Source organism: Eubalaena glacialis, chromosome 2 (assembly GCF_028564815.1).
Source record: "Eubalaena glacialis isolate mEubGla1 chromosome 2, mEubGla1.1.hap2.+ XY, whole genome shotgun sequence".
NCBI classification, from domain to species: domain Eukaryota; kingdom Metazoa; phylum Chordata; class Mammalia; order Artiodactyla; family Balaenidae; genus Eubalaena; species Eubalaena glacialis.
Genome location: NC_083717.1, coordinates 140,001,784 through 140,145,962, shown reverse-complemented (window position 1 = coordinate 140,145,962; position 144,179 = coordinate 140,001,784). Strand labels below are relative to the sequence as shown.

Sequence of the window (144,179 nt, the reverse complement as noted above, 5' to 3'; positions counted from 1 at the left end):
TGACCTATTTGATCAATGAAGTGAAAAATACTTTTCTCAAAAGGTTAGTTATTTTATGCTATTTTTATCTTTCTGTTTAGTCTGGAAATTGTGGCCTTATATACTTGTAAAATTATCTCTTATCACATTTGGTAGGTAATTTTTTGGAAGCACCTATCAGTATTCATAATTTCTTTGGCCTTCACAAGCTAGATAATTCAACATTAAGTAAAAGTGATTTTCAGGGGACTTTCTGGAATAAATCCCTTGTATATGATCATATGCAAATTATGGAGGGAGGGAATACTTATGAACAATTGAAATTATCCCCTAATTTAAATTTGCCAGATATTTTGTCTTTCTTACAACTTCAATGCTGTGTGCTTATGCATGAAAAAATTACTTTATAAAGTACATGTATCTGTGAATTATTTGAAAAGAGTTTTAATTGCTGGGGTTTCTATGATTAGACTGGAATTGAGTTTATCCCCCTTCTGTTTTATACAACAACATATAATGTGACCCAGAGGGTGCTTTTTAAAATTTAATGTGTTTAAGGAATCATTAATGATGTTAAAAGTTTGATCTTGCCTGTAGGATAGAACAGTCTTGTAAAAAAAAATTTTTAAAAATTAGCCTGTGTAACATTCCAGGCTAATTATTTCCATATTAGGTAGCATCCCCAAAGTTAAGGTTAGTAAGTACTTTTACCATATCAATTTTAGAGAGGAGCATTGACTTCACATCAGGTATTAATGGTTTTTACATAACATACAAAATGGTCAACTACATTTCTTATTTTTTGTATGTTATCAACACTTAAGTTGTAATGACTTAAATTATACAAATATCTGTTGTATGACTAAAATATGCACAATACTGTGCAAAACATGAAAGGTAGAGAAAATGAGCGGGTCATGCCTTCAAGGTAAATTTCATGAGACCAGGATAATGTCATATTCGTCTTTATTGAGTCAGATCATAATACACAGTCTATACACAGAGAATACTCATTTGATATTGTACATGTTGATATGAGTGAATTTGTAATGAATATAATGGGGAGTGGATCTAAGAAAAATGCACAGTTAACCATAACACAATAGAAGCATGAGACTGTAAATACCTTAGAAAGGTTCAAAATGACATGAGGGTTTCAAGGAGACAGTAATCATATCAGGTTATAATTGGAGAGGAGAAAAAATCTAGGACGGCTGCATGTCAAAGGAATTTTTGAGATGGCATTGGAGTATAGAATAGTGAGAAATGGGTTAAGGAGCTGTCCAGACAGAGAGAACTCACATGAAAAAGGAACAGAGGTGGGAACACATGGCAAGTGTTAGGGGACTGGTAACTGCTTTGGATGGGTTGTAATGTGAGGTACAGATAGGGAGGGCATGGGGAGATTGGGACTTAACATGCTGCTCTAGAATAAGAGAAAAAGGAGTGATTTATATCATCTATCCTTCTGTAGGATTGCCAAAATTCTCTGCAGTCGAGTATTTAAACAAATCTCCTCAAACAAGTTGACAGTGAAAATTATGTAGCAGCTTTAGGTAAATTGTTCCAGTATTTAAAAGGCAAGGTTATCAGGTGTTTTAAGTTAAGCCCAAATTTGCTTCAGAAGTAGAAGACATAACTTTGATAATCCTTTTAGCAAACACATTGTAAAATTCTCTCTTGTATAAGTTTTACCTTTTGTGAATGGAATAAGCTTAGATATTCTTACATGCTCTTAAATTTAAAATTATTTTGCTAATTGTTTGCTTTCTTCTTAAACCATCAAAATACTGGGCAATAAATTTGATTCTAAGAAATCATGTATTTAGTATACATTTAAATCTTGGTTCCTCATATTTATTTATTCTTTGTTTTTCATATATCATTTGAAAAATTATTTCCTGACCGTACTTTTATAAGGAGTATTGGAGAATATTTCTTGAACACTTGGATTTTCAATATATGGCAATGCTGTCTTATGGCCATTTGAAATTGTAACACAATCATAATGAAAGGAAGCAGATGTTCATTGCCGAGGAGGAACTCTATGTGATGCTACTTCCAAAATATACATCTTCCATATCAAAAAGATATTTTTCATTTCTGCCTTTCTCTATGTGCATTGGAATTTCCTATGTATATTATTCACTGCAGGAAATATAATGTTAGAGGGAATAGCATAATAAGATTTAAGTGTCATACCAAAGGAATAATTTTGGGAAATTAACTCAGGAGATTTGAACAGCTGCTGATTTCCTCTTTTTATTATTTCTAGGAAGTGAAATTTATAAACTAGATTTTCCCAAGATGGTTTACAGGTAGCTATTATACTAGGAAAAAATAATAAGTTGCAGGAATCCAGGGAGAAGAAAATACTTGTGTCTAAAAAATATGTTTGAAAATTATTTCGAGTGAAATATTGCCTTCACATCTTAATGAACTTTATTAAGAGATATTTTGATGTAATGTAACTTTATTAAGAGACATTATTTTTCTAAAACTCACTTGAACAGGAATAGTTTCCTAGAAAGTCCATGGCATTTGTTTGGAGTCAGTGTGTGGTCTTTATGATTCTCATTTAATGAGGCAGGGTTGAGGATCTTCTCAGTACCGTCTCCTGGAGGCTTGCATGTGGATTTCTGTGCATCATTATACTTGGGCAAAAAGCTACAATAATGTACTAATCAGAAAAACATTGATTGTAAGTCAAGATTAAAAATTTTCCTAATATTTGATTCTCCAGTCAAAGGTCAGTTGGTCTGAACTCAGCCTAGTAGACATAATAATTAAATAATGATAATACCTTAGATTTAGACTAATATTTACAGGTAACATAATTTACATTAATAATGTAAGAACAAAAAGCAACAAGTCACAGAAAATAAAAATAATACGTTGATATTACAGATAACAATATTATAGGTAACAATTATTTTATTTGAATTTGTGAATTAAGAAGAGAGTGATTAAGTCCCTTAATCTCAATGAGACTCAGTTTTTTTCACCTATAAAACAGACTTTAGTAACCAGTCTCTCTTGCTTGAGTTTACACAGCTAATGAATATGAGAGCTGGGACGCTAACCCAGGACTCTTGAATCCCAAATGATAACAGTTTCTCTTTAGTGAAATGTCAGTTGTCCTCGGAAATGACCTTATATGATCTATTCAAAGACTGTTGACTCCAAACCTTCACTTTTCTTTTATTTTCTCATATATTTGAGCTAATTGCATGACAGAAAACATTTGAAAACTAAAACATTCAGTTAGGAATTCAGACGTTTTTGTCTCTGTGATATTCACCGCGTGGTAGATGTAGAAACCCAGAATCAAGAAAGTTCTGAACTCGTATGGACACCAAGGGGGGAAAACCACGGTGGGGTGGGGATGGTGGTGTGCTGAATTGGGTGATTGGGATTGACATGTATTCACTGATGTGTATAAAATTGATGACTAATAAGAACCTGCAGTATAAACAAACAAACAAACAAAACAACTAATACTAAACTTTCTTTGGGTTATTTGTATGGAAATATGTTAATATAAATGTCTCAGACATTACATGAAATTTCTAAAAATCTTATATGTTCTGGTATAATGTTATAAGTCATAATTCTAGTTATTACTTTAAAATGTATATCTCAGAAATAACTAAATTTCCTTGTAAACTGCATTATTATGAACTTTCATAAAATCTGTAACTGTGGAAAAAAAAATGCCTCTGTCAAAATTGCTGAATCAAAAAAAAAAAAAAGTTCTGAACTAACAATTTCGAGAATATATGATCCAATATCCTCATTCTACTGAAGACAACACTGGATTGACAGCTCTCTTTACAAAACACAGCAGGGCTCTCCATGAACCCAATAAAAACTAGAAATGATATTATAGTAATGATATTTTTGGAGGAAATGGTTTTGCTCTTTTGGATTTTTCATTTAAATAGTCCTTTTTATATTTGGAGACCATTTGTGTAAACCGGAAGGCATGTAATTCCAGGGAGTTAACAATCTTGAAGGAAATTACCATTTGAATTCTTTGGCTTATTTTTATTACCAGATCGGTTTAAGAAATTTAATAGACATGACAATGCTGATGTTATGGCCCGACAGGAAACAAGAATATGCTATAGAAACCAGACAGTAAAAAAATAATTGACCTTGTTCTTTGTAATGTATGAGTTCTCCACGATCTGCCGGGACTAAAGCACCATTGCCTTAGCTCATGGGCAATGCCACAGCCTGAGTCACTGCTCACAAAGAGCTAAGAAATGTTGTGAAATGACATCAACAGAGCCTGGACTCCAGGCCACTAAAAGGATGTGAGGGGTTTCATTTTATCATATTAAAGTTTTTCCCTTTAATTTACTATATTTCATTGAATCTAAGATGCTACAATGATGCATATTACAGTTTAATGGTGTTAGCTGAAACCTAGATTGCATTCTCTCAACTTAAATCTGTATTATTCTGAGCTGAGTGAATTCTCTCCATAATAATAAAATAAAAATAATCTAGGACAGCAAAATTATTTTTCCAGTTTCTGTCAGTTTATCAATCCTCAAAAATAATTGAGCACCTATTGCTGGTTGGGAAAGTGCTAGGCATGACAACCCGGGGCCTGCCCTCAGAGAGCTTACAGTTATACATGCATTTGTAATACAAAGTGATAAGAGCAATAAATAGTCAAATAGAGAAGAAATTACAGCACCTGTAAGAGCATAGGTAGGGCTTGTGGGCCAATAACAGGGCTTAGGGAATCACTAAAAGGACAGTTTCAATAATCAATTTTTTATGACATTTAAACTTGTATAACTAGCAACACTTCTGTTTCTCTCTTCTTTGAATACATTTTTTTAAGTTTATAACGTTCTCAATATACAAGAATTATTAATAATTGCTAATGATAACGATGCAACATATACTCTTGCTATTATATAATGAATGGTTTCCTGCCCCTTTATTGACATCAGCAATCAAGAATTCTCTCTTTAAGAATAATATTTACTAGTATTTCAGGTTGAATAATATGAAATTGTTGTTTCTATAGGTTAAAAACAACTGAATATTGGCAATTTTATGTGACTCAACCTATTCATCTTGCTAAATGGAAGAAATTTCCAACGTGACTCTTTCGTGCTATCATCTTTTGCCTCCTTTTTTGTTGTTATTGCGTAGATCTTACGAGAAATTCAAAATCAATAATTTTCAGTTTTAATGAATCTACCCCTCTTACCAAATATCAGAATTTATATGCATATTTTTTTTACATGTGATTGGGAACCAGAGGAAAGAGATTTTGAACTAAAGTAGTAGATTTCTTTTCTTAACTTAATCAATGGCCTCAAAGACAATTCCTAAATTCCCAAGATGACATAAGATACTACCAGATTCCATAAGTTAACAGCAATCTTCCCCAAGTTAAGTAATTGTTCTTGGACAAGAAAAACAGTTGACTTGTTCGGCATACAGTCAAAAGGAAGGTTCATACCCTCTTCTGGAAGTGGCCAGCTCCCGTCTTAACACTAAGCTCTTTATTGCCATCTTCTTTTATTGAGTTCCACTTGGTACTGAGACATGCATCAGTAAGAAACACCTCTACATACTCAACTAGAATGTTCAGAAACTTTCTTTAAGAGATGGGATAATGGAAGTACTATACATATGGATCATTAGCGATTTGACTCTTAGAATCACTTCTATTCCAGTTTCTACTGTAAATTGCACGATCAATAATCAAGCAGTCTTCTGCTGGAAAGAAATGAAACAAACGATTATTTAAAAATTTTAAAAAAAGTTTGAACTTTGAGAGTTGTTTTGCCTTTTGAGAGTGGTTTAGAAAACCACTAGGTCTTTTGAATCTAAAGTAGAATGATGAGTATTTTCTAAAAAATGAAAAAAATAGAAATTTACAAAATATATATATTTTATTTCTATCAATTTAGCAAAAATTAAAAATGTCATTATAGTCTATGAATTTCCATGTGTGATAAGATTTCTTTCATTTATCCCTGGTGGGAATGTAAATCACTACCATATTTTACAAAGGGCCATAAGATAATTAGGTATAATATCATGTAAAAAGTCAAGATATAAAATTATATAGAAAGCCTCAATTATGAAAAAATAGGAAAATAAAATTTTCAAGAAGGAAATACGTCAAAACATAAATAGTGATTATTCTTGGGAAGTAGCGTAATGGGTTATTGACTGGAAAAATAAAAAACCTCACAATGTGAGAGCTGTGAGTTTCAGTTTTATTTGGGGACTTACTGAGGACTAGACTATAATTCAGGAGACAGCCTCTCAGATAGCTTCTGAGGAACTGCTCCAAAGGGGCAAGTGAGGAGCCAGTATGTATATGAATTTCTTTTCTTTTTTGGTCTGGGAAATACATGTAGTCAAACACGCATCTTGGTAAAACGTTACTGTTAGTCATGAGGATCAGATATCTCAGTTAATGATTTCAGTGTTTATCTAGGTATGGGAAGATGCAAGAATCTGGGGCCATTGAAATTCTTCCTTAGATATGCATTTTAACTATGTAGGGGCCATATATCCAAAACACAGAATGCTTTATCCTGAACTCCTTTCAAGGTGTACTTGTACATCGCTATTTCAGTGGCTAATGACTTGATTCTTGTAGAACTGAATGGTGGGCAACCTTCTTTTGTCTACAGGGTGTAGATGAAGAAAAATAATTTTCCCTCTATCCCTCTATGTTCTTGTCTGAGACCCCCTGTAATAAAATGATAGATTAACATGGGAAAAACAAACAGAAGTTTAATAACATGTATACCTCCTGTATATAAAGGAGACACCCAGGAAAGCTGAGTAACTCCCTGAAGTGGCACAAGCTACCACCTTAAATACCATCTTCAGGCAAAAGTAAAAGAAAGATGTTGGGAAATTATCAGAAAAAGCAAAGTGAAAAAGAGTATGATTATTATAACAGATTTAAGTGTCTTCTCCACTGATAAGAGTTTCTAGATATTATTCATCCTCCTCCTCCTGGTACAGAGAGGGAGACACCCTTACAAATGGTGATTTCCCTTATAACTATAAATTTCTCTTGTAAAAGGGTAAGCTCCTACTACATTTTCAGAGCTTCTCCTATGTCTGCTATTTCTTAAAAATAACAAGCTAAAGATAATCCTTATGCCAAAGAGGCATATTTGGGGGTAGTAAATTCTGCTCCCCATTCATGGATAAGCTTATACTGTTTTATATTTTCTTTGAATATATATTTAAAATAGGTTTTTTACATTTTCCAAGTGCTAAGCATGCATAATTTTTATATTTAAAAAAAAGTCCAAACATTTTATTTTTTAAAATGAAGTAATGGTGATTCCAATAAATGATACTCTTAGGAATAATGACATGAAGGACAGAGACTACAACATAATACTAAATATTCCCTGGAGCTACATATTAGCTCAGGTATGCTAAATTTTAAATAATTTTAAATAAATTCATATTTATGGCTAAATTAAACAAAGTTCAATTTAATTTTTAGAATTCTCAAACAGAACAGGTGTAAAGTTCAGGGAATTGCACTATCCAGTTATTATCTCACTGTAGGAAATCTCCCTTTTCCTTTCCTCTCTCTTCCTGCTCTTTCCTTACCTTACATATTTGATGAGCACTGACTATGTGGGTGACACTGTGTTAGGTGCATAGGATATAAAAAGATTAAACAGCTCCTGTCTTTAAGGAGTTTTCAATTAAGGGTATAAACATTCTTGAAAATTTAACTTCATTTGAAGAAAGTAAACTCAAAGAGATTTAAAAGGAGAAAAGTCTTTTGTGACAGCACACATTCAAGTTTAATTATTAAGAATCTCAGAAGCAAGATATACAACTGTATTCTTTGTCTAATGTGCTTAAGAGTGACTTTACAATCTATTAGCTCAACTAGGAGAGCTGTCAAGTTGCTGGAATGAAACAGGTAACCTTGTTTCTTCCTGAATTATAGAGACAGCAAGTGGGATTGGAAGACCACAGGGGACAGATCTTTGAAACTGTGTCTCTGATGTCACATTAACAACCACTTTCCTTTTCCTTCTGAAGTGAAAATAAAGGTAAAGGGGTAAAAAAGGGGGAAATAATAGAAACATTTTTATAGTTGCTCTATATAACACAAGTCAATAATTTCAGGAAGATATTTGAAGAATTTCTTTGTCTTGTGGTTATTTATCTTTTCCAAGTCAAAAGAGTTTAACAACATGACAACGTAATGAACAGTTCAAAAACACTCTTAGGTGACCAGTTTGCAATCAAAACATACTTTATAAATCCCTATTTTTATTCCCCCTTGCTTTCTTCTTTTTTTTAAATTTTCTGTCTTATTCTGTTTAAAGGATTTCCTTACTCAACAACACGTCCTTTCAGTAGCTCATGTCTATAAAATCAACTGCCAATGCTAATTGCAGAGGCATCGTACATAGGCATTGAGGGGAGACCTTAGGCATAACATCTCTATCTTAAGTTTTGTAGAACCTAAGACTGCTTTTATCTTTTAATTCTCTCTGCAGCAGCTGCAGTTATCTTTCAGGAACAGATTTGAAATGTGAGGAAAATGCTAACAAATTTGCCAGTATGTAACCTTTCCTTTCCAATATCATTAAGGATTAGGATGAGTGACTCATTTCCTTATATTATCCATATGCAATTGTGGTCATTACTGACCCCTTAATTATAGCTATTAGATGCCATAAAATTTCAAAACACTTTGCAACCTTCCTATTATTTGCAAACCAAGTCTTTTATTTCAGGGGTGCCAATATTACTGCTCCAATGTTCAAGCATATTTCTTTAATAGTTAAATTTTGTATCCTTCTACTCATGGAGGAAGATAATATTAATGAGGAATATCTCAAATGATCTCCCCACTCCCATGATCCCCACAAAATATTCATTTTTAATCAATAATAAATAATGTAAAGAAATGTACATTTTTAAAATAAATGCCTAGAAGTCAAAGTCTACTTTAGATACAGACAAAATCATTGATATGCCTGATTGAAAATTACCATTTTTTAATTCATTTGGATAAGGGTTATGTTGTCCATCTCAAATTCATGTGCCCAATGCACAGTGAGGCCAAACAAACTGAACCGTTGGAGTGTGGAGCAGACAAAGGTTTATTGCAAGGGTCGAGCAAAGAGTATGGGTGGCTCATGCTCAAAAGACCCAAACACCCTGATAAATTTCAGGGAAGGGTTTTTAAAGGCAAGGTGAGGGAGAGAGTCGCAGGGTGTGTGATCATCTAGTGCACAATGCTCTGGTTGGTTGATGGTGAGGTAACAGGTTGGTGTCACAAGGGTTAACATCAATTCTCAGGCTCCATCCAGTCTGGAGGCTATGTGTTCATGGTCATCACGCAGTTAATTTCTACCATTTGGTAGGAGTTTTAGTATCTGCAAAACAACTCAGGAATGTGTATCAGACACTGTTATATATGTCCTTCAGGGAGGAACTAAAGATTCTGTGACTCTGCTCTATGGCTGATCTATTGTTTAAATTGTTAACAGTTCTCCTGGCTCAATTGCTATTTTTTGTTACTACATTTTTACATTTCTTCTGTCATTAATTCTTGAGCCAGCTTTTTTGACTCAAGTGAGTCCTGGGAGACTAAAGTTGTTCTACAGTCATGAGGCAGGCAGAGGACATGGGGAGGTAGGGTCTGTCATGGGAAGGCCCCATAGGGTCCTGCTCAGTTACAGTAATAATAATAATAATAATGGCAGCTAACATTCATTTTGTACTTACTATGTGACAGCCATTGTGCTGCCTTACTTGGAATATTTCATTCATTCACATAATAATTGTAATATCTACATTTTATAGATGAGGTTAAACACAGGTAGAAACTGACATAACTAGGATTTGAACCATTGTCTTCTAGAACCTGCTGCTCCCTCCTCCATACTCACATTAATCAAATTATAGTATAATTTGTTCTTTGTTTACCTTTCTATCCAGGTGCCTCTAAAGAAGAATGTAAACTGATTTATTTGGGATGCTTAGAGCTATATTTTGCATGATAATGATTTTCTTTCTATCCTTCAAGCTGCCACTTTATTTTCTATCCATAAGGTCTATCTATGCATTTTTATGTAATTTTTTTTTTTTTCCTGAGAACATGGTTGCTTATCTCTGTGTTCCCTGTGCATAGCACAGTTAGCTCCTGGCAAACAGAAGACACTTTGTAAATATTTACTGAATGAGTAGATCTGCATATAATTTTTATTTAAAAAATTGATCAATCTATGCATATAATTTTGCTAAAACTTATTATCCAATAATGGTTTCAGAACACCAATAAGAAACATCATCCTAAGTCAATAAGTCCACTTTTGATGCACTAAGTAACTCTGACTAATTTTTTAAGAAATAGCACTACTAGGTCAAAGAGTTTATACATTTTCAAGTTTTGGTAGACATTGGCAAAATTCCAAAAAGGTGCACCAATTTACATTCTCATCAAAGAAGTAGAGGTAGAAAAAAAGCATGATTAGATAAAACATGACTTGATTTACTGCTACAACAGATTACTACAATATTCTGAGCAAGCCACCTGAACTATGTGTAAGAGTTTCTTGATAAGATCCTGGATGGAGATTTCATTGCCTCTTGTAATTACAATTCAGAAGTAGTCACAAGATGTATAAAAAACACTCAAAATTCAAAAATAAGAAAATAAACCACCCAATTCAAAAGTAGACCAAATATTTGAATAGACTTTTTATCACAGAAGATATGAGGATGGCAAACAAGCACATGAAAAGATGCTCAACATAATATGTCATTAGGGAAACAAAAAGTAAAATTACAGTGAGATACCAGTACACATGTTAGAACAGTTAAAACAAGACAAAACAAAACAACAAAAAGCTGACATTAGCCATTCCTGATGAGGATGTGAAACAGTTGGAATGATTGTTCATTGTTGATGCAAAATGATACAACTACTTTGGAAAACAATTGGGCAGTTTATTATAAAGTTAAATGTGTTTGTGCCATATGATTTAGCAGTCTCACTACTAGGTATTTACCCAAGAGACACAAAAGTTTATGTGTACATCAAAACCTATAGTGCATGTTTATAGCAGCTTTATTTATAATTGCCCAAAACAGAGACAATCAGTATCCTTCACCATGTGAATGGATGAACCAACTATGGTATATCCATGCAATGAAGTAATGCTCATCAATCAAATGGAATAAATTATTGATACAAACCAATAACATAGATAAATGTCAAATGAATCATGCTAAGTGAAAGAAGTCAGACACAAAAAGCTATTGTATAATTCATTCTCTTTCTTCTCTCTCTCCCTGTATAAAGATGTGAGATAAAGTTATTTGTAAGGCAGGATAAGAAAATTTTTGAATATAAAATTCTCTCTGCCCATTTGGGCCACTCTCTCTTTAGTGTGCATTGTGTATCTCCATTATACATGAACTAGACCTCCTTAGAAGACACAGGAATGCCTGCTCAACTGAAAATAGCAATTTTCTCCTGGTACCAGCAAGGTAACTCCTTAAGAGATAACATTCCTTTCTAAATCCTGTAAGGGGTCACGATGACCCACTACTTGCCTTGTATGTGCAGATCTGGACTATGTAAACTGTCAATCTGTTACTTTGATGTGTGACCCTTTGTTTTGAAAACGTGTATAACTGTGCTTTGACCTCTAACCAGTGGAACAATCCTCAGGGCTTTCTGAAAGACTGTCTGCCAGGTTATAACCCTCAGGTTGGCTCAAATAAAATTCCCTACTTCTTTCTTAGACTGACTATTAATTAATTTTTCATCGACAGTATAAACATTCTGGAAAAGGCAAAACTATAAGCACAGAAAAGAAATCAGTAGGTAGCAGGTTCTAGGGATTGGGAGGGTGTGAGATGTTGACCACAAAGGGGCAACGTGGGAAAATTTTCTTTGACTGATAGAATTGTTCTGTTTCTCGATTGTGGTGGTTGTTCTAAGACTTTATGCATTCATTAAAACTCATAGACTTCTACACCAAAAAAGAACAAATTTATTGTATGTAAATTAAAATTAAAAGACATAAAAATTCAAACGAATAAAAAATAGAGGAATTACAGAAGCTCACTTTGACATCTGCAAGGCATTGAAAAGGCATGGTGTAGCCTGGTGTGTGCAGGTGTCTGTGAGTGTGAGTGTGTGTATTTTTTATTGTTGTTGTTGTTATTGTTATTATCACTACCATTGCCTTGTAGTACCCAGATTTAGTTAGGTAACAAGAGATGATTAGGCTTGTTTTCTTCTCTATCGTTTCCAATTTGGACCCAGAGAGAAAATTATTGCTAGATTTGGATTTTGTTGCTGTGAGAGTTTGTCTTGATTTACCGCTCTCATTTTATAAAGAGATGCTCATTTAGATTGATCAAGGGGGCTGATATAATATCATCCAACTTACTTTGGGATCAGAATCTGAAACAGATCTAGCTTATTTGTTTATATTCCTATTTAATCAATTTCCCCATTTTAGCAAGGTTATATACTAATATAACTCCTCATGTATTAATGTTGCTCATAGCTTCAGTCTTTGGAAATCTTGGGTATTTTGTATTGCTTGTCATATACTTTTGGAAGTTAAAATTGTCCTTCAGTTAAATAAAGACAAGATTACCTAACTGCAGCATTAATAAAATTGCATCTAGAAATTCATTTAAGTTCCTCTGAAGAAAATACACTTTTAAATTAAGATCATATAATTACCATTTTACTCACCTTAAATTAAACTAGATCAATCCATGTACAAAAAACATTAGAAGTAAAACCATGAATCACTCTTTACTTTAGATGTTTCTTACTTAGATTTTGATTTTTGATTTGACTTTATATTTTGAAGTGTTATAATATTACACATTTAGATTGTGGAGTTTTGTCAAAGTTGGCTGAAAGGTATACCAAAATCAGATTTTTTAGAAGGTGAATGTCTGCTCATCATATAAAAGGATTAGAATCCTGTTTTTGTGTTCAAATTGAGAAAACATTCTTGAGATATAGACTCAGTTCAGGTGTTATCACAGCTGGACAATCTACTTCCCTGGGCGTTTATTAAAAGTAAAATACTGTGGAGAGGGCAAACCTCCATAAAGGAGTAGAAAAATCGAAGAAGCTTAGTCAGTGTCATTAATGTTTATGATAATACTAAGGGGACAGTGAAGGAAGAGAGGTGAGAATAGCATCACCCAAAGTAATATTTTTTCCCCTTAGAAAATGTTTTCCCCGTAGAAACTTTTTAGTAATTATTATTCCATTGCAATTTTGCTTTTTGCCTTTATTTCCAATTAAGAAGATAAAATATAATCATATAGCTTTTTAAAAAAATGAACAATCTGAACAAGTTTTAAGCTATGGCATTGAGTCAGTTACTAAATCTAAAATATTATTGAAAAATAAAGGGATTTATCCCTCAAATTATACTTATTGCAATTATAATTATTCCAACAGCAGAGGTTATTTTACTTAATATTAGTGAGTTTTAAATTTATTAGACAAAGTAGCTTTAGCTATGCTGAGGGGAAAAAAAAATCAAACTCTTACCTCAGTGGCTTTAAATAACAAAGGTGTACTTCCTGCTAAGGCTATAGCAAGTTGCAGTTTGAGCTGCTGTCCTGCACATCTCCTTTCCAGGTAGGGGCTAAGAGGCCCAAACCCTTCCATCCTGCAACTTCGTTATCTTGGAGTCTATTCCAACAGCATGGAAGGAGAACACAGAGCACAGAAAAGGCGCACCTGATCTTTACTTCCTCAGGCTACAAGTGATGCAACCCAGCTGCTCACATTCTGTCGGAGAGAATTGTCCATATGATGGTCTCTAGATGCAGGGAGGCTGGGAAGTGAAGCTTAGCTGTGCTTGTAAGAATATGAAATAATTGGGTGAATAAATAGCATTTTCTCTGCCACATATTCTAGTTTCTATTAACATAAACAGATCCATTTACTTTGAAAAATGAAGTAAATAAAGTGGCTTGATTTTTTTGGATGCCCAACGACCATTTTCTAAGAATAGTTTCAGAGCTAAAATTTGGTCAAAGAATTTCAGACACCTTTGTTTTAGATCCAGTACCTTTTTACCACGGATAATTTAGGAGCTGAGTCACGCACTTGATTAGGAAGGAAGAAATGAGTTCTGATTAACAGTATCTCTGAGATAGTTAATTATTAATATATATATCATATATATCTATTATCTATATTATATCTGAAAAGAAAATAAATCCTGAAAAACAATGTACTTATATGAAAGAGATGTGAATGTTGGATTTCTGTGAAGCCATAGGATATCTTTATTTGTATTAAATCTATTTATTATTTTGTTTATTTATCCTCTAACTCATTCATGGACTCAGTAGAAAGTTATTGAGTCTCTAAACATAGGCCAGACACCCTGCAGAGCCTAAGGATAAAGAAGAAAATAAACATGTTCCCTACCTTTAAAGAGGTTCTAATCTAGTTGGGGAGAGTTATTTCTCACTACTTAAAAACAAAAACAAAACATAAACTATAGAGTCAAGCAAGCACTTTTGAAATAGAAAGAATTTGTTCTGCAGGGGAGGAAAATTTGCCACCCTAAAATATATCTCTTTAGCATATTCATCATTTTTAGCCGGTTACATTCTGAGAAGTGGCACTCTGAAAGGCTCTGAAGACCAAGTAGGAGTTGCCCCTTTGTAAGAAACATTTACATTTGTACAGGAAATTCCCATTTGTAAGGGTGTCTCCCTCTTTGTCCTGGAAGAGGAAGATGACCAAATCTCTCAAAAGTCTTATCAATGGAGAAGGCAGGACTTAAATCTGCATCACAGTCACCCAGTTGCCAGTCCTGGTAACCTCCCAAAGCTAACTCTCCCCACCCTAGCATCCTCTTTAGGTGAGGAAGGTATTTAAGGTAAGGACATTGGCCATTTTTGTGAGTTACTCAGTTTTCCTGGATTTCTTAGGTATATATGTTATTAAACTTTGTTTGGTTTTCTCCTGTTAATCTGTCCTATGTCAAGTTAATTCTTAGACCAGCCAGAAGAACCTAGAAGAGTAGAGGAAAACTTTTTCCTCCCTGACAGTTCAAAGTACCACTGGGGACAGAGATGAGGGTGCTTCTAACTCTGCTTGGGAGAGAAATCAGATTATATTCTTACTGAGGAATGGGCCTATGTTTAAGATTGTTGTATATTTTCTATAAAAGTTTTGGAAAGCTGTCACTGAATTTGTTTAGAACTGAGTAGGATGATAAGTGTCCTCACAATATATTTGAATGAAATAATTCACCAACTTCAAAGGCCATTTTGGGAATAAACAGATTTTTCTTTCTGGCTTTGGATATATGCTCCTAAATTGTAATTAGGCATACATGACTAGGTAAATATAGATTTATATAATCTAATTGGGGTATTATTTATTTTCAAAAAACATTTTATTTAAAAAATCTTTGAGATAAAACATGGATATATTTTCATTAAGAATAAAGCAATATGGCAGCACTTATGTAAAATCTCATATTTTTCAAAGTCAGTATTCCTTCAGAGAATATGAATCATGAACATGAACATGCTGTTCTTTTGAATTTAATAGCATCACATAACTTTTCCACAAAAAGTCTGACATTCAAAAATCATGTTAGTAATGGTACTTATGATGCCGAAAACTCAGCCTCTGTGCACTGGTGCTGAATGGAATATTGAAGACAGAGTTTTGGGTGAAGTAGAAAAGAATAGCTTTATTGTTTTGCCAGGCAAAGGGGGACACAGCAGGCTCCTGCCTCAAAAACTGTGTGTCCCAACGAGGGTGGATTTGGTGAGGAGCTTTATAGCAATGGTTCAAGGGTGGGGCTGCTGATAAGATTAGGGTGTGTGTAGGACCTGCACTCCTTTAATCTGGCCTCAGGTGGTCTCCTCTGGAATGAAGAATGCTGACATCATCCATTTGTTGGGGGTTTTAGTTCTGTAAAGAGCTCAAAGATATTGTTATGTGTATCCCTTGAGGTGGAACCAGGACACTGTCCCAAGCCTGCACTATTGTTTTTTGGCTACTCCTCCCTTGTCTCTGCATCCCCTCCCTTCCTTGTAGCAACTGTTAAATCTGTCCTTTGGGACTTAGGGAAGGTCATGGAGGCTGGAGTCTGTTCCCTAAAGATAAGGAACGGGGGACACAGAAAGGCTTCCATGCCCAGGAGCCCCAAAGGGTCCTACTCGGTTTCACTTACAAAGGATAAAAAGTTACATTAAATTATATTGTCATTAGTTGAAAAACACTATTTCTGCATTTTTGCCCTTGTGGTTGTCTTCTCGTATACTCTCTTTGCCCCCCTAAATTATATATGTGTTCTTTCTCAGAATCAAAAGTTTTCTTAATATCATGATATTTTATAGATATTATCAAAATTCTTGCAGTCAGGATAGGCATACTTAGGTCAGGTTATGGGGCAAATGGCATAAGACATATTGAGAAAACAGTGGTTCTGGGAAATGACAGACCTAAAGGTTATGACATGTTGTTGGCTTAAACAATAGTCTAGAGTGACGAATACCTATTAATATGTGTTCTGAGGGCAAATGAAAAGTGAGGTGACAGAATATGGTATTAGTTTGAAATGGGCAGGGCAAGTAAGATACAGAGGTCCAGGAGTAATAGAAGTTAGCATTACAGCATTAAGCTGAATGAGAAGAAAAGACATTACATGGTGAGAATAGTTATTTAGATTTTGTTCATTTACTTGTGTGTGTGTGTGTATACGTGCACATATGTGAATGTGTTGAGTGGGTGTGAATTTATTTCCTGACTTTATCAAGAAAGGATTCAAATCAATTATAAAACACACATGTTAAGACCTCTGCTTCTGGTCAAGATGGATTAACAGGGACAGAGTAGGATGCCTGAAACAAATGCAAGACAGGATAAAATGATGTAACCAAAAGCTGGTCCTTTGAGAAGACTAATAATATTGATAAACATCTAACTAGATTAACCAAGAAAAAAGAGAGAAAACACAAATTAGGAATAAAGAGAGATGACATCACTACAGATTCAGTAGATATATTTAGGGAATATGATAAACAACTCTATGCCAATATATTTGACTACTGAGAGAAAATAGATTCCTTGAATAACATAAACTATTAAAGGCTCACTCAAGAAAAATTAGATAATCTTAAAAGCCTTATATCTATTTTAAAGAATTGAATTTGCATTGAATTTGCATTTCTTAACACAAAGAAAACACGAGGAAATTCTACCAGACATTTGGAGAAATAATATCAATTCTGCATAAACTCCCCTAGAAAAATGAAGAGGACTGAATAATACCCAATTCATTTGATGACACCAACATTTAAAAACAAACAAACAAACAAAAAGAATAAAACAACTACACAATATCCTTTAAGAATATAGATGAAAAAAGAATCCTTAATAAAATGTTAGCAAACCAAATCTAATAATACATAAGTTCAATATATCATGAACAAGTGGATTTTATCTGAGAAGGAAAGGTTGTTTGCACATTTGATAACTAACCAACGTTCAGAAAAAAATACACGATCATCCCAAAAGACACACAGAAATGCAATTGACAAAATCCAAACTCCATTGCTGATAAAACTACCAGCAAACTGGGAATTGAAAGAAACTTACTTAAACTTGATAAAGACATCTACAAAACTCCTGCTGCTATAGTCATTTTCACAATATTGATTCTTCTAATCCAAGAACATGGTATATCTCTCCATCTGTTTGTGTCACTTTTTATTTCTTTCATCAGTGTCTTATGGTTTTCTGAGTACAGGTCTTTTACCTCCTTAGGTAGGTTTATTCCTAGGTATTTTGTTCTTTTTTTGCAATGGTAAATGGGAGTGTTTCCTTAATTTCTCTTTCACATTTTTCATCATTAGTGTATAGGAATGCAAGAGATTTCTGTGCATTAATTTTGTATCCTGAAACTTTACCAAATTCATAGATTAGCTCTAGTAGTATTCTGTGGCATCTTTAGGATTTTCTATGTATAGTATCATGTCATCTGCTAACAGTGACAGTTTTACTTCTTCTTTCCCAATTTGGATTCCTTTTATTTCTTTTTCTTCTCTGATTGCCGTGGTTAGGACTTCCAAGACTATGTTGAATAAGAGTGGTGAGAGTGGACATCCTTCCTTGTTCCTGATCTTACTGGAAGTGCTTTCAGTTTTACACCATTGAGAATGATGTTTGCTGTGGGTTTGTCATATATGGCCTTTATTATGTTGAAGTAGGTTCTCTCTGTGCCCACTTTCTGGAGAATTTTTATCATAAATGGGTGTCGAATTTTGTCAAAAGCTTTTTCTGCATCTACTGAGATGATCATATGGTTTTTACTCTTTAATTTGCTAATATGATGTATCACATTGTTTGATTTGCATATAGTGAAGAATCCTTGCATCCCTGGGATGTCCCACTTGATCATGGTGAATGATCGTTTTAATGTGTTGTTGGATTCTGTTTGTTAGTATTTTATTGAGGATTTTTGCATCTATGTTTATCAGTGATATTGGCCTGTAATTTTCTTTTTTTGTGATATCTCTGTCTGGTTTTGATATCAGGGTGATGGTGGCCTCGTAGAATGAACTTGGGAGTGTTCCTTCTTCTGCAATTTTTTGGAAGAGTTTGAGGAGGATGGGTATTAGTACTTCTCTAACTGTTTGATAGAATTTGCCTGTGAAGCCATCCGGTCCTGGACTTTTGCTTGTTGGAAGATTTTTAATTGCAGTGTCAACTTTATTACTTGTGATTGGTCTGTTCATATTTTCTGTTTCTTCCTGGTTCAGTCTGGGAGGCTTGTACCTTTCTAAAAATTTCTCCATTTCTTCTAGGTTGTCCATTTTATTGGCATATAGTTGCCTGTAGTAGTCTCTTATGGTCCTTTGTATTTCTGCAGTGTCAGTTATAATTTCTCCTTTTTCATTTCTAATTTTATTGATTTGAATCCTCTCCTTTTTTTTCTTGGTGAGTCTGGCTAAAGGTTTATCAATTTTATTTATCTTCTCAAAGAACCAGCTTTTAGTTTTATTGATTATTGCTATTGTTTTTTTTGTTGCTATTTCATTTATTTCTGCTCTGATTTTTATGATTTCTTTCCTTCTAGTAACTTTGGGTTTTGTTTATTCTTCTTTCTCTAGTTGCTTTAGGTGTAAAGTTAGGTTGTTTATTTGAGATTTTTCTTGTTTCTTGAGGTAGGATTGAATTGCTATAAACTTCCCTCATAGGACTGCTTTTGCTGCATCCCATAGGTTTTGGGTCATTGTGTTTTTGTTGTCATTTATTTCTTTGTATTTTTTTTTTTTAATTTTATTTTTATTTATTTTTATGGCTGTGTTGGGTCTTTGTTTCTGTGCGAGGGCTTTCTCCAGTTGTGGCAAGCGAGGGTCACTCTTCATTGCAGTGCGCAGGCCTCTCACTATCGCAGCCTCTCTTGTCACAGAGCACAGGGTCCAGACACGCAGTCTCAGTAATTGTGGCTCACGGGCCCAGTTGCTCCACGGCATGTGGGATCTTCCCAGACCCGGGCTCAAACCCGTGTCCCCTGCATTGGCAGGCAGATTCTCAACCACTGCGCCACCAGGGAAGCCCTTCTTTGTATTTTTTGATTTCTTCTTTGATTTCTTCAATGATCTCTTGCTTATTTAGTAGCACATTGTTTAGCCTCCCTGTGTATGTGTTTTTTTACAGTTTCTTTTCCTGTTATTTATTTCTAATCTCATAGCGTTGTGGTCAGAAGAGATGCTTGATACTATTTCAGTTTTTTTAAATTTACCAAGGCTTGATTGGTGACCCAAGATGTGATCTATCCTGGAGAATGTTCCATGTGCACTTGAGAAGAAAGTGTATTTTGCTGTTTTCAGATGGAATGTCCTATAAATATCAATTAAGTCTATCTGGTCTATTGTGTCATTTAAAACTCGTCTTTCCTTATTTATTTTCTGTCTGGATGACCTGTCCATTGGTGTAAGTGGGGTGTTAAAGTTCCCCACTATTATTGTGTTACTGTCGATTTCTCCTTTTATGGCTGTTAGCATTTGCCTTATGGATTGAGGTGCTCCTATTTTGGGTGCATAAATATTTACAATTGTTATGTTTTTCTTATTGGATTGATCCCTTGATCCTTATGTAATGTCCTTCCTTGTCTCTTGTAACAGTCTTGCCATCCCTATCAAATACCAATGGCATTTTTCACAGAATTAGAACAAAAAAAATTTACAATTTGTATGGAAACACAAAAGACCCTGAATAGCCAAATCAATCTTGAGAAAGAAAAACAGAGCTGGAGGAATCAGGCTCCCAGACTTCAGACTATATTACAAAGCTACAGTAATCAAGACAGTATGGTCCTGGCACAAAAACAGAAATATAGATTAATGGAACAGGATAGAAAGACAATAGATTATCCCACATACCTATGGTCACCTAATCTATGACAAAGAAGGCAAAAATATACAGGGAGAAAAGACAGCCTCTTCAGTAAGTGTTGCTGGGAAAAATGGACAGTTACATGTAAAACAATGAAATTAGAACACTTCCTAACACCATATACTAAAATAAACTCAAAATGGAGTAAAGACATAAATGTAAGCCTAGACACTATAAAAAACTTAGAGGAAGCATAGGCAGAACAATCTTTGACATAAATCACAGCAGGATCTTTTTTGACCCACCTCCTAGAGTAATGAACAAAAATAAACGGTACCTAATTAAACTTAAAAGCTTTTTCATAGCAAAGGAAAACATAAACAAGATGAAAAGACAGCCCCCAGAATGGGAGAAAATATTTGCAAATGAAGCAACTGACAAGGGATTAATCTCTAAAAATATACAAACAGCTCATGCAGATCAATATCCAAAAAACAAACAACCCAATCAAAAAATGGGTAGAAGACCTACATAGACATTTCTCCAAAGAAGGTATACAGATTGCCAACAAACACACGAAAGGGTGCTCAACATCACTAATCATTAGAGAAAGGCAAATCAAAACTACAATGAGGTATCACCTCACAACAGTCAGAATAGCCATCATCAAAAAATCTACAAACAATAAATGCTGTAGAGGGTGTGGAGAAAAGGGAACCTCTGGCACTGTTGGTGGGAATGTAAATTGATACAGCCACTATGGAGAAAAGTATGGAGATTCCTTAAAAAATTGAAAATAGAATTACCTTATGACCTAGCAATCCCTCTACTGGGCATATACCCTGAGAAAACCATAATTCAAAAGACACATGCACCCCAATGTTCATTGCGGCACTATTTACAATAGCCAGGACATGGAAGCAACCTAAATGTCCACCAGCAGAGGAATGGATAAAGAAGATGTGGTACATATATACAATGGACTATTACTCAGCCATAAAAAGGAATGAAATTGGGTCATTTGTAGAGATGTGGATGGACCTAGAGTCTGTCATACAGAATGAATTAAGTCAGAAAGAGAAAAACAAATATTGTATATTAACGCATATATATGGAATCTAGAAAAATGGTACAGATGAACCTATTTGCAGGGCAGGAATAGATACACTGACGTAGAGGACGGACAAGTGGACACGGTGGGGGGGGGTGTGTGTGAAGGGGGGTGTGGGATGAACTGAGAGATTGGCATTGACATATATACACTATATGTTTAAAACAGATAGCTAGTGGGTACCTGCTGTATAGGGCAGGGAGCTCAGCTCAGTGCTCTGTGGTGACCTAGATGGGTGGGATGGGGTGTTGGTTGGGAGTTCCAAGATGGAGGGGATATATGTATACATACAGCTGATTCATCTTTTTGTACAGCAGAAACTAACAGAACATTGTAAAGCAACTATACCCCAATTAAAAAAAAATAAATCCCACTGCTAACATAATACATCATGATGAAAGAAGGAATTCTTTTCCCCTATGATCAGGAGAGAATGCTTTCCCCTATGACAAAAATCAAGGATGTCTTTCACTACTTCTATTCAGCTTTATATTAAAGCTAGTAAATAAGTTTATCAGGCATGTAGAAACAAGATCAATACATAAGAATAATTGTATTTTGATATTACTAGCAATAAATATTCACACATTGAAATGAAAAACTATACCACTTATAGGATCAAAGTTATTAAATACTTAGAGGTAAATCTGACAATATGTAAGATATATACATTAAAATTATAAAATGTTACAGAAAGAAATTAAAGAAAGCCTAAATAAATGGAAAGATATACCATACTCATGGCCTGAAAGATCAATACTGTGAACAACAAATTCACAATCAAAATCCTAGCAGGATATTTGTTTTGGTAAAAATTACTAAGTTGACTTTAAAATTCATATAGAAATGCTACGGAATGGTTATCGCAAAACTGGGTTTGCCTCTTTGTGGGGGTCGAGCCAAAAGACACAACCAAGTGAAAGATCAAGAGAAGGAAGGAATTATTACTTGCAGCAAGTAAGGAGAGCACCAGGGATCTTACCCAAAGCAACATCTCTCTGAACAGCAAAGTTGGGGAAGTTTTAAGCTAAGGGTACATGTATATTCACGAAGGGACTCATATTCAGAGTCTAAGCTTTAGTTGATTGAAGTCAGGAAGGTCAGAAAAGGTCAACATCGTCCTCCCTTAATTTCCAGTTGATCTGGTGGTTGAGCACTTCAGGCTAATCTTTAACATTGAAACAGAACTGGGGGTCTTTACAACTGATATATTATCTTTACTGTTTTACTGTTGTTGCCTGATAACAGTCCTTTATTCCTACATTCTTTTGTTCCCTTAAGGTTATTAATTGCTGGGACCTGTTCAAGGACAAGCATTGTGGCCAGGCTTAGATCACAAAATGTCTTTGGCCAAAAATATCTTCTCTTATGTCAAGAAAGCTAAGCTTGGTTCTCTTTCTCTGGGGACCCTCTACCCTATCTGCTTACAGAACTACATGTAGCCCCAAAATTTAAAGATGCTTAACAAAGAAAAAAAAAATGAATGGCTAATACTACCTGATATCGAGGTTTATTATAAAGCTACAATAATCAAGACAGAGTGGTATTGGCATCAAGCTAAACAAATAAAGCAACGGAATAGAAGGAGGAGTCCAGAAATAGACTCATACATATGAAAAACATATTTGACAAAAACACAAAGGCAATTAACTGGAGAAAGGGTCATTGCTTTCAAGAAATAGACTGGGATAATAGGATACCTATATGTCAAAAACAAAACAAAGCAAAGAACATGAACTCTGATCTTTAGCTTGCATTATATAAAATATTAACACAAAATGGATTATAGACCTAAATATAAAACCTAAAACCATAAAACTTCTAAGAAAATAAGTCAGTTTGGCTAGAGGATTTGGACTTTTTTTTTTTTTTTTTTCATTCTGCAACTCCATGTGTTCTTCTGAAGTACGTGGATGTAGGGAAAACACACTCCTTTTAGCTAGAGAAGGTAATAACAAAGAACCTAAAAACACTGGAGACAAACTTGTTCTAAATTATAGTCTTGATTAGGACACTATATTTACATTCAAAAGTAATCTCTAAGGGGGAGCATTCATTTTGATAGTGCCTAAGATAGGACCTTGCAAAAAGTTGGCAAGTAATGAGTACATTTCTTGGATAAGGTGAAAAATTCTATAAACAGTGTCAAAGAAAAATTGTACTGGACAGAGTTAAGCAGGAAAGAAAGACGTTATTCAAGGCTATCGCAACAGGGTAGAGAGATTAAACCCAATTCTGGGGAACAAAAGGCCAGAGGATTTTTAAGCCCTGGGGCAAGCTGATGGAAAAGTACTGGAGGACTTCAGAGGAGGTTGGTCAATGTGTTAGGCCATCTGTGTTTGCTAATTGGAACTTATGGAAGATAGGCTTCTATCCCCCACAAAGACTGGGAGATAGTGTCCCTATCTTTCTTGATGATTACATTTCAAAGGAATGGCTCCCAGGTCCCTGAGAAAGACATTCTTGATTTGTAAAATGGGCAAAAGGCTAGGAGAAAATTTATGTCTCAAAGTGACAGAGAAATATTTTATGATTGAAAGCTTTCTAAAGTACTTGATCTAAGAAAAGGGAGGTCAGAAGTTTATAGTCTTAAAAAAAAACCTGTTTACAATTTAGTCAAACTGAGGGGAACTTTAAAGGCCTCAGGCCATCTTGGTCAACAGATTCTTCTGAGAATATTACTCAGAAGTCTAGTCTACTTAACCTTTGCTGTTTTTGACAATTGTAGATTTAACTACTCAAAAGAAGATGAAACGATTAACATAAATCCATCATCGTGATGGAAAGCAATAACTTAGAGGATGGGTATATGGTATCTTTTTATATTAAAATACATGCAATTTTACTTATTTTAAGGACCTGAAATACTGCAGCATAATGCAACGTAATAGTTCTACTTGAGGCTCATTATTGTGATTTTTGATGATTTGGGTTTTGTAATAATGATTCTTTTTTCTGACAGCTAAATGGATTCTAATTTTTTGTCCTTTTAATATATCTGACTTTAATTATTCAACACAGTTGGCTTTACTATGAATATATTCAAAAATTATAAAATATTTTATTTTGTGGATTTTTTAATGTATAAAATTACAAATTATATGTTAATCTCAAAATTTTATGCCACATTTTGCTAAATTATCATGTTGAAATTATATATTCTGAAGAGAGTAACTTAAAGTTTTGTTCATTCTTCTAACATAGGGTAGAAGAATAAAAAGTACATACTGCATGTTACTTTCTTTTTTTAATTAATTTTTATTGAAGTATAGTTGCTTTACAATGTTGTGTTAGTTTCTACTGTACAGCAAAATGAATCAGCTATACATAAACATGTATCCCTTCTTTTTTGGGTTTCCTTCCCATTTAGGTCACCACAGTGCATTAAGTAGAGTTCCCTGTGCTATACATTATGTTCTCATTAGTTGTCTAATAGTACCAATAGTGTATATGTGTTAATCCCAATCTCCCAGTTCCTCCCACCCCCCTCCCCTTTCCCCCTTGGTATCCATACATTTGTTCTCTCCATCTGTGTCTCTGTTTCTGCTTTTCAAATAAGATCATCTATACCATTTTTCTAGATTCCACATATATGCGTTAATATACGATATTTGTTTTTCCCTTTCTGACTTATTTCACTCTCTATGACACTCTCTAGGTACATCCATGTCTCTAAAAATGACCCAATTTCATTCCTTTCAATGGCTGAGTAAACTGCATGTTACTTTCAAGAAAAACATTCATTTTTTGAAATATTTGCATTAATTAGGTATTGACTGAAAAAAAATGCACAACCTAAAAGTTGAGAATTATGTTTTATTTGGCAGATATACTGAGGACTTAAGCCGGGGAGATAGGCTCTCAGATAGCCCTGAGGGACTATTCTGAAGAGGTAAGGGAGGAGCAAGAATATACAGGAGTTTTTGCCAAAAAGCAAACAAACAAACAAAAAAACCAGGTAGTTAGAACATGAAAAGATTACTATTAATTAAAGAAACACCAGAAATCTCACATTCATGAATTTAGTGCTTTTCTATGTATGGGAAGATGCAAGAGAGTCTGAGCTCATTGAAATCCTTCCTTTGATAGGCACCTTAATTATCTAGGTCCAGTGTTCTGCTTTCTCCAACCTGAATCCCCTCAGGGTGTGGGGGCTGCTGCAGTGGCCAGTGGTTCGATGGCTGCAACGTCTATTGTTTTTGATATCACAGGCAACATTCTTTGTCCACAGAGGTGAATTTAAGAATTAAGTGATATCATTAATTATAGGAAATGCTGATTATGTACAACTTTTGTTGTATTATATACAACTTTGTTGTAACTGTGGAGGTTACAGTACTTGTGGTAAAAGTGATTTAGAAGGAAGCAGAGAGACCCAAGGCAGTCAAACCCAGGCAATCACCTGAATAAGTAAGAATTATTCCCAAACCCTGTAAAAGACTGGAGAAAAATTTACTAAAGAGGTTGGTGATGGGATAAACATTTATCATTTCCTGAGCTGAAATTTCTGCAAGAGTTCATAGGATCAGTTTGGAATCATCTTCCACAAGGAAAAAGAAGCTGCTATAATGAATTTAAGGACCAAGGCGTAACACAATTATTACTTCTTTCATATTCACTTTGCCACAAATTGAAGACAGAAACACAGAGCCTGTGAGCAGCGAGATCCAGGGACAATTTCAGCCTCGCCACTGCCATGGCTCAGAGCCAGCAGGACTCCTCTCCATCCACCACCATCCACTTCTGGCACAAACTTCCAGTCACGAATGAAAACATGCTGGTGCAGAGGCCAAACTGAGCAAGCAAGCTGAGTGATATGTTGACATGGCAGCCTGCATGAAGTCTGTAACTGAGCAAGAAGCCGAATTAATCTTCTCTCAGTAGCTTATGAAAATGTTCTGGAGCCCATAGATCATCTTGGATGGTTGTCTCAAGTACTGAGAAAATGATGGAAGGTTCCAATGGCTTGAGAATACAGAGAGAAAATTGAAAGTGATCTCCGAGATATCTGCAAATGATTTGCTGTCTCTTTTGGAAAAAATCCTTCATACCCAGTGTTTCACAAACCCAGAGCAAAGTCTTCTACTTGAAAATGAAAGGAGCCTACTACTGTTACTTGGTCAGTTTACTGCTGGTGATGACAAGAAAGGATTATGGATCAGTCACAGCAAGCCTACCAAGAAGCTTTCCAAGTCAGAAACAGAAAATGCAACCAAGAACATCCTATCGTATTGGGTCTGGGCCGTAAGTTCTCTGTGTTCTATTGTGCGATTCTAAACTTCCTGGAAAAAGCCTGCTCTCTTGCAAAGAGAGCTGTTTCCCCCTCCAGTTTTATTTAAATCTGCAAAGAGAGCTCTTTTCCCCTCCAGTTTTATTTAAATATAATTCACACATAACACTATATGTGTTAAGGTGTACAACATAAAGCTTTAAAAAATGTATATGTTGCAAAATGGTTACCATAGTAAGTTGAGCTAACATCCATCACCTCACATAATTATAATTTTTTTTTTCCTTGTGATGAGAACTTTTAAGATTTACTGTCTTAGCAACTCTTAAATATACAGTACTGTTAACTATAGTCATCGTGTTGTACATTATACCCCAGAACTTATTTATCTTACAACTGAAAGTTTATACCATTTGACCATCTTCACCCAATTACGCCCCTGCCCCCAGCAACAACAATTCTGACTCTGTTTCTATGAGTTTATTTTAGATTTCACATATAAGTGAGGTCATATGATATTTTTCTTTCTCAGTCTGACTTATTTCAGTTAGCATAATGCTCTCAAGGTCCATCCATGTTTTTGCAAATGGTAGAATTTCCTTCTTTTTAATGGCTGAATAGTATTCCATTGTATATGTATACCACATTTTCTTTACATATTCATCTGTCAATAGACTTAGATTGTTAAGTCAGCTTTTGATGAAGCCATTGCTGAACTTGATATGTTAAGTAAAGAATCACACAGAGACAGCATGCTAACAATGCAGTGACTGAGAGGCAGCTTGACACTGTGAACATTGGATACCCAAGTGGACAAGGCTGAAGCAGGAGAAGGAGGGGAAAATTAACCAGCCTCCCAACTTTTGTCTATCTCATTCTGAAATTTACACATTTGTTATCCATAGTGCCCCACAAATAGATTTTTTTTATGACAAGTATATGTTAATTTTATTTGAATTTCTATTTTTTCCCATAAGGTTTTTATGTTTAATGACAGGGGAATAGAGTCAGTTAACATTTAGAAATTTACCTGCTTTTTCCCTTTTCTTTCTTTTTCTTTTTTTTAAATTTTACATTCAGACTTGCTTTGTTTTTTCATTTATTCAGCTCTTGTTTTAACAAGATATTTTATCTTGCTGAAATAAATTTTGTTGTTTCTTCATATAGGTTTTGAACTTTTGTTAGCTTTTCCTAGCTATTTTATTGTTTGGCTATTGCCAATTAGATTTTTTTTTAATTGAGATATAATTGACATATGACGTTAGTTTCAAGGTGTAAAACATAGTGATTTGATATGTGTATATATTGTAAAATAATTACCACAGTGTCTAGTTGACATTCATCACCGCATATAATTTTTTTTTCTTGTGATGAGAAGTTTTAAGGTCTACTCTCTCAGTAACTTTCAAATATACAATACAGGCATATCTCGGAGATATTGTGGGTTCAGTTCCAGACCACAGCAGTAAAGTGAACATTACAATAAAGTGAGTCACATAAATTTTTTGGTTTCCCAGGGCATATAAAAGTTATGTTTATATGATACTATAGTCTATTAAGTGTGCAATAACATTATGTCTAAAAAAATAATGTACATACCTTAATTAAAACATACTTTATTGCTGAAAATGCTAACCATTATCTGACAATGCAGGATTGCAACAAACCTGCATTTTTGTAAAAAATATAATATCTGTGAAGTGCAATAAATTCAAGTGCAATAGAACAAGGTATGCTTATACCATATTATTAACTATAGTTGCCATGCTATATATTATATCCCATGACTTATTTATTTTATAACTGGAAGTTTGTACCTTTTGGTGCCCTTCATCCATTTCACCCATCCCCCACCCCCTGTTTCCCCTTTGGAAACCACCAACCTGTTCTCTGTATTTATGCATTCATTTTTGTTGTTGTTGTTTTTCATTTTTTAGATTCTACATATAAGTGAGATTGTATGGTATGTGTTTCTCTGACTTATTTCACTTAGCATAATGCCCTCAGGTTCCATCCAGGTTGTTGCAAATGGCAAGATTTCCTTCTTTTTTATAGCTAAATAATATTCCATTGTATATATACATACCATATTTTCTTTGTCCATTCATCCATTGATGGACACTTAGTTTGCTTCCATGTCTTGACTATTGTAAATAATGCTGCAATGAACGTGGGGGAGCAGATAACTTTTCAAGTTAGTGTTTTGTTTCCTTTGGATAAATATCCAGAAGTGGAATTTCTAGGTCATATGGTAGTTCTATTTCTAATTTTTTTGAGGGAACGCCATACTGTTTTCCCTAATAGCTGCACCAATTTACATTCCCACTAACAGAGCACAGGGATTCCCTTTTGTTTATATCCTCATGAACACTTGTTATTTCTTACCTTTTTGATAATAACCATTTTTGTGTGTGTGTGTGTGTGTGTGTGTGTGTGTGTGTTGGCTGCTTTATTTAAGGGCTGGTGACTGACAGCTATCCCCAACCCAGCCCCTCCCTCCTCTACAAAAGTGGCCAAACATGAAAACAGGCCGCTCTGCCAGGGGGCCTGTGGGGCTGTGGCTTGAATCCCAGGCCACAGGCCTTGGAAGGCAGGGAAGGAGGATGGGCAGTCAGTCCAGTTCAAATGGACAAGTGCTGATGAGGTGAGGGAAGATGCTATAGAGTCCTGAGGCAGCCTCTGCTGGGCTTGCCCTCACCTAGGATGTCAGGACACAGGTCCCTGGAGGAGCCAAGACCCCAAAGCCAGGGGGCCACGTGCCAGAGGAGGGAGCAAGTCAAAGGCTTTTGGAGCCAAGGGAGGCAGTTCAGGACCCTGGAGCCCAGCAACCCTTCAACACTACCCCATGCCCACGAGGACACCCCCACAGTCACACCTGCAGCCACACACACACTCACACCCACACCCACACCCATGCCAATTCCACATACACACAGGGCTGCAAAGGCCCTGGACCCACACCCTGGACCCTGGAATGTCTCTGGATTGGTACACAGCAGGTGAGGCTGCCAAGAGGGTGGGTCCTCTGCATTGCTAGTGATTGGCTGCCTCGCAGGAATCTATCCAATCGCTGTACACGTCCACTGGTTCTGACAGATAAGTGATGGGCGTCTGGGATTCTTCTAGGCACATGGTACAAGAGATGACTCCAGTGTTGCAGGCCCGGTCCATTTTCATGTCACAAGACTTCTTGTGGTTGCAGAAGGGGCAGGTGAACTGGGCATCTAGGGAGCCTGTCATCTTCTTCTTGGGGGGTGGCTTCTGTTTTGACTTTCTGCGCACCACGTCTGCAGGAGGGCAAACCTGCACTTGCTGACCCTCGTTGCAACAGCCTCGTTCACCCGGGAGACAGTGACTTCCAGCTCCCTGCAGAAGCCGATAACAACCATTTTGACAGGTGTGAGGTGATACCTCATTTTGGTTTTAATTTGCATTTCCCTAATGATTAGTGATGTCAATCACAATTTCATGTATCTGTTGGCCATCTGTATGTCTTCTTTCGAAAAACGTCTATTCAGATCCCCTGCCCATTTCTTAATCAGATTATTTGTCTTTTTTGCTATTGAGTTGTATGAATTCTTTATATATTTTGGATATTAACCCTTTATTGGATATATGATTTGCAAATTTTTTTTCCCATTCCATTGTTTGCCTTTTCATTTTGTTGATGGTTTCCTTTGCTATGCAGATGCCTTTTAGTTTGATGTAGTACCACTTGTTTATTCCTGCTTTTGGTATCAAATCCAAAAAATCATCACCAAGACCTATGTCAAGAAGCTTATAGCCTGTTTTCTTATAGGAGTTTTATGGTTCCAGGTCTTATATTCAAGTCTTTAATCCATTTTGAATTGATTCTTATGTATGGCCTAAAATAGTCATCCAGTTTCATTCTTTTGCATGTGGCTGTCCAGTTTTCCAAACACCATTTATTGAAGAGACTGTCCTTTCCCTATTGCCTATTTTTGGTTCCCTTGCCATAAATTAATTGACTGTATATGTGTGGGTTTATTTCTGGGCTTTCTACTCTGTTCCATGGATTTATGTGTCTGTTTTTATGCCAGTACCATACTGTTTTGAGTAATATAGCTTTGTCATGTAGTTTGAAATTGCAGCACATAATGCCTTTAGCTTTGTTCTTTCTCAAGGTTGCTTTGGCTATTTGGGGTCTTTTGTGGTTCCATAAAAATTTTCAGATTGTTTGTTCTATTTCTGTGAAAAATGCCATTGGAATTTTGATAAAGATTGCATTGAATCTGTAAATTGCTTTGTGTAGTATGGGCATTTTAACAATATTAATTCCTCTAGTCCATGAGCATTGAATAGCTTTCCATTTTTTTCTGTTGTCCTCAATTTCTTTCATCAATATCTTATAGTTTTTTGAGTACAAGTCTTTTACCTCCTTGGTTAAATTTACTTCTAGGAATTTTATTCTTTTTGATGCAATTGTAAATGGGATTGTTTTCTTAATTTCTCTTTCTGATAACTTGTTATTAGTGTAGAGAAATGTAACTGATCTTGTATATTGATTTTGCATCCTGCAACTTTACTGAATTTATTAGTTCTCAAGAGTTTTTTGGTGGAGTCTTTTGGGTTTTCTATATATAATATCATGTCATCTGCAAATAGTTACAGTTTTACTTCTTCCTTTCTAATTTGGATGTCTTATACTTCTTTTTCTTGTTTGATTGTTTTGTCTAGGGCTTCCAATACTGTGTTGAATAAGAATAGTGAGAGTAGGCATCTTTGTCTTGTTCCTAATCTTAGAGGAAAAGCTTTGATGTTAGCTGTGGGCTTGTCATATATGGCTTTTATTATGTTGAGGTATGTTCCCTCTATAACCACTTTGTTGAGAGTTATTTTCATCTTGAGGTGGTCAATATGGAGATGTGAAATTTTTATACAGAGTGCTTTTGCTATGTTGTGGCTTTGCCAGGACTTGTGTTAAAATTGCTTCTATGTCTAAGGAAAGAAAACTGCCTGCCTATTGGTTTGTCCTGGTGCAGGATAGGAGATAAAATTGGTTCCTATCAAAGATTTGGTTGTTGTGGGTATTTTAAGATTTGGAGAAATTATAGGACTGTAGTAAAAATAGATCCCCCATGGATATTATTACCAAACATGTTTGTTTTGCCTGATGCACAGCAAACCAAAAGGCTGAGACACTGAGGTTTGTAGCAAAGAGAGAGTTAATTGGTAAGGCATCCAAGTGAGGAGATGGGAGAGCAAGCCTCAAATCTGCCTCCCCTAAGGCAAGGGGCTTGTTGTATTTGTGTATAAAGAATAAAGAAGCAGGGTGGTCTGAGTCACGGGGAGTGTGGGGAGCTTGGGGAAAAGTGATTGGAAAAAAGTGCAGTAATCATTGTTCTGCACAGGCGTAACTCAGCTACAGGCCTCTGCACATTCAAAAGGTCACTGAGCAGACACCCTTGCACGTCCAGCTGGAGGGTCAGTGGGCCTATTCAGTCTTAACCAGCTCAGCTGGGACTTGACACAGCTGACTCTCAGCTCAGCTTGTGCTAGACACAGGTGACTCCACATTCCTGGAAAATAACTCAGGCAAACATCTTATTGTTTGGGTTCTGTGCTGCTTGGAGGACATATAAGTCTTAAAATGACCTTAATTGGTAAGGACAGATGAAATGGATTTAACCCAAGATTTCATTACATTTTGAACCATGTGTATCTGTGGAGTACAAAATCTCGTCATGCATACCTTTGACTACAGCCACAGAAGTCTTCCTTTAGACAAAGTTGTGATCCAATTTTGTCTAGAGAAGAGCAGAGATTATTCATATTCCATTGTTTGTAAAGTTACCTGTTGTTTTCTTTCATTAGTTTGGTGACACTCATTTTATTTGCATTTAAATATTTTAAGCAACCTAAGCACAGATGTACAAGTAAAGATGCGTTAAAATGAATTTCTTGATATCCATTTTTTCATGGATATCAAGCAGAAAAGTAGAACAAAAGCCCCCAAAAAGCAAAAAATGACTTTTGCTTTTGTGATTTCTTTGAAACTTATCTAACATGCATGTTCTGTAAAAACAGTGAACAGTGGAATAACTTGAGATGGTGGCTAGATTTATTTAATACTTTATGAAATCTTTATGAACAATCCAAGTATAATTGTTCAGAACATGTGTATTAAGTTGATGTAAGTGGAATAAAAGTTTTATGAATGAAAAAAAAACTAGAAACATGAACTCTCAATTTTTCTTTTACTTTATTCTTCAGTTTAATTTTAATATTAAGGAAGTACATTTTATGTTTTTTGGTGTCAACATTTATCTTAGAAGATGCTTTCATCGTTTTTCTCATGCTTTCAGGTTGTTCTTTTGAAACATGACTGATTTTAATATATACTTTCCACCACTCTTTGCATTTGTTGTATTTATCGATTTACAATGCTTTATAAATTTTAGTTATTTGTTCTAACAAAAATAACTTTAGTATTGCTCATATAGGATCCAAAAATTGTCTTATTCGTTGGTGAGGAAATGAACATGTGAATATCCTAGAATATCTTTAAGAAATAAATACTAGAAGATAAAGTCAGCAGAATTTTTAGATCTTTATAAGATATAAATGTCTTTTCTGTTGAAGCCAGAACATTGGTAGTAACAGCAGCAGCTAGAGGGGGCCAAGAGTCCAGTAGGTCAGTGATCTCACTGGGGTCACAGAGTGTTCTAAATCTGGAGTCAGAGTAGAATATGAAGAATCCTGTCCTAAGCATATGAATTTGTAACCAGAAGTGACTGAGTTGCAAAGACTGACTAATTTTGGGCAATAAAGCTAGCGTCATTATATTTTGGATGATAACTTTCTGAAACTATGTTTTAAATATTTAAGTATAAGCATAAGTTTTTAAATTGCACTTTGCTTTATTGTGCTTTGCAGATACTGCATTTTTGACAAATTGAAAGTTTGTGGCAATGCTGCATTGTCAGACAATGGTTAGCATTTTTTAGCAATAAAGTATTTTAAAATTAAGATATGTACACTGCTTTTTAGACAAATTACTATTGCATACTTACTAGACTACAGTATAGTGTAAACATAAGATTTGTATGCACTGGGAAACCAAAAAATTCATGTGACTTGCTTTATTCCAATATTAGCTTTATTGTGGTGGTCTGGAACTGAATTTGCAATGTCTCTGAAGTATGCCTGTATTTATTGACTGATTAACAACCTTAGCTTTTTATTTTATGAGATGTTGGGGGAAAATCTCTGAGTTGTATTTGAAGAATTTGATCTACTTTAAGAGAAAATTCATACCTTACAGTACATTTTAGTTGGTAGGTAAGATATAAATAAATATCAGAGAGTTTTAATAAATTAAAAGACAGCTTTTACTACAGATTAATATTGGACCTTATAGTAGAAATAATTTTATAATGAAATACGTATGTATCTGTGAGAGGCTGAATATACAAATGGAATATGGCCAGACCATAACTAAAACATAGAACTCTGATCCACATCCTTAGTAGCAGCCAGGCAGGGAAACCAAACCACAACCTCTGTAGCAATCAGCCCCAAAAGGCAAAACTTGATCAATAACTGCCAACTTCCCTAATTTTTGCCCTGCTTCTAACTTCAGACCAACCAGAGGAAATGAAACATGCTTCCCTAGCCAATCACATAGGGTGCCCTTCTTCTAAGTTAGCCTGTCTCCAGATTCCTCATGCTGACAGCTTCCATTCAGGGTATACCTGAAGCCTTTTCTTTTTTCCACTTTAAAGTTTTACACTTCCTTTACTGCCTTTAAATCCCTGTCAAATGCAAGTGACGGTGATGGACTCTAGTTCTGAATAAAAAGCCTTTGCTTGTTCACATACAGGTGGTCTTCACTTATTTATACAACTGGAAATGTAAATGTATGGAATATTGAGAATTATAAAATCCAAGCTATATCATCTAAGATTTTAAAATAACAATTTCAGGGTATAGATTACTTCGAGTTAAATCTCATGATGGTAAAAATTTGCTAACTCTCAGCTAGAAATTGAGAAGCAGTCAATTCTAATTTACACACTAGCTTTCCAACAATTTCTTGATTTTGAAATATGGATTTTCACATCCACACTTTTAAAAGTAACTGAGATCATCTGAAAGTTATTTTAATATCTAATTTATAGTGGTCCTTTGATTCATTAACCCGGGATAATACCTGGTGATTTAAAGTTTTATCCAGAAAAGAATTTTGACTTTCAGTTAGTTGGTAAGGAATATCCAATATTTAGATAAGAAATTCAATTATCTTTTCATAGAAGCCAAGATGATTAGAATCAGAGAGCCAGAGGCAGTATGCTGTTTCATTTCAACATATACCTAAACCAATTCTGTTTTTAAGTATATATTTTATTTCAAGAAATTGGATCTGCCTTGAGATCCATAAACTCACACTATTGCATTCATATTTATTGCTTTTAAAGTAATTATTGTACTAACTAATACATTAAATTTGTTCTGTTAAATATAGGAAGGCCTTAACTTTATAAAAATCTCCCTGGAGTTTTCTCCTGGACTATTATTTAGTTATGTTCAAACACAAATTATAATAGCCAATAACATAAGAATGTTTCTGGAGGGCTTTTAAAGAAGAAAGAAAAATGAAAAAACACCTGGTAATGTGTATTTCAGTCAGGAAATCCAAGGATTCACTAGTGGTTTTCAACCTTTTCTAGCCTTTGTAATAGTGATAAATACAAACACATATAGTGTTTATTATGTGCCAATTATTGTTCTAAGCACATTATAGGTATGAACTCACTAATCCTTATACCAATTCTAGGAGGTTAGTGTAATAATTCCTTAACACTTCCTTTAGATTTATAATTTTTGTGACCTAAATCAATGGCACTTATATTTTAGATATGAATGTAATTTAAAATTAAAAAGAATGGGAAAGAGTCACAGAGTTTTTTCACGAAGTAAAGTTATAAGAACTACGCACCACCATCAACACAACTACTATCTACTGTTATCACTTTTTCATTGAAAACAAATATTTAACATCAAAACAGTGAGCCTAAACTCAGAGTAAAGAGCACTCTTACTGAAAAATAATTTGCTTTATGGAAAGCTCATTTTATTCCTTATTTTTGTCAGATGTTTACATGGATCAATAAAAGCTTTATTGACAACCAAAGACAATCTGTGGTTTTACTTGAAAAATAAATTAGAAATTTTAAAGGGTCTGACTAGTTGAAGCCAAAAACAGTCAATCCTTTGTGAATGATACTAAAAACAGTCAAATTTCCCAAGTTTTGTGTGAATAAATTATAAATTAAAAATCAATTGGCTGGTTGAATTCTTTACTTTTTAATTTTTTTTTTTTTTTGGTCTAATGACTGAAAGCAGTGTGAACAGTAATAGAAAAAAAATAAAGCCACACAAAGAAATGAATGCTCATCCATGCTCATTTGTCTGTAAAATTGTGAAATAAATGTGTTTTGCATATTGAGCAGTCAGTTTATTTTCCTCATGCCTGCCATTAAGTTATATGGTTTCTTGATCTGTGAGTTAGCACTTGGTTTTCCAGGGTCCTCTACTTTGACTTTAATGTCACTACATCCTTGGGAATAGTAAGCATCACATTTGAAGCTCCAGGGATTTGGTGCCTGTCTGTAGAGCATACAAAGCATAACTCAATGTTTTTTTTTTCAAGGGTGTAGCTTTCAAGCTGTGTTAATTTGTTATTTGGTTGCCACACTGATTTTTTTTCTTTTATTAATTATATCTTCAGCTCTTTGGTTGGTCTATAATAGGGACATATTGATTATTCTTGTGGATGAGTAATTGAAGTATAATAGTTCCAAATTCTATATCCAGAAATCAGGAAATAGCTAATAACTTGAATCAGTGTCAAAATGTACATTATTGGTTGAATAGAGTTGGATGATAATTCAACTCTGCAAAGGGATAAATGATCACTTGAGAATAACATAAGTACTGGATTAATGTCTTATTGATTTCTGAAAAAGAATGGAAATGTGGTCATGTTTTCTGCTTTTAAAGAGGATGTTTCTTTGGGGGAGGTTATTTTGATCACATTAACACCTTAACCAAAGTAATCAGAAAGTGACATGATTATGTGGCTATCAACTAGCAAACTGTTACTCAAAAATAACTGAAACAATATTGTGAGTGTGACTATGGAAATACCAATTAGAACAAGTGGATTTGGTTGGTGATTCATATATAGAGTTCATAGAGGAAAACATCCTAGTAAAAATAGTTTTATACCACATAGCAATATGTTTGATCTCAGATATTTCATTTTATTTGAAAAATTAGTTTAAAATAATTTGTAATAAAACATACTGTAATGGGCTGAATTGTGCCCCCCCAACAAAAAAAAGATATGTCCTAACCCTAATGCCCAGTACCTGTGATTGTGAATTTATTTGGAGAAAGGGTCTTCACAGATACAATTAAGTTAAGGGTCCCAAGATGAGAGCATCCTGAATAACCCAGGTGGACCCTAAGTCCAATGAAACATGTCTTTCTTAGAGACACAGGGAATAAAGCCATGTGAAAATGGAGGCAGAGATTGGAACGATGTGTCCACAAACCAAGAAATGCCAAGGAATCCTGCAGCAACCAGAAGCTAGGAGAAAATCATGGACAGATTCTCCCCCAGAACTTCAAGGGTCAGCCAATCCTGCCAGCACTGATTTTGGACTTCTGGCCTCTAGAACTGTGAGAGGATATTTTTTGTTTTTTTAAGCCATCAAAATTGCTGTAATTTGTTGCAGCAGCTCTAATAAACCAATACATACACTTATGCAGAGACTAAAATGTCAGAAAATTGAAAAACTAAAATAAGAAAGTAGTTACATCATATTGAGTCAACAAGAGCTAAGTAGAGAATTAACTCTGAGTCATCCCAACTTTGATCTCATATCTATATTAACAAGCTTAAATAAAATTAATTGAATTTGCAACAACTCATGATTTCATGTTACATTCCAAAATCATTAAAGATAGAGGAGTAATACAAATGAATACAGTGAAGTCCAAATTTATAAGCAGAAACTGATTAAAAATGAAAATTAATTTGGAATCCAACCATTTAAAATATCTAGGGAAAATACTTCCTGAAACATAAATATTTAGAGGGAAAGTCACTTGGGAAACCTTTAAATGCTTAAGCAGAACATGAACGGTACTAACCAAATGTGATATTAATTGCTCTGAGCTTAAATAGCTAACAGCAGAACAACGATCTTTATGCACAAAGTCTTTCTAGTTTTCAGTCAATTATTGTTTGTATTATTAGTAAGCAATTTCATCATCTATGCTATAGTTATTTAAAATCAAGTCAAAAAGAATTCCATCATAGTTTGGGGAGATGTTTTTATGCCTTAAGTTAGGCTGACTCATAAAAAAATGCTCCAAAATTTATCTATTTAGACTTAACCAAATATCTTTTTAAAAGAACAACTAACTGACATAATTTAGGTCATAATCCTCTTAAAAATATTTTAGAAAAAGGTTACGTTGTATTAAAAGAAACTCTATCCAAATTATATAGAATCTGGATGGTTACTGTCATTGCCAAGTATTATCAAAATAATTGTATTCATATAAATGTCAGAATTTTAAATCCTTCATAAGCTTCACAGAACATAGAGTTCTCACTAAACAAACAAACTATGGCATCAAGTCAAGGGAATGAAGAGAATTGAAATCTCACTTTGGATAAATGTGTAGTTAATTACTGTTGACTGATTAATTCAACCCTTTTATTCCTATTCTAAGCTTTTCTTATTTGATATTAGAATATATAACAAATGGAGTTTCAAGAATATATTTTGAAAGACACTGTGTCAAAGTAAAGTTTATCTCCTGATGAGATTTTTAATTAATTAAAGTTCAATAGAAGTTTAATATGAAAAAAAGTTACTGTAAATATGTTTGGTAATGCTACAATTTGTTCTGATGTGCTACTGAGTAAAACAAGTTTGTAAGGCAATATGAAAATATGTTTTAATAACTGAAGTTTTCTTCATCACCTTGTATTAAGCATATTCTGTAAAAGTTTTTAAGTTTTATAAATTTTTATTGCAGATGAAAGTAGGTATTTAGAAAGGGTATTGGAGAGGTATGTTTTAATGGTTTATCAGTTTTAGATTTGATTCCTTGTCCTACAACCTACAATACTGAATAAGCTAATCAATGTAATCACATACTAAATGAAGCAGATTAGGTACTCAATAAATGCTATTTATTATTATTTATTTTTTAAAATTTATTTTATTTAAGTATAGTTGATTTATAATATTGTATTAGTTTCTGCTATACAGCAAAGTGATTCAGTTTTATGCATATATATATATATTCTCTTCTACATTCTTTTTCATTACGGTTTATTGCAGGATATTGAATATAGTTCCCCATGCTATACAGTAGGACCTTGTTGTTTATCCATTCTATATATAATAGCTTGCATCTACTAATCCCCAAATCCCAATCCATCCCTTCCCCACTCCCCCTCCCCTTTGGCAACTGCAAGTCTGTCCTCTATGTTTGTGAATCTGTTTCTGTTTCATAGATAAGTTCACTTGTGTCATATTTTAGATTTCACATATAAGTGATATCATATGGTATATGTCTTTCTCTTTCTGATTTACTTCACTTAGTGTGATAATCTGTAGGTCCATCCATGTTGCTGCAAATGACATTATTTCATTCTTTTTTAATGGCTTAGTAGTATTCCATTGTATATATGTAGCACATCTTCTTTATCTGTTAATCTGTCAATGGACATTTAGGTTTTTTCCATGTTTTGGCTATTGAGAATAGTGCTGCCATGAGCATAAGGGTGCATGTATCTTTTTGAATTATAGTTTTGTATGATTATATGCCCAGGAGTTGGATTGCAGGATCATATGGAACTCTATTTTTAATTTTTGTGAAGAACCTCCATACTGTTCTCCATAGTGGCTGCACCAATTTACATTCCCACCAACAGTGTAGGAGGGTTCCCTTTTCTCCACACCCTCTCCAGCATTTATTATTTATAGACTTTTTAATGATGGTCATTCTGACTGGTGTGAGGTGATACCTCATTGTAGTAGTTTTGATTTGAATAAATGCTATTTCATTTTTTCTTTATTCATCTTTCCTAGATGTTCTAAGTTTTTTGGAGTTGTACCCATTCTCTCCTTTTAATATCTGAAAAAAATTGAAGATATTAGTGGATTTTAATAAACCTATTGATTATTAAAAATATATATCATATCTTTTTAACCTTATTTATTAAGTAGAAAATTGGCATGGATTAGAGTTCATGTGTGCTCTTAAGTAGTAGGATAAATAGCTGGGTATTTCTGATATTTTCCTGACTGATGTCAACATCAGGTTGGAGACATTTATAAATATCTTTGCCTTAACATTCCTGACCTCTTCAACTCCATTAACCTTCACCTTCATGCAATTTCAACAACCCAGTCCCATGAACACACATTGAATTTTGTTATCTTTTAGAATTGCTATTTTTCAAAATTTTTAGAAACATAGTGTTTTTTTGCCTACCACTTTCACTACTATTCCCCCACTTAATGGAATCTTTGATCTCATGGAGACTCCTAAGTCCTTAATCACCTGACTACTTATTTATAATTATTTTTACTAATTTTGGGCCTTTCCTACCTTCACTTTCTTCTCATATTCAAGCATATCATATGCTCAATATGAGCCAACGCTGTTTTTATTACAATCAATAGAACAGTTAAGTCTTTTTAAGGCAAAAACATTAATAACTACAGGAAAGGCAAGGTTTAGCTGGTGCTCATGGAGCACTGGAAATGGATGGTTTATTCAATAAATGGTTCTAAAACAATTGGCTAACTAGGATGGAAAACAAACTAAAATATTAATTTAATTTATATTTTATTTTTTACATGGAAAAACAAATTTATAACTCTAAAAGGAATTACAGAAACATTTTAAAAAATAAAATCAGGGTAGAGAAGAATTTCTTAAAGGACAAAAAGGGAAATATTTAATATATTTCACAACCTTAAATTTTTTTATTTATATATATCTGTACCACAAGAAATATTATAAACTCAGTTCAAAGCAAGCTGTAGATTAAATATTTGTAATGCATACAAGTGATAAAAAGTTGATAACCAGAGTGTGAAAATAATTTCTACAAATCAATAAGAGAAAACAAAAACAATGGAAAATGGGCTAAAGAACATTGTATCAGTCAGGGTTCAATAGGAGTCATATGGTACATTCAAAAGGGGCTTTGACGAGAGTTCAGTACAAGGACTGTTTACAAAGGTAAGGACATGATTTAGTAAACCAACTAGGAATAGACTAATTCTGTAGGGCCAGCAGAAGAAGAAAGAAAAATGAAGGGGGGAAGAGAGAAGTTATCAGAACACAAAAAGAATAAGAGCATCATGTGACAGGAGATGTAGCCCTTGGCAAAGGAACACAACCAACCCACGGCAATCTGCAGGGGGAATGCCAATGGGACAAATATCCAATATCACTCCCTTCCTAATCTCTGAGATTTTTGCTAATGGCTCCAATGGGCAAAGCCAACTGGAAGCCAGAGGGCATGGAAGCCAGCACCTAATTTGCACAATTAAATCTCCAATTAAGGATGTCAAATCTAAGTTTCCAACAGCCTAAATTTTTGCCCAGATGGGTGATAAGAGGGATTCTGTTACAAATAGGTTTTAAATCAAAGGGACTGATTTGGGTGTATGTCGTTAATAGGGTGTTAGGTTGTTTGCCAATTAAAATATCCATGGCTGAGGATATTACAGAGTTCCAGCATTTGCCTATAGGCAGGCCCTCCAATTGGACCAGTTACTATGGGCCCTTTGCTTCAGTAGTTAGTTTGTTTGGTGATGGGCAAGACAGCAAGATCTCTGAGTGTTAGAGATTATATTAACCAAACTGAATGAAATGGAGAGAGAGAGAGACGAGAGAACTTAACCACAAGCTAGTTAGGTTGAGAAATGAAAGGCTATAGAGTGGTGAAAAAGAAAGACATTTTGATGGGGAGGGGCAAGATGGCGGAAGAGTAAGACGCGGAGATCACCTTCCTTCCCACAGATACATTAGAAATACATCTACACGTGGAACTGCTCCTACAGAACACCCACTGAACGCTGGCAGAAGACGTCAGACCTCCCAAAAGGCAAGAAAATCCCCACGTACTTGGGTAGGGCAAAAGAAAAAAGAAATAACAGAGACAAAAGAATAGGGACGGGACCTGCACCAGTGGGAGGGAGCCGTGAAGGAGGAAAGGTTTCCACACACTAGGAAGCCCCTTCGTGGGCAGAGACTGCGGGTAGCAAAGGGGGGAAGCTTCAGAGCCACGGAGGAGAGCGCAGCCACAGTGGTGCAGAGGGCAAAGCGGAGAGATTCCCGCACAGAGGAGCGGTGCCGACCAGCACTCACCAGCCCGAGAGGCTTGTCTGCTCAGCCGCTGGGGCGGGCGGGGGCTGGGAGCTGAGGCTCGGGCTTCGGTGCTGGCGAGAGGGAGTCCGGGAAAAGGACTGCAGCTGCCGAGGAGGCAAGAGACTTTTTCTTGCCTCTTTGTTTCGCGGCGCGCAAGGAGAGGGGATTCAGAGCGCCGCCTAAACGAGCTCCAGAGACGGGCGCGAGCCGCGGCTATTAGCGCGGATCCCACAGCAACAGGGACGCAGAGGGAAAAACGGAGAGATTCCCGCACAGAGGCTCGGAGCCGAGCAGCACTCACCAGCCCGAGAGGCTTGTCTGCTCACCCGCTGGGGCGGGCGGGGGCTGGGAGCTGAGGCTCGGGCCTCGGTCGGATCCCAGGGAGAGGACTGGGGTTGGCTGCGTGAACACAGCCTGAAGGGGCTAGCGCACCACAGCTAGCCGGGAGGGAGCCCAAGAAAAAGTCTGCAGCTGCCGAAGGGGCAAGAGACTTTTTCTTGCCTCTTTGTTTCGCGGCCTGCAAGGAGAGGGGATTCAGAGCGCCACTTAAACGAGCTCCAGAGACGGGCGCGAGCCGCGGCTATCAGCGCGGACCCCAGAGACGGGCATGAGACGCTGAGGCTGCTGCTGCCGCCACCAAGGAGCCTGTGGGCGAGTGCAGGCCATTCTCCACACCGCCCCTCCCGGGAGCCTGTGCAGCCCGCCACGGCCAGGCTCCCGTAATCTGGGGACAACTTCCCCGGGAGAGCGCAAGGCGCGCCTCAGGCTGCTGCAACGTCACGCCGGCTTCTGCCGCCGCAGGCTCGCCCCGCCTCCTCCGTACCGCTCCTTCCCCCCAGCCTCACTGAGCCAGAGCCCCCGAAGCAGCTGCTCCTTTAACCCCGTTCTGTCTGGGCGGGGAACAGACGCCCTCAGGCGACCTACATGTAGAGGCGGGTCCAAATCCAAAGCTGAACCCCGGGAGCTGTACGAACAAAGAAGAGAAAGGGAAATCTCTCCCAGCAGCCTCAGAAGGAGCAGATTAAAGCTCCACAAACAACTTGATGTGCCTGCATCTGTTGAATACCTGAATAGACAACGAATTATCCCAAATTTAGGAGGTGGACTTTGGGAGCAGGATATATTAACTTTTCCCCTTTTCCTTTTTTTGTGAGTGTATATGTGTATGCTTCTGGGTGAGATTTTGTCTGTATAGCTTTGCTCTCACCGTTAGTCCTAGGGTTAGGTCCGTCCGTTTTTTTTTTTTTTTTTTTTTACTTAAAAAAATTTTTTTTCCCTAACAAATGTTTTCTTAATAATTTTTTCCTTATTTTCTATTTTTAAAAAATTAAAAAAACTTTTTTTAATAAGTTTTTTCATATTTTTTATTTTAAAAAAATTAAAAAATTTTTTTTCTTAATAAATTTTTTCTTATTTTTAGTATAAAAAATTAATAAATCTATTTTTAAAAATTAAAAAAAATTTTTTTTTCTTAATAAATTTATTCTTAATAATTTTTTTCTTATTTTTTATTATAATTGCTTTATTTTATTTTCTTTTATCCTTTTTCTTTTTTTCTTTACATTTTTTCTCCCTTTTATTCTGAGCCGTGTGGATGAAAGGCTCTTGGTGCTCCAGCCAGGCATCAGGGCTGTGCCTCTGAGGTGGGAGAGCCAACTTCAGGACACTGGTCCACAAGAGACCTCCCAGCTCCACGTAATACCAAACGGTGAAAATCTCTCAGAGATCTCCATCTCAACATCAAGACCCAGCTTCACTCAACGACCAGCAAGCTACAGTGCTGGACACCCTATGCCAAACAACTAGCAAGACAGGAACACAGCCCCATTCATTAACAGAGAGACTGCCTAAAATCATAATAAGGCCACAGTCACCCCAAAACACACCACCAGACGTGGACGAGCCCACCAGAAAGACAACATCCAGCCTCATCCACCAGAACACAGGCACTAGTTCCCTCCACCAGGAAACCTACACAACCCACTGAACCAACCTTAGCCACTGGGGACAGATACCAAAAACAACGGGAACCACGAACCTGCAGCCTGTGAAAAGGAGACCCCAAACACAGTAAGATAAGCAAAATGAGAAGACAGAAAAACACACAGCAGATGAAGGAGCAGGGTCAAAACACACCAGACCTAACAAATGAAGAGGAAATAGGTAGTCTACCTGAAAAAGAATTCAGAATAATGATAGTAAGGATGATCCAAAATCTTGGAAATAGAATAGACAAAATGCAAGAAACATTGAACAAGGACGTAGAAGAACTAAAGAGGAACCAAGCAACGATGACAAGCACAATAAATGAAATTAAAAATACTCTAGATGGGATCAATAGCAGAATAACTGAGGCAGAAGAACGGATAAGTGACCTGGAAGATAAAATGGTGGAAATAACTACTGCAGAGCAGAATAAAGAAAAAAGAATGAAAAGAACTGAGGACAGTCTCAGAGACCTCTGGGACAACATTAAACGCACCAACATTCGAATTATAGGGGTCCCAGAAGAAGAAGAGAAAAAGAAAGGGACTGAGAAAATATTTGAAGAGATTATAGTTGAAAACTTCCCTAATATGGGAAAGGAAATAGTTAATCAAGTCCTGGAAGCACAGAGAGTCCCATACAGGATAAATCCAAGGAGAAACACACCAAGACACATATTAATCAAACTATCAAAAATTAAATATAAAGAAAACATATTAAAAGCAGCAAGGGAAAAACAACAAATAACACACAAGGGAATCCCCATAAGGTTAACAGCTGATCTTTCAGCAGAAACTCTGCAAGCCAGAAGGGAGTGGCAGGATATACTTAAAGTGATGAAGGAGAAAAACCTACAACCAAGATTACTCTACCCAGCAAGGATCTCATTCAGATTTGATGGAGAAATTAAAACGTTTACAGACAAGCAAAAGCTGAGAGAGTTCAGCACCACCAAACCAGCTTTACAACAAATGCTAAAGGAACTTCTCTAGGCAAGAAACACAAGAGAAGGAAAACACCTACAATAACAAACCCAAAACATTTAAGAAAATGGCAATAGGAACATACATATCGATAATTACCTTAAATGTAAATGGATTAAATGCTCCCACCAAAAGACACAGACTGGTTGAACGGATACAAAAACAAGACCCATATATATGCTGTCTACAAGAGACCCACTTCAGACCTAGAGACACATACAGACTGAAAGTGAGGGGATGGAAAAAGATATTCCATGCAAATGGAAATCAAAAGAAAGCTGGAGTATCAATTCTCATATCAGACAAAATAGACTTTAAAATAAAGACTATTACAAGAGACAAAGAAGGACACTATATAATGATCAAGGGATCGATCCAAGAGGAAGGTATAACAATTGTAAATATTTATGCACCCAACATAGGAGCACCTCAATACATAAGGCAAATACTAACAGCCATAAAAGGGGAAATCGACAGTAACACAATCATAGTAGGGGACTTTAACACCCCACTTTCACCAATGGACAGATCATCCAAAATGAAAATAAATAAGGAAACACAAGCTTTAAATGATACATTAAACAAGATGGACTTAATTGATATTTATAGGACATTCCACCCAAAAACAACAGAATACACATTTTTCTCAAGTGCTCATGGAACATTCTCCAGGATAGATCATATCTTGGGTCACAAATCAAGCCTTGGTAAATTTAAGAAAATTGAAATCGTATCAAGTATCTTTTCTGACCACAACGCTATGAGACTAGATATCAATTACAGGAAAAGATCTGTAAAAAATACAAACACATGGAGGCTACACAATACAGTACTTAATAACGAAGTGATCACTGAAGAAATCAAAGGGGAAATCAAAAAATACCTAGAAACAAATGACAATGGAGACACGACGATCCAAAACCTATGGGATGCAGCAAAAGCAGTTCTAAGAGGGAAGTTTATAGCAATACAAGCCTACATCAAGAAACAGGAAACATCTCGAATAAACAACCTAACCTTGCACCTAAAGCAATTAGAGAAAGAAGAACAAAAAAACCCCAAAGCTAGCAGAAGGAAAGAAATCATAAAGATCAGATCAGAAATAAATGAAAAAGAAATGAAGGAAACAATAGCAAAAATCAATGAAACTAAAAGCTGGTTCTTTGAGAAGATAAACAAAATTGATAAACCATTAGCCAGACTCATCAAAAGAAAAAGGAAGAAGACTCAAATTAATAGAATTAGAAATGAAAAAGGAGAAGTAACCACTGACACTGCAGAAATACAAACGATCATGAGAGATTACTACAAGCAACTCTATGCCAATAAAATGGACAACCTGGAAGAAATGGACAGATTCTTAGAAATGCACAACCTGCCAAGACTGAACCAGGAAGAAATAGAAAATATGAACAGACCAATCACAAGCACTGAAATTGAAACTGTGATTAAAAATCTTCCAACACACATAAGCCCAGGACCAGATGGCTTCACAGGCGAATTCTATCAAACATTTAGAGAAGAGCTAACACCTATCCTTCTCAAACTCTTCCAAAATATTGCAGAGGGAGGAACACTCCCCAACTCATTCTACGAGGCCACCATCACCCTGATACCAAAACCAGACAAAGATGTCACAAAGAAAGAAAACTACAGGCCAATATCACTGATGAACATAGATGCAAAAATCCTCAACAAAATACTAGCAAACAGAATCCAACAGCACATTAAAAGGATCATACACCATGATCAAGTGGGGTTTATTCCAGGAATGCAAGGATTCTTCAATATACGCAAATCAATCAACGTGATACATCATATTAACAAATTGAAGGAGAAAAACCATATGATCATCTCAATAGATGCAGAGAAAGCTTTCGACAAAATTCAACACCCATTTATGATAAAAGTCCTGCAGAAAGTAGGCATAGAGGGAACTTTCCTCAACATAATAAAGGCCGTATATGACAAACCCACAGCCAACATTGTCCTCAATGGTGAAAAACTGAAACCATTTCCACTAAGATCAGGAACAAGACAAGGTTGCCCACTCTCACCACTATTATTCAACATAGTTTTGGAAGTGTTAGCCACAGCAATCAGAGAAGAAAAAGAAATAAAAGGAATCCAAATCGGAAAAGAAGAAGTAAAGCTGTCACTGTTTGCAGATGACATGATACTATACATAGAGAATCCAAAAGATGCTACCAGAAAACTACTAGAGCTAATCAATGAATTTGGTAAAGTAGCAGGATACAAAATTAATGCACAGAAATCTCTTGCATTCCTGTATACTAATGATGAAAAATCTGAAAGTGAAATTAAGAAAACACTCCCGTTTACCATTGCAACAAAAAGAATAAAATATCTAGGAATAAACCTACCTAAGGAGACAAAAGACCTGTATGCAGAAAATTATAGGACACTGATGAAAGAAATTAAAGATGATACAAATAGATGGAGAGATATACCATGTTCTTGGATTGGAAGAATCAACATTGTGAAAATGACTCTGCTACCCAAAGCAATCTACAGATTCAATGCAATCCCTATCAAACTACCACTGGCATTTTTCACAGAACTAGAACAAAAAATTTCACAATTTGTATAGAAACACAAAAGACCCCGAATAGCCAAAGCAATCTTGAGAACGAAAAATGGAGCCGGAGGAATCAGGCTCCCTGACTTCAGACTATATTACAAAGCTACAGTAATCAAGACAGTTTGGTACTGGCACACAAAACAGAAATATAGATCAATGGAACAGGATAGTAATCCCAGAGATAAACCCACACACATATGGTCACCTTATCTTTGATAAAGGAGGCAAGCATATACAGTGGAGGAAAGACAGCCTCTTCAATAAGTGGTGCTGGGAAAATTGGACAGGTACATGTAAAAGTATGAAATTAGAACACTCCCTGACACCATACACAAAAATAAACTCAAAATGGATTAAAGACCTAAGTGTAAGGCCAGACACTATACAACTCTTAGAGGAAAACATAGGCAGAACACTCTATGACATAAATCACAGCAAGATCCTTTTTGACCCCCCTCCTAGAGAAATGGAAATAAAAACACAAATAAACAAATGGGACCTAATGAAACTTAAAAGCTTTTGCACAGCAAAGGAAACCATAAACAAGACCAAAAGACAACCCTCAGAATGGGAGAAAATATTTGCAAATGAAGCAACTGACAAAGGATTAATCTCCAAGATTTACAAGCAGCTCATGCAGCTCAATAACAAAAAAACGAACAACCCAATCCAAAAATGGGCAGAAGACCTAAATAGACATTTCTACAAAGAAGATATACAGATTGCCAACAGACACATGAAAGAATGCTCAGCATCATTAATCATTAGAGAAATGCAAATCAAAACTACAATGAGGTATCATCTCACACCGGTCAGAATGGCCATCATCAAAAAATCTGGAAACAATAAATGCTGGAGAGGGTGTGGAGAAAAGGGAACACTCTTGCACTGTTGGTGGGAATGTAAATTGATACAGCCACTATGGAGAACAGTATGGAGGTTCCTTAAAAAACTAAAAATAGAACTACCATACGACCCAGCAATCCCACTACTGGGCATATACCCTGAGAAAACCATAATTCAGAAAGAGTCATGTACCAAAATATTCATTGCAGCTCTGTTTACAATAGCCAGGACATGGAAGCAACCTAGGTGTCCATCATCGGATGAATGGATAAAGAAGATGTGGCACATATATACAATGGAATATTACTCAGCCATAAAAAGAAATGAAATGGAGGTATTTGTAATGAGGTGGATGGAGTTAGAGTCTGTCATACAGAGTGAAGTAAGTCAGAAAGAGAAAACGAAATACAGTATGCTAACACATATATATGGAATCTAAGGAAAAAAAAATTTAAAAAAAAGGTCATGAAGAACCTAGTGGCAAGATGGGAATAAAGACACAGACCTACTAGAGAATGGACTTGAGGATATGGGGAGGGGGAGGGGTGAGATGTGACAGGGTGAGAGAGTGTCATGGACATATATACACTACCAAATGTGAAATAGATAGCTAGTGGGAAGCAGCCGCATAGCACAGGGAGATCAGCTCGGTGCTTTGTGACCACCTAGAGGGGTGGGATAGGGAGGGTGGGAGGGAGGGAGATGCAAGAGGGATGAGATATGGGAACATATGTATATGTATAACTGATTCACTTTGTTATAAAGCAGAAGCTAACACACCATTGTAAAGCAATTATACTTCAATAAAGATGTTTAAAAAAAAAAAAAAAAGAAAGACATTTTTTCTCATTGACATAGGACACATTTAAGATGTAATAGAGAGTGTGTATCCCATATGTAAGCCTTATGAATTTGGTTCATGAAACAGATATTGGCTATTCTGAAAAGCCTTACATTATATTCTGTGTTTATAAGCCACATCCAGTCTTGCTGCAAATAATGGTGTCAACCATAGATAAATTAGTAAAACTCTTGGATGCACTGCTGATACCATGTTGCCATATTATCACCATGATATGTGATCTAAGTTATTTTTTCCTACTCATCTACCATGGGATCTATCATATGCATTACACACAGTGTTTTGATGCCTGAGAATCTTTCTGAACTTATGGGACTTTGAATGACCTGGACCACTATCCACCCCTGTGATGAAGACTGAGTCTTGTGTGGAAGCACCCAGTTTCAGTAGGGAACAATAATAAAATAGTACCTCATTGGCCAGGCCGTAGTAACTGCCATTGTTTAAAGAAAGCTGCATTATAGTGGAGGTAACCGTATGGCTTCTTAGTTACCTGATTGATATGCATGCCTGTGAACAGTGCACTTAAAACACTTGGAAGACACTTTAGCATCTTAGTGCAAAATCCTTCCATAAAATATTTTTAAAATTAAATCTTAACATGATACTCTATAGAGATTATTCCTGTGGCTGATTAATTACATACTCTTTGGGGGACAGAGGAGCAGTTTCTTTGAATAGTGGTTAAGCATGTAAAAATATTAGCTGTGCCTTAAACTTTTCTTTAATTGCTTAGAGTACTATCAGTTTGTGTGACACAGAGGGAAACAAAGCGAGAGATTTGCTTTAAAACAAACAACAAAAACAAATCTTATTCCTCCATGTAATAGGCATAATATGAGCCAGAATTAGCATAAAACTTGCCAACTGCCCTAAGAAGAGAACTTCTCCAGACTATAGTAAAATCAGGTTAGAGTAAGTCATTCCATCTGCAGGACTTGCTAAAGATATCAGTGGAGATTTCATCTGTTTTGAGAGAGAAAGGGTAGGCTTCTTTCATGGGGTTTCTTATGAGAACCTAGGAGTGTTCTTCAGCCTCTGTTTAAAGTTGGAGGTACAATAAAAGAAGAAAAATTAATAATTATGCTACTTAGTGATATGCTAGTTAGTGTTGACACTAGTTAGTGACGATACTAAGGGGTAATAGTATCCCTTAGTAACCCCAATCTCCTCCATGCTATTACAGATATAGAGTGTTTCAATTATTGGACTTGTTACAGAATCTTAAGATTGGAAAGGGCCTTAAATGATCATCTAATCACACCAACAAGTTGGTGTTTGAATAATTTTTATAAAATTCCTGATGGGCACAGCCCAACCTTTGCTAGAATACCTACTATGAAAGGGCATTTATCTATTACCTTCCAAAATTGCCCACTCTTATCTATGACTAGGTTTGATTTTAGATGCTCTCTCTGTGCATATGTCTCCATACAACTTCTATTTAGTGCTCTTGGTTTGATCTATATGAACCATAATAAAAAATGTCAACTCTATCTTCCACAGGAAAGCCTGTCTATATTTAATGTATCATGATTTTTGAGGTTTTTTTTTCATCTTGGGCTGAATCTTCTGTACCACATAAGAAGTGAAGCTTATGGGTAGGGCTTGCCTTTAAAAAGTTGTTTATCAGGTAGTATTTGTCTTTAATAACACCTTTCTAGAGCATTTACACTGGTACATCTTCTTCATCCCAATAAGTGCCGTGTTCCACTTAAAGTACAGCCTTATTGCCACTTCTCATCAACATCTCCATCCATCCCAGCATTCACTGAGCGGTGAGATGGTAACATCCTTTTGATACTAGCTCTCCTATCATCAATTATTATTATTTATTTTATAGCTGTGCTTGTGTTTCTATTTTATATTGAAAGGTCTTAAGAGTGGGGAAAAGATGCATTTTTATCTGTATCATCCTCAATAATCATCTTCATCATTGCAATAGCTAACATTTATTACCTGCTTACTGTGTGACAGACCATTTTCTAAGCCTTTACATGTATTAACATTTCAAAATAACCTCATGAAGTAGGTACTAGTGTTACCCACATTTTACATATGAGAAAACTGAGGCATAAGAAGGTCAAGAAATTTTCTCAAGATTACATGCATCATAAGTGTTGGAACCATTATTCGAACCTGTGTGGTCTGGCTTCAGTGTTCAGTATCATAACCACTCTGTTACACTGTCTTCTACAATCTAAAACCTTCACTGGCTCTCAACAGACTTTCCCTGGATGAGTTCACCTGTGCCCCTGTGTTTAACTATCACTTAGATACCGGATCTATTATCTTTTGTGCTTCAGATCTTTATTTTGAACTGTAAAGTGTGCGACTCTATATGGAAGCACTATGTCCAACTTGATCTATCCTAAAATGTGTTCATCATTTTCCATTCAAAACCCTGCCTTCTCTTGTGTCCCCTCCTTTCATTAAATGGAATCATCATATATCAGTTTGCCCAAGCTAGAGATCTAGACTTCCTCATAGATTCCTCCTATTCTCATGCTCTAGCACTTCCAATTAATCTCAGAGTCCTATAAATTCTAGTTCTTCAATATCTGTCTAATCAGCCCTCTCCTCTCAATTTTTACTGTGATTACTTTTGTTCACAATTTTTCACTTGGAGTATTGTAGCTTTAGCCTCAGAAAAGTCCTCTACTCAAATGTTGCTCCCTTCTAGTGGATTTACCACAGCACAGCCAGGGAATTTCATAACATAAAAGTGATACTGTCATGTATCTGTTTAAGATGCTTAAATGCCTCCACCTCCCCCTTTCAGGATAAAAGACAGATTCTAGCAAGTCATAGAAACCCTTCATAATCTGGCTTTGTTCACCTTTCCAGTCTTACACGTTGTCATATATTCTTAAGCAACCTGCTATACACTGTTTTCTCTGCCTAGGATGACCTGACCCTCATGGCCTGTCCTTGACCAGTTCTTGTCTATTTATTGAAGATTAGTTCAAATGTCACCTTCCCTTGGAATTGTTCCCTACAGCCATCTACACTCCAATATCTGATTAATTTCCCTCGTCGCTCTGTTATGTACATCTATGCTTTTTCTATGTGATTTCAGCAGCATAGTAATGGTTGATTTTTACATTTTCATTCTGTTTACCTCATAGTCTGTGAATTCCTTGAGGGCAAGTATTACATTTGCTGTTGTTGTGGTCCTAGTATTTAGTGCCTGGGAAATAGCAGACCTACAACAAAACTTAGCTGGATGAAGGTCAATGATGCCTCCCAGTCTATTAACAGAAATGAGAGGGCCTACGTCCAGGATGGGAAAAGGTTCATCCATGTGCTAGTTCTCACTGTTTGAGGAGCTGCCTGGAGCATAGTGTTGACATGGATTCTAAGGCAATGTTTAGGCTCAGTGGAAGTGTATTGGAATTTATTACTGGTATTTATTATGGGGGATAGGGAGAAGTGGCATTTGCCTATCTTAATACCGCTCTAACAATATTTTTCATTAGGATTTGCCTTCAGATAGGAAATCCTCAAAGCCTGTGAAGACATTAATACTCCCTGGAGTTAATTTTTAAAAATAATGACATCTTTGGGACTTGTTCCAAGGGCTGGAAACTTGCCTTTGTCCTTCAAATTATACCAATTCTTCAAAAACTAGGAAGCAGCATAGTATGGTAGTTAAGTCCCAGGGTTGGGGTGTCAGGCAGTATTAGCTTGAAGCTCTATTTTACTACTTATTACTTTCTTGACCTTGAGCAAGTAGCTTAAACCTTTCTGGCCTCAGTTTCCTCATCTAGAAAATGAGAGTAATAGTGCTAATATCTACTGTTATTATAATTCTACCAAACCTCTACCAGAATAGTTCTAAACAAGTGTGTCCTATATAGAGACTTAAACCAAATACAGAGCATTACAGTTTAAATCTAATTACATGTGCCATTGGTAAGTGTACTCAGGTTATATAGTGTAGGACTTCACCAGTGCCTTTATGTAATGCAGAGTGTAATTGATTCACAGTAGAGCTAAATAATTCTAAGCAAGTCAGTTTATACTCTGAAATAGGCAAATAATGGTAAGTATCACTATTGAGTTCCTTCTGAATGCTCGGCATTATTTAGGTCCTTTATACATCTGCCGAAATATGTGTAAAAGTCTTAGAAGAGTGTTTGACACATTAATAAATGTGCTACTAATAGTATTATTTATAATCTTCACAAAAACTAAACAGAGAAGGTGAATTTATTTGATGCTGAGATATATGTTAAACTATTCACTATAGTTAGCAAAGGCAGAGTCAATCCTTGTATTTACTGAGCAATTCATATGTGACAGATACTGATTCTAACTTTAATAATCTCTGGATAATATCTTACCCCAGGTAACCGTTATGGGACTATGCGATAGTTCCAAACATTGGTGAATGACCACAGTAATAGTGCTCGGGTTAAGTTGAATATAATGACATGTTACTAAGAAGAGTTAATAATGCAAATGCTTTTCCAAGGAGGAACTTGGGGATACAAGCTTATCGTGGAAATCTCATCCTGTGGCCACTATCCTAATACTGGGTTATATAATATTATACTATTACTAATTTCTCACAAAGATCAGTATTTTAAGGGAGTGTGAAATTATTAGAAGGAATGTATTTCTTACCAAATTAGATAAGATGATAATTTCTTGATTTTACCAGGAGAGGGGAAAAAGACAGCTTTAGGAAATCTGAACCTATCCTTTAAAGCCAAATTTCTGCATAACTGAAAGTTACCTTTGAAAGGGTTCGGCCTTAAGAAAAGCTGAACATTTGATCATGCAGGCACCAAGCCCGTGATGCCTCACAACGCAAGTGTTTAAACCAGGCTTCTCAAAACAATAATGAAGTGTGTTTAATAGCTCTTTTATTTCATTTTGGAGTTGTTAAAAGAATATTAAAGTCAAATCATGGAAATGAGACTCATCTGTATAAGTACATTTAAGTTGGGATTACATAGAGATGAGTTTTCTAAAAGTATCTCCACTTCTAAGCGTTTGAAGGTGGTTCTTAGTCACTTACCCCAAGTTAAACTTCATTGCATTGGGATCAGGCTTTTATCCTTTATTTTCAGTAACAAAAATCACACCCAGCAGTGCGACAGCTAAGGCAGCCCTGGAAATTAAGCATTTTGCTGAGGAGAAGGAAAACCTTGTAAGTAGCTTGGTTAAGGTTTTTTTTAAGCTTATTTTTTTTGTAGCTTTTGGTGGTTTTAGGACTACTGGGCCGTGCAGCTGAATGTGCTGCAGTGGCTAATTTAAAGTTCTAAGGGAATTTAAAGCAGCATGCATTTATCATCACAGATAGGTTAAAAGGTTTTTAAAGTATTCTACTTATTCATAGGCAGCTGGAATCCAGGAGGATTGCATATCTGCTACGACTTCAGCAAATATCATTCCCAATTTGGCCCTTAAAGACCAGCACTAGAAATTCTTTACACGCTTCCTACCTAGAAATAGACGGCAAATTTTGTGGCAACTTTAGCTGTGAACTCTTCGTTTCAGGGCTCTACATCTTCATTTTAATATATATTGTTGTTTTTATTTGTATGCCCAAGAAATACTAAATTCATGGTGGCTGTGAATGATATGGATCATTGTAGCTCCCTTTAAACTGGGACTACTTATAGCATGTAAGAACTCGTGACCACAAATTACATCAGTGTAGTTTTCACTACTTTCAGTTCTCCATATAGGCCACAGTAGATTGATTTCTACAAAAAAAAAAAAAAAAAATTTACTTTTGGTGGTCTCGCTGCCATATATGAATATGCATCCTATAAATATATTGTCTAGGCAGTGCACTGTATTGATATCAATACTGCCTCTTTATTCAAAACGAGAATGGTTTAACACATGTAGGCATGTGTAAGAGGGAAAAAAAGATGTCACAACAGAGGGGTCCTTCATATAGCAGAGACATTGCTGTCCCCTGATGTCTTATATAAATCCTGCAGCCTCAGACCTACTGTAGATATATAATGACATGTTATCAAAACCACACCATTGAGTTAAAATGGTCGATGTCAAACTAATTCTGCCTCACCAGGTATTTCTTCCCATTTATAATACCCTTTTTAAAATAAAACGAGTCCAACAATTCAGATGTGTATATAATAGGGATGATATACAATTGTACTTCAAGCTGACTGCAAGCAACCTGTCAAAAAACAAAGCTAAATTCTGAGTAATAAAATCCATCACATGATTGATATCTTGCATTAAGTGTAAGTTGAAGAAAGCAATTTTGTTTATGGGGAAAGTCTTGGCTTGGCACATTTTTCATGTCACATAAAGATGGAAATCTTATAGATTGTAGGTTGTAGGTTGTAGGTTGCAGATATATTTCAGCTTCTGTAATTGTAAAAGGACACACATCCCTTTTAAAATAAGAACCATTTTCTTCTGAAAAAAATGAGCTCATTTTAATACAGTTCTTTCTTCCAATACATATCATGTTCTCCTTTGCTTTCATTCCCATGTTAACTCTTTTATGATCTTGATTTTACTGTGGCTTAGTAAACGAATGCATCGTCTAAGAATTTTCAGAGTTTCCAATTTCTGTGTGTTTGTGGGCACTTCATGGCAGAAACAATGAGTTAACAGATAAAGAATTTACCTAATATTTAAGAATACTGCGAATTGAAGACAACTGGGTCGATGTGTTCTCATTTTTCTGTGTAGAAGAGAAATGAGTGGTAATATTAAAAATCTTGTATAATTTTGGAAATTTATCAATTTCTGATTTCTTTGTATTAAATACTTTAAAATAAAGCTTTCTAAAAATGCACAGTATTTTATAGTTTACAAAATGCTAACACATATATCATTAATCTTCATCTGTCCTTTGAAATAAGAATTAATATTGTCATGATTTTTATCTTCTTGTTTTATATACCAGAAAACTAAGGCTCTATGAGGTTAAATAATCTGCCCAAAGCTGACCCTCTAGAATTTAGCAGACTCTAGTATTTTGATATAGTAGAATTCTAAATGATTTAAGCTCACTCGACTTCTGACTAAAATATGGGTAGACCAACTCTAGCATTGGTGTTAATCTACTTTGGCTAAATTAGAGCTAATCAAAAAAGTTTTAAATCAGAAGTTTTGTTTTTGTCTTTTTGTTTTTAGAGGAGTGCATGTAGATTTGTATAAGAGAATGGGAATTGCTGTTGAAAGGGATGAGGAAGAGAATTCTTACCTCTGAAGTAGTAAATATTTTCAATATATAGGTAATTAATGCTTAATAAATACTGAGGAAAATAGAAGTATCAATGCTACATCACACCTGTGTAAAATTTGTGAAGGCTGAGCTGTGTATTCTCTCTTTGGACTATCTTTGTATATCATGCAAAAGTTACTTTGTTAGGAGGAGATTAGCTAAATCTGGATTCACACCAGTATTATTCAGGTCTGCATTTCTCTTTCTGATAGTATCGCAGCTGCATGTTCTTTTCTGCCTTTCTGATTCCCTATGGGGTAGGCTGGTTCTAAGATAGTTCCCAATGATTAAATCCAGACTTCTGGTATTCACATTCTTGTGTAATGCCCTCCACTTCTGTGTGGGCTGCTCCTAAGGACTTGCTTCTAATAAATAGAATATGACAAAGTGACAGATGTCATTTCTGAGATAAGGCTGTAAAAGAATGACTTCTGTCTCTCCCTTTCTCTTGCTACTCCTCCCTGTTTGGCTGACTTCGATGAAGCCAGCTGCCATGTGAGTTGCCCTATGGAGAGAGCCATGTGGCAAAGGACTGAGATCCTCAGTCTACTAGCCCACAGAGAACTAAATCCTACTCACAACCACCAAGTAAGCCTGGAAGCAGATTCCACACCAGTCGAACTTTGAGATTACTGCTGCTTTGGTGGACACTTGGATTGCAGCCTAGTGAGAGACCCTAAATTGGAGGACCCAGCTAATCTGGGTCCAGATTCTTGACTCACAGAATATATGTGTATTGTTTTAAGCAGCTACACTTTGTTGTAATTTATTACCCTCCTAGATATTCTGTCACATCATCTTATATTATTTCCATGAAAACTCATCATTATTTGAAATTATCTTAATTAATTTATTTGTCATTTATTCTCTCTCTTCCTCCAATTAAACTACAAATCTTTTAAGACTTGGGACTTTGTCTGTCTTGTTCATCTTTAGTTCCCCACAGTGTCTAGAAAAGCACCTGGCACATAGTTACTGGTACTCTGTAATTATAGGTTGAATGAATGAATAAACAAATTTTACTTAGAGTTTTATTTCTAGGCCCTCATTTTTGTCTCCCTCTAAAATAGCGAAATAGCTTAAGACAAGAACATTTGATTTTTCTTTTTATCTCTACCTACAGAAGGATTATTTCTCAAACATTTTTTAACCCGCTGCTAATCTTACTTCTAACAGCTGTCTCACTATTAACTTCTCCATGTCCAAAGGTCTTCAAGAACAATATTCTCATCATTTTTACTTTGCATAAAATTAGGTAAAAACAAAAAAATTGATTCTTTGACATACAGTACATTTTCAAATTTGCTTTGCCTTGGATTCTGAGCTTGTGTTCACTAGAATTTTGATGGAACAATATATTATCTGCAGTATTAAAATTGTTTCATTTTCCATGTTTTTTCCATGTGAAAGGTGTTGGCTTCCTGAGTAAAATTCATAAAAGTGAAAAATGAAGAAATACCGTCTCTCTCTCTGTCTCCTTGTAGCTCTTTCGCTCTTCTTGTTTGTTTTCCCTAGAATATTGTAGGTTTCATAAAATAAATTTCCGGCTTTTGGACCAAATTTGGTCCTTGGCTTCATTTCATCCATTTCTCAAAGCAATTTTGCTGTTGTCACTGATGTAGAAACTTGTAAAGTAAAGGACTTCCTTATTCTTTCATTTATTGTAAAACCTCTTAGGATTTAAAATTACAATAGTAAAATAGTTATAAACAGTAGGTTCAAGGTTCAGAAAGTGTTGGTGGTTGTGTTCTAAAGTTGGACCAAAAATAAATATCATATGTATTGTTACCTATCTTTTGCCCATGGTTCCAGGAGCATGATAAGGGGTACATAACTAATCCCATGCTTCTCCCTGTTTAACGGTGATTTCTACTGATGATGATTTTAGCCTAAAAAACCAAAGTATTCAGCTGTCAGTGAGGTAAAAGCAATTAAAGTTTACAGTCATCAGTTGCCTAATATTATATTTAACTACTTTGAAATTTAAAGTAATTAAAAATTCCAGTCAATAAATTTAACACATGTAGTCCTGTGTTAGGTCAATGTGTGTTTGGCCAGTTAAGCGAGAGTATAAGAGGGGAAGCAAGTTGGGAGAAGAAGACTGATAGAAAGACATAGTCCTAAAAGTCTTTTTAATCATTTTCAATAGACTAATGTCCTAATAGTCTTCTAGTGAGTTAGGAGTTGAAGAATTCACTTTACAGAGGAAAAAGACAAAGTATGGGAGAAAGTGATAACACTTACAGGGTATCTATGATATGCTGGATACTAGGTTAGGCACATCATGTACTTTATCTTATTAAACACTTACAAGAGTCTTACAAGGTACTTTCACCATCCCTAAGTGAATCCAACTCTCTGTCTTCCAACACAGTCAGAGCCGAGCTAAACGACACATGATCTTTCTATAACTTCAACCTCAACCAGGCCCGTAGCCAACTCTGAGTTATTTTACTTTCCTACTTACCCAAATAAGATTTCACACATTCTGTACTTTCTTTAAATCTCTCACTCTACCCTTTCCACAGCACTCTCAGTTAGTGATTTTGTATCTTCAGAGAGGAAATAGAAGCCATCAGACATCGCCTACTTCATTTTCCTATCCCTCTCCCCTCCTACTAATTTACTGTCACCTATTCTCTCCTCCTTCTCCCCTGTTAACATGGGGGAATTATGTTTCTTTCCATGATGTGGATTAGATACTCTCTTGCCTTTTCAGAAACTAAGTTATTAAGTACTCCCTTTCTCTCCTTTATCTTTAATATATTCCTCTCATCTGAACCCTTCTTATTAGCAATTAAATATTCTACATGTGAATATATTTTCAAATTTAAATGTAATATTTAAATATGTGTTATACAAATTTTTATACATTGTATTATATGTTAATTTTATTAATTATGAGTCTATAGAAAAATTAATAACTATTTTCCTCTCTACTGAGGAAAATAATCATTCCCCTCCTCATCTGAGCATACTATTATTTTTTTAATCTAAAGCCACCTTCTCTTTGCCCATTTCTGCATCCAACTGTTACTCTATTTCTGTCCTCCTTTCAGAGTAAAACATTTGGAAAGAGTATTGTATACACCTGTTTCTAAATTTTTTTCTCTTCTTTTTTTATCAAGTTTCTTGTATCAAGATCACCAATAGACATTATTAAATACAGTAGTCACTTCTCAGTTGTGATATTTCTTAAAATTTTAGCAACATTTGCCATGGTTGATAATTCTTTTCCTTGAGCCACTTTCATCTTTTGGCTTCCAAGATGCTGTCTGGTTTTCCCACCAATTCTCTGGCTTTTCCTTCTCATTGCTCTTTGCTGAGTCCTTCTCATCTTCTTGACCACTAACATGGGATTGCTCAAGGCTTACTACTTGGACTTCTACTCTTCTCTATTTAATCTCTCTTCTTTGGAATTCTTATCAAGATTCAGAACTTCAAATATAAGCTGCCAACTCCCAAATGAATACCTTCAGCACAGATCGCTTCCCTGACTTCCAGCATCACATATCCACCTGACTACTTGACCCATCAACTTAAATATGTAACATGCATCATAAACTGAACATGTCCAAAACTGAGCTCTCACAGCATTCTCTAATGCAGTAAATGGCAAATTCACTGTTCTAATTTCTCAGGACAAAAATCTTAGAATCATCTTTAATGTCTCTTTTCCTCCTCACACTTGGTATCTTAGGCTCTACCTTTAAAGGATATCTAGGACACAAATTCTTATGCCTCCAGTGTCATTCTACCCTGATCAAAATCATAATTATCTCTCACCTAAAGTCTCTTAATTTGTCTCCCAACATCTACCTTCAATCTATGAAGCCAGAGTAAACGTGGTGAAACCCAAGGTGGATCAAGCTCAAAATCTTCCAAAAGTTTCCCATTCTAATCTGAGTAAAAGTCCAAGTCCTCATAGTAATCCACAGGACCCTACATTATTTGTTCTAATTTCAAATTACCTCTATTTCATCATCTCTAACTTCTACTTCAACCATAATAGCTCTTTAGCTCTTCAGCTCGTCCTTAAACATGTCAGCATATTTGAAACTGAGACTTTTCCACCTGGTATTGCTTCAGCCTGCAATGGTCTTTCCCCAGATATGTTTACCTTATTACTTTGATCTTTTCATTACAGAAGATATGCTTTATTTATTTGTTTTTTGTCTGTCTCCCCCAATAGAATATAAGCCCCATGTATTGGCTAGAGTAACACTAGCTGTTGCAACAAATAAACCCCCCAATTTCAGTAGGCTAACATAATACAGTTTATTTTGGGCTCATACAGGTGTTCAAATATTTTTAAAGTGAGTAATTTGAGAGGGTGCTTTGCCCCACTTAGTCATTCAGTGACCCAGGCTTGCAAAAACCCTGTCATTTCTAATGTCATCATCTAAGGCCATTCTCAGGTCACTCCTGTTTCTTAAAGGCCATAGCACAGAAATGACCAACTTTATTTGCATTCCAATTTCAATGAAGATACCCAGTAAGATAGCCATATCTGGAGGAAAGCATGAGGGGAATGTAGCCCTTGATTGGGCAGCTACGCTCCTATGGCAACAAAGAGCCTGAATATTTGGTAAATGCCTAGCTGTCTATGCCACATTCCATAAGAGCAGTGATTTTTGATTATTTTATTTACTGCTATATGCCCAACACCTAGAAGAGTTAAATGAATAACTGAAATATAAGCAAATAAATAAAACAAATAAACAAACCATTTATGGATCTATAACCCCTGTCCTTTCCCTTCTCAGGCTTATCAAAATGGCAGTCCAGACCTCCTGCTTCACTCTAACTTTCTAGTCACTCATCCTACTCCAATTTGAGTCCCAGCAAACCTGAACTTCCTCCTTGTAAATAAATTCACTAGAAAATGTGGCAAGATGATATTTTTGAGATATATTTATATACATATGTTTTTACATAGCAGAAAAGCATACTTGGAAATATGTCTTTTGCATTTTAATCTAAACTATAGAGTAGACACAGTATGACATGGAAATGGTTTCATTTCACTTTGGAAGGAGGTGACAAATTGTCCCTTTGTTGCAGTGGGAGTGTAGTCTGGGGTGGGGGGCATCTCATCTTGGGTTTTCCAAGAACTGAGGCTGTGAGAAGGATTTAACATGTAACTTGTTTATTTGGAGAGGTAATCTTCAGGAACAGAAAGAGGAATTGGTGTGAGTGCGATAGAGAAGCTGACAAAGCCAATGTAAGTGTATTATTGAAGTTCCTATTGTGAGCCATAGAGGTTTTATTTTGCTGGAACCTCCTGAGAAATCCAGAGACTGCCTCCTAAGACTATCTTTCCAAGGATGGGAGACAGAAACATTTTATTCATTAGCTCCCATCCCAAACTGGTTAAGATTTACTCCTGAGGGTGTTAACTTTCTTGTTCTTCTGAGCTATATATGACATTCAGGCTATCACAACACTAGAAAACGTCCTGGGGGAGAAAGCGTAAAATGCAGCCGTGTGTCTTAGTAGTGGGATGCCAGAGGCATGAAGGGACTTAAAGCCATTATGGAACTTTCTACTCCTGTTATGACTGAAGTGAGGTGAGGCCTTAAGTATATGCACTGGACCCCAGAGCGTCTCATATAGAGAGATTCTGAGGTGATATGACAGACATTTAAAATTAGTAAAGGACCCTACTAATTTTTGCCCTTCCCAGATTTTGGACTAGAAGAAACTGGAGTTTGAAGTTGGATGGTCATACTGTACAAATATTGTGCAAGTTAGGCATGGAAGGGACTGTGCATATCAGCAAGTGCATGCCATCCGAAGCAACAAAAATCAGGCAGGACAAGCTATACAATAACTGGAGGACATTAAAGGTCTGAGGGCTATACAATTACTAGACCCTTGACATTAGACTGCCCCAAGCATGGATAAAGGAGGGGAGGGCACAGGGTGAGAACTGTGAATTTGACTGAGTACTTGACTAAAATGATGTTTGTAAAAGGGAATTCACTTCATACATCCAAAGTTTATTCACCACGTCTGAAACAAAAAAAGAATCAGGAGAAATAGGAGCTTATGAATAAGCTAAATTCTATTATGGAGAAATAAAGGTGTATTTACATTTTGATCACCTGAGTTATATTTTCAGAACTAAAATCTAGAACTCACTAGAATTCTTTTATCTCCATCAGCATTAAACTAACTTTGCCACTGTTGCTTGCAACCAAGGAAGCCTAACTAATGCAAAAATTGCTTCCATAGAATGAATTAGCTGTCTATACAATTCTCCTGGAAATGGGACTTGGTATTCTGATACAATGAGATTCCAATTCACATTCTGGGAAGGGGGACTAATAGCCCATGAGACAAAAAGGAACCATGAGAGTGAAGCTCTGGGATCCAAGCAGCTGTCACCATAGAATAGTTTTAAGAAGAGTGTGAATTCCAGAATCGCTGTGTATGATGAGTGCTTCTCATAGCACTGGCTAACTTAAAGCAGATGAGAAGCTCAGATCACTAAATTGTCACCTTGTATCATGGAATGAAACCTATGAGCTTTCTGACTCTGCTGAAAGACATTTTTTCTTTTTATAGCAGAAATGCTGAAGTCACTAATTGATTATTGATTCTGAAGATTCAGTTGAATTCATAACCTCATCAGGTCTCTTGTATGAAAGTTAGGGAACTAATCAATAACTGATCAAGATTTGACTATGTGAAAAAAATATCTTCTTAAAGGATCCAGATATGGAGCTTGCCAATTTGGAAGTCATCTGAAACTCCCTAATGGCCTGCTATTCACTAGGAAAAAACCCTCCTCTGCTAACTGGAGGAAGCTAATAACTCCCTTTATGCCCATGCCGTTACTTATGAGTAGCCCGAATCCAAACTCCTCATTGCCAGGACACTGAAATGCAGAGTCAGAGGAGGGAATGAAAGGTACACAGAGACAAACTTGAAAAATTTGCCAATTTGATGAATCAAAAATCTGAAAAAATTGAGGGAGTTAGTTTAGAGGGTAGATCAACTAAGGCAGGTGTAGCCAAATTGTAATTATGCCTTATTTATTGAGATGGCTATCCTTTTCTGAGATTATAAATTTAATGGATTAGCCAGAGTTAGAGCCGTGATTCTAATGATTTCTGGGCAGAATAGTAAAAACCTGAACTCAAAATTGGCCCATGCTAAAAGACATGAATTGACCAGGAATCCCTGTGCATCATTCAGAACAGAGGTTGCAATCTGGGAGCCTGCAGCCTGGATCTGGCCTGTTGACCTGCTTTGTTTGGTCCTCATATTTTTGGCCCACACAGTGTTTTTAAAACAGTTGATTTAAATGCCAAGAAACCTACATAAAAACTTTGATTTCTACCCTCCTTTTAAAAGATCTGGCAACATTGAGCTCATATTCCTATGTGGCAACAATTTGCTGCCGTCTGCTTAAGATAGGGCAGGTATACTTCATTTTTCTATAGGTTCATCACTTTCTATAGCAACTCTCTTCCAGTTGACTGCACTAGTTTAAATTTGATTTTGTGATCCCTATTAATAAGGAAGGAATAAAAAGACTTTGAATAATAGAACTCTGATTGAATTTGCCCTATATCCTACCTACACACCCAGAGAGGCCTGGAAAAATGGGTTGATGAAGAAGAATCTATTTAAAAAATATGTTTAATGACTCTCTAGGCCTGGAATACTGGTGAAAGTGTTACTGAACCAAACTTGGGTCCACTCACCCATGTACAATAAAGCCAATTTCCTGACACGGGTTGTGGTGAAGGAAAGTGCAGCATTTATTGTAAGGCACCAGACAAGGATTCCAGAGCAGCTAGTGCTCAAAAAGCCAGAACTCTCCGGTGGGTTTCAGCAAAGCATTTTTAAAGGCAAGGTGAGGGAGGGGAGTCCCAGGGTATGTGACTAGCTCTTGCACAATTCTCTGATTGGTTGATGGTGAGGTAACAGGGCGGTTACCTTATCAATCCTTAGATGCCAGTAGGTCTGGGGTCTACTGTGCTCATGGTCATCAAGTAGTTAATTTCTTCTGTTTGGTAGAGGTTTTAGCATCTGTAAAACAACTCAGGAAATATGCATCAGATACTACTATCTAGGTACTTCCGAATGGAGCTAAAGTAGAGGATATGGGGGAGGGGTCTGTGCTGGGAATGCTGCATAGGGTCCTGCTCCCTTAAAAAAGGGCCTGCAATTGAAAGGGGCTCAGATTTTAGCAAGAATGGGGAATCTCACAGTGGCAGAGCCCAGGGTGTAGCAGTAAAGTAACAGAAAAAAAAACAATATACCTAGGAATATGACCTAATTCAGAAAAAGGGTATTTGCAGACGTATTTAGTTAAGATGAGGTCATATGGGAGTAAGGTGGACCCCTACTCCAGTATCACTAGTGTCCTCATAAAAAGGGGGAATTTGGACACAGACATGCACACAAAGAGACGTCATGTGAAGATGAAGGCAAAGATTGGGGTGTTGCAGCAGAAGCCAAAAAACACCAATGATTGCCAGCAAACCACCAGAAGCTAGAAAGGAGACATGGAACAGATTCTCCTTCATAGCCCTCAGAGGGAACCAACCCTGCCAAAACCTTGATCTCTAACTTCTAGCCCCCAGAACCATGAGACAATAAATTTCTGTTGTTTAAGCCACTCAGTTTGTGGTACTTTCATTTCAGCCTTAGAAAACGAGTACAGTTCTAATACTTGGTGAGAACAAGATCTTGAACTTTTCCTTCCATTTGTTATCCAATATTCTTTGAATTATTTCCTTTTTTAAGGGGAGGAGGCTTAAGATAAAATCTGTTTTGTCTTCTTTTTATTTTTTTTTCAAAGACAGTAACAGACACACATACATATATCCCATAATGCTATGAATAGGTCACTGTGGACCTATTCAGTATCACTACCCCTTACTCATACTTACAATCCCAGCTAAATCAAAGAAAGGGGGGAAGAGAAATCATCATACACACACACACTACCTTAGCACTCTGTTTTTCTTCTTTAGAAAGATTTTAATTTTAATGAAAAACAATTATATAAATATATCAATGTATATCTCCCCACTTGACTGAGATCTATTACAGCAAGCAAGAATTGTGTTTTAACTCCATCCACCTCAGGGGGAGGGGTGAGATGTGACAGGGTGAGAGAATGTCATGGACATATATACACTACCAAATGTAAAATAGATAGCTAGTGGGAAGCAGCCGCATAGCACAGGGAGATCAGCTCGGTGCTTTGTGACCACCTAGAGGGGTGGGATAGGGAGGGTGGGAGGGAGGGAGATGCAAGAGGGAAGAGATATGGGAACATATGTATATGTATAACTGATTCACTTTGTTATAAAGCAGAAGCTAACACACCATTGTAAAGCAATTATACTTCAATAAAGATGTTTAAAAAAAAAAGAATTGTGTTTTATGTCTACTTAGTAGCATCTGGAATACGGTAGGCACTCAAATATTTTGGAATGAATTAAATATTAAGTTTGTCTTATTCTTAAAGTCAATAATAGTCACTAAGTATAATTAACAATGAAAAATCTCTCATAATTAATTAAACTAAAAAGTTTAGTATCTGTGTTAGAGTTCTTAAAATATCTGCCATTATTGCTTTTGTGCTAGAATGTAATAGTTCTTTCAGAGTTAATTTTAAAAAAGTTATTTCTCCTCTGGTCCTCTATTCCTTTCATGTGTGACTGACTATGCAATAATATAGGATATATTTACATATTATCAAGTTGAGTTGTCTGGAATTAAATGGAAGCTCCTTTTAGTGATTTAAAAGTAGAAAATAACTTTAATTATAACTGAGATGAAAAAGCTATAAACCATTTGTTTCCTGATGGGAGATCACTCAAATTTAAATTATTTATCCATCTCATAACTTACTGTAAAGGAAATTGTCAAGATTACCCTTGCCTTGTCAAAAACATGTCAATGGAGAGTTGAACATAATGGAAGGAATCATTTTCAAATATGATATTAAATGCTAGTAAAAAATGTTCAAATCCTGGTTTCACACCAAAGGATAAAAAACCCCCAGCAACAAACTTATAAAACAGCTCTCTTTTATAATGATATTTCTACATATGTATTTATCCAAGTGTCTACCTGACACCACCACTTCAATGTGTAATAGGCATTCCAAATTTACATGTCTAAATAGAACTCTTGATTTCGCCTGCCTTTCAAATGTGTTCTTATCTTTTTTTGTTTGTTTGTTTCATAATTCACCCAGTGTCTCAAGACAAAAATCTAGAAGTCAACCTTGTTACCATGCTTTCCTTGATCTTCACATCCAAACCAATAACAAGTCCTATTGATTTTAGTTTCAAAATGTGTATTTAATATGAATACTACTCTTGATCTCTTTTGCCACAACCTAAGCCTATACTATTATTTTGTCAAGCCACATCAATAGCCCCCTAACTGGTCTTCTGCTTGAACTCTTGCCCTCTTAAAATCCATTCTTCACACAAGAAATCATCTCACCATCAATGGCTTCCCATTGTATTTAGATTAAAATATAAACCAATTACTACAGTCTTTGTATCAGTTGGGTCCTTGCTGAAATAGTTAAGAATGTTAAGGTTTTGGGGGAGAAACATCTTTGAAAGAAAAAGGGACAGAGCAGGATTTGGTAGAGATAGCAATGAAAGGTAATGTAGATCTAAAATGTCTCTGCATGCCAAACAGCTTGCTGTGGAGCAACAATTGTTCCCTAAATGAGTCCTGTAATGGGTGGACATGGCTATGGCCAGGGCTTGTACTAGATTCTTGCTCAGTCACGGGCTGAGACCACCCCAAGAAAAGAATGCCTTTAGCTTAAGAGGTGAAGTGGATCTGAGGGTGCTTACTGACAGCTTGAAACTGTCAGTTAACCACATTCCTTGCAACTGGGCAGGGAGTCATCTCTCTATCTCTCTCTCTCTCTTTTTTTTCTTTAATTTTTATTGGAGTATAGCTGATCTACAATGCTGTGTTAGTTTCAGGTTTACAGCAAAGTGAATCAGTTATACATACACATACATCCACTCTTTTTTAGATTCTTTTCCCAAATAGGCCATTTCAGAGTACTGAGTAGAGTTCCCTGTGCTATACAGTAGGTTCTTATTAGTTATCTATTTTATATGTAGTAGTGTGTATATGTCAATCCCAATCTCCCAACTTATCCCTCCCCCCTTTTACCCCCTGGTAACCATAAGTTTGTTTTCTACATCTGTGACTCTATTTCTGTTTTGTAGATAAGTTCATTTGTACCCTTTTTTTAGATTCCACATATAAGCTATATCATAAGATATTTGTCTCTTGTAGATGAATTTGGCTAGTGAGTTTCTGTTCCTGCTCTGTCTTAAGGCCCTAGGTGCTTTGGGTCCTCATTCAAATCTTGAAACTCATCTCATGGCACCCTACTTTGCAGTCACTGCCTTCTAATTTTCTTGTACACACTAAACCCTTTCCTGCCTCAGAATCTTTGAACATTCCATTTCCTCTGGAGTATTTCTGATATGTATTAAGTTACTTAATTCTAACAACAAGCCTATCAGGTAGGTATGATGATTATTACCATTTTACAGACTAGGAAACCGGCACAAAGAGGTTAAGTAACTTCCCCAGGGTTCCTCACCTAGGATATTATAGAGCAAGGCTTCTAACCCAAGAATCTGGCTCCAGAAGCCTTGCTGTTAATGATTATACTCCACTGTCTTTACAGATATTAAAAATATTCTTATGGCTCAGGTTTCAGCTCAATGATTACTTTCTCAAGGAAGCATCCACTGACAACCCTAACTTTAGTAATACCCACCCCGGTTCCTATTTGTAATTCCTACTATATTTTCCTAGACTTAACACAATATAAAATTATCTTTTTGTTGTTGTCTTTCATATTTATTTTGTCTCACCATATGAGTATGTACACTCCTTGAGGTCTGGAACCACGTCTGTCTTCAATTCATTGTGTTCTCCCTAGTACCCATAAAAGAGCCCTGACCATCAGAGAAGCTCTTAATTTTTTTTTTTTTATGAATGAATTACCAAAGCTTTCATTCTCTAGAAAAAGGAATATTAGGCTGTATTCATCTTGGAAATGAATTTAGCTATTATATTGAATAAGTAGATATTGAAATCTATTATATTTCCTTTTTCCTCTTTCCTAAGAAGGGTTTCATATTAATTCATCTCTGAAAAACATCATATTAAAAGGGAAACCTAGAAAATGTTTGGGCTGTTGAAGGTAATATATGTATCTCTCTGTTTCTTTTTCTAATTATCTATCATCTATCACCTCTCTCTCTCTCATGTACCTCTTTACAGACACATGCACACACACACACAGCCTACAAAGGAGCTGCTTCACTAAAATAGAAAAATCTTGGTCAGTGAGCATTCACATAACTTGAGATGCTTTACTGGAGATTCATAACTTCTTATCCATTTCTCAATAAGCCAGTTTGCATTGTAGGAGTCTCTGATTGAGAGTGGTGCCAGGTCCATGAGAAAGGACCATGTACCGTGGTCCAGAGGTATACACACCATTGATATTCCCTCAAGCTTATCCCAAAGGGGCCTGTGGCTTTTAGTCACATTGGACAAAAGAAAAAACAGACATTTCAGGGATTATTAGATTAGATTAAATTAGATCTGAACTAACACTAATCTTTATTGGAAGTAAATTCTACGTGGTTCACCAGTCAGAATGGTGACCTATAGATCAGATGATAAGTGAAGTTTTAGACCAAATCCAGCCCACAATGGGTTTAATGCTGTCACAGAACCATCCTCAGAATGTAGAATAATAATTGATATACTAAGTAATTGGAAGAACTCCAAAATTAGTTACATGATTCATGGAGTGAAGGCCATTAAGTTAGGAAATGTCAAATAAGCCCTAGGATTTCCCTTCTATTTTTCTCCCACCCCTCAAACCCCAAGATAGTGAATTAATACTGAATCCTTGGGGCAACTGAGAGTTTGAATGCACCAACAAAGACTTGAAAAATGCAGGTTTAACTCTTTTGTTGGGTGAAAAACTAGGTAGGTCTTAGAGAATGATTGTGGATTATTACAGTTGGAGATACCAGATACAGCTGTAGTTCCAAATTTGTATTCTTTATTGGAGGAAATAAAAATATTCCCTGCACCTAATATACAGTTATTACAAAATTTTCCCCCCAACCTTATCAGTAAAATAATCAGAAACATTGTAGAGACAGCAGATTATCTTTACTGATTTCCCATAAAGCTATGCCAATTCTCCTACTCTCTATCATATCTTTTTCCTTTAAACTTTCTAGAGTATTCATACCCATGTTAGTATCTTAAATAAAATGTGTGTGTTCTTTCCTTACTATAGTTATCTTCAGTAAAACATTGATATTCATCTGAACATCTTTAAATGACTCATGTCTTCTAAAATTTTGTATTTCTTAAATAATCAGGAATAGTTATGTCTACTTGAGGTGTTACTAATTAAAATATTAATTGTAATTTAAAAACACATAATTCAGATTATTAGGAGTCTTGACAATTTTTTACCATCCCGCTAATTGAAGGGCTCAAAAATTTAGAGAAGATAAATTTTATGGTACAAACTTTAATTATAATATCCTTAGTATTTCTCCCTGTGCAGTTCATGCCCTTTAACCCTAGGACCCTAAGGTAGATCAATTCCTAGGCTGGATGTATACTCTGTTGTCTCTGGAGATGTAACTCATCAATTCTGGTGCCTCCACCTTTTTCTAGATATCATGGTACAGTTTTCTTTAATTTTTAACTAAATGGGATACTGCACAATGGGGTTGCAAATGAGGAAGATATTCCATGTTTGTGTTTTTAAAAAACAAAAATTAAAAAAATATTATACCGAAGAGAATTTTGGGAAAATGTAGTAGCAGTGGCAGCATATGTTTTGGATCTTCCCAAATCCTTGCATAAAAACAGAGCAACCAGAAAGCAAAACCAAAAATCCATGGATAATATTTTCAACCAAACTACATATCTCTTCAATTCCCAAAATGAGTTGGAACAAAGTACCAACAGCTACCAGACATGCCTGTTATCAACATGTGTGCAAGGAAAAGCAGAGGGAGTTACCCTTTTGGTGGGAGAAAGTTGTTTTGTTTTGTCTCTTGTCAATTTTTGTGTCTCAATTCATCTTTTCCTAGGCTGGGCTTTCATATGTGTGTACAATTAGGGAGCAGGGAGCTGAGGGCTGTAATGGAGTAGGGGGTAGTTCAACATCTGCTTGGCCAGTGGCGTGCTTTCAAGTCTGATGGTGGCTGAAGCCCACCCCTTGGGTTTAGGTGGATAGAGCCCAGGGCACCAATACTAGATTAAATTGGGGGCTTTAATTCCTACAACACAAGCCCTGTTGGCCCAGAGGCATACAAGCCTTAGGGAGCTGCAGGGAAAAATGAAAACAGAAGTGTCCTGGGTCTGGTCTGAGGCTGGCTGCCCCCAGACATGCATCTGTGTGGTGTGCAGTTGTTCTGGGAGTCTGGTACCTCTGCCCAGAGCAGGAAAACTCCAACATAGTCAACTTGAAAGTGAAGTGGGTAAACATTAGGACAGCATTTGCAACTGGGGGTGGGTGTTACGTTCTTTAAAGTGAGTGTAAAGGGTTTGTGTTCAGATCTATAGGGTATGGAGCAGTATAGCTCCAAGAACTTTCCAAACTGATGTTCTAGGGCTCTTTTTCAAGATAGGTCTCTACCCTGAGGGGAGAATACTGACATCGGGATGTAAATTGACAGAGACAGGAGTAAAAAAGGAAATATAATTAGAGGATAGGGCAAAAGCATCAGAGAATCTTAGAAAACAAGGTGCCATGTTTTTAACACTATACAAAAGCAAGAGAAGAGAGGGCTTTTTGACATTAGAAAATACCCGAATAAAGTCTACTAAGAGTGAAGAAAAATGAAATTTACACAAAAATGAAATACAGAAAAATGATCAAATCTCAGATACAGTTGCCATAGGAAAAATGAGTATAAGGAGAAAAGAATATTCCTACAGAGATTAAAGTCTGTCAGAAAGGTTTTTTCAAAATGCAAATCAAAACTGTAATATATTATCTTAAAAGAAGCCAAAAGACATTAAGAAAGTGATTAAAAACATTAAAGAACAACATAAATCAGAATTAGAAAACCTCAGAAAGGGAAAAAGAATTCAAGTAAAATTAGAAACAAAAGAAAAAACATTTTAGAAATGAAGACTAAACTAGAAGAAATATAAGAAGAAACAAATATTGAAGACAGGCATGGTAGGTGAATAGTGTCCTTGCTTCTCTCCCCTCATTGCCCCCCTTCCCCAAAGGTATCAGGTCTTAATCCCTGGAACCTATAAATGTTACCTTATATGGAAACAGGATCTTTGCAAATGTGATTAAGTTAAGGGTCTTGAGAAATCAGGAGATTATCCAGGATTATCAGGGTAAATCCTAAATTCAACTACATGTCTCCTAAGAGGGATAGAGGGGAAGATTTGATGATACATAAAAAAGAAGGCAATGTGGTGAAGCTGAAGGTAGAGATTAGAGTGATGTGGACACAAGCCAAGGAATGCTGGCAGCCATTAGAAGTCGAAAGTGTCAAGGAAAGGATTCTCCCCCAGAGCTTGTAGAGGGATGGTGGGTGGCCCTGCTGATACCTTGATTTTGATCCAGTGATACAGATTTTGGGCTTCTGGTCTTCAAAATTGTGAGATAATAAATTTCTGCTGTTTTAAGGTACTAAGTTTGTGGTAATATGTTACAGCAGTCATATGAAACTAATATAACATACAACTAACACCACATGTGGAAAATAGGAGTATAAAAAAGAAACTCAAAGCAAGGAGAATATAGCAAATACTAAAAACTATAATTCAAGAGAACCTTACTGAAATAAAAAAAAAATGAAAGTACATATTGAAAGTATTAAAAGAGCACACCATATATCTGATAGTATTAACCTAAAATGACTAACACAAAGATATATTTCAGTAAATTTACTGGACTTTTAAGAAAAGGAAAAGAAATCATTTGGGCATCCACCCACAAAAGGTACATGTAACTTAGAAGAAAAATAAAATGGAATCATCATCAGTCTTTCTGATAAAAATTTTTTGTGCCAAAGAAAATAAAGTAATATATTTGAGATATTTAGGGAAAGCATATGTGAGCCAAGGATTTTTAGCCAGAAAAGCTGCCCTTCAGATAAAAAGGAAACACACACATTGTTATCATTATTCAAGAATTCATGGAGTATTATTTCCATAAGTTATTTCTAAGGCATCTACTACAAAATTAATTTCAGAGTATCAAAATGAATTGAGATATTGATATAAGACAGGAGATAATCATGTATGGTTTTTGGTAAAACTAAGATTAAATGAGAATATGAAGAGAAGGATATTATAATATGCAATATATAGTGGATATATGATTCAACAATATAAACATAATATAATCATAAAAATGGAGAAAGTGTGGGGATGATATATGCAAAAAAAAGTAACTACTTCTATCTATTATTTTATAATCAGTGGTTGTCTTGTTAATATTCTTATTTCTGAAACATTTGTATTTTTAATATGGGATAAAAAAATAATTATGAGATAACCTAATTTCATCATCTGTGTTCTTGAGAACCATAATCCTCAGTATGGAAGAAAGGAGATAGAGTAATGTAGATGAATTTAGATAAGAACCCTGTAGTACTGTTTTTGAATTGGAAATATTATTAGCTCATAAGGTATTTTATCTATCAATATCTATCTATATTTATCTATATCCCATTCTGTCCACTGAAAAGGAAACAATGACCAAACCAGCAGGAATGAGCATGCTTTGTACAGATTGCCAAATTGAAATATTACTTCTCATTAAAAGGAGCCAGGGCTTCTTGGATAGATGGCTGATTTTAGAGTAAGAATTGTAACAGATGAACCTGGAACATGTTGACATATAACTATCAAACATACTATGGTCATATCAAAAAGACTTAGGAGGTGTTTTAAAGAATCTTTCACTAGGTGTAGATTTAGCAATTTGAGGTTAAAAAAAGATAAGCGTAAGAGTAGATTTAAACTCATAAACTTTTTCATCCATGGGTTTATAATATTTTTTAAAAAACCCTAATTTTTTACATTTTGAAAACTAGAGAGAACCAATTCTTTATCTTGAAAACAGGTTAAATAAAAGTAAGAACTGAGCATTTACATAAGAACCATTCCACTATGTAACCACATAGAAGTGTTTTATTATAAAATTATTGCAGATAATACATGAAAAAAATGATAGAATTAGAATATCACTTTTTTACAACCTCACTGAATTGATGGATCCAGTCCTGAGCATCAACCTATGCTAGCATCAAAAAGGAAGCGACCTGATATAATATGCATCCTGATGACAGAAACCCCTTTTCCTTGTCAAAGGGATTGAATCTGAGTTTGGTCAAGCATCTTAATCCAGATGCCAATTTGCAGGAAATTCAGAGAATAGGTCAAACTGCACTGTGGGTATACAATTAGCAAAACAAATACTGTGGAAAATCTACCTGTCAAATGGCCCAGGTTCTTCAACATATAAGCTAACAAAATAATGAAATAAAGGAGAGACAATTGTTGCCTTAGGCTTTCCTTTCATACAATCATCCCATTTCTTTACTGTCATATTTGATTAAATGTTTAACTTGATATAAAATCCTAGGTTGGCAATAATTTTCCTTCAGTATTTTGAAGGCATTGATCCATTGTCTTTTATCTTGCCATGTGACTATTGAAAAGTCAGAAGCCATTCTGATTCCTGCTCATTTGCTTTTGAGTCTTTTAACTTCCCTCTCTGAAAGTCTTTTGGATATTTACTTTGTCTTCAATATTCTTAAATTTCACAGTGATGAATTTCAGTGTGACTTACTTTCTTATTCCTTATGTTGGAAATTCTGTGGAATTTTTAACTTGAAAAATCATATCTTTCAGTTCCATAAAACATTTAAATATATTATTTGATGTTTTCTTCTGAGAAAATCCTATTACTTTAATGTGGAAGTTCCTGGATCAATCAAGACATTAGCAAGTTAAGTCCAGTGATATATAGAACAAATGTATCATGACTGGATGGGGTTTATTCTAGGAAGGCATGTTGGTGTAAATTTGATTAATTTGCCACATTAACAATGCAAGACGAAAGCCATGGGATGATCTAAATAGATACAGGAAAGGCATTTAATAATTTCAATATCCATGCATGATAAAAATCTGTCAGCAAGCTAGAAGAACAAGGCAATTCCACAAACTAATATATCCCCAAACTTGCTGGTGACCTTCGACCCCTAGTTCCTCTGCATCCACAGATTCAACCAACCAAAGACTGTGCAGTACAGTAGTATTTAATATTGAAAAACATTTGCATATAAGTTGACTGGTGCAGTTCAAACCCGTCTTGTCAATTATTTTCTTTTTTCCTGGTTTGGTTTATTTATCCTTATAGTTTTTTTTTCCCTCCCTGTACTTAAAAATAATCTTTTTTCTGTTGTTGTAATGAGGTTTCAGGTGAGGCTCCAGTGTGCCATGATTAGTGGAAAATCCAATAAGCAGTCTTTTAACTTTGTTTATGGTATCTTTTGTAGTACATAAGTTTAAAATTTTTGAGGTTTAAAATGTCGGTCTTTTCATACAGATCATTGAAGTTTTTGTGTTTGCTTAGAAAGTTCATTTCCAACTCAATATAATTAAAATATTTGGAGTCTAATACTTTACTAATTACTTTAATGTTTAACCCTTTAATCAATTTGACGTGTGTATGTGTATCTGTGTGTGTGTGTGTGTGTGTGTGTGTGTGTAGGGATAAATAGAATGGGTCAGGGGTCTGATATGATTTTTGCATGGATAGCAGATTTCCCAGTGTAATTTCTTAAATGATCTATTCTTTTCCCACTAGTGTCAATGCCACTTTTATTTAGACTAAAGTTCTATACATGTGATTTTCTATGACACCTATATTGTGCTCCCTTTATATCTTCATCATTTCCAATGCCAGTTCATACTGTTTCATTTACAATTTTTTTAAACATTTTTATTGGAGTATAATTACTTTACAATGGTGTGTTAAGTTCTGCTTTATAACAAAGTGAATCAGCTATACATATACATATATCCCCATATTTCCTCCCTCTTGTGTCTCCCTCCTGCCCTCCCTATCCCACCCCTCTAGGTGGTCACAAAGCACTGAGCTGATCTCCCTGTGCTATGTGGCTGCTTCCCACTAGCTATCTATTGTACATTTGGTAGTATATATATGTCCATGCCACTCTCTCACTTAGTCCCAGTTTACCCTTTCCCCTCCCCGTGTTCTCAAGTCCATTCTCTACCTCTGCGTCTTTATTCCTGTCCTGCCCCTAGGTTCTTCAGAAACATTATTTTTTTTAGATTCCATATATATTTGTTAGCATACGGTGTTTGTTTTTCTCTTTCTGACTTATTTCACTCTGTATGACAGATTCTAGGTCCATCCACCTCACTACAAATAACTCAATTTCATTTCCTTTTATGGCTGAGTAATATTCCATTGTATATATGTGCCACATCTTCTGTATCCATTCATCTGTCGATAGGCACTTAGGTTGCTTCCATGTCCTGGCTATTGTAAATAGAGCTGCAATGAACATTGTGGTACATGACTTTTTTTGAATTATGTTTTCTCAAGGTATATGCCCAGTAGTGGGATTGCTGGGTCGTATGGTAGTTCTATTTTTAGTTTTTTAAGGAACCTCCATGCTGTTCTCTGTAGTGGCTGTACCAATTTACATTCCCACCAACAGTGGAAGAGGGTTCCCTTTTCTCCACCCCCGCTCCAGCATTTATTGTTTCTAGATTTTTTGATGATGGCCATGCTGACTGGTGTGAGGTGATACCTCATTGTAGTTTTGATTTGCATTTGTCTAATGATTAGTGATTTTGAGCATCCTTTCATGTGTTTGTTGGCGATCTGTATATTTTCTTTGGAGAAATATCTATTTAGGTCTTCTGCCCTTTTTTGGATTGGGTTGTTTCTGTTTTTGATATTGAGCTGCATGAGTTGCTTGTAAATTTTGGAGATTAATCCTTTGTCAATTTCTTCATTTGCAATATTTTCTCCCATTCTGAGGGTTGTCTTTTCGTCTTGTTTCTGTTTTCCTTTGCTGTACAAAAGCTTTTAAGTTTCATTAGGTCCTATTTGTTTATTTTTGTTTTTATTTTCATTCCTCTAGGAGGTAAGTCAAAAAGGATCTTGCTGTGATTAATGTCATAGAGTGTTCTGCCTATGTTTTCCTCTAAGAGTTTTATAGATGTCTGACCTTACATTTAGGTCGTTAATCCATTTTAAGTTTATTTTTGTGTATGGTGTTGGGGAGTGTTCTAATTTCATTCTTTTACATTTGGCTGTCCGGTTTTCACAGCACCATTTATTGAAGAGGCTATCTTTTCTCCATTGTATATTGTTGCCTCCTTTATCAAAAATAAGGTGACCATATGTGTGTGGGTTTATCTTTGGGCTTTGTATCCTGTTTCATTGATCTATATTTCCATTTTTGTGCCAGTACCATACTGTCTTGATTACTGTAGCTTTGTAGTATAGTCTGAAGTCTGGGAGCCTGATTCCTCCAGCTCTGTTTTTCTTTCTCAAGATTGTTTTGGCTATTCTGGGTCTTTTCTGTTTCCATACGAATTGTGAAATTTTTTGTTCTAGTTCTGTGAAAAATGCCATTGGTAGTTTGATAGGGATTGCACTGAATTTGTAGATTGCTTTGGGTAGTATAGTCATTTTCACAATATTGATTCTTCCAATCCAAGAACATGGTATATCTCTCCATCTGTTTGTACCGTCTTTAATTTCTTTCATCAGTGTCTTATACTTCTCTGCATACAGGTCTTTTGTCTCTTTCGTAGGTTTATTCCCAGGTATTTTACTCTTTTTGTTGCAGTGGTAAATGGGAGTGTTTCCTTAATTTCTCTTTCAGGTTTTTCATTATTAGTGTATAGGATTGCAAGAGATTTCTGTGCATTAATTTTGTATCCTGTTACTTTACCAAATTCATTGATTGGCTCTAGTAGTTTTCTGGTAGCATCTTTAGGATTCTCTATGTATAGTATCATGTCATCTGCAAACAGTGACAGCTTTACTTCTTCTTTTCCGATTTGGATTCCTTTTATTTCTTTTTCTTTTCTGATTGTTGTGGCTAAAACTTCCAAAACTATGTTGACTAATAGTGGTGAGAGTGGACAGCCTTTTCTTGTTCCTGATCTTAGAGAAGATGGTTTCAGTTTTTCACCATTGAGAACGATGTTGGCTGTGGGTTTGTCATATACGGCCTTTATTATGTTGAGGAAAGTTCCCTCTATGCCTACTTTCTGGAGGGTTTTTATCATAAATTGATGCTGAATTTTGTCGAAAGCTGTTTCTGCATCTATTGAGATGATCATATGGTTTTTCTCCTTCAATTTATTAATATGGTTTATCACATTGATTGATTTGCATATATTGAAGTATCCTTGCATTCCTGGGATAAACCCCACTTGATCATGGTGTATGATCTTTTTAATGTGCTGTTGGATTCTGTTTGCTAGTATTTTGTTGAGGATTTTTGCATCTATGTTCATCAGTGATACTGGCCTGTAGTTTTCTTTCTTTGTGACATCTTTGTCTGGTTTTGGTATCATGGTGATGATGGCCTTGTAGAATGAGTATGGGAGTGTTCCTCCCTCTGCTATATTTTGGAGGAGTTTGAGAAGGATTGGTGTTAGCTCTTCTCTAAATGTTTGATAGAATTCACCTGTGAAGCCATCTGGTCCTAGGCTTTTGTTTGTTGGAAGATTTTTAATCACAGTTTCAATTTCAGTGCTTGTGATTGGTCTGTTTATATTTTCTATTTCTTCCTGGTTCAGTCTCAGAAGGTTGTGCTTTTGTAAGAATTTGTCCATTTCTTCCAGATTGTCCCTTTTATTGGCGTATAGTTGCTTGTAGTAATCTCTCATGATCCTTTGAATTTCTGCAGTGTCAGTTGTTACTTCTCCTTTTTCATTTCTAATTCTATTGATTTGAATCTTCTCCCTTTTTTTCTTGATGAGTCTGGCTAATGTTTTATCAATTTTGTTTTTCTTCTCAAAGAACAAGCTTTTAGTTTTATTGATCTTTGCTATTTTTTCCTTCATTTCTTTTTCATTTATTTCTGCTCTGATCTTTATGATTTCTTTCCTTCTGCTAAGTTCAGGGTTTTATTGTTCTTCTTTCTCTACTTGTTTTAGGTGTAAGTTTTGGTTGTTTATTTGAGATGTTTCTTGTTTCTTGAGGTAGGATTGTATTGTTATAAACTTCCCTCTTAGAACTGCTTTTGCTGCATCCCATAGGTTTTGGGTTATCGTGTTTTCATTGTCATTTTTTTCTAGGTATTTTTTGATTTCCTCTTTGATTTCTTCAGTGAGCTCTTGGTTATTTAGTGGCATATAGTTTAGCTTCCATGTGTTTGTATTTTTTACAGTTTTTTCCCCTGTAATTGATATCTAGTCTCATAGCATTGTGGTCGGAAAGGATACTTGATATGATTTCAATTTTCCTAAATTTACCAAGACTTGATTTGTCACCCAAGATATGATCTATACTGGAAAGTATTCCATGCGCTCTTGAGGAGAAAGTTTATTGTGTTGCTTTTGGATAGAATGTCTTATAAATATCAGTTAAATACATCTTGTTTAATGTCTCATTTAAAGGGTGTGTTTACCTACTTATTTTCATTTTGGATGATCTGCCCATTAGCGAAAGTGGGGTGTTAAAGTTCTGTACTATTATTGTGTTACTGTCAATTTCTCCTTTTATGGCTGTTAGCATTTGCCATATGTGTTGTAGTGCTCCTATGTTGGTTGCATAAATATTTACAATTGTTATATCTTCTTCTTGGATTGATCCCTTGATCATTATGTAGTGTCCTTCTTCGTCTCTTGTAATAGTCTTTAAAGTCTATTTTTTCTGATATGAAAATTACTACTCCAGCTTTCTTTTGATTTCTATTTGCTTGGAATATCTCTTTCCATCCCCTCACTTTCAGTCTGTATATGTCACTAGTTCTGAACTGGGTCTCTTGTAGACAGCATATATATGGGTCTTGTTTATGTATCCATTCAGCCAGTCTATGTCTTTTGTTTGGAGCATTTAATCCATGTAGTTATCGATATGTATTTTCCTATTACCATTTTCTAAATTGTTTTGGGTTTGTTATTGTAGGTCTTTTCCTTCTCTTGTGTTTCCTGCCTAGAGATTTCCTTTAGCATTCGTTGTAAAGCTGGTTTGGTGGTGCTGAATTCTCTTAGCTTTTGCTTGTCTGTAAAGGTTTTGATTTCTGCATCGAATCTGAATGAGATCCTTGGTGGGTAACGTAGTCTTCGTTGTAGGTTTTTCCCTTTCATCACTTTGAATTTTCCTGCCACTCCCTTCTGGCTTGCAGAGTTTCTGCTGAAAGATCAGCTGTTAACGTTATGGGGATTCCCTTGTATGTTATTTGTTGCTTTTCCCTTGCTGCTTTTAATATTTTTTCTCTGTATTTAATTTTTGATAGTTTGATTAATGTGGGTCTTGGCATGTTTCCCCTTGGATTTATCCTGTATGGGACTCTCTGCGCTTCCTAGACTTTGTTGACTATTTCCTTTCCCATATTAGGGAAGTTTTCAACTATAATCACTTCAAATGTTTTCTCAGTCCTTTTCTTTTTCTCTTCTTCTTCTGAGACCCCTATAATTCAAATGTTGGTGCATTTATTGTGGACCCAGAGGTCTCTGAGACTGTCCTCAATTCTTTTCGTTCTTTTTTCTTTATTCTGCTCTGCTGGAGTTATTTCCACTATTTTATCTTCCAGGTCACTTATCCGTTCTTCTGCCTCAGTTATTCTGCTATTTATTCCTTCTAGAGAATTTTTAATTTCATTTATTGTGTTTTTCATCGCTGTTTGTTTGCTCTTTAGTGTTTCTAGTTCCTTGTTAAATGTTTCTTGTATTTTCTCCATTCTATTTCCAAGATTTTGGATTATCTTTACTATCATTACCCTGAATTCATTTTCAGGTAGACTGCCTATTTCCTCTTCATATGTTTGTTCTGGTGGGTTTTTACCTTGCTTCTTTATCTGCTGTGTGTTTCTTTGTCTTCTCATTTTGCTTAACTTACTGTGTTTGGGGTCTCCTTTTTGCCGGCTGCAGGTTCTTAGTTCCCGTTGTTTTTGGTGTCTTCCCACAGTGAGTAAAGTTGGTTCAGTGTGTTGTGTAGGCTTCCTGTGGAGGGAACTGGTGCCTGTGTTCTGGTAGATGAGACTGAATCTTGTCTTGGTGGCAGGACCACGTCTGGTGGTGTGTTTTGGGGTGTCTGTGGCCTTATTATGATTTTAGGCAGCCTCTCTGCTAATGGGTATGGTTGTGTTCCTGTCTTGCTAGTTGTTTGGCATAGGGTGCCCTGCACTGTAGGTTGCTGGTCATTGAATGGAACTGGGTCTTAGCATTGAGATGCAGATCTTTGGGAGAGCTTTCACCATTTGATATTATGTGGAGCCGGGAGGTCTCTGGTAGGCCAGTGTCCTGAACTTGGCTCTCCCACCTCAGAAGCACAAGCTTGACACCCTGACAGAGTACCAAGACCCTGTCAGCCACACAGCCCAGAAGAAAAGGGAGAAAAAAAAGAAAGAAGTAAAATAAAATAAAGTTATTAAAATGAAAAATTTTTAAAGATTATTAAAAATAAAAAAATTGAAAAGTTATAAAAAAAAAAAGAAAGAAGGAAAGAAAGAAGAGAGCAACCAAACCAAAAAACAAATCCACCAATGATAACAAGCGCTAAAAAATTATACTAAAAAAAAAAAAAAAACAAAAAACCGGACAGACAGAACCCTAGGACAAATGGTAAAACAAAGCTGTACAGAGAAAATCACACAAAGTCCATCACCTCAATTTTGTGATGATTTGTTGTCTATTCAGGTATTCCAGAAATGCAGGGTACATCAAGTTGATTGTGGAGTTTTAATCCGCTGCTCCTGTGGCTGCTGGGAGAAATTTCCCTTTCTCTTCTTTGTTCGCACAGCTCTTGGGGTTCAGCTTTGGATATGGCCCCGCCTCTGCATGTAGGTCGCCTGAGGGCATCTGTTCTTTGCTGAGACAGGAAGGGTTAAAGTAGCAGCTAATTAGGGGGCTCTGGCTCACTCAGGCGGGGGTGAGGGAGAGAAGAGTATGGAATGCAGGGTGAGCCTGTGGTGGCAGAGGCCGGCGTGACGTTGCAACAGTCTGAGGGCGCCGTGTGTTCTCCCAGTGAAGTTGTCCCTAGGTCACAGGACCCTGGCAGTAGCGGGCTGCACAGCCTCCTGGGAGGGGAGGTGTGGACAGGTACCTATGTTTGCACACAGGCTTCTTGGTGGCTGCAGAAGCAGCCTTAGCGTTTCATGCCTGTTTTTGGGGTCCGTGCTGATAGCCACGGCTCATGCCCTTCTCTGGACCTTGTTTAGGCAGTGCTCTGAATCCCTTCTCCTCGTGCACCCTGACACAGTGGTCTCTCGCCTCTTAGGCACTTCCAGACTGCTTTCCCAGACTTGCTCCCAGCTAGCTGTGGTGCACTAGCCCCCTTCAGGCTGTGTTCATGCAGCCAACCCCGCTCCTCTCCCTAGGATCTGAACTCTGAAGCTGGAGCCTCAGGTCCCAGCCCCCACCCGCCCCAGCAGGTGAGCAGACAAGCCTCTCAGGCTGATGAGTGCTGGTCAGCACTGATCCTCTGTGCGGGAATCTCTCCTCTTTGCCCTCTGCACCACTGTTGCTGCGCTCTTCTCTGTGGCTCCAAAGCTTCCCCCCCACCCACCCCCCATCTCCGCCAGTGAAGGGGCTTCCTAGAGTGTGGAAACTTTTCCTCCTTCACAGCTCCCCCCCAGAGGTGCAGGTCCTGCCCCTATTCTTTTGTCTCTCTTTTTTCTTTTTTCTTTTGCCGTACCCAGGTACATGGGGAGTTTCTTGCCTTTAGGGAAGTCTGAGGTCTTCTGCCAGCGTTCAGTAGGTGTTCTGTAGGAGTTGTTCCACATGTAGATGTATTTCTGATGTATTTGTGGGAGGAAGGTGATCTCCACGTCTTACACCTCCACCATCTTGAAGGTCTCTCTCATTTACTATTACTACATATTTTATTTTAATAGCTGATGAGGCAATGTTTTCTTGACTGTATTTGCTAATTTTTTTTCCATATGCACTTTGCAATTAGATTTTAATGTTCCATAAGTATTCTGTTGAGATATTATTTGAGAATACTTTGAATTTCTAGAGGTATTTTGAGATAGTTAATTTTCATTCTCAGTCTGGTCAGTTTAAGACTATCAACTCTCTGAAGGTTGTGATCATGTGTGTTTGGTTCATGACCTAATCCTCATTGCCTAACCTGGTGTAGGGACCCAATAATATATTTATATGTAATACACTATGTGTATTACACTATGTGTAATAAATAAATAAATAAATAAATAAATAAATAGAAATGTGTAACCTTTCTTTACAACTGATATACTATTCACTGCAATAAAAATGAGATATTAGCTAGCACCAGACCCACTGAGGCAAAAATATCTCCCATTATTAAAGCATTATCTCACTAAATTCAGAAAATCTCAGTTAAGCAAGAAAAAATAACTTACTTTGTGTATGTTTATGAACATACATTTGTGGTGATTTGTGCACAACATAATAAAAAAACACGTTTGGTTTTATTTAAGAATTACTGCTACTTACATGATTTGGACTAATGCCAGTAATAGTAATAAAAGTATTTAAAATGTTAGCTGTATGCTGCTTTGTGACTTTAACATTTAAGTAATTAGGTTTTAAAAAGAATCTGTTATAAATTTGACTTTGTTAACTTTGTTAAGGCAAATATATGTCATATATTTCATATTATTACTTAGATAGGGTTGCTTGTTTAAAAATTTTAGCCTTGGCTCTTAAAATGAATATTCCTTTATTTCATCCAAAACACTAGAGGACACTTTTTCTTTCTCCTCTTTTCACTTTGTTGACAGATTGCTTTATGTACTCCAATCTTACTGTAGATTTTTCTGTATTCTCTATACATCTTTCTCTCTAAGAGTTGGGAACACAGAACTACCTGGCTTTGGCATTGTGCCTCTGGCTGCTGACTATAAAAACAAAAGTACCTCATGTGGTACTTTTGACAGGGCCCTGATTTAACAAATGGCAGATTCCAAGTTTACAATTCATTCAGACTCTCATTATGTAAGACAGGGACCCTAAGGCTGCAAAGATAATAAAATAAAAAAATTGGAAACCTTTAGGGACAGATGAATTGCCCTCCTTATGTTATCTGAATTGCCGTCTGTTAATCTTTGGGAGACGTTTATTAACTTCATATATTTTCTAAGTGAAAGGGATGTTGGTACATTTCCCTTTTCTCATCTAGATGTTGCAAATGAAGTAAATGCTTTGATAAAAAGCCATGAGGGAGAGCATGTTTTACTATAGTGTCAATTCTCTGATGTAAATATTATTTTAATTTATTGATATGTTAAGCTCCTAGCTCTTGGGTTCATATCAGAACAATGCAGGGAGGTATTGAAAGGCTTACCTATGTAAATTTCTTTCTGTTGTATTGTTTGACAGCATGCCAACTTAAATCTTTTCCATTATTTATTTTAAATTTTGAAAATATTTTTGTTCATGTATTTTAGGCTACAAAAGAACTTAAACAGTACTTTGCTCTTTAGCAGCTATTTGCACACACATTAAGGACAATGAAATAAAAGTAAAGCAAAATCCTTTCCAACTGATTAAGAAACAATTTAATAGAGCTGTTTCAAATATATGTTACATTAGGTTTTTAAAAATATTATGAGTTTCTTTAAACTAACTTGAGATTATTATGTTTTTTAAATGAATTTTTTTCACTAGTCATAATTGTTAAAATTTACTAGGTTACTAAGTCTTCTTAGAAAATGTAAGCCCTTGTTTAGAGCTGCATAATAGTTCGTACTGTGATTGTATAGTGGTTTATTTAGTCATTCTCTTATGGACTGAATTGTATCCTCCCAAAATTCATATGTTAAAGCCCTAACCCCCAATGTGACTGTGTTTTGAGATAGGGCCTTTAAGGAGGGATTTAAGGTTAAATGAGGTTATAAGGGTGGAGGTCCTAATTCAGTAGGACTGGCGAGCTTATAAGACAAGCAAGAGATGACAGAGCTCATTCTCTCTCTCTCTCCACAGAGGAAAGACCATGTGAGGACCCAAAAAAGGAGGCACCATGAAGGGTAAGGAGAGAAGCCTCACCAAAAATCAACCCTGGTAGCGCCTTGATCTCAGACTTCCAGCCTCCAGAACCATGAGTATAAAATTTCTGTTGTTTTAGTCACCCAGTCTGTGATATTTTATTATGGCAGCACAGCAGAATAATATATCCTGTTAGTGAACATTTACTATTGCATTTTGTTTTGTTTGTTTTATATGTTTTACTATTACTATTTTGCTATTATATATTACTATTTACTATTATATTTTATTTTACTAATATATTTACTATTATATTTTATAATATAGTGACTAAATAGTAATTTTATATTTTTTACTGCAATGTTTTACTATTATGTTGATGCAATGGGAATTCTTGTCATAAATATTTATGTATATCTAGTAAAATTTTTTCTAGTAAAATTCAATGTGTGGCAATGCTGAGCCAAAAGCTATACATTTTGGGTCAAAAGCTAGGGGAAATTTTTATCAAAAATTTTTGTCCAAAGGTGTTTTATACAAGTTTATAGGGCCATCAGTTGCATATGAGAGCTCCTTTCATCACAGGCTTGCCCAAACTGCATTTTAACAAAAAAAATGTTTCCTGAAGTAAAAAGTAAAGAGCTTTTTTTCTCCTTTGAATATATATTTCTTTGATTATTTTTAAATTTGATATTCTTTACGTATTTATGGGTTAATTTCTATTTCTTCTATACTGGATTGCCATTCATGTTCTTTGCCCATTTTTCTGGGTGTGTATTCTTTTGTATACTAATGATAAAACCGCTGAAGCTATGCTCAAAAAAGAGGTCTCCCATTTTCATTTCTTAGTACAGAATTGATGTACGGCATAAGGAAAAAAAATAACTACCTATGTTGCATCTCCATTAGACATTTAAAATATTCATTTATTCACCTATCATTTGATGAATATTGAATGTTTTCTATGTGCCTGGCAATTCTCTATGCCCTAGTATTAGAGAACTGAACAAAATACTGTCTTTACTTTCTGAAATTTATGTTCTCATGAAGAAGTGACAGGAAGCAAGCAATGTGTTGGATGGTGTTAAGAGCATAAAACAGAGTAAAGGGTATAAGAAGGGCTGGGAGTGGGGAGGGTGGTTGCTATTTTACAAAGGTGTGTCAGGGATGATCTCTAACAAAGTGACTTTTAAGATCTGAAGAAAGTTCGAGAGTGGGCCAAGTAGCTGTCTGGAGGAAAATCTTTCCCTGAAGTGGGAATTGCAAATGCAGAGACCTTGAAGCCAATGTGTCCTTGTATTATATCAGTTTTAAAAAATTGTATATTGTTATTAATGTTGGAGAGGGGAAATTTCCCGCTCTTGAGTTCTTGTGGCTGGACTAATAATAACATTGACATAAGGCAGATTAATAGGAGAAAAAGAAAAAAAAAATAATTTGTGCACATGGAAGTCTCATAGAAATGGGACCTAAGAAGTGGCCAAAGCTGGCAACTTTTATACTTTTCCACAAAGACAATGAATTGGTGAGGAATTGACAGGACAAAGAAACTTAGGTTTGGGTGCTTAATTAGTACAGAATCTAAACAGAATTTGAACTTGGAGTACTAAATTAAAGAAGTAACAAAATTTGTTTATATAGTCTTCTCAGTCCAAATTCCCTATCTCTGGTGATAAGGGTGTCCTTCCACTCCAAATACAGAGCATGCACCTTTCACATCAGAGATTCGTTTCCTGCTTTCAGGGAGACAGAGAGGAAGATCAAAGTGTCCCTCTTGCGTTAGCTGGTTCTTAAGTAAGTTTAATTCAAAATAATCAATATGCCACTGAGGGAGAAAAGACAGTCTCTTCAGCAACTGGTGTTGGGAAAGCTGGACAGCAGCATGTAAGTCAATGAAGTTAGAACACACGTTCACACCAAACACAAAAATAAACTCAAAATGGTTTAAAGACTTAAATATAAGACATGATACCATAAAACTCCTAGAAGAGAACATAGGCAAAACATTCTCTGACATAAATTGTACCAATATTTTCTTAGGTCTCCTAAGGCAATAGAAATAAAACCAAAAATAAACAAATGAGACCTAATCAAGCTTATAATCTTTTGCACAACAAAGGAAACTATAAATAAAATGAAAAGACAACCTACAGACTAGGAGAAAATATTTGCAAATGATGAGACTGACAGGGCTTAATTTCCAAAATATACAAACAGCTCATACAACTCAATAACAAAAAAACAAACAACCCAATCAAAAAATGGGCAGAAGACCTAAATAGACATTTCTTCAAAGAAGACATACAGATGGCCAGCAGGCACATATAAAGATGCTCAACATCGCTAGTTATTAGAGAAATGCAAATCAAAACTAAAATGTGGTGCCACCTCACACTGGTTAGAATGGCCATCATTTAAAAAGTCTACAGATAACAAATGCTGGAGAGGGTGTGGAGAAAAGGGAACCCTTCTACACTGTTTGTGGGAATGTAAATTGGTGCAGCCACTATGGAGAACAGTATGGAAGTTCCTTAAAAAACTAAAAATAGAGTTACCATATGATCCAGTGATCTCACTCCTGGGCATATATCTGGAGAAAATGATAATTCAAAAAGATACATGCACCCCAATGTTCATAAGAGTACTATTTACAATAGCCAGGACATGGAAGCAACCTAAGTGTCCATCGACAGATGAATGGATAAAGAAGATATGGTATATATATACAGTGGAATATTACTCAGTCATGGAAAAGAATGAAATAATGCCATTTGAAGCAACGTGGATGGACCTAGAGATTATCATACTAAGTGAATTAAGTCAGACAAAGACAAATACCATATGATATCACTTACATGTGGAATCTAAAATATGACACAAATATACTTATTTACAATACAGAAACAGAGTATTTTCATAGGCATAGAAAATAAACTTATAGTTACCAAAGGGGAAAGTGGGTGTGGGAGGGATAAATTAGGAGTTTGGGATTAGCAGACACAAACTACTATATATAAAATAAACAACAAGGTCCTATTGTGTAGCACAGGAAACTGTATTCAATATGCTGTAATAAACCATAATGGAAAAGAATATGAAAAAGAATATATAACTGAATTATTTTGCTGTACACCAGAAACTAACACAACATTGTAAATCAACTATACTTCAATTTTAAAAACTGCCATTGAGGCATATTTTAGGGTGGCCTGCCCTTGGCCCCAACATTCTTATTGTATTTTTAAGAGCCTTCATTCTCTATGAATTTAATATTAAATAGAAGATGATTCCTCATTTAAGTACTAAAGATGGTTAGGATTAGACTTACTAGTATGTATTCTCTTTGGTTAATTGTTCAACCATTATTTTTGAACTGGGCCATTTCTCAGGTACTTGGGCACATCACTGAACTAACAGATACAATGTTCAATACTTTTTGATTAGGACTATATGTTATTGCTGTGTTGAAATCATGGTGGAAACTATTGCTTGAGTTCGTATAATACTTGAGATATATATGGCAGCATTTCTAAGCATGGATTCCATGGAATGCTATTTGAGAAATTTTAATATCTTTCCAAGAAAATATTCTTTGTCAAACAGATTTTGGAAATGCTACATATCCTTCCCTTTTCTGAAGAGCTTTCCACTAATGAACTGCAAATGCAAGGGCCTTGAAGACTCTGTGCTTGTATTAGCTTACTAACAGCTATGTAAAATCCCAAAGAACCACATGTTTCTGATGAATACTTATTGACATGATATGGGAAAACATCTTGTGAAACACTAGCTTTAATTATTAGATAAGTACATTGAACTTCATTTTTTTCCTCCTGGAAACCAGACGAGTATTATATCAGAAGATAAACTACCTTCCCAAACCATAGTTTATTATTATAAAATTATCTTTTTTTTAGTAGTTCTGAATTAAACCCAGTTATAAAATAATTTGGAGTAATATAACATCAAGACCCTGTATTTAAGAAGATACTTTATTAGACTGTCTTTCGTGACCCAAAATCTCTGACTTCCATCTGAAGATAAACCACCAATGGAAAATCCTTACTTTGTGTAGGCAGATACACCCTCTTGAGTGGCTTCACTTCTTGGTAAGTATCCTTTTTCTTCCAGTGCCTTGTAAAGCTTTTCAATTTACTCTAAAACGAGGAATCACATACTTCACCTTTCAGTGAGCTAATTGATATTTGTTTCACATTGAATTTTCACTCAGTGGATTATAAAACTAGAGATATTTCAGTCTTAGATTTCTAACAGCCCAGCTCATTGGAAAGGGGAGGAGAAAAAGGTGATACCTCTTTCCTGGACCAGGAGGTTAGATGTCCTTTCTGATGGAAAATATTCAGAAGGCCCAATCTGGTCTGTCTTATTACAGAAGTTAATACCTTGGACCTAAAGCATTCACATACTAAAGCCTTGACCACCTATCATCTTGTGCATATGATTGTTATTTCACTAGATACCTAGTAATAACCTCATATTTTAAAAGGCAACTCTAAATATGAAGGTGTCATTATTCAATGCTACAATATATTTATCAAATATTTTTACTATTCATAAAATATTTTGATTAGTTTTGGTTTAGTTAGATACATCTATGATTTTTTTTTCCAGAAAGTGTATGTAAGGAGTATACTTTCTTTTTTTTTTTTTAATATTTTATTTATTTGTTTGTTTATTTTTGGCTGCACTGGGTCTTCATTGCTGCACACGGTCTTTCTCTAGTTGCGGCGAGCGGGGTCTACTCTTCACTGCAGTGTGCAGGCTTCTCATTGCGGTGGCTTCTCTTGTTGTGGAGCACAGGCTCTAGCCGCGCGGGCTTCCGTAGTTGTGGCTCGCGGGCTCTAGAGTGCAGGCTCAGTAGTTGTGGCACACGGGCTTAGTTGCTCCGTGGCATGTGGGATCTTCCCGGACCAGGGCTTGAACCCGTATCCCCTGCATTGGCAGGCAGATTCTTTACCCCTGCGCCACCAGGGAAGCCCAGGAGTATACTTTCTATACTTCCACAAGTACTTATGTGCCTGAGAGTTTCATTCATTTACTTTCAAATGAGGATAGTACTTGGATGGGTTGATTTTTGAATTGAAAGTTTTTCTCTTTGAAACTCAAATTTAGGATTTTTCTTTATTTTTGAAATTAGAAAAAAAAGGGACATATTTAGTGTGCTTCCTTTTCACTAATAATGCTTGGCACCAGGAAATGTCTTTTCACCTGAAAAACTGAAGTTCTTCAGGTCATTAAAAATTTATTGTATTATTTCTTTATTTTTTGCATATTTTCACCTCATTTTAAAAATCCCTTTTTAGTATTGGTATAACTATATCTTTTGGATACAGTTTTCTGTATCAGTTATCTATTAAATTATAGCAAACCACTTCAAAACTTATTTTTATGAGTTTAGTTTTATTAAGATACCACGAAGAGGTTTTAATTTTGTTAGTATGTTCATTCAGTCTAGCTAAACACAGCTGAATTCATTGTTAAAAAAGAAAACATGTGATGTGCCATTATAAATCCTTTTTTGTTATGCCATACAGTTTAATTTGTTGTCTTTTTTTTATCTATCTTTAGAATCAACCCTAACTTGGCTAGCATTTTCACCTTTTGTTGTTGTTGTATATAAGCTAAGTTAGCCCTCAGGAATCACCCTAGGATTGTCATCAATATTCCCTGGTCACGTCTTGATTCTTGCTGCATTGGTGACCAGTTGTGTGGACACTGACATTGCCTTCCAGTGGGCTTGTGTTTATCAACACTGTGATTATATGCTTTATAATCATATAAAGCATATAATCACAGTGTGATTATATATAAATCATAGGTCCTGCTACCTATGAAACTATTTTCAAACTAGGGCAAAGTATAAAGAACTTGAATAGAAAAAGCTACCAGTAGCTTACTTACATAGTGAGCTTCAATGAAACCTGTTGCTTTCCTTTCAGAGTTACTTAAATAAAAGTAACCATTATGAGACATTGTATATGGTAGGAGCTCAATAGGTATTTCCTTCCCTCTCCACTTCCTCCTTGTGTTTTTCCTAATCCACCCTTTTGCTAGACTGTGTAGATCATGTCATTATTAAGGGGTACGTTTACTAAGTGAGTATGAGAATGGTCCTCATATAATAAAGAAAGGAGTATCTTTTTCACATATATGTAGGAGAGTTGAAGGAAATAGGACTAGACTGAATACCCAAAGCCATTTCTTTTAGATATATACATATATTTACTGTGTGTGGATAGTTACAAACCTTTCACACTAGCATGTATTTATAGTTTGTAGAGCAGGGCTGATATTACAGATAGATGAATAGTTGATTACTACTCAGTGTGATTTGGGGGCAGTGATTTCTTTCAAGTATCTTTACTGGCTTGTACTATAAGGAGTATAGCCTTGAACTGTCTCCTCTTGTATTTTTCATGCTGAACTTGGCTGACTCTTTATTGAGTTTAGTCTTGGGTGTCTTCATATCTTCTGGTTTCCCCCCAAATGATCTTTTTAAAATTTTGTTGATAATCTTAAAAATTATATAAACATATTATGAATCACCTGAGGTAGAAAGAGTCAGAGCAAATATGTGACTTAAAGTTGTTTATCATTCTGTTCTGAAAAATAAGTTTTTGATATAGAATGCTATTTTATCAGTAGGTAAAAAATTTTGACTTAAACCAGACATTATGATATATAATAATTCAATCATTTATTTATTCAGTCATTCAACACTAACCATTGAGTGCTCAGGAGTAATAAAGGCAAGCATTTCTCTTATAGTCTAGTAGGCAGACATTAAACAAATGATTATTACATATTTAATTATATCTGTCCTAGTGTATTTATAGAAGTCAAGCTCATTGAAATTCACTAACAGATATTAATATTTCAGAAGACAGTTACATGATAAATGCTCATTATAGAATTGTAAATAAGGACTGAATACATTTATCTGTATTTCCTTCTAGGGTATTCATACTTTTAAAATGATAAAACAAGTTGCACGTTTACTTTTGTTTGGTTGAGTATAAGTTTTGCTTATATTCAGCTGCAATTGTACTAAACTTTTGAGGCTGTAAGCTTCTGAATAGGTGTGCGTGATGCTTCACAGCTGTATATAGTAATTAGTAATGTAAGGCAAGACCTTAGATGAAAGTGATAATGGTAATGTTTTATTTCTCTAAAAAAATGTGAATGCTAAGGAATGTAATCAATTTAGAAGATGATGTTTTAGTTGGAAAATTGATGACTACATGATAATAAATAGTTAAAAGGAGATATGAATAATCTTGCCATAATGGAAGCATAGATAAAAATATTCCTTTTTTATGAATAAAAATAATTTTACCCCATAATATATATTTTTAAATCTCCACAGGAAATGAATCATTTAAATAGAAGATAGGAGAAACTTAGATAATGGTGTTTTCCAGTTGTAAGCATGTATGTCAGTGGGCAAAATGGGTTGCTTCAATAAAAATATTTATATCATGTCATCACCATTCATAGTCAATGTGTATGTGACTTCAAAAATTACAAAAAAAACCTTAATGTATATATATATATATTTTTGCCAGAATGATGTCAAATTATCAGCTTGACATTTTAAATAACTAAATCAATAAGGTTTTTGAATGGATCCAGTAAACTGCTCTTACAGATTCAGATATATACAAACCAGGTTTAAGATGATATCTCTAAGAGGGGTGGGATGGGGAGGGTGGAAGGGAGACGCAAGAGGGAGGGGATATGGGGATATAAGTATACGTATAGCTGATTCACTTTGTTACACAGCAGAAACTAACACAACAATGTAAAGTAATTATACTCCAATAAAGATGTTAAAAAAAATTTAACCCCCCCCCCAAAAAAATAATATCTCTAGGGATTAGTGAATGTCTCTCTTCCACCCTAGCAGTTTTAATATAGAAAATTATCCCAAAGAGTGAGTCTAATTCTGCCTCCTGCATGTGGCTGGAGGCTAGCAATACATCCTTCAGGAACTGCAGGAAACCTCCTTGCTTTCTTCTGAAATGATTCCCTTGACACACATTCAAATAGGACTTGAGAAAATAATCTCCAACATTAGTGGAGGTCAATTATGTAACCACTGCTAAGACAATTACATCATATTCTTCAAGAAAGTTGCAAGAAGCTGCAGTTGAAAGAAATGTGTGTGTTTGTGTGTGTGTGTGAGAGAGAGAGACAGAGACAGAGAGACAGAGAGAGAGATTCTGCTGCTGCTGGTATTTTGCTGTTTATCTTTGGTAATAAAAGAGTAAATCTTATTGCTGAGCTGCTTGCCATGTGGTGTCTACTTTTGGTGCTCCCTTCCGTACTCCTTGCCATGACCCTTCTCCAATTATGGGTCAGGAAAAAGAACTGCTTCCTGTCATTGTTTAAAATGGACTCAGCCTCAGAAATTCTGTCTGAAAGTTTACTCTATTCCCTCATTGGGAAAGCAGTTTTTAAAGCACAAGATTTTTTTAAATGGAGTTTTTAATGTTAAAACAAAGGGAAACACAACTTTGGAAATGTTGTGTTCCTAATGAATTATTATTTCTTAAGGGGGAAAGTTTTTCAAAATGAGTTTTATATTTTTAAGAGGAAATTATGTTTTTTCCTCTAGTGTATTTATAAAATAAATGAATAAACCCGAAGGGCTTCATTTTGATTGTTGTTCTTCTATTAATGTTGCAGCTTTTGTTGTACATTTTTAGCAAATTTCATAAAAAAAAATTTTGGAAAATTTGGTTATTTATATAAGGCTTAACATATCACGCTTTTCTAACAGAATATTTAACTTTTTGCCAAATGCACACTTCACAAATTACTAATTTGTCTTGGGTTAAGTACAAGTAATAAGCTTGGGGTAGCATATATGTTAACATAGCTTCTAGAGCTGGGGACAAGTTCAACTGTTAATGTATGTCTCTCCTTCCTTCATTTCACAGTATAATTGCCTTCCATGGTGTATTATTTTCTATAGAAACCTGTCAAAATAATTGCTTCCCTTTTCCCCCATGCCACAATGTTTTTTCTTGGCAATGAATTTTTAACTTATTTTCGTTTTTTATTGTGAGGTATTTATTACATATGAAAGTAATACTATATACTAAAACAAATAATAAAGTGATTACTACTGTAAACTATTCAGGTTATGAAACCAAACATCACCAATATGATTAAAGCTACTCCTCCTCATCCTGTAATCTCATTACTCCCCACCAGAGGTAAGCTTCCTTTTCGTGAAACACTCTGTCACTTGGCTTAGGGCCTTTTCACTTGATTTTGTCTTACCTTTGCTTTTTCTAAATCTTTGCTGATTTCTTCTCCATTTCCAGCTGTTGTATCTTTACTGGCATAAACAAGCATAGCCACTAGTACCTTATATGAAACTGTTTCTCTAGCAAATACTTATTTATCCATCTATATCATTAAAGAAAATCAAAATCATTTTACTCTCATATGACAGTGACAAAAGTATATATTTATTTCTTGACTCACGGCCCCATCAACTCTGTTGCTTTCTATCATAATATAATCTGGGAATAACTTGATAGTGATGACATCCCAGAGAATATCTGATGATGTTATGCTAATTAGACCTTTCTTTTGTTATCCTATTACTGCATAACAAATTACCCATTACGTAGCAGCTTAAAACAATCATTTTAATTTTGTTCACAGTTTTGGAGATAAGGAATTTAGGAAGGGCTAGAACACATGATGGTTGCATTCATATTTTTGTTAGGGATTTAGTCATTTGAAAGCCTGTCTAGGCTGGACATCCAAGATGGTTCATTCACATGGCTGGCCTTGACATTGGCTATCAGCTGGGAACTCAGCTGGAGCTATAGACCAAACACCTCACTTGACTTTTTCATGTGACCTGGACTTCTTACAACATGGCTACTGGGTTTTGAGAGGGAGTGTCCAAGAGGCAGTGACAAAGAATGAACATTTCAAAGGTTCAAGGTGGAGAGTCTCCAAGTCTTTTGACTTAGCCCTGCAAGTCCTGTGGCATCACTTCTGTTGCCAGTCAGTCACTAAGGCCAACCAGATTCAAGGGGAAGGGAATTCAATTTTACATCTCAATGGGAGGAATGTCAAAGCATTTGTAGTTGTCTTTATCCCACCACAGACCTGGTGAGTTTAAAGAACTAAGGACCCTATTTGCCTTAATAAGAAACATGAATTCTAGAGGGTAGATTTTATATCTTATTAAAGCTCAGGGGCCTGTCACATGGGTGAAATTTCTAATGTTCATTTATTTGGGTCATGTTAAGACGTCCCTTCTAAAGTGAGAAAAAATTGTTGCACTTTACCTTGCCTGCTATAAAGACAGAGACACAGTCGTAGGTAGGTCTCATAAGATCTGGAAGACAACGTATAACAACTTGTGGTGAGCTGCATTGACCCAAGTTCTAGATCTACCATACAGCTCCTAGCCTAAAGTGAGAATAGAGCAAGACCACCTGTAGCACAAGTCCCCCTGCTACTTGGGTCTAGGACCTAGTATTGGGAGGATCTATGGCAGACAGAGATGTATCTGTCATGTGACTTAGAGAAAGCACAATACAATCTCTAAGGTTTTTAGAGAAAGGCCATGCCCTTCTTCACTGTCAAGTATTCTCCATGGGCCATGGAAGACAACTCAACAGCTGACCGTGGTACTCTAAGCCTGGACTGCCTGAACTGGTTATCATGTGATTTAATGAAATATGTAATTGGAGGGGCACAATAGAATTAGATTGTGAAATGGAAATAATATGTATAAGGCTGAGGCCAAGTAGATATTAATAAACACAAGGCATTAGTAAACAATATAAGCTGCTGGCTCAGAATCCAATCATAACTGCTTCTAAAACCTCTCCCTCGACTCCTGTTTCTTTTTTTCTTTTCTACCTACCTGCCTGTTGTTACTATATATAAAAAAATAATTTTACTTTATAACAAACTAACTTTTTAAAAATAATATTAAAATAAATTCAATCTTATTAATTCTAATCATTTCTCTCAACAGTTACGCAGACATATACATAATAATGACAGTTTCTTAAAGTACTTTTTAAAACCATATAATTTGTTTCTTTTACTTTCTTACTGTACTAATATTTAAGTTAGATTTAAGCAAGGTGGTATTAGTAAGTATGTAAGATAATCTATTTCTTCTGATATCAATAGAGCTATGCAAGTTTCCGTGTTTTCCTTTTGTGTCTAATTTGTATTGCACATCTTTAAAAATCCTTTTTTTTTTATAATCCAATTTTTGGATGCAAAGTTCTATGTGTGTTCATTAAGTCAAAGTTATTACTGATAATGTTTTAGTATTCTATATCTTTACTCATTTTTATCTGCTAGATATCACTGATAAAATATTTATTTGAAAATTTATAAAATTTTATACTATAAAATTTGAATGTACATGCCCTGTTTTATCAAATTCTCTTGAACATGGACAGGACCAGTGAATATGATGGGCTAATACTCCTGTGATTAAGTTACTAATCAGTTAACTTTGAATTAATCAAAGAGGAGATTGTTCTGTGTGGGCCTGATTTAATCAGATGAGCCCTTTAAAAAAGTTGAAGCATCAGAGAGATGCTATTCTGATGGTCTTGAAGGTACAGTTTATGAATTCTACAACTGCAGGGAAATGACTCCTGCCAATAACCACATTAGCTTGGAAGAGGGCTCTGAGCCTCAGATGAGACCCTTGCTCCAGCTCTCACTTAGGTTTCAGTCTTATGAGACCTGGAGCAGAGAATCCACTTGAGCCCTGTCTGTACTTCTGACATACAGGAACTGTGAAGTAATGAATTTGAATTATTTTAAATTGCTAAGTTTGTGGTAATTTGTTATGTAGCAATAGAAATGTAAAACAGCCCCCCATTTTTTAAAACATATTTATGAAGTCTCATATCTTTATCTCTTATCATGTTGTCTACTCTACCACTAGCCTAAAAAGGTAATCATTCTAATATATTTATTTTCTATCCTTTTATTATATGTGTATTCTTGAAAAATACATGCTATTTTTATAGGTATGTATTTTTATTTTATAAGCTGTTATGTTATAGGTCTCATTTTTATCTTATAGTTTTTACACAGCCATGCTTCTATGTACTATTTAAGTTACATTTACATTTAGCCTATTGCTTCTCATAGCCTTCCAGTATTCCATGGTTTGCATCCACCATATTTTTATGTCCATTCCCCAGGAATGGTCCTCCAAATTGCCTCCAGTTTCCCACCATGATAAGCAATGCTGTAGTAGTCTTCCCTTTGGGACCTGGGGGCAATTTCTCTAGGATATATGCTCAGGAAAAGGAATGCTACTTCTTAGAGTATTTATATACTTAATCTGACTGAGTACTGTCAGATTGCTCTCCATAATAGCTGCACATTCTAAATGACCATCTGTACTACATGAACATTCCCATATTCCCATGATCTCTCCAACAATTTATGTTACCTAGCATTTTTATTTATTTATTTATTTATATTTATTTATGGCTGTGTTGGGTTTCTGTGCGAGGGCTTTCTCTAGTTGTGGCGAGCGGGGGCCACTCTTCATCGCGGTGCGCGGGCCTTTCACTGTCGCGGCCTCTCTTGTTGCGGAGCACAGGCTCCAGACGCGCAGGCTCAGTAGTTGTGGCTCACGGGCCTAGTTGCTCCGTGGCATGTGGGATCTTCCCAGAGCAGGGCTCGAGCCCGTGTCCCCTGCATTGGCAGGCAGATTCTCAACCACTGCGCCACCAGGGAAGCCCCTGTTACCTAGCATTTTAATACTTGTTAATTTTATGGGTATGAAGTTATATCACATTGTTTTAATTTGGTTTTCTTTTTTAAAAATGAGTTTAAGCATTTCTTCATATCTTTATTAGTTATTCATGTTATTTCTTCTGTGATTGTAATTTTAATTTTTGAAATTAATCAATATTTATGTTTTTTCCTTCACAGAAGAGTTATTTATCATGCAGTCACATCATGTTGGTGTTTATCTTACTCTTGCAGCATGCTGATATTATCTGTAACTTTGGGACTGGGTGGTTGTGAATGCTTTTACTTTTTCCATTATTATTTTTTTTAAGTATGCCTATGAGAATTAATCATGAATATGTTGACATTTACAGGAAAAGCATACGTCTCTTTTTAGTGCTGGGCTAATTTATTATACTCATAGAACCTCCAATTTCTACACAGATTTTTGCTCACCCAGGTATCCAAAGTTTATTTTATTTTTCAAATTCACGTGAATGGTTAGTGCAATGAATTAATGGCCTTATGAAATACCAGGAAGAATACTCCCATGTCAGAACAGAGTTTACCAAACATGGGGGGACAGTTTTTTGTGTGTGTGTAGGAATATAGGATTTTACATGAAGAGATACCAAAAGGGGAAATGTAATAGACTGAAAATATCACTGATTCCTGCACGTCATTGACCTTAGAATAATATTAATGAGAAAATGTTAAATGTTCTTACAAATATAAAAATTCCACTTGCTTTTTATGTACCATTATACACTGTTCTCCACCCAGTGCCAATTTAACGAAAAAGCAAAAAGAAATAATAATATTCATAGCTAACCTTTATGTATTTTTTTGGTTTTTGCTCCTTTACTTTATTCAGTGCTTTACTTGCAATATCTCATATAACCCTCAGAAAACTCCTGAGATTTATACTCCTTTTATCACTGTTTTACGTATGAGAATCTGGAGGCTTATTGTAACCAAGGGGCCAAAAGCTTAAGTGTTTTACTGTGTAAGTTCTATTATGCTAAGCTGCCTCAACTTAAATTAATGTTCTTGTCATAATGTAAAATATGTAGGGCTGGTTTGAATCTGGGTATGGCTTATTAGAGAGTATGTGTGTGAATGATGCTGATATCTTAGCACTGTTGCTGACACTAGTTCTTTGCTAAGCAGGCTCAAAGTTGGAATGGCAGTACATGTAGAACTCAATAATATCCAATCAAAATGCATTTTTAAGATTTAGTGGTTCTTTGTCTTTTCAGTATTGGTAGCTCTTATTTCCTTCAGCCCTTTGACTTTTGGGCAGAGCTACACTTAATATTATAAGGAAAATAGCACTAAAAAAGCAAGTATGCTGCACTATTTTTAGTTCCTAGAGAAACAAAATGCTGACATGGTTAAAAAAAAAAAAAAGGCTATATACACACTATTGCTGTTATAACACGGTTTCAAGATTACTAGATGAGAGTGATCATTAAGGCATTGCTTAGAGATTTCTGCTTATGTGACATTAAACATTTGTGTTTTAAGTAATGTGGTGGTTCTGAGTACAAAGAAACCTGAATACTGGAAAACGTATGGTTATTGATATATATATATATCAGACATATATTGAAGTTCTATTTATAATTACTTAAACTTGGGATCCTCTATTTGACTCTTCTTTTGGATATGGTTTTCTACCCTAAGGAAAAAAAAAAGAAGCTTAAGTCGTATCATGTTATAGGTCAGACAGTCAATATGATAGACAAAGAAGTTGAGTCAGTAATAACCAAATCCTTCTCCTTCTGACTGAGTTTTGAGAGCAAAAACAAATGAGAAATATGCCCCCACATTCAAAAGGGGGAGCATTAGGAAGAGAGGAGAGGCACTATAAAAGTCAAAAGCCCAGAGCATGGACTAGTGCTGCTAGAGATACAATTACATTCATCTTGTTGGGTATTCACACTTTAGTTTTAATTGAGACAGCAAAAGAGGGATGCATGAAGCTGCAGTATGTCCAGAGGAGCCATGGAAAACATGTAAGTGCATTGATTCTGAGTGGGAGACCTGTGTAAATCTTCCGTTCAGGGGCCAGGCATGAAATATTGGGAAGCTTTTGATACTTGACATTACTTCTACTTTCCCCTTTTGTTCATGTGCTCTCTAAATAGGCTTATTTTCCTTTCAAGTGCCTGCTGTTAAGAAGTGCTGATTTGGTTTGAACTATGTGGGAGGGCTAGGACAAAGTGGACCAGATTGAAAGAAAATTATTGAAGTTAACCCAGAGAAACCATTCTGAGGCGGTTGGAAAAATTTCAGTTGCTTGCCATATGATATACTCCTTTTTGCTTTTAATCCAGATGTTTTGGATACTTGTTGACCTAAGATGCATTTATAAACATTCTGCTTTTACTCAGTGGACCTCTTACCACAAATAATTATATATACTTAGTATTTGAAATTAGCTTTAGGCAGTTTTGTCACAATGTAGCAGCAGTCATATACATTCTCTGCCAAAAATTTATACACAGTTGGCCTTCCCTATCAGACTGCCAACCTTCAATGCTTAGATAATAGTATAAATAAATGGCCATGGCAAACAAAATATGGATGCCTTCTAGATGAATGTTAAAATAATCATTGTGGTTGGATGATTCTTTTGTTTAAGAAAGAGGCCACCATCACACTGATACCAAAACCAGACAAAGATATGACAAAAAAGGAAAATTACAGACCAATATCACTGATGAACATAGATGCAAAAATCCTCAACAAAATACTAGCAGACTGACTCCAACACTACATTAAAAGGATCATACACCATGATCAAGTGGGATTTATTCCAGGAATGCAAGGATTTTTCAATATCTGTAAATCAATCAATGTGATACCCCACATTAACAAACTGAAGAATAAAAACCATATGATCACCTCAATAGATGCAGAAAAAGCTTTTGATAAAATTCGACAACGATCTATGATAAAAACTCTCCAGAAGGTGGGCATGGGGGAACATACCTCAACATAATAAGGGCTATATATGACAAATCCACAGCCAACATCATACTCAATGGTGAAAAGCTGAAGGCATTTCCTCTAAGATCAGGAACAAGACACGGGTGCCCACTCTTGTCAATTGTATTCAACATAGTTTTGGAAGTCCTAGTCACAGCAATCAGAGAAGAAAAAGAAATAAAAGGAATCAAAACTGGAAAAGAAGAAGTAAAACTGTCACTGTTTGCAGATTACATAATTCTATACATAGAAAATACTAAAGACCCTACCAGAAAACTACTAGAGCTCATCATGAATTTGGTAAAGTTACTGGATACAAAATTAGTATATAGAAATCTGTTGCATTTCTAGACAATAACAACAAAATATCAGAAAGAGAAATTAAGAAAACAATCCCAATTACCACTGCATCAAATACTTAGGAATAAACCTACCTAAGGAGGCAAAAGACCTGTACCTGTACTCTGAAAACTATAAGACATTGATGAAAGAAATTGAAGATGATGAGACAAACAGATGGAAAGACATACCATGTTCTTGGACTGGAAGAATCAATATTGCTAAAATGACCATACTATCCAAGGCAAGCTACAGATTCAATGCAATCCCTATCAAATTACCAATGGCATTTTTTACAAAAAAATTTACAATTTGTATGGAAACACAAAAGACTCTGAATAGCCAAAGCAATCTTGAGAAAGAAGAATGGAGCTGGAAGAATCAGGCTCTCTGACTTCAGACTATACTACAAAGCTACAGTAATCAAGACACTATGGTACTGGCACAAAAACAGAAATATAAATCAATGGAACAGGATAGAAAGCCCAGAGATAAACCCATCCACTTACAGTCAGTTAATCTATGACAAAGGAGGCAAGAATATACAATGGAGAAAAGACAGTCTCTTCAATAAGTGTGCTGGGAAAACTAAACAGCTACATGTAAGATTGAAATTAGAACATTCTCTAACACCATATACAAAAATAAACTCAAAATGGATTAAAGACCTAAATGTAACAACAGATACTATAAAACTGCTAGAGGAAAACATAGGCAGAACACTCTTTGACATAAATCACAGCAATATTTTTTGAATTTGTCTCCTGGAGTAATGGAAATAAAAACAAAAATAAACTAATGGGACCTAATTAAACTCAAAAGCTTTTGCACAGCAAAGGAAACCATAAGCAAAATGAAAAAGCAACCTACAGACTGGGAGAAAATATTTGCAAGTGATGCAACTGACAAGGGATTAATTTCCAAAATATACGAACAGCTCATATAGCTTAAAATCAAAAAGAAAAACAACCCAATAAAAAATGGGCAGAATATCTAAATAGACATTTCTCCACAGAAGACACACAAATGGCCAATAGGCACGTGAAAAGATGCTCAATATCGTTAATAATTAGAGAAATGCAAATCAAACTACAATGAGGTATCACCTCACACTGGTCAGAATGGCCATCATCTGAAATGTCTACCAATAATGAATGCTGGAGAGAGTGTGGAAGAAAGGAACCCTTCTACGCTGTTGGTGGGAATATAACTTGGTGCAGCCACTATGGAGAACAGTATGGAAGTTCCTTAAAAAAATAAAAATAGAGTTACCATATGATCCAGTGATCTCACTCCTGGGCATATATCTGGGAAAAACTATAATTGAAAAAGATACATGCACCCCAATGTTCATAACAGCATTATTTACAATAGCCAAGACATGGAAGCAACTTAAATGTCCAATGACAGATGAATGGATACAGACGATGTGGTATATATATACAATGGAATATTACTCAGTCAAAAAAGAATGAGATAATACCATTTGCAGCAACATGGATGGACCTAGAGATTATCACCTTAAGTGAAGTAAGTCAGATAGAGAAAGACAAATATCATGTGACATCAATTACATGTGAAATCTAAAAAAAAAAATGATTCAAATGAACTTATTTATAATACAGACCCACAGACGTAGAAAAACTTATGGATACCAAAGAGGATAGTGAGGAGGTGAGGGGTGGAGAGATAAATTAGGAGTTTGGGATTAACGTATACACACTACTATATATAAAATAGATAAACAGCAAGGACCTACCCTATAGCACAGGGAACTATATTCACTATCTTGTAATAACCTGTAATGGAAAAGAATCTGAATGTGTATATATTTATATATATACACATATATATGTATATATATATATATATACATACATATATATATACATGTATATATATGTGTGTGTGTGTATAACTGAATCACTTTGCTGTACACCTGATACTAACACAACATTGTAAATTAACTATACTTCAATAAGAAAAAGTTTAAAAAAAAGAAGCACTTTGATGGATTTTTTCCCACCTCAACCACAGCTCCTAGTCCAGATAAAAGAGGGTAAATCAAAGGTTGACCACAGTTGTTTTGCATAATCAAGAAAGAAGAATTTGGGTTTTTCCCTAGAGGGATATGATGATGATGAGAAATGTAGGGATGGAAGAAAGAGGAAAATATAAGACCTAGCAAGGAGGTAATATTAGGCTGGTAGGACACGTCAGTTGATAAATTTCTTGGTAGTGAAAGTCTGGTATGGAAAACATTCTTTGCTTAGTGGGGTTTTTTTGGAAACAAAAGAAGAAAATAGTGTTTATTGTGTGACAAAGAGTTGTAGAAACAGGATGTCATCAAAGGAATCAAGACCAACAATAGAGCCAGGTGAAAACAAAGAGGCATAGAACACATAAGTCTAAAACAAGATGAGAGGTGTTTGAGAGTTGAAGAGGGCTTTAAAATTCCAAAATCTACCTACATTTTTATGTACGTATGTATGTATCTTTTAGTGAGCTTGTGACTCCAGGGATCAGGAGATTATGTAAACCTTCAGACTGATGACATCCTGAAACTATTAGATAAAAGATTAATATCCTTATTTTTATAGAAAGAATCATTTTATGGACCTCGAAAACTTGCTTTGCCTACTCATCACTGCCTTAAGATGAGAAACCAAAATGAGAAAGCTGGGTCCTATTTCCAAGTGGTTTTAACAAAAGACCTAATGGTAGACAAGGTTATAGCTGAAATGAGCTCATTAGATGAATTCTTTTTAGTAATACACTTTGCATACCAATTAATAAAACATAATTAACCTTTAAATATATCAGGATATTTTCTAGATTTTGAAATATGGACTCCATTTGTTTTTATCCTTGTGTATTTTAAGACCCATGGTAATAGAAAAGAGTCATGCCGAGACCTCCAAGACTAAAGATGAATATTAGGACTGGGTTTAAATAGATTTCTGTGGTTCCTTAGGTCTTTTTTTAACCTCTTCCCCTTGCCCTTTCAAAAGAGCTTCACTATAGGTTGAACAATTTTAGACTGAAATTGGGGAAACATTATGTTCATGGAGGTGGAAAACACATATTATTTCAAAAGAATGGAAGATGATAGAAGGTTACCTTGAACCTCAAAATTTCTCTTCTTGGCAAATGGGCTGTAAAATGACATTCTCAATATGAGCCCAATTTAGCACAGTCCTAAGTTTCAACGACTTCTTCTAGATTTTTGAGGTTAAGAAGAATGGAAAAGTGGGTTCTCTGTGATTATCTCCTATAGAGATTCCATGCCTGTGATCCAAAAATAATTTGAGGATGTTAGCATGTTTGTTTTTAATCTTGGCAGTGTGCCAAGAAAAATATGAGGGATAAAATCAGTTACAGCAAACATACTAAGTTGCTTTTTATTTTGTTTCTGGTCTGTTATTCACTTTTTCATCAAAGTTAGAATTGAAACAAGCTAATCTATTTCTCATCAGGAAAACTTATACTGTGTTTGGAAGAAGTGAAAATCAATAGTAATAGACAGTTTTAAAAGAAGCACTCTAGTTGGTTTGGAATTCTTTTTTAGTAGGTTTTTAAAATTGACATGAGCTTAGTTGATTTTACACAATAGCTGAGTAAGGAGCTGCCTGGAGTGACATAGAGGGGGAGCTTCTGAATGGATCTCATATACTACCCTACATAAAAGATGGAAATCTCAGTAGGAACTCAGTTCTTTAAATTAAGCTATTTTTGTCTATTTAAATGTCCTATAGCCACAATTTCTTATAACCTACTTTTGTTTAATTACTTCAACTACATTCTTCACTGGACTCAGAGGATGCCCATTCCTTGTTATATTTTCTTTTTATCTATTATAAGCATCTTTATTCCTCACTTTCTCCCTCAGTTTTAAATACCATTTTCATCACTTTAATACTTCTCTCACTGATATCCTCTGAGATCTTGCATCGTGATTCCATTGCACTAGCTTAGAAAACACCAACCCTAGATGGATTTTAGTTTTTCTGGGTAGTTCTTAGACATCTAAACACTCCTCAGAAGTGTGGCAGATTTTTAAATCATTGTCTCCAAATTCATTTGGTCTCTCAATGTGTCCCGAAAGTTTTCTGTATATTATCTAAGCAGATCTCTATTTTTTTTTTTTTTTTTTTTTTTTTTTTTACTATCTTAGTACTTCTCAACTTTCCTCAAACTGGGATCTCTTCCCATCTTGCCTTTTCACAGCCTCAGCTATCCTCATCTCTTCACTGAAAAAAAATCCCTCAACTCCTGTTTCCCTGCTGTGAAATAATAGAAAAAATATGTATTAATCTCTGCTTCCAAGTTCCTGGCACAGGGCTCCTAAAATCCTTGTAATTTCCTAAGTGATAAGAGCACTAAGAATATCTTTTGTTCTAATATTTGGTCTTTGACCCTGGTTCCTGACACAAAGCTACTAAATCCCTTGAAGTTTCCTGGGGGTATAGGAATATCTTTTGTTTTAAAGACATGACTCTTTATGGGCTCCTAGATAGCTTCAGGATGGGGGCTGATCACCAGAAAGAACAAACCATGATTAGAACTTTTAGCCCCACTCTGCATCCTCTGGGAAGGGAAGAGGGGCTGAAGATTGTGTTCATGACTGATCATGCCTGTGATGAAACCTCCATAAACATCCCAAAAGTGTGGGGTTTGGAGAGTTTCCAGGTTGGTGAGCACATCTGTGTGTTGGGAGGGTGGCACACCCTAACTCCACAGAAGCTTCTTTGCCTAGGACCTTTCCAGACCTCATCCCACGTATGTCTTCATCTGGATGTTCATTTGTATCCTTTATCATGTAATCAATTAGCAAGTGTTTTCCTGAGTTCTGTGACATGTTCTAGCAAATGATTGAATCCAAGGAGAGGGTCTTAACAACCTCTGATTTGTAGCTAAGTTGGATAGAAGTTTTGGGTAACCTGGGGACCTACTAATTGTTGTGGATGTCTAGAGATGGGGGCAGGCTTGTGACACTGAACCTTTCACCTGTATGGTCTGCACTAACTCTAGGCAGATAGTGTCAGAATTTCTTGGTATGGAAAACCTGTAGGTCTGGTGTTGTGAGTGTGGTAGTGTTGCGTGTGTGGTAGTAGTGTGATAGTTAAGGTAAACAGTGAGTTTTAATTTTTAACCCACTTATTTACTTACCTGCACCTGTACCCAATGTTTCCTCTCGACCATCAATTATAAAGAAAAAAGTGTTCCTTTACACTGAAAGAGAACTCTTCCATCTCTACTCTGAAGTCCATCTCATCTCAATTTTTTAGGGACCTCATTCTCTGGATTATTCCTTCTGTGTGTTCAATATTCTCTCCTTAACAGGACTTTCACATTAGATTAGTATTTTAACATACTCAGTTCTCTACTCTCTCAAAACAATAATTTTCTTCTCTCCCAAATTTCCTTAAAGTTGACAGCTTCTTTTCACCCTCAGGATTCTTTAAAGAGTACTCACTGTCTTTATTTCTTTCTCTGTCGTTCCCTCTTTGCCTTCATTCCTTTCTAATTTTATTAGTCAGCTTTGCTGCAGTAAAAAATTACCCCAAAATCTCAGTAGATTATAAAAATAAACATTTATTTTTACAAGTCAGCTACTGGTGGTTTGCTGTTTTGGCTCTTCTCCCTGTGTCTTATTCTGGGACCCATTCTGAAGGAGAAGCCCTTTGGGAGTTGCTGTTTTCGTGGCAGAAAGCAAAAAGTAAGAGCTGGTGAAAACATTTGATGCCCCTTTAGCTGTTATTTGGAGCTGGTTAAGATCTAATCCACAAACTTTTATGATATTTGGACACATTCACCTTTTGTATAATTGGTATAAACTAAGAGATGCAGAGAACCATTTCCCTGGAGCATAAGTCAAGTTAGTCATGAGAACAAAAATTTAGGGATACAGTTTGTGTTGTCAGTGCTGAGCAACAGATCCCAAGAGATAGAAGTGTGCTTTAACACATTTATTTTTTGTGTGTTCCTGATATGTGAAGCCCAGAGTGGGACTCTTTCGTCTGAGCCTAAAGGTGGTTTTCACTTAGATGTTCCATATTAACATTTAATGAATGAATTTTTGGTTTCAGATCAGATCCTTCTCTTGCTGTATGAGGGCAGAGATCATGTTCCTTTTATTCAGCATTAATCCTAATGCTCCAATTTGCCCTCATACTGCTACTGATCCTCTTTCTAAACCAGAAATGAGGAGATAAGCCTCAGTTCGAAGCTCAGAATCTTCCCACTCTCACAAGATAAAAATCCCAAAATCCTGTTTAGCCACAGCTTGTGCTCCTTTCTCCTTCCATCCCCTATGCTATTCATTTTGGCAGTTTGAACTAGTAAAATGTGCACTCTTGCCTCTGCTGTTTTTTTCCAACATGTGTCTATCACTAACTTATTTACACATCAGCCTCCTATTCATCAAGTAGGTCACCACTTAGACATTACCTTCTCTATTGAACCTATGTGATTGTCACACACAAATTTTTGTATGCCTTTCTTTGTGTTTCTACTGAAATCCTATTACATAATTATGACAATGAATACATTTAATTATGCTGTCTTATATAATCTGTGGCACATGGCCTGAGTAATATGTATATACATAAGGATAATATATGTGTATTACATATATTGCATATTATACATTGTATACAATTATTATACATTTATTATACAACTGTATACATTGTATACAATTATATATATTACATATATGGATCTATATCCATATATATGTATATGTATATAACTTATGATTCATATGTTAAGTATCTATATATGGAAAATAGGGGAGCAATACACATTTACTAAATAAATAAAGTGCTTGTCAAACACATTTTTCCTAAACATTAAGAGATAATCTTTGTTAACTTTGAAATTTTTCTGAAGTAGCCAATCATGGTCCAAAATAAGGAATTCTGCTTTTCTAATGTATCTTTCCTGTCAAAGTAATTAGTTTCAAGTGGGAAAACTGATATATAAAGCACACACATGCCTGAAAATGTCAGATTCTTCTCCAACTATTCAAAGTTATTAGAGATATATTCCTAGGCTATGTCTGACTCTGTCATTCATTTCTATGTGAATTACCTGAACTGCTGAACAATTTAGGAGGATTGGTGAGTCTTAGCAAAACGTTTCTAATATATTGCTTTTATTCATTTATAGTACTTTGGTTTCCCAACAAGTTTTATCTGAAACATTGCATTTATCTCTTAAACTGTTTCCTTACCTCCAATCTCCCCTCTTTCCCAAATACAGTCTTCAGGATGATATTTAAAAAATACAAATCTAGTCCTCTTACTCTTTAGTTAAAAACAATCAATAATTTTCTATTTCCTATATTCATTATAGACACCTCCATATCCTTCATTCTTTATCCCCATTCAATCATCAAGTTTTATAGATTCAGCTTCCGTATCATCTATCATATCTAGCCTTTCTTTTCTATCCCTAGAGCTACTGATAATTAAAGCATCTATCATATTGTACGTGAATTACTAGAATAGTTTCAAAAGTAGTCTCTCTTCTTTGGGTTTTGTATTTCTCTTAACAAATTCTCCGCTGCCAGAATGATTTTTTTGGAAATTAAAATCAGATCATATTAGACACAGGCTAAACTCCGTCATAATATTAGCACACAAAAGCTCTGCTTTTATCTTCTGATTTTTCTTTTCTTGTGCTAATAACGCTGGTCTTTCCATATGGAAAACCCTTTTGTACTATCCTTCTGTAAAACAATTTCAACACTGAGTTCGATCAACCTTGTCTGTAAAGTCTTTGCTGTACATTTTACTACCTCCCTAGCAGAGAACTCACCATTCCATTCCATTCTTGGTGCCCCTTTTTTATTTTGTTAATAAATATCTTTCTTTCTTTCTTTCCTTTCTTTCTTTCTTTCTCTCTCTCTTTCTTTCTTTTTTTTTTTTTGCCAATCTGATGGTTGTGAAATGCCATCAAATTGGTAAAAATATAATTTGCATTTTTAGGATGATTAATGTGGTTGAACAATTATCTTTATATTTATGTCATTTGTATTGTCATTTCTACCAATATTTTTCATGTTATATATTCATTTTTCTTTTAGGTTGTTTGCTTTTCTCTTATTTATTAAAAAAATTTTCATATATTCTAGCTACAAATATTTACTTTGATAGTATATATGGCAAGTATTTTCTCCAAGTTGCTGTTTTGTCCTTTCCCTGTCTTTATGTAATTTTTAATTGACAGCAGTAATTTTTAACCCAATAAAAATCTTCTCTGCTCTCGTTATACTTTAAATTTGTTCAAGTATTATGATTTTAAGATCATAAAGATATTGTTATATATTGTCTTCTAAAAGTTTTATATTTTTGTTTTTCACATTTAATTCTTTAATTCACTTGGGCCTGGTTTTTGAGCTTGGTGTGATATAAGGAAATCCTTTTTTTCTCTTAAGGATAGTAAATATCCTCACTCTTTTATTGAAAAGTCAATCTTTTCTCCATTAATCTACAATGGAATAAATCAAGTGTCCAGTTATGTATGGATCTATTTCTGCACTCTCTATTTGATTCCATAATAAATCTTGATATCTAGTAGCACAATTTCTTATTATTTTCTCCTTTAAAAATATGTTTTGGCTATTATTGCAATTTTACAGTTAATTGTGAATTTTAAAATCAGCTTCACAATTGTACAATAAAATGCTTTTGTGTGAAATTGATTAAATTATAGATCAACTTGACATCTTTACAAAATTGAGTCCTCTATTCTACAGAAATGGAAATTTCCATTTATTCATGCCAGCTGTAATGTATTTCAGCATACTTTTATGGTTTTTCCACAGAATATTTACACTTTTTGTTAGATTTAAGTACTTTTAAATTTGATTATATATGTTGATATGTGTAGAGAGAAATACTTTGATTATATTAAAAATCTTTTATTTTTATTGTGAAAAATGCCATACAACCGAAATTATGAAAGTATAAGTCTCTTAAAGAATAATTTGAAATGAAGTATTCCTACTGTAACCACCACAATAAGAAAGAGAATGTGGCCTGTCCCTTAAAAAACTCCTTTGTTTCCTTTCCTGATCATAGGCTTTCTCTCCCTCCAGAGGTAACCACTATTCTGAACAATGTGATAAGTATTCTCTTGCTTTTCCTTATAGTTCATTATCTATGTAAGTATCTCTAAACTACGTAAAATAATTTGGAAATTACATAAAGGGTCATACTACATGTATAATTCTTTGACTTTCTTCTTCCACTAAAAGTTATGCTATTGAGATTTATCCATGTCAAACCAGATTATTCTATTGCAGGAAAATACCATAATTTATATGACAGTTCTACTGTTAAGAGACATTTGGACTGTTTCCAGTTTTTGACTATTGTCAACAATTCTGTTATATACATTCGTGTGCATGTTTCATGATATAGCCATGTACTGAGTATCTCTGGATCCAAGGACTAGAATACTGTGTTGCAAGATATGTAAAGAATTACTGTACCAGATAATACCAAACCATTTTTTAAAAATAGATTATTGGAGTATAATTTCTTCACAATACTGTGTTAGTTTCTGTTGTACACCAAAGTGAATCAGCCATATGCATACATATGTCCTCATATCCCCTCCCTCTTGAGCCTCCCTCTCACCCTCCCTATCCCACCCCTCTAGGTCATCACAAAGCACCGAGCCGATCTCCCTGTGCTATGCTGCTGCTTCCCACTAGCTAACTATTTTATATTCGGTAGTGTATATATGTTGATGCTACTGTCACTTCGCCCCAGCTTCCCCCTCCCATCCCATGTCCTCAAGTCCATTCTCTATGTCTATATCTTTATTCCTGCCCTGCAACTAGGTTCATCAGTACCATTTTTTTTTTTTTTTTAGATTCCATATATATGCATTAGCATATGGTATTTGTTTTTCTTTTTCTGACTTACTTCACTCTGTATGACAGACTCTAGGTCCATCCACCTCACTACAAATAACTCAATTTCATTTCTTTTTATGGCTGAGTAATATTCCATTGTACATATGTGCCACATCTTCTTTATCCATTCATCTGTCGATGGACATTTAGGTTGCTTCCATGTCCTGGCTATTGTAAATAGTGCTGCAATGAACATTGTGGTATATGTCTCTTCTTGAATTATGGTTTTTTCAGAGTATATGCCCAGTAGTGGTATTGCTGGGTCATATGGTAGTTCTATTTTTAGTTTTTTAAGGAGCCTCCATACTGTTTTCCATAGTGGTTGTATCAATTTACATTCCTACCAACAGTGCAGGAGGGTTCCCTTTTCACCACACCCTTTCCAGCATTTATTGTTTCTAGATTTTTTGATAATGGCCATTCTGACCGGCATGAGGTGATACCTCATTGTAGTTTTGATTTACATTTCTCTAATAATTAGTGATGTTGAGCATCTTTTATGTGCCTCTTGGCCATCTGTATGTCTTTTCTGGAGAAATGCCTATTTAGGTCTTCCACCCAATTTTTAATTGGATTGTTTGTTTTTTTGATATTGAGCTCCATGAGCTGTTTGTATATTTTGGAGATTAATCCTTTGTCTATTGTTTCATTTGCAAATATTTTCTCCCATTCTGAGGGTTATCTTTTCAACAAGGAAAATTTTTTTTTGTCTTAATCAAAGTTAAGGAAATAAATTGGGGACATAGTTAATTGGCTTCTTCCATTTTGAATCTTGGGGAATCTTTCTCTTCTCTCATAAGCTGGAGACATTCTGCTCTCTTTCTGTATCTCTCTGTCTCTGTTCTGTCTCTATCCCTCTCTCCTAAGTCCCATTTTCCATTTTATTTTGTTTCTTACTTTTTCTCCTTCTATTCCTTCTCCTCTCTCTTCTTTCTCCTTTTTCCTTCCTTGATTTCTTTCCTTTCCTCCTCATCTTTTCCCCTCTTCCATTATTCACACATTCAACCCTTCTTTGTGGTATTCAGATTTATGTTTTTAATATCATTTCATGAGCGTGCCATTATTCCTTAATTTTTACCTCAGGATTTTTTTCATTATCTCCAGTTTGCTGTCCTGCTTTTTGTCTCTCATCCTTTAGTCAGTGCTGGCATTTGCTTAATGGGCAAAGGACTTGAGTAGACATTTCTTCAAAGAAGACATACAAATGGCCACCAGATATACAAAAAATGCTCAATATCACTAAGCATCAGGGAAATACAAATGAAAACCACAATGAGATATCACCTCACACCTGTTAGGATGGCTTTTATCAAAAACCGAAATAATGAAGGATAACAAGTGTTGGTGAGGATATAGAGAAATTGGAATCCTTGCATATTATTGGTAAGAATGCCAAATGGTGTAGCCACTATTGAAAACAGTATGAAAATTCCTCAAAAATTTAAAACTAGAACTATCATATGATCCACTTCTCAGTATATATCCAAAATAATTGAAATCAGATTTTGAAGACATATCTGCACTTCCATGTTCATTGCAGCATTATTCACAATAGTGAAGATGTGGAAACAACCTAAATGTCTATTGATAGATGAATAGATAAAGAAAATGTAGTAAGTACATACAATGGAATATTATACAACTTTAAAATAGAAGGAAATCCTGCCATGTGCAACAACATAGAGGAACCTGTAGCGTATTATGCTAAGAGTAATAAGTCAGTCACAGAAGGACAAAAACTATGTGATTCCACTTATATGAGATATCTAAAATAGTCACATGCATAGAAACAGAGAGTAGAATAATGGTTGCCAGAGGCTGGGGCAAATTGCCGTTTAATGGGAGCGCAGTTTCATGTATGCAAGATGAATAAGTTTTAGAGATCTTCTGTACTACATTACGTCTATAGTTAACAAAACTGTATTGTACACTTAATGATGTATTAATAGGATAGATCTCATGTTAGGTATTCTTACCACAACAAAACAAAACAAAACAAAAACACAAAGGGACAGGAGGGAATTTTGGGAAGTGAAAGATATATTTACTACCTTGATTGACATGGATATATACATGTCAATACTCATCAAATTATACTTATATGTACATTTTTTGTATACATACACATGTATGTATATTTGTGCAATGCTTTGTATATCACTTATACTTCAATAAAGCTGTTAAAAAACTAGCATGGGTAGTTTTATCTTGGGTCCTATTCCATTTATCCAAATTATTTCCTTAGTACTTAGGAGGGACATCTGGATAGTAAATATTTATATTAAACTAATGCCCATCAAGAGGTCTGAGGGAAGAAACTGAGATTCTGGGCAGTCCCAGATTTGGAACTTGATCCCTGCTCAGTTTTTCTTTGTATTCCCTGATACCCTGGTAACCAGTATTCTTTAGCCACAGTTCTTCTCATTCATACCTCTACTCCAGGTACATAGTGTGCTTCTATTCAATGCTTATTTACAGCTCTGTCCTCTCCAGTTCTAGAGGTGTATGCTCTGTCACACCTCTTGAAAGTTCTCTCTTACTTCTGAGTGAAATGAAAAGAAGAGCACTGCCTTCTGTGGGTTTTTGTTTGGAAAGGTCACTTGAATTTTCCTATTAGCAGAGCCTTCTCTGCCTTTTTTAGTTCTTAGTAAGAAAAATAGCTATAGGTATACTGGGCCCATCTTTCTCAGGGCCTATTAAAGTTCCAGAATTCAACTCTACTTTATCATCCACAATAGAGTAATTCCCTACCCCACTTATTTGTGGATCCCCATTGTTTTTAAGAAACAGTGCTAGAGCAAACCACTCAGAGTTGTTTCAAGTTTCCATCTCTTTATCTGGTACATGAAAAAGTGTATTAAATGTGAATGACTCTCATTCTTTCCTTGGCTTGCTGTAGTTTCTAGATTTCACTTCCTTAAATAAGGGAGTATAATAGAGATGGCCAGAATTCCTTCTACCTAGATTTCCAATGAATCTTTGGATTGTCTTTGATTTATAACTGTGTATACTATACCTGGATGAAGTCTCTCAATATTTGTGATATGAGGTAATAATATTACCTAGGGTTCAGCTTTGGGTTTCCATATTCTTTTTCCACCTGTTCATTCTCTTCTCTGTTCACTCAGGGTTGATTTTAAGGAGAAGACTTATTAGAGGCATGCATTTAAAACTGCTGCCTTTACCAGAATTCCTGTCAATATACTTTAAAAAATCACTATTTTTTTTTTTGGAACAACTAAACGTTATTTATAAATATTTAAAATTTTAAAACTTATTTTACTAAATACTGAATTCCAGAAACAAGGAAAACATTGAGGTCATTAATAAATTTATCCTATTATTTATCCTTTATTTCTAACATTTCTAGCTAAGTCACTCTTTATGCGTTGATTACAATCACTATGAATATGTTCACTGAAATTGGTTCCCTGATGTGAAATTCAATATAATTCTATTGATGGTTCTACCTGTGGTAAGAACAGAAGATAATGTATTCATTTTCCAATTGTTAGTGCCTGTTTCAGATTTTCCTATGGTAAACATTATTCATTTTCAGTGTGCCCTTTTCCCCACATCCAGAAAAGGGCCAGCTCAACTCTGATGGCTACTTTCCACATTTTTCTGTGTACTTCCTTAGCATATTCAGAGAAAAATCAGTCACTATCTCAAATATCCTTTTATTCAGCAAAAAGTCACGCTCTAAAACTCAGGTATATGCTCAGAGAACAATCTATAACTTCTGTAGGCCATCTGGGATCCATCTAAAACATTCTATAGAGGAAAGTAATGTATAAATATTACTATTGTTCTGTAGTGTCGATTGTGGATTTGTAAATGTAAGAGAAAATTCAGATCTGTATGAGGGTATTGATTATAACTGTGGATCCTTATGTAAGGAAGGGAAAATTCCATTGATTTACTTGTATAATAAAAGTTGGGAAGTATAAGAATTATATTTTCAAATCTCCAACATGATTCAATTTTATATGTCCTTTCATGACATTATGATGCTACTGTAAGCTTAATGTATGTGTTTCCAGTCTCCACAGGATAGTTTTATACACATATTTTATTTCTTTAAAATCATTCAGTTGCACTGAAAGTAGTGCACAGTATTTTCTGAAATGACTATTATATGTGTGTACATAAGGCTTGGCTATATGGTAATAAAGTAAATTTTAAAATCTTTATACATAATTTTTTTTAATTGTAGAAGAGGTAGGAAAGATGTAAAAAGATGCTATTTAGCTAAAAAAATTTTGAAACCCAATCATTCAGCAATTTGATGTACTTACTTTCACATACTTTTGCAGTTATACATTTAAGTTGTATTACATTATTTGCAATATTTTTTTTGGCCTACTTACTTAGCTTTATAATATATTATAAAATTCTGTATATATATTATATGTATATATGTATACTATAATTGCTGCAAGTTTAAATATTTGATTATAGTATTATTTACCTATTAATCAGCCATTGTTAAACACATTTTTTCCCTTTTTTCTTATCACAATCCACACAGTGGTTAAATTCAGCAATATAGTTATTTTACATCTGTTGAGTGCCTACTACTGCTAGGGCATTAGATGAGGTATCACAGATAATGATCAGATATTATTTTGGCCCTCAAATCACTTATAATCTAGTGGGGAAGCAGCCTTCAATCAAATGATCACACAAACAAATGCTAATTGCTGAATATCTCAAGTGTTTATAAAGAAAAAAATACCCAGGGCTTTAGGATCTCATAATTAGGGCATTTAACTACCTAGGGAGGTTAGGGAAAGGTTGCCAAGGATGAACTAAAATATGGAGGGGTCAGTTAGGTGAGTAAGGAATGGTAAACGCCCAGACTCTGTGGGAAGTGAGTGTGTGGGAGATAGAAAGACCTGAAGAAGGTCAACGTGGAAGTAGTAGTGAGAGCAAAGAGGGTTTTATGTGACCAGGTTGGAGGGAGATTGGAAGGGCAATAACTGCAGGGCCTTGTTGGCCACATTCATAGTTTTAATTTTTTCTAAGGCTAATGGGGTAGAAGGATATGAAATGGCCAGACTCCCATTATGAAAAAGATTGTGCTCCTTCAATGTGGATGCATGTTTCACCAGTTAAGTGGTTAATGCTGAGGTACAAGAGAACACTGAAGTAACTAGGCATTGGTGGTAAAAATGGGAGAAAAATGAGAGATTTAAAATATACTTGGGGGATAAAATCTTTACTATTTAGCTCAGGGGATATCAAGGATGATTATAAAATATTTACACAACTGAATGGATGATGGCATCCCAATAGTTCAACATGAGTAAACAGTAATTATATAAGAGAGGAGGGAGAAGACAAACAGTATCATACATTTATCTCTGGGTATCATTCATTCAAAAGAATAGTGTTGGGAGACAATTACCCATAGGTCTCTCACATTTCTTCATGTTTGTCAAATGAGACACTGCCTACGCTTTGTTTCAATCTATCTTTTCAAGGATATTTGTACAGTAAAGAGCTTTGAAAAACATGGGTAGCTCTGATGCAAAGTATAGGTTTTTTTTACAGCTTTGTAAAATAGTGATAGTGTCCCCTTCCAGGGAAAGGGCAAGCCTACATACTGACCACTATAAAATATTCAGGTTCCTGAAGCTCAGGGATCCTTTCCTGTAATGCAATCCATAATGTGTGCAGGTGTCATTTGGCCTCTTTATGTCACATTGTGGGAGCTGGGATACAGGGAAATAGCATAAGAATGTTGACATTCTGTCTACTGTTATTGCTGTGATAACAAATAATTCCTCATCTCTGATTCCAGAGTGTTCCCTCAGCATCAGTAAACCTGTGACAGGCTAACTTGTATGGTAAAATATCAGATCCTTCACAGTCCGTGACATTAGGTTCCATTTGACACATAAAATCAAAGAGCTATATGTTAATTTCAACTATAGTACAATTGCTTACCATTAAAAACAAATCAACTCTTCTTTTAGATTTGAGAATTTTAAACATTTTGGTTCTTTAAACATTATACATTTGGTTCTTTAAACATTATACATTTTGGTTCTTTCCTTCAAGCATTGATATGCTTATTAACATAAATGTTCTTCAAATCTGTCTTCACATCATCCTAAGTTGTTCATAGCACAGACTATTCTTAATATTTATAATCTTAACATTTTTTGATAAATTTAAAACACACATGTATGTGTACATATATATAATTATAATAATTATTATTTAGAAACATTTTCCAGTTGATTGTTCTCTTTGGGAAATGTACATCATAAACTTTTTATATTTCCCTTTTGTTCATTGTTATACTGTTATAATATTCATATCCACATCTGCATATTTTGGAGGCATATATATTATGAAACAAAATCTTACTTTCTTGTTTTTCTTTGTTAGTCTCAACCAATGAGAAGATGCACCAAGCAGTCAGATTTAGAGGCATAAGTGCTGGTTCCTAATTTTTATTCTAATATGACTGATTATCAATAAAATATGTATGGTATCTTTGATTAGATTTTAAAATTATAAAATTCAATATTCTGAACTTTAAAACTAGTCTTCCTTTTGATCTGGACCAGGTGTTTTAAATATTGTATGCTATTTTCTAAAAGTTCAGAAATGTTATCTTGGAAGTTGCTTCCTGGTTGATCTGTGCCAGGCACTTGTTAATAGGATTTTCATTTTACTGCTTTAAAAAGCTAGTCTTAAGCTTAGCAAATATACTTATTTTTCCATCACAAATTATAGTGGCATCTTATGTTGCCAACCAGAAAAGTGATCTGGTTCATGTTATTTGCTAGAATTATCAGTATTCTTTTTAGTTCATTGCTTTGAATATTTTTCAATCTTATATTTACATTGTTTAACAGTATTCCAATCTAATCAATCAAAACATGCAATTTTATTAATGGTGTTTTGTTTAGGAAAATCATTAATATATTGAAAAATATATTTTTCAGAATATATTATTTTCAGAATATATATATTTTCAGGATCTGTCAATACAAAGATTTTTCCAATCATTTTAATCAAACCAGAATTTTTAAGTAAAAATAAATTTTTTTCATCTTAATTTACAGAGAGGTTTATTCTAGTTACCTAACTTTCAGGTACTCCAAATGCTGCATGGAGAAATGTTAAAGAGTCTTTTTTTTAGTACAGAAGGAATTCAATTCTGGTTTTCCCTTATCTTTGTGAGAGGAAAGAATAACATTTAATCTTTCTGTTTTTATTTTCTTGGTTGTTACTGAACTACTTCTTCTTTAGTGAATGACTAGAGCTTTCATGAATTTGTAGTAGGAATAAGAAAGAAGGTTTACATATAAAATTTATTGCAATGTATTGTTTTTTCTTGCATGAGAAGTGATGTGAGAATACCAAGTGATGTAACTGTAATTCAAAATTTATTCTCTCAAAAGTGTAAAAGAGATATTTGGAAATACAATTTATGATGAGTGAAAATGCATTACTTATGTCCTTAGAAACATACAGGAATGAACACCAGTCTTAAACCTGCAAACTTACTTTTAAGCATCAACTTATATATTAGGATACTTGATGACTTCATCAAAAATAATAAAAGATTCAGACCGCGTCTACACTCATGACTTTCTTCAGACATATTGCTAACTCTCTATCCCATCTGTTGGCACATCGGAAAATTAATTTTCATCTCCTCTAATCATTTGAATAGAGATAGAAAAAAAAAGGTCTAAATATTTTTTTCAGTGGAGCAAAGACACTGAGGAGAAAAATAGAACACAACATTAATTTGGGCCAGGACAAGTGGTAAAAGAGAATGGCATTTCTGGCACCTGCGTTCACAAGTTTTTCTGGTTTTAAAATACGTTCATATACTTCAATGTGGGAGGCAGATGGGAACATTCTGGTAGTGTTTTAGGTGTGGTGTGAAAGATACTGCTCCTTGACCCCAGCATCTATCTTTTGTAAGAGAAAACTGGGCAATATGACCAGCTAGAAGAAAGTATTTCTAGTTTTCTTTGCTGGTAATTATGTGCATATCTCTGACTTCTCACCTACATGATGAAAGGGTTAATTTTAGGTGAGACTTCAGGGAAGGCTCCATAAATGGAAGGGGCTCAAACCCATTTTTCCTTACTTCCTCCTATTACCTGCCAGAAGCAAGGGTGTAATCACTAGAGATTTAGTAGATATCTTTTACAACGAGGTGACTTTGAAGATAGAAGCTAGGCTCTTAAGGATAGAACTGTGGAAAAGTGGGAGGCTGCATCCCTGATGACCCTGTAAAACTGTATTTAAGCTCTAAACGGCTTTTTTACTGGTGGGAGAATTACCTTTCATCTTTTTTAAGCCACTGACTCTTAACTTGGCTGCAAACTGGAAATACTTGGAGAGTTTTAAATACATGAGATGTGTGGATTCTATTCCAAGAGATGCTGATTTAATTTATGTAGGATGCAGCCTACATCCTTAGGCTTATTGGGTATTGGGAATTTTCAAAGCTCCCCAAATGATTCTAACATGCAGCAAAGTTTGGTAACTACGAGTTTAAAATAGTTCTTTTTTTTCTTTGTGTGATAGAGGAGGCGTTTTGTTTCAGCTGAAGACAATTACTAACTGATATATCTATCGTACACAGTTGGATTTAGTTATTATTGTTTTGGTTTATCATAATCTATTTGGTAAGTTTGAATGAACCCACAGGGTGCAAAATACTATGTCAAATTTGCTAAAGCTAAGTTAGTTTCTGTCTACTACTACAGTTAGGAATCTTTGCATAGTTTAGCATAAGTTACTTATAAATACAAAAATAACTATAAATGTATTTAAAGATTTACGAATATTGTATTAATATATCTGGCAAAATATTTCTATGGTAAAAGTGAGTAGCAAATAAAATCAAAGTATTTTTGGTGTTTGTTATAAGAAAGATTATTGGTAATAAATAATCGGGAGTTTAAATTTAATAATTTGATTATTTTAACTGAATTTAAATAACGGGGAATTTAAATAAGAATTATGATCTTTTGAAAATATTAGCATTTTGAAAAATCATTAGGACAGAAACTCTCATAATAAAGCCAAGTGCTTGTATTTTATGTTAATACTAGAACACTGCTTCATCATTGCCCCAATTTCCTTTTTCTGTAAAATTTTCATTTTCTTTTTGAAATTGTTAAGAATATGAGAGGATAGACTAGGTTCTCTGGATGAGACAGAGTCAAACAACTTTATAAAAGCTGAGTATGGACTAGTGGGCCATTTCAGAATCCTGAAAACTTCAGACAGGAGAGAGCCTGAATCTATTTACTTGTTAGCTTTTTCCCACTGATCTCTACCAGGCACTCAAAAGAGACTGACAACAAAACAAGGAGACATGGAAAGGCACAAGGGAGCAAGACCTGCCAATGTTCAAGGTTTGAGCAGCAGTACTCAGAGAAGCTCATCCACCTATCCCCCTCTGGACCCTGCATGAACACAAAGACGTGATTGACCACCTTTGGGGGACATGCCCAAAACCCACCCATACCCCAGATGCTTCCCTGAAGTGAAACAAATGTAATCTGTCATTGGCAGGAGGGTGATGGTGGTGGCAAACAACTTGCTGGTGGCCTAGACCAGACTCTGACACAAGGCAAAAGCCTTGCACCAAAGAATAAGCAAGAGGAATCTACTGGCTGGGGAGGAGCAGGAATGCTGCATAGGCAGGCCAGGCCTACTTAAAGCTTATCGTGAGCAGGTACACTGAGAAAAATTTTTTGGAGCTACAGGCCTCCCACAAAGCAAAAGGTAGTAGCAGTCCACTGAGGAGGAATGAAGCCTCTGACCCTCCTAAATTAATGCTTGCAACAATGAAACACAAACTCCACTCAATTCCTGACTAAACTGACTCACCTGCCATCCTCTCCACCTGTCTCCCAGGATTCATCTCACAAATGTAGTGTTTCTATACATAATATTATTTACATCAGACTCTACTGTTATTTTATGACCACTGTTTGGTGCTTAATGAAAAATGATGAGAAACAACCAATTATTATCCAGAGAAAAATGCAGACCTGGAGCTGGTCTGGAATGAGATCCAGAAATGGCCCAGATTTTTTTTTTTTAATTAATTATTTATTTATTTATTTATTTATTTTTGGCTGTGTTGGGTCTTCGTTTCTGTGCAAGGGCTTTCTCTAGTTGCGGCAAGTGGGGACCACTCTTCATCGCGGCGCGCGGGCCTCTCACTATCGTGGCCTCTCTTGTTGCGGAGCACAGGCTCCAGACGCGCAGGCTCATTAGTTGTGGCTCACGGGCCTAGTTGCTCCGTGGCATGTGGGATCTTCCCAGACCAGGGCTCGAACCCGTGTCCCCTGCATTAGCAGGCAGATTCTCAACCACTGCGCCACCAGGGAAGCCCCAGAATTTTCTTTTAAATTAGTAAATTTAGTCATTTACTTGACTTTCTAATAAGAAAGTCTCAAGTTTTTTATTTATAATGATTATATTTACAGGATTGTGATAGGTACTGAGATGTAAACGCAGAGTCCCATTGGCCCCAGGGAAATTGGGAAATTACTTGGTGTGAAACTTTTGTGCATTAAACAGTGATTAAGTGAAAGTCAGCACAGAGAATGCAGAGACCTACCTTCTCCACTTACCTCCTCAAGTTCCTTTCCTAATTTGGCTCAACAACTACATCCTCCAGGCAGAAAATCAGAAGATGCCACTCTTTTGTTTTCTGAATACTTCTTCCTTTAAGAGTATCCTATTATTTCATGCATGCTTGATCTCTTTTTTCCTTTATGACTATATTAGTTGTAATTATATATATATAATCGTATATAATATTATATAACATACATATAACATATGTACATATAAAGTTTTCATTGATTCCTTTTATTGTCTTTGTTTTTCTATTTTCCTTTTTCCCCTTTGTTCTGATTTCTAATTTCCATGATAACATCAGGTGGAATAATTTGATTTTCTATTTATATTTAAAGATTAAGCAATACTGGCTGTTTAAAAAGAAATCTGAGACTTTTCAGCTGATGGGCTATTTTCATTGGGGGACATGAGGCCAGTTATTTCTCCACTTTTGGGGGGGTATTATTTTATTCTAAGTGAGTTTTATGCAAGTACCTTGAATGTGTGTGTGAGTGGGTGTATATCAAGGTGGAGAATCCCCAATCTTAGAGAACCTGCCTTAAAATAGGAGGTTTAACTCATTCTCATTTTTAATGATTATTATGCTTTTGGATTTATTTCTGCAATCTCATTTTATGTTTTTCAATTGATTATTTTTTCTTTTTATTTTGTTAATATTTCCTTCCTACTATTGGACTGTTTGAGATATTTTATTTCTTTTTTTCCCTCTAGTTGTATGCAGTTGCACATTCTATTACTGTGTTTATGTAGGTTACACTTAAAATTTTTAAAGATATATTTTAGCTTTTATATTTCTATCATTGTTCAGATTTATTTTATATTTATATCCTGCTGTTAAGTAATACAAAATTCTTCCTGCATTCCGCATTTTTCCCTTTAAAATCATCTGATTTTTCTTCCAGAGTTTTGTATATTTTTATGTTATAAATCAATAATTATGTTTAACCTAACTTCAATTGCTGTATTTCTCAATGTTGTTTCTTATATTCTATATTTCTATTTTGTTGATTTATCTTTTTAAAATTTTCTTATTTATTTGACTATGTATACTGTACTGAAGATGGTAACATGTCTGAGGATATCACTTTCAAATTTCTAATTTTTGTCCTTATATTTGAATGCTAATGGGGGCAGAAACTATAAGTAAATAAGTATAGTAACTTGTTCATCAACCCAAGGTCCCATTCTGCATATCTCCCTTTTCAGATATCCTTTCTCAGAGAAATCAAACCTTTAGCTTGTCAGCAAATCATGAATCATGGTATCAGCAACTCCTAATTTTTTTCCCTTCCTTCCTCTCCGTCTGCCTTTCCTTCTTCCTTTCTTCCTTCTTCCCAATTATTTTCTTTATGCTTGTTTGTGGAGAAGCAGTTACTTTAGGCTCTAATCTGATTCTCTAGCCTCAAACTGAATCTTAAAATCTTTTCCAGAGAAATCTTTCAATTTTTCAGAACAGTAGTTCTCAATTGTCAGATCATAATAATTACCTGGAACAATAATTAAAATACATATTACAAGGAAGAAACTCCAGAAAAGGAACTTGAAAATGTGAAATTGTAACAAACACCTGAATATTTTTATGTACTAGAAAATAGTTTTCAGGATTTTAGCCTGAGAGTAAAAGCCACTGTTTCCAGTTATCTAATATATAGATGGGGATAGTGAGAGCTTCATTGAACCAGTTACTCTTAAGCAATTGTAATTACTTACACTGAAAATTACTCCAGGAGCCCTTTATGGTTAAGATCGTTGTTGATTGCTAGTTTCCAGTTTATTTGGGCTTTGAAAGGAAGGACTGCTTCTGGTTTTGGAGAAGGGCTGTTCTTTCCTCTGCTTTGAATACGCCAACTGAGGTCAGTGCAACATTTTTTTTTTTCTGTTTTATTTATTTATTTATTTTTTAAAACATCTTTATTGAAGTATAATTGCTTTACAATGGTGTGTTAGCTTCTGCTTTATAACGAAGTGAATCAGTTATACATATACATATGTTCCCATATCTCTTCCCTCTTGCATCTCCCTCCCTCCCACCCTCCCTATCCCACCCCTCTAGGTGGTCACAAAGCACCGAGCTGATCTCCCCGTGCTATGCGGCTGCTTCCCACTAGCTATCTATTTTACATTTGGTAGTGTATATATGTCCATGACACTCTCTCACCCTGTCACATCTCACCCCTCCCCCTCCCCATATCCTCAAGTCCATTCTCTAGTAGGTCTGTGTCTTTATTCCCATCTTGCCACTAGGTTCTTCATGACCTTTTTTTTTTTCCTTAGATTCCATATATATGTGTTAGCATACTGTATTTCTTTTTCTCTTTCTGACTTACTTCACTCTGTATGACAGACTCTAACTCCATCCACCTCATTACAAACACCTCCATTTCATTTCTTTTTATGGCTGAGTAATATTCCATTGTATATATGTGCCACATCTTCTTTATCCATTCATACGATGATGGACACCTAGGTTGCTTCCATGTCCTGGCTATTGTAAACAGAGCTGCAATGAATATTTTGGTACATGACTCTTTCTGAATTATGGTTTTCTCAGGGTATATGCCCAGTAGTGGGATTGCTGGGTGGTATGGTAGTTCTATTTTTAGTTTTTTAAGGAACCTCCATACTGTTCTCCATAGTGGCTGTATCAATTTACATTCCCACCAACAGTGCAAGAGGGTTCCCTTTTCTCCACACCCTCTCCAGCATTTATTGTTTCTAGATTTTTTGATGATGGCCATTCTGACCAGTGTGAGATAATACCTCATTGTAGTTTTGATTTGCATTTCTCTAATGATTAATGATGTTGAGCATTCTTTCATGTGTCTGTTGGCAATCTGTATATCTTCTTTGGAGAAATGTCTATTTAGGTCTTCTGCCCATTTTTGGATTGGGTTGTTTGTTTTTTTGTTATTGAGCTGCATGAGCTGCTTGTAAATCTTGGAGATTAATCCTTTGTCAGTTGCTTCATTTGCAAATATTTTCTCCCATTCTGAGGGTTGTCTTTTGGTCTTGTTTATGGTTTCCTTTGCTGTGCAAAAGCTTTGAAGTTTCATTAGGTCCCATTTGTTTATTTGTGTTTTTATTTCCATTTCTCTAGGACCTGGGTCAAAAAGGATCTTACTGTGATTTATGTCATAGAGTGTTCTGCCTATGTTTTCCTCTAAGAGTTTGATAGTGTCTGGCCTTACACTTAGGTCTTTAATCCATTTTGAGTTTATTTTTGTGTATGGTGTCAGGGAGTGTTCTAATTTCATACTTTTACATGTACCTGTCCAATTTTCCCAGCACCACTTATTGAAGAGGCTGTCTTTTCTCCACTGTATATGCTTGCCTCCTTTATCAAAGATAAGGTGACCATATGTGCGTGGGCTTATCTCTGGGCTTTCTATCCTGTTCCATTGATCTATAGTTCTGTTTTTGTGCCAGTACCAAACTGTCTTGATTACTGTAGCTTTGTAATATAGTCTGAAGTCAGGGAGCCTGATTCCTCCAGCTCCATTTTTCGTTCTCAAGATTGCTTTGGCTATTCGGGGTCTTTTGTGTTTCCATACAAATTGTGAAATTTTTTGTTCTAGTTCTGTGAAAAATGCCAGTGGTAGTTTGATAGGGATTGCATTGAATCTGTAGATTGCTTTGGGTAGCAGAGTCATTTTCACAATGTTGATTCTTCCAATCCAAGAACATGGTATATCTCTCCATCTATTTGTATCATCTTTAATTTCTTTCATCAGTGTCCTATAATTTTCTGCATACAGGTCTTTTGTCTCCTTAGGTAGGTTTATTCCTAGATATTTTATTCTTTTTGTTGCAATGGTAAACGGGAGTGTTTTCTTAATTTCACTTTCAGATTTTTCATCATTAGTATACAGGAATGCAAGAGATTTCTGTGCATTAATTTTGTATCCTGCTACTTTACCAAATTCATTGATTAGCTCTAGTAGTTTTCTGGTAGCATATTTAGGATTCTCTATGTATAGTATCATGTCATCTGCAAACAGTGACAGCTTTACTTCTTCTTTTCCGATTTGGATTCCTTTTATTTCTTTTTCTTCTCTGATTGCTGTGGCTAACACTTCCAAAACTATGTTGAATAATAGTGGTGAGAGTGGGCAACCTTGTCTTGTTGCTGATCTTAGTGGAAATGGTTTTAGTTTTTCACCATTGAGGACAATGTTGGCTGTGGGTTTGTCATATACGGCCTTTATTATGTTGAGGAAAGTTCCCTCTATGCCTACTTTCTGCAGGACTTTTATCGTAAATGGGTGTTGAATTTTGTCGAAAGATTTCTCTGCATCTATTGAGATGATCATATGGTTTTTCTCCTTCAATTTGTTAATATGATGTATCACGTTGATTGATTTGCGTATATTGAAGAATCCTTGCATTCCTGGAATAAACCCCACTTGATCATGGTGTATAATCCTTTTAATGTGCTGTTGGATTCTGTTTGCTAGTATTTTGTTGAGGATTTTTACATCTATGTTCATCAGTGATATTGGCCTGTAGTTTTCTTTCTTTGTGACATCTTTGTCTGGTTTTGGTATCAGGGTGATGGTGGCCTCATAGAATGAGTTGGGGAGTGTTCCTTCCTCTGAAATATTTTGGAAGAGTTTGAGAAGGATAGGTGTTAGCTCTTCTCTAAATGTTTGATAGAATTCGCCTGTGAAGCCATCTGGTCCTGGGCTTTTGTATGTTGGAAGATTTTTAATCACAGTTTCAATTTCAGTGCTTGTGATTGGTCTGTTCATATTTTCTATTTCTTCCTGGTTCAGTCTTGGCAGGTTGTGCATTTCTAAGAATCTGTCCATTTCTTCCAGGTTGTCCATTTTATTGGCATAGAGTTGCTTGTAGTAATCTCTCATGATCCTTTGTATTTCTGCAGTGTCAGTGGTTACTTCTCCTTTTTCATTTCTAATTCTATTGATTTGAGTCTTCTCCCTTTTTCTCTTGATGAGTCTGGCTAATGGTTTATCCATTTTGTTTATCTTCTCAAAGAACCAGCTTTTAGTTTCATTGATTTTTGCTATTGTTTCCTTCATTTCTTTTTCATTTATTTCTGATCTGATCTTTATGATTTCTTTCCTTCTGCTAGCTTTGGGGTTTTTTTGTTCTTCTTTCTCTAATTGCTTCAGGTGCAAGGTTAGGTTGTTTATTCGAGATGTTTCCTGTTTCTTGATGTAGGCTTGTATTGCTATAAACTTCCCTCTTAGAACTGCTTTTGCTGCATCCCATAGGTTTTGGGTCGTCGTGTCTCCATTGTCATTTTTTTCTAGGTATTTTTTGATTTCCCCTTTGATTTCTTCAGTGATCACTTCGTTATTTAGTAGTGTATTGTGTAGCCTCCATGTGTTTGTATTTTTTACAGATCTTTTCCTGTAATTGATATCTAGTCTCATAGCGTTGTGGTCGGAAAAGATACTTGATATGATTTCAATTTTTTAAAATTTACCAAGGCTTGATTTGTGACCCAAGATATGATCTATCCTGGAGAATGTTCCATGAGCACTTGAGAAAAATGTGTATTCTGTTGTTTTTGGGTGGAATGTCCTATAAATATCAATTAAGTCCATCTTGTTTAATGTATCATTTAAAGCTTGTGTTTCCTTATTTATTTTCATTTTGGATGATCTGTCCATTGGTGAAAGTGGGGTGTTAAAGTCCCCTACTATGATTGTGTTACTGTCGATTTCCCCTTTTATGGCTGTTAGTATTTGCCTTATGTATTGAGGTGCTCCTATATTGGGTGCATAAATATTTACAATTGTTATACCTTCCTCTTGGATCGATCCCTTGATCATTATATAGTGTCCTTCTTTGTCTCTTGTAATAGTCTTTATTTTAAAGTCTATTTTGTCTGATATGAGAATTGCTACTCCAGCTTTCTTTTGATTTCCATTTGCATGGAATATCTTTTTCCATCCCCTCACTTTCAGTCTGTATGTGTCTCTAGGTCTGAAGTGGGTCTCTTGTAGACAGCATATATATGGGTCTTGTTTTTGTATCCGTTCAGCCAGTCTGTGTCTTTTGGTGGGAGCATTTAATCCATTTACATTTAAGGTAATTATCGATATGTATGTTCCTATTCCCATTTTCTTAAATGTTTTGGGTTTGTTATTTTAGGTGTTTTCCTTCTCTTGTGTTTCTTGCCTAGAGAAGTTCCTTTAGCATTTGTTGTAAAGCTGGTTTGGTGGTGCTGAACTCTCTCAGCTTTTGCTTGTCTGTAAAGGTTTTCATTTCTCCATCAAATCTGAATGAGATCCTTGCTGGGTAGAGTAATCTTGGTTGTAGGTTTTTCTCCTTCATCACTTTAAGTATATCCTGCCACTCCCTTCTGGCTTGCAGAGTTTCTGCTGAAAGATCAGCTGTTAACCTTATGGGGATGCCCTTGTGTGTTATTTGTTGTTTTTCCCTTGCTGCTTTTAATATGTTTTCTTTATATTTAATTTTTGATAGTTTGATTAATATGTGTCTTGGTGTGTTTCTCCTTGGATTTATCCTGTATGGGACTCTCTGTGCTTCCCATATTAGGGAAGTTTTCAACTATAATCTCTTCAAATATTTTCTCAGTCCCTTTCTTTTTCTCTTCTTCTTCTGGGACCCCTATAATTCGAATGTTGGTGCGTTTAATGTTTTCGCAGAGTTCTCTGAGACTGTCCTCAGTTCTTTTCATTCTTTTTTCTTTATTCTGCTCTGCAGTAGTTATTTCCACCATTTTATCTTCCAGGTCACTTATCCGTTCTTCTGCCTCAGTTATTCTGCTATTGATCCCATCTAGAGTATTTTTAATTTCATTTATTGTGCTTTTCATTGTTGCTTGGTTCCTCTTTAGTTCTTCTACGTCCTTGTTAAATGTTTCTTGCATTTTGTCTATTCTATTTCCAAGATTTTGGATCATCCTTACTATCATTATTCTGAATTCTTTTTCAGGTAGACTACCTATTTCCTCTTCATTTGTTAGGTCTGGTGTGTTTTGACCCTGCTCCTTCATCTGCCGTGTGTTTTTCTGTCTTCTCATTTTGCTTATCTTACTGTGTTTGGGGTCTCCTTTTCATAGGCTGCAGGTTCGTAGTTCCCGTTGTTTTTGGTATCTGTCCCCAGTGGCTAAGGTTGGTTCAGTGGGTTGTGTAGGTTTCCTGGTGGAGGGAACTAGTGCCTGTGTTCTGGTGGATGAGGCTGGATGTTGTCTTTCTGGTGGGCTTGTCCACGTCTGGTGGTGTGTTTTGGGGTGTCTGTGGCCTTATTATGATTTTAGGCAGCCTCTCTGTTAATGGATGGGGCTGTGTTCCTGTCTTGCTAGTTGTTTGGCATAGGGTGTCCAGCACTGTAGCTTGCTGGTCGTTGAGTGAAGCTGGGTCTTGATGTTGAGATGGAGATCTCTGAGAGATTTTTGCCGTTTGGTATTACGTGGAGCTGGGAGGTCTCTTGTGGACCAGTGTCCTGAAGTTGGCTCTCCCACCTCAGAGGCACAGCCCTGATGCCTGGCTGGAGCACCAAGAGCCTTTCATCCACACGGCTCAGAATAAAAGGGAGAAAAAATGGAAAGAAAGAAAGAAAGAAAGAGGATAAAATAAAATAAAATAAAGCAATTATAATAAAAAATAAGAAAAAAAATTATTAAGAATAAATTTATTAAGAAAAATTTTTTTTTTAATTTTTAAAATTAGATTTATTAATTTTTATACTAAAAATAAGAAAAAAATTATTAAGAAAAAATGTATTAAGAAAAAATTTTTTAATTTTTTAAAATAAAAAGTATGAAAAAACTTATTAAAAAAAATTTTTTTAATTTTTTAAAAATAGAAAATAAGGAAAAAATTATTAAGAAAACATTTATTCGGGAAAAAAAAATTTTTTTAAGTAAAAAAAAAACAAAAACGGACGGACCTAACCCTAGGACTAACGGTGAGAGTAAAGCTATACAGACAAAATCTCACCCAGAAGCATACACATATACACTCAGAAAAAAAGGAAAAGGGGAAAAGTTAATATATCCTGCTCCCAAAGTCCACCTCCTAAATTTGGGATGATTCGTTGTCTATTCAGGTATTCAACAGATGCAGGCACATCAAGTTGTTTGTGGAGCTTTAATCCGCTGCTTGTGAGGCTGCTGGGAGAGATTTCCCTTTCTCTTCTTTGTTCGTACAGCTCCCGGGGTTCAGCTTTGGATTTGGACCCGCCTCTACATGTAGGTCGCCTGAGGGCATCTGTTCCCTGCCCAGACAGAACGGGGTTAAAGGAGCAGCTGATTCGGGGGCTCTGGCTCAGTCAGGCCGGGGGGAGGGAGCGGTACGGAGGAGGCGGGGCGAGCCTGCGGCAGCAGAAGCCAGCGTGACGTTGCAGCAGCCTCAGGCGCGCAGTGCGTTCTCCCGGGGAAGTTGTCCCCGATCATGGGAGCCTGGCCGTGGCGGGCTGCACAGGCTCCTGGGAGGGGCGGTGTGGAGAGTGACCTGTTCTCGCACACAGGCGTTTTGGTGGTGGCAGCAGCATCCTTAGCGTCTCATGCCCGTCTCTGGGGTCCGCGCTGATAGCCGCGGCTCGCTCCCGTCTCTGGAGCTCGTTTAAGTGGCGCTCTGAATCCCCTCTCCTTGCACGCCGCGAAACAAAGAGGCAAGAAAAAGTCTCTTGCCTCTTCAGCAGCTGCAGACTTTTTCTCGGGCTCCCTCCCGGCTAGCTGTGGTGCGCTAGCCCCTTCAGGCTGTGTTCACGCAGCCAACCCCAGTCCTCTCCCTGGGATCCAACCGAAACCCGCGCCTCAGCTCCCAGCCCCCGCCCGCCCTGGCGGGTGAGCAGACAAGCCTCTCGGGCTGGTGAGTGCTGCTCGGCGCCGAGCCTCTGTGCGGGAATCTCTCCGTTTTTCCCTCTGCGTCTCTGTTGCTGTGGGATCCGCGCTGATAGCTGCGGCTCGCGCCTGTCTCTGGAGCTCGTTTAGGCGGCGCTCTGAATCCCCTCTCCTTGCGTGCCGCGAAACAAAGAGGCAAGAAAAATTCTCTTGCCTCTTCGGCAGCTGCAGTCTTTTTCCCGGACTCCCTCCCGGCTAGCACCGAAGCCCGAGCCTCAGCTCCCAGCCCTCGCCCGCCCCGGCGGCTGAGCAGACAAGCCTCTCGGGTTGGTGAGTGCTGGTCGGCACTGATCCTCTGTGCGGGAATCTCTCCACTTTGCCCTCCGCACCACTGTGGCTGCGCTCTCCTCCGTGGCTCTGAAGCTTCCCCCCTCTGCCACCCGCAGTCTCTGCCCACGAAGGGGCTTCCTAGTGTGTGGAAACCTTTCCTCCTTCACGGCTCCCTCCCACTGGTGCAGGTCTCGTCCCTATTCTTTTGTCTCTGTTATTTCTTTTTTCTTTTGGCCTACCCAAGTACGTGGGGATTTTCTTGCCTTTTGGGAGGTCTTAGGTCTTCTGCCAGCGTTCAGTGGGTGTTCTGTAGGAGCAGTTCCACGTGTAGATGTATTTCTCATGTATCCGCGAGCGGACTGTCGCTCAGAACCCAGCACCTGCGCCTCCTGCGGCGGCCCTGTTTGAGAGCCAGTGCAACATTTTATGGAAAGAGTGCTGAGAACTGATGAGAAGCAAAACCAGTGGTGTCCATGGCAGAGCTAAGAGCAGTGGGAAGTACACTTGAAGTGAAGATGAAGCTGCCAATTAGGAGAGCTCAGGGATGATCAAATGTCTCTATTCTCAAATGGTAGAGAGGAATTTGTCTTAGAAAAGACTAGAGGCTGACCTTTGGATTACTGGTGCAAAATTTATTATCAGTTTATTTCCTAAATGAGTAGATACCATATTGGAAAATTTACTCTAGGAATAAAGAAAAAAATAGCAGAGGGAGCATTATTGAACGAGACAACTATCATGCCTCCTCCTCATCTACGTCTATTAAATCTAGATTAGTAGTCTAAGATTGATTAGTAAAGATAGGTTTCATTACTACTGAGTGAAGAGTAGTAGTACTTTCATTGCCTCTGAGTAGAGAAACAGCTAAAACTAATAATATAATATTATAAAATAAAGCAATAGCAGTCTCTTTATTGATTTCCTGATTTAAGATTGAACACATCATCTTAACCCTGGATATTTCTTTAGGATGTGCTTGCACTTAAGTATTTGTTAGCAAGTAAAATTATGCGAATATATTACATTTCGGAGAGGCTGTATTTCTCTTATGAAACATGTAGTATAAAGCAGGACCTAGTCTTCATAAAAATAAACTCTTTATTAAAACAGTATCAATGTTACTCAACCTATGTAGGGACTATAAACAATTAGTAGCTATTTTAAAATAAATTTAAAATATTTATTTTAAACACCTTAGGGTAGTTTATTCTGACTTTAGTTATCTCTCAGTACAGGTAGTTCGTTACCTTTAATGTCAAATTTGTTTTGAAACTCAACTTGTAACTTTCAAACAGTCAGCAGTTCCAGCTCTAGGCCTGAGCTTAGCTAACCTTGCACGTGGCTGGCCGCTTCATGTTGGTCTCTTAGCTGATTTGAAACATCCGTGTGTCTAAGTCTGCTGTGTCTTCACCGAGGGTTCTTTTTTTGGTGCCTCTATTCTGTACCAGAGATAAAATAAACTCATGTTCTCAAGTCTTTTCTCTTTCTCTATTCTTACTCTCCAGACCTTTCAGATTTTCTTGCTTAATTTAAGATTCTGACTTCCAGCTGAAGTGTATAGAAAAATATTCTTTTCACCATGGAGCACCATTCTTGATAACTGAACATCATAGTATATTTCTGATTCTGTTTTCATATATTTTCTTAGCAAGGAAGACCTAGCACATGTATGCTGCATAATGGAAGCATAAGTCCTTCTCTTCCCACATGACTATCATCTAGATTGCTCTAATAACTTTCTTCCCTAAAAATAGCTTTCTTATATATGATAAATTTATTCTTATTAACATAATCCCCTAATTTAGGGGCAATGACTTTATCTGACCAATTAAAAAAGATTAGAATTTTAGACATCCTTAAAACTTATTGAACATATAGACCTATGTTTTTCTACAAACATGCTTCTCCCACAGTAATAAGAACAATCTTTGAAATTTCTTTATGATTAAGTAAAATGATACAGTCATCATTAAGAATTTTTAAGACATAAAATAGTCTTAATGACTCTACCAAGTCCTTTTGGTTTAGTATAGAGCCATGGGAGGTAGGACCCTCAAATGAAGCAAATTGATTTTGAAACATAAATACCAGATTGTAAGGTCCAACTTAGAATCTTATTAACAGTCTCTCTGGGTGAAGCAGTTGGAACACAGGATATTTAGCCACCAGAGCAGTTGTAACTAAAATGAATATAAATATAGTGATACAACATTGTAATTAGCTGGCATATAACATTTGAATTTTCAAATTGCAAGTGCAAATAAAAACCAAATCAACACTGCAAATTCTAATTAGTTATCAGACAGGGACATGAGATGAAAGAGTTCAAACCAAAGAATTTTAAATCTCAGCGAATTTAATATCTTCTTATTTTGATCCTGTACTGGAGGTTACTTTGTGCCATTGTATCTCCTTCCTCCCTTAGTGTTTTTCAATTATTCAGTGTTCAGTTCTATCCACTTTCATAAGCCTATGCTTATTTCTTAAGTGACTTATAATGTTTCCTCAGAAAATTACATAAATGCTCATATATACTTAGTTAATACTCCAGTTGTGAAAAACCTCAACATTGGAACTCATTTCCATTTATGATTGTGTAGGGAGGTTATAACTAAGTGTAATGATAAAAATACTGTTCCAATAATATGATTTTATAATGATAGTGTCTGCCACAAACATTATGGCACATATGTGTCACAACATTGGCTATGGAAGAGTCTTCTGGAAATTACTCATCTATTGTTCTCATCTCTTTCTGGGAACTTAGGACACCTTTGCTTACTTGAATTCTTACAGTTAGTTCGATCCATAACCTGTGATTGGAAGTGACATTGTCATATTCTGATTGGGGCATTTAATTTCTAGTATGAGACCCTTTAGTGCTCTCTTCCCTGACCAGAGTGAAAAGAAAGTCACAGATGCAGGATAGCATGGCTACAAAATGGTGGCGTCTTGCAGCCCCTGTGTGACTGTTGATTAGCCCCCCACCTCTACAACTCACCAACCACAGATTGCACATGTAAAGAGAAATAAACCTGTATTGCCTTAAACTGATGAGAATTGGAGGTTGTTTGTTAACAGAGCATAACCTAGCCTATTCTGATCAATACGTTATCTCATTTTTAATTGCTTTAATTTAAGCAGCCCAACAAATCTGTGAGATGTTATTCTCCTTTTGCAGATGAAGACAAAAACTCCAAAAGCTGACCACTTTCTCTGGGATTTTGAGCCTGTAAGAATAATAAATGAGAGCTAATTCTAAGCCTGGTACTCTTCCTACTATTCCAACTGTATTGTAAAGTCAATTGTAAAACAACTGCAGTGTGTTTTCTATCAGAACTGTATTGGTTTGCTGGATTATACAGGGTTACACAAAGAGCAATTCAGGAAAGGCAGGGAACAGAGCTGCAGTGATTTTTAGTATTCACTTTTAGTCTAGCCAAAGAGAAAACATCTGCTGTCTTCATTGCTGCTGTAGCTGTTGGAAGTTGATGCTTAGGTTGATGCTTAGCCTGAGGGGAGAAAACCAGCTGAACGTGCTTGGAAGGATTTTTTTTTCTTGTACGTTTAGAAGGTTACATTGGTATATCCTCCATCACAGGGATGGAAACAGAAAGGTAAATGAATATAATATTGCTTGTTGCTTCATGTTACTCAGATTGGGGGACAGTGTTATTTTTAAGATTCTCTTTTATCACAGAATTTGTGGTCAGACCATGTTCTGATATTTGATCTAGAGAGAGGATCACTGTAAGCATATTTCAAACGATATGTTAACTTCACTGCTATTGGCAGAGTCTAAGAATTAGAGAGTTTTGAAGGGGAAGTTTATCCTGAGTATTTGAGAATAGTGGCTAGCTATGCAGGATCAGGAATCAGAGCACTTACAATGCAGGCAACCTTGGAAAAGTTATTTAACTTCTATTCAGATATCTGTTGAACAAGGAACAATAGAGCTTGGTGAGTTTTAATGAGATAATATATGTGAAACACTTAGCAGAATATCTGGGACAAAGAAAGCAATCAAATAATGTTGGAATTAGAAGTTTTTCCAAGTTTTCAACCAATTGAGACACAGACTTCTGTGTTAGATTGGAAATAAATTTATTATCTTTTTTAATACTGGCATTTGAATTGAAGAACTCAACTTAGACAAGAGGCCACCATTGGTATTTTAATTTAATTGAACCAACTCATTGTATTAGTCAACTTTTGTTAGGTAATATTGTGGTAACAAACTATTCCAAATATCTGTGGCTTACAAAAGCAAAGATTTATTTCCTGTTTCCGTTATTTGTTGGCTGTAGGTCATCTTAGGCTCTGCTGTGTGTCTTCTTTATTCCAGAATCTACAATGAAGATACAGACACAATTTAGGACATATTAGACTGGTAGCACAAAGAAATAAGGAAATGGCTGAGCCATGCAATACCATTGCTTGGAGTTAGCACATGTCACTTCCACAGATATTTCACTGGCCAAAACAAATCATATGACAAGCCTGATATCAGTGCGGCAGAGATGTATAATCTATCTCTTAGGAAGAAACCATCAACATTTTTTTTTTTAACATCTTTATTGGAGTATAATTGCTTTACAATGATGTGTTAGTTTCTGCTTTATAACAAAGTGAATCAGTTATACATATACCTATGTCCCCATATCTCTTCCCTCTTGAATCTCCCTCCCTCTCACACTCCCTATCCCACCCCTCTAGGTGGTCACAAAGCACCGAGCTGATCTCCCTGTGCTATGTGGCTGCTTCCCCCTAGCTATCTATTTTACGTTTGGTAGTGTATATATGTCCACGCCACTCTCTCACTTTGTCCCAGCTTACCCTTACCCCTCCCCGTATCCTCAAGTCCATTCTCTAGTAGGTCTGCATCTTTATTCCCGTCTTGCCCCTAGGTTCTTCTAACCATTTTTTTCTTTATTTTTTTAGATTCCATATATATGTGTTAGCATACTGTATTTGTTTTTCTCTTTCTGACTTACTTCACTCTGTATGACAGTCTCTAGGTCCATCCACCTCACTACAAATAACTCAGTTTCATTCCTTTTTATGGCTGAGTAATATTCCATTGTATATATGTGCCACATCTTCTTTATCCATTCATCTGTTGATGGATACTTCGGTTGCTTCCATGTCCTAGCTATTGTAAATAGAGCTGCAATGAACATTGTGGTAATGGCTCTTTTTGAATTATGGTTTTCTCAGGGTATATGCCCAGTAGTGGGATTGCTGGGTCGTATGGTAGTTCTATTTTTAGTTTTTTAAGGAACCTCCATGCTGTTCTCCATAGTGGCTGTATCAATTTACATTCCCACCAACAGTGCAAGAGGGTTCCCTTTTCTCCACACCCTCTCCAGCATTTATTGTTTGTAGATTTTTTGATGATGGCCATTCTGACCGGTGTGAGATGATATCTCATTGTAGTTTTGATTTGCATTTCTCTAATGATTAATGATGTTGAGCATTCTTTCATGTGTTTGTTGGCAATCTGTATATCTTCTTTGGAGAAATGTCTATTTAGGTCTTCTGCCCATTTTTGGATTGAGTTGTTTGTTTTTTTGATATTGAGCTGCATGAGTTGCTTGTATGTTTTGGAGATTAATCCTTTGTCAGTTGCTTCATTTGCAAATATTTTCTCCCATTCTGAGGGTTGTCTTTTGGTCTTGTTTATGGTTTCCTTTGCTGTGCAAAAGCTTTTAAGTTTTGTTAGGTCCCATTTGTGTATTTTTGTTTTTATTTCCATTTCTCTAGGAGCTGGGTCAAAAAGGATCTTGCTGTGATTTATGTCAGAGTGTTCTACCTATGTTTTCCTCTAAGAGTTTTATGGTGTCTGGCCTTATATTTAGGTCTTTAATCCATTTTGAGTTTATTTCTCTGTATGGTGTTAGGGATTGTTCTAATTTCATTCTTTTACATGTAGCTGTCCAATTTTCCCAGCACTACTTACTGAAGAGGCTGTCTTTTCTCCAGTGTATATTCTTGCCTCCTTTATCAAAGATAAGGTGACCATATGTGTGTGGGTTTATCTCTGGGCTTTCTATCCTGTTCCATTGATCTATATTTATGTTTCTCTGCCAGTACCATACTGTCTTGATTACTGTAGCTTTGTAGTATAGTCTGAAGTCAGGGAGCCTGATTCCTCCAGCTCTGTTTTTCTTTCTCAAGATTGCTTTGGCTATTTGGCGTCTTTTTTGTTTCCATACAAATTGTGAAATTTTTTGTTCTAGTTCTGTGAAAAATGCCAGTGGTAGTTTGATAGGGATTGTATTGAATCTGTAGATTGCCTTGGGTAGTAGAGTCATTTTCACAATGTTGATTCTTCCAATCCAAGAACATGGTGTATCTCTCCATCTGTTTGTATCATCTTTAATTTCTTTCATCAGTGTCTTATAGTTTTCTGCATACAGGTCTTTTGTCTCCTTAGGTAGGTTTATTCCTAGATATTTTATTCTTTTTGTTGCACTGGTAAATGGGAGTGTTTTCTTAATTTCACTTTCAGATTTTTCATCATTAGTGTATAGGAATGCAAGAGATTTCTGTGCATTAATTTTGTATCCTACTTTACCAAATTCATTGATTAGCTCTAGTAGTTTTCTGGTAGCATCTTTAGGATTCTCTATGTATAGTATCATGTCATCTGCAAACAGTGACAGCTTTACTTCTTGTTTTCCAATTTGTATTCCTTTTATTTCTTTTTCTTCTCTGATTGCTGTGGCTAAAACTTCCAAAACTATGTTGAATAATAGTGGTGAAAGTGGGCAACCTTGTCTTGTTGCTGATCTTAGTGGAAATGGTTTCAGTTTTTCACCATTGAGGATGATGTTGGCTGTGGGTTTGTCATATATGGCCTTTATTATGTTGAGGAAAGTTCCCTCTATGCCTACTTTCTGGAGGGTTTTTATCATAAATGGGTGTTGAATTTTGTTGAAAGCTTTTTCTGTATATATTGAGATGATCATATGTTTTTTCTCCTTCAATTTGTTAATATGATGTATCACGTTGATTGATTTGCGTATATTGAAGAATCCTTGCATTTGTTGGATAAACCCCATTTGATCCTAGTGTATGATCCTTTTAATGTGTTGTTGGATTCTGTTTGCTAGTATTTTGTTGAGGATTTTTGCATCTATGTTCATCAGTGATATTGGTCTGTAGTTTTCTTTCTTTGTGACATGTTTGTCTGGTTTTTGTATCAGGGTGATGGTAGAATGAGTTTGGGAGTGTTCTTCCCTCTGCTATATTTTGGAAGAGTTTGAGAAGGATAGGTGTCAGCTCTTCTCTAAATGTCCATCAATATTTTTAGAATAATATAGTCTCTTCAGGTGTAAGGATTTATTACCTTTCCTTCCACAAAGGAAGTATACTCACCTTTTCCCCAAGTGCAACAACAATCACGGATGGAATCATGTTCAGGGTCTCTGAGTGATTATCTTTGTATCAGCTCTAGCTGTGGCTTTGCTGATCTTGAGTACTGTGGACTATAAAGGGAACGTATCTGCCTCCCATACAATCTATTTATAAAGTGGAATGGGGAAGGGTCACCCCAATAAACACTACAATTCAGAAAAAGGAAGAGTGTGAAGTGCTCAGCAATCACTGCTCCATAGTAATTTTGAAGTTCTTCTGTGTAGATGTCATAAGGGCACCCCATACCCAGGACATGTGGAACACACTTGATTAGGCCCCTGCTCCCTAAAAGTCTCTTTCTTTTTCAACCTGACTCATAGCTCTTTTGGAGGTACAACTCTCGCAAAAACATGATCAACTTCTTGTATATTTGATACCATTTAGCTTTTGCCATAGCTACACACATAGTCCTTTATAACAAACACCTGTTTCTTTAGATTTAATTAAGGGCTACTTGAATCTCCTGTGGGAGAGCCAAACCTTTAGTCTCTTCTCTAAATCATTTTTTCCAACTAAAATGATTTAATAGGCACTACATTAACTAGTTCAGAGCATTTAAAATGAATTTCATAACTTCTCTTTGATTTGGTCTTGCCACTAAGCTGAGGTTTTGTAGACCTTGTATTTTTCAATTTTACCTGTTTTATGGTTGGATGAGAAAACCAGTTGCATTTTCCAGCTGTGAAGGCCATAGAATTTCTAGATTTTCTAATCTCCTTTTTAATCTGTTGCACAGTAGCCAATTCTTTCCTGAACTCATCTCTTTCTTATAGAGTTTTAAAGTATATATCAAATTATCACAGAAACTAATCACACCACCAAATTCTGTTTTCCTACTTTACCTATAGCCACAGGATCTTTAGGTACAATTATTAATAGAAAGCAGTTTCCCCAGATGTTTGCCACTGCAGAGCATGAGTTTTCACCTTTCTTGGCTCTAATAATAGTTGGTCAGATGTCCACTGTCTAGTCCCAGATTCAATGCCACACATTTTAGAATTTTTACTTCAGTGCCCTAATTATAGTTACCACTTGCTGTGTTAGTCACCTTTCTCTAGGGATAAAGTCCAAAATCTCTTATTAAATCCAATAAAATTTAAGTATAAAGTCCTGCCTTTTCCAAATTCGTATTCTATTCATTTGCTGTCAAAAGTATTTCATACAGATGCCTGGGTGGAGATGAAGGTCTATCAGCAGCAGCAGCTTGGGTTGTATTCCTTCATTTAGAATTGATGAAGTTTGTTTGTATTTATAAAGTTAAATCAACCCAATCTCAAGTCTCTCCTCGGACTCAATTTTCCAAAAAGTTAGTCAAGGGGACACAACAGAGTATCAGTACACTAGCTGTATTTCCATATGAAAATTTGAAAATAAAAAAGACAGTCCATCGACTCATAATACCACCCAAATTATGCCAGTACACTTTAGAGCCATATTACTCTGGCCAGTCAAAAATTATAGCAGAGGTTTAGTTATCCAGAGGAAAGAAGTAGGGGAAGGGAGAGGACATAGGGAAAAAGAGAGGCAAGGAAAGAAAGAGATTGTGATTTTATTCTTGCCAAAATGGCTCTCAATCTATGTCATTTTTCTTGAATCTACTATTGAAATCCTATCTTAATATTAATTGGAAGAAATATCCCAATCAAAGGGTACTTATGATTTTATAGTTATGATATATCATACTTTGGGGAAAACTCCAAGATAGTCTATGGCCTCCTTTTTTAAAGTGTGGTATTTCAATACACCTGTTTTCTTGCCAAATTTTGAAATATGCAGCGGTGACACCTACAGTATCAGGATTTACTTTAGATTCCCATTTTGCCCTTAGGTTTGATCCTTCATACTTAATATCCCTCTTGATTTTTATTTCTCCTTTGAACCTTGAAGTCCTGATACCCAAACTGAGGATGGGCTTCCTGTTCCCTTTGTGAACAAAGTACCCATATTTTTAATAGCCCACCAGGCTTACAAACCTGGGTTCATAGCCTTGCATTGTTCTTTGTCCCATTCTCTTGAACTCCAACAATATATACTTTTGGCAGAGCCTCTGAGTTTCTCCATCCTGGAGATGACCATGCTGTACTGAAAAGCCCTCCTTTGCCTCAGAGTTTCTAACTTTACAAATATTGAAGCTCTAGTCTGCCCCCATACCATGAGTGTCAGCATTTGTTCACAAAAAATACAGGAGAAGAGGAAACAGGTGATATGTTATGGGCCTCTGAGAAATGAAGAACTAAGAACAAGCGGAGCTGCAGATGTTGCCAGAGCTTAAGTCAGTTAATACCTTCTGGGATAACTAGAATGACTAGTTTACTGGAGGTCCAGCCCCAGAGTTTGGGGGAGTTATTTTTTATCAGTTCCAAAATAATTTTTAGTCATTTGCAACAGTGACTGTGCTATTGCATCAGATCTAGGAATTCTTAGAGTTATTAATTTTACTTCCTGGGGACAATCTCTCCTTTTGTCTATTGTTTGTCTCAGTTGAGAATCGTGGTCACTCTCTTTTTTTCTAAGACACTATCTTTAAGATCCCAGTGAGTAGAAACATTTAAAATGTAGATAAATATCTTATTTTTCTTCATAATTTTGAATTTCCAAGTAGTGGGTACGTAACTGATATTATTTCATGCAGTGGTTGAATCACTTTTACTTACCACCTCTTTCGATCTAGCAATGGAATATGCCTTTAGTGTTCTGTTTCTTCTGTATACTCTTAGTCATTTACAGTAGTCAATTTGAGTTTTAAATCTTTTGTGTGTTTCTTAGATTGTTTATTGTCTTCTCTCTCTACCATGTATAAGGCTAGGATATAACGTCTGCATTCCTTTTTTACCCCTTTGCTCTTAGGTCCACACATTTGTTTTCTTATTACATTTCTCTGTACTTTCCCCTGAAGTATGTTTCATGATGAACTTGGACCCCTGCCTCTAACATAAGAACAATTCCACTTGAGGAATCGTTCTCACGTTAGAGGAATTGTTCTCACGTTAGATATGAAGATACTAAGGCATAAATCTTATCAACCCTGTGACCATCATATTGGATAATTCTACACAGAATATAACCTAGACCAAGATATTATCTATTTTTGTCTATTATGGGTCATTGTAAGATGGTTTATCTTCAGTGTCATTTAGAGATCTAACTTTGTAAATTTTCTGACCATATTCCCTCAAGAAATATATAGATATGCTTTCTCAGATAAAAGCAAAACCAAAGAAAACTATCACAAACACCAAAAATAACAATAACAGAAAGTGTTACCTTGAAGCTATCAAATATTGCTTGAAGTATTTTAGACTGATCTTACTTCTCCCATCTGAAATCTTTCTGAATTTTCTTCAACCACCTGGCTGTCTCTGTTTTCAAGCTAAGGGTTCCCAATTGCACTTATTACAGACTCTCTATCTGCCGTTTTGAGTGCTTTTCAATAGTTTTTTGGATCTGGATTGTCCCTATGAGCATAATTTTATTTTATTTTTTTCTGTGATCTTGTTTCCCTTTCTTCTTTAAGTCTCTTTGGGGCCCCCACCCTCCATTGCCTATTAATAACATAATATACACAAGTCTGACTTTATTTCCTTTTATTGGATTTCACCATCCCACTGTTTTTGTTCTGAAAGCAAGATTCAATCTGATTTTGAAACTACTATGGTTTCTTATGGATATTCTGAGCAAACCTGACTTCTATAGTCAGATAATTAAAATATATAATCATTAATAATGATTTTATTTTTTCTTCTATCTCAACCTAAGAAGAAGAACTTCTCAATCAAAAAAGAGTCTGTGCTTTTCAGCTGACTGACAAAAACAATAACTCCACTATGATGGCTGCAATGCCCAGGTCTCAAAAATGAAAAGCCTTTGTCAGGGCTTAATTTATTAACGATGATGAACCAACTTGAGATTATTGTCTAGGAGTCAGTAGCAAACCACCTGAATCTCTGAAGTTAGAATCTTTAGTTTCTTCTTTGTTCTTATGTGAAATTCACTACATGTACAAAGGGACAACCATTGAGGCAGTGTTCCAGTGCATGAAAGTTTAAAAGTAGTGGTAGATCACAAAATCACCAAATTTCTTTACCCTTCACTATATCCAAATACTGTTTGATTTTGTAGTTTTCCTCACTATAGTGTAGATTTTATTTGCCCTCCCTTTGAACTTGGGCTTGCCTTTTAAATTATTTTGGCTAATAGAATGCTGTGGAATTAATTATGTACCAGTTTTGAGTCTTGGCCTTAAGAAAACAACTTCTTGCTCACTTGGACCCCTGCCTCTAACGTGAGAACAATTCCACTTGAGGGGTAAGAGACACATCTAAGTGAGATGATGCTATTATGGACCAGCCAATAGCCAGCCTATCCCTAAACATGTGAGAGAACTCAGTCAAAATTACCACAGTCTGCCTTATCTATACCTGATACAGACATATGAGTAAGACCAGGGTGGACTCCCAGCTGACCTCCCAAGATTCTGTAGATTCCTATTAAACCTAATAGTTACTGTTTAAACTTTTGACTTTGGGGTAGTTTGTTATATAGCAATATGGTTATGGTTGATAATTAATACAGAGGGTCATGTGCCAGAGTTCTATGGTCTGCCAAGGAATGTGCAATATGCCCATTGTAATTTAAGCTTTGGGACTATAGCCCTCATTAAAAACAGAACACGGTAATTTCATGCAGTAATACCTCAAAAACCTGTATACAGAAGCTCTGCCAATTTTGATGTAAGCCTTGATTGAAATTAAATGACTACCTGTCTCAGCCTCATCTTCAATGTGAGAAAAGGCCAGGTTGTGTCAGGGGTATAGTCAGATCCATGCCTGATTTTCCAGCAGCTAATGGTTCCTCTTTCTAAAGAATGCATCTATTGAAACCAGATTCAGGCCTGCAGAAACCTACCATTACATCACAAAAGATGTTTTATTCTTTTCTATGTGTTATTTAGTCCCTTAATTTCCTGCTTTATCCCTATTTGGAAGGTTTTCCTACCCATGTTTTGGTCATTCTGACTCAGGCTAAATAATCATATCTCCTCTGAGTGCTGAGTCAATAGAACATATGCACAGGAGACAGGTAGGAATTAAGGTATGTCTAGATTGGATACTGTAGCTTGAACTAGGGGCCAAAGTCCAAAACTGTACACTTTTTACCATAAATTGGAGTTATATACTCATTCTGTCACTGGCAGAACAGTTGGCTTCCTCTACCGTTTGGGAAAACATACAAATGAAAAAGTTAATATTCAGGAAGTGCCAGAGGGAGCAGACACTACTTGCAAGTAGGCACTTCAGAGAGAGAGAGAATAAACAGATTAGTAGTTGAGCAACAGCCTTCAACATATGAATCTAGGTAATTAGACAATGGATTCAGGAGCTTGTAAGTTGGAGCCACATTTCCTCCCATGAAGAGGAGATAGTGAACAGATGGAAAGGGACCAAAACTTTTCCTTTGGGCATACAGTACAAACCCTCTACCTTCCATAAAATGCATGTGGTAGCTTTTTCCCCTTATAAAATATAACTTTTATTAATGAAAATAATGATTCTTATTATTTTTGTTCTAAAACTATGTATCTCAAATTGTTCAGAACATAATTTACCAAGCCAACCATTAGATTTTCATCGAGTTACACAAAACATGGTAACATTGAACATAAAATAATATTTTATCATAAAATATAGTTTAATAACTTGTAATTGGGACATGAAGAAAGCCAATATGTGGATGTGGAATTCATTAGTGCTGTTTTCTGGGCATTGAATTGCACCCCCTTTAAGTTGGGCATAGTTATATGACTTGTTTTGACCAATGAAATGTGAGAGAAAGTGATATGGGCTCCTTCCCAGCTGAAACCTTTTAGAGCAATGTGTGATTCACTAAATCCCTTCCCATTCTTTGGGGCTCCTTGAAGCATGTGAGAATACAGAATTTCTATCTGCTAAGTTCCCTCATGGAGTAAATCCTTCTAATAAATCACATTGAACATGTAACCTGGGTAATATATAAACCTTTGTCTAAACCATGGAGACTTCAGGCTTGTTTGACTTCAGGCTGCATTGTTCTG

At 35.8% G+C, this 144,179-nt stretch overlaps 1 protein-coding gene and 1 pseudogene across 1 annotated transcript; one reads left to right on the top strand and one right to left on the bottom strand.

Moving 5' to 3' along the window:
* The first annotated feature begins 26,288 nt into the window (after positions 1 to 26,288).
* LOC133085438 (14-3-3 protein zeta/delta-like) lies at positions 26,289 to 27,575 on the top strand (annotated as a pseudogene).
* Positions 27,576 to 29,760: 2,185 nt separating this feature from the next.
* Positions 29,761 to 94,286, bottom strand: LOC133084700 (transcription elongation factor 1 homolog). The gene is made up of 2 exons (XM_061181478.1): positions 94,212 to 94,286; positions 29,761 to 30,093 (listed from the first exon to the last, which is right to left on the bottom strand). Exons 1-2 carry the CDS (start codon positions 94,284 to 94,286, stop codon positions 29,761 to 29,763), a joined length of 408 nt encoding a protein of 135 aa, XP_061037461.1.
* Between the last annotated feature and the right edge of the window lie 49,893 nt (positions 94,287 to 144,179).

Coding starts and splice junctions, on each gene's coding strand:
- LOC133084700 (XM_061181478.1), bottom strand. CDS start 94,286: ATGCTTGTTTATGCCAGTAAAGATACAACAGCTGGAAATGGAGAAGAA. Junction 30,094..94,211: donor AAGATTTAGAAAAAGCAAAG/GTAAGACAAAAT, acceptor CGGCTTCTGCAG/GGAGCTGGAAGTCACTGTCT.